The sequence below is a fragment of the Callospermophilus lateralis genome, unplaced genomic scaffold, assembly GCF_048772815.1.
Source record: "Callospermophilus lateralis isolate mCalLat2 unplaced genomic scaffold, mCalLat2.hap1 Scaffold_45, whole genome shotgun sequence".
NCBI lineage: Eukaryota > Metazoa > Chordata > Mammalia > Rodentia > Sciuridae > Callospermophilus > Callospermophilus lateralis.
In genome coordinates, this window is record NW_027514398.1 from 4,394,846 (window position 1) to 4,539,024 (window position 144,179).

At 45.6% G+C, this 144,179-nt stretch overlaps 1 pseudogene; it reads right to left on the bottom strand.

The window, feature by feature from the left end:
- Positions 1 to 15,632: 15,632 nt before the first annotated feature.
- On the bottom strand, positions 15,633 to 93,403 carry LOC143388827 (paired box protein Pax-2-like; annotated as a pseudogene).
- Positions 93,404 to 144,179: the final 50,776 nt, after the last annotated feature.

Here is a 144,179-nt window from a genome sequence, read left to right on the forward strand (position 1 = left end):
GAGAAGGTGATTTTGTCTCCTTTAATAGATGAGGAATTCTGGGGCTCAGGGAAGGTTAAATGACTTTCCTAGCCATTCATGACAGAGCAGGTGTAGAGGCCAGGGCGATTAAGTCTCTTGTGTTGTATTTTGCAGCTGTTTGGCATTGTAAATATTATCTAATCTAACCTCTTAATTTCATAGAGGAAAATGAGTTCCAGAGAGGTGAATTGACTTTCCAAGGGCACAGAGGACCTGAACAAGGTGCAGAAGAAGCTTAAATAGTAAGTGTGATTTGGAGGATTCTTTTGGTTTCTTTGTTACAGGTTTTTGTGTACTCTAGTTTAATGAAGATAATTGTACTTCCTTCTGATTCTGGGTTGTATACACATGGCAGAGCTATTGTTTTAGTGTTTTAAATATCACGGGTTCAGTGATGTGCATTTTGCCTAATCAGCTTAGGCTGTTTAATGACCCTTGTTCCTGTGTTCTTGGTGTTTAAATCCTCAGCCTCATTGAGTTGTGGATCTTGTTGGAGGCAATAGGCGTTAACTTGCACCAGGGGATACACTGATTGTTTCTCAGGACTGAACTTTACCTCAGATGCTTGCAAGTTTCAATTTTATGTACTTTTTTGTGTTAGATTCTGTAGTATGTATATTTGTTTGTTTGGAGAGAGAGAAAGAGGAGGGAAGGAATGATTGGTATCAATATCACTGATGGAGCATTTTTGGAGCATTTTCTTTTTCTGTAAGAAAGACATACAATTCACTGTCTAAAAATAATATTTCTATCCTCTTTGGGGCTTTATATTAAAACAGTTGCATGTCAGCATACTATAGTAATGTAGCTGTGGAGAGCAGTGACAGTGATTGGGAGATCAGTGTCTAAGATTGGGGTCCATAATGTTTTCATGGCTGTGGCATGCTTGGTGTCTGGGAAAATTTCTGTGCAAAGATGCAGGATGCCTGGTTGCTATGGTAATGCCCTTCATGAGGAGGCTCTGTGCTAGAGTCTTATCAGCCTTGACCTTGTTCTCAGGCACACAGCTCCTGGGAATGAAGGAATTCTCTTGCTAAGACAACCACAATATTTCACTGGCTCTGCTGTTCCTGAACCTGCCCCCATAATAGTAATTTTAAACAATGGGCTTTCTTGAGAACTACACAATGCTCCTAACATTGTACATTGCAACTGTAGAATGTAACTGGGGAATAAGCTGCATAATGTTGCTAACCCTGTAACTTTCACAAAGACAGAGAATAATGCTTGCATAGTCTTTAATCTAATTAATGAGACATATGTGATAAATATTGCTGGCATAATTCTTTAGATCCACTGCTTCATCAGAGAGCAACACTCCACCCCATCCCAGCTAAACAGATTTGATTATGTTAGTCTTTATTTTTCCAATCTCCCACCGCCTCTCACTGGAACCTGCTAGTTTGGCTGCACTGGTCACAGCACATAGCTACATCAATGTTCATAGCAGCTCAATTCGACATCGCTAAACTGTGGAAGCAACCTAGATGCCCTTTAATAGATGAATGGATAAAGAAACTGTGGTATATATACACAATGGAATATAAGTCAGCATTAAAAGAGACTAAAATTATGGCATTTGCAGGTAAATAAATGAAGTTGGAGAATATCATGCTAAGCAAACTAAGCCAATCCCAAAAAACCAAAGGCTGAATGTTCTCTCTGATAAATGGATGGTGATCCATAATGGGGGTGGAGGGCATGGGTAAAATGGAAGACCTTTGGTTGAGCAAAGGGGAGAAAGGGATGGGGAGGGTGTACGGGATCAGGTAGAATGAGATGGACATCATTACCCCAGGTACATGAATGACTGCACATATGGTGTGACACTATATTGCTACATGGTACACAACCAGAGAAATGAAAAGTTGTGCTGCAATTGTGTACAATGAATTGAAATGCATTCTGCTATCATATCTACCTGATTAAAATAATAAATTAATAAAAAGTTGCATGTAATTCTTTAATTGAAAACAAATTAGGAGAACAAAGTAGAAAAAGAACCCAAAGTCTCTTTAGCGTTCTTGTTTTCCACATGTTGTCATGTGACATTGGTCCTGTCCCAGGTGGTCTAAGAGAAGGGCAGAGAACATGGGGAGGATTCAATGACTGGGAGAATGGGCTGTGGTTCTCTTAGGGTTCTTGGGACTTCAGGAATGTGACAAAAGAGACTGTTGATAACTTAACAAGACCTGGGAGTGTCTGTTTCAGGCTAACAACTTGATGCTTCTTTAACAAATGTACTTGAGTATTTGTTCGTTTAGAGTTTGAGCTGTGCATGGGGTAAGGATGAAGAAAGATCCACACTAGTGACAACCCCCAACTTAATCTTTGTTGTCTAAGTGCTAGCCCCCAAATGTATATGGTCCAGTTGGCAAAAATCACACTTTGAGCTCCTCAAATCTACCCTTCATAGGAAGCAGACATTTTGGCTATGTCTTTGTGAGATTCACAGAGCACACAAAGAAGTTCATTAGGTAATCCTTTCCAGTCCCATACATTGTTTTCTACCTGGACTCCTATGAAACTTGTGTTCTTGATCTCATCACATTTGCAATAATCACTCAGTGCCCCAAAACTATGTTTCAGCTCCCCTATTTGATGGGGCCCTTATTACTCAAGTGGTTGGTTTATGCCTAATCTATTTCTGAGTCTTTGTTATAGAATTAATCTTCTATCTTCTATATACAGAGAATGGATACACGGAGCATGGACAGGCAATGCCTATTTCTTGAATGGATGAATTAAGACATATAATGTGCAAATTTCATTTCACTGACTTGTGGACACTTGAAGATTTGAGATTCTTTTTTTGAAACATGGCCTGTTTATGTTGAAAGCAGGGAAAGCTAGGATTGACATTTTAAAGAATAAAGGCACTCTCCTCATATGTTTGTCTCATCTCTAGGGATGAACCATATGCTTTTGCAAGGTATTAAGAACTTTAACAAGAGTTAAAATCTAACCTTGTCAAGGTGATCATATTTCCAACATACACAGCCATATTGCTAATTAAACCTGACAGCGGCTCCCTGGATCACACATTGTCTAAGTGCCAAAATCAGGAAGAAATTTAAGTGTTCAGTTTCTCAATCTACTTCATCCTTTTGCCTTGGTTCTGGGAAAGCTTTTGTTTTATATCAGCATATATTCTTCTAGGGATCTGTGTCTGGGAGAGTTTCATTGCATGCACCTTCCTCTGCACATTCTCTGTAGTAGAGGTGAATTATTTCCTCTAAGAAGACATCATTCCATCAGCTTCAATGACTATCAAGTGAAGGGACACTTTCAGGCTGGTTGGAGCCACAAGCTAGTACTTGCTAGCAGACATTTCTCTCTTTGGCAAATAGTGTTTCTCAAAATACTTCCTCCTGTGTACCCTCCTCCTATAATCTGCCCATTGGGTCAGGTGATCTAAAAAGACCCTTGGCTTTTATGCTTTTGCATGTTCTTGGACTTCACTGACAGAATAATTAAGAATAAGAAGCAGGGAGTTGTGAATTTGTCCAGGTTTATGGAAGAGGTGCCTTTCTTCCTATAATGACTTCCAAAGGCTATAGAGTGGGGTTAAATTTTACTACTCAAATTAGATTCACTCATAAAGTGCCATTTTAATTCTGCCATCTTCCACTCAGAAAACCCAGACCCTGCAGTTGCCACATCACTTTTCTGCAGGCTCTGGGATTGGATCTTTGGCCCTGAATCTAGGCTTCTGAAGTGCCCTAGGCATTTCCAAGAAGAAGAAAAAAACTCTGTAGTTGTATTTATAGATGATTATTAGCTCTCCTTAAAATGGGGTGATTGATTAAATACTGAGAACACATTGGACCCTTTGACAGACTTATTTGCCTGACTAGTAACACATAATAAAGTAAAAGCATCCTACTAGAGAGTCCTCTAATTAACAGTGGGAGAATGATCTATCCCAGAAGATTTGGCAAATCTTAACTTAGATATACAGAAAACTTGAGAAATCAAGGAAATAAAATGCCTCCAAAAGTCTATAACCCAGCAACAATTGAATCCTCAGATATCAAAGTAGACGAAATGCTAGGAAAGGATTTAAAAAGTTGATGGTTAAAATGAACAACAAACTAAAAGATATAATGAACTAAGAGAGATAATACAGGAGGTAAAAGATAATTTCAATAAAGACATAGATATCCTGAAAGAGAACTAAACAGATATCCTGGAACTAAATAAATCAATAAGTCAAATTAAAAATTCAGTGGAAAGTATCACTAGTAGATCAAATAGGTATATGAAAAATTGTAGCATATATGTGTAATAAGAATTGCAATGCATTTCACTGTCATGCATTTCACTTTATTTTTAAAAATCAATTAAAAAAAAGAACATGCAGAAGACAAATTTTCACATCTTGAAGACAAGACATACAATCTTGAAAACTTAACAATAAAAATGATAAGAGACCATGACCAAAATATTCAAGAAATCCAGGACTACATGAAGAGACAAAATATAAGGATCATTGGCATTGAAGAAAACAGTAAGATTAAAAACCAAGAACATGTATATCCTTTTCATTGAAATTAAATCAGAAAAATTTCCAGATCTTGGGATTGAGATGTATATTCAAATACAGGAGACATTCAGAACTCCAAATAGACAAGATCAAAAAAGGTAATCTCTATGACATCTACACCTTATAATTAAATGTCTAATATATCGAATAAGGGTAGTAGTATTTTTAGATGTTCAAGAGGAAAACAACTGGTCACATTTACAAGTAAGCCAATATGAATCACCATTGATATCTCAGACCAGATTTTTTAAAAGCCAGAAAGTCTTAGAATAATATATACCAAGCTATGAAAGATAATGTTTGCTAACAAAGATTGCTTCATCCAACAAAGCTATCCTTCAGAATTGAAGATAAAATAGAAACCTTCCCATATAAGCATAAGCTAAAATAATTCATGACTACTAAACCAGCACTACAGTAAATATTTAAAGAAATATTTTATGTAGAGGTAATGTAAGTCAAACTTCAGAGCCAGCAAATGAATGAATCTCACTAGAAGAGTAGCTTAGAAAAGGAGAGCCAAGTCTGAATAAAACATTAGAAATAAATCAAAATGTCAGGAAATAATAATCATCTCTTTCTACTGAATGTAAATAGTCTAAACACTCCATTTAAAAGAGACTGGCAGAATGGATTAAAAAACAGGACCCAAAAATATGGTGTTCACAAGAGACTCACATAACAGGAAAACACATTCACAGACTGGAGATGAAAGGTTGGAAAAGATATACCATAAAACAAAGACTGAAAACAAGCCAGAGTAGCTATTCTCAGATCTGACAAAGGAGTCCACAAGCCAAAATCGATCAGAAGAGACAAGGAAAGTCATAGTGATAAAGGGTTCTATCAACAAGAAGATGTAATGATTACAAATGTTTGTACCCCAAATATTGTTGCACCTAATTACATAAAACCAACATTACTTGACATAAACTCCCAGATAGACTCTGATAAAATAATATTGAGTGAGTTCAACACACCCCCTCTCACTAATAGATAGGTCATAGATCATTCAGATATAAACTAAGTAAAGAGTTTTCAGATCTGAAAAATACTGTCAGTCAAATGAACCTAACAGACATGTATAGAATATTTCATCCATTGACAAATGAATTTACTATCTTCTCAGCTATACATGGAACCTTCTCCAAAATAGACCATATTTTAGGACACAAAACAAGTTTTAGGAAATACAAATTATTGAAATAATTTCTTGCATTTTATCAAGCCATAAAGAAATGAAATTATAACAGAAAATGTTTTAACACATGGAGCTTGAATGATACACTTTGCGGGGGTGGGGGGGCAGTATTTGAATGCAGGGCTCCTTTACAACTAAGCTACATCCCAGATCTGTTCTATTTTTTATTTTGGGGACAGAGTCTCACTAAGTTGCTTAGGGACTCACTAAGATGCTGAGGCTGGTATTAAACATGTGATCATCCTGCCTCAGCTTCCGGGGTTTCTGAGATTACAGTTGTTACATCTTAAGGTCCTAGGAAAGCAAGAACAAACCAATTCCAAAAGGAAATAATTAAAATCAGAACCAGGAAATAATTAAAGAAGTCCGAAAAGAATTAAGATTAGAGGCAAATTTAATAAAATTGAGAATAAAAAAAATATAAAGGATCAATGCAACAGAATTGGTTCTTTGAAAAGATAAACAAATCTTAGCCAACCAAATCCAAAGAAAAAGAGAAGTCCCAAATCAACATAATTAGAGATAAAACAGGAGATAACACCATAAACATTGCTGGAATCCAGAAGGTCTTTAGGAACTCATTTTGAAAACTTACATTCCAGTAAGTTGGAAAATCTAGGGAATATTGACAGATTTATAGACACACATGACTTGCCCAAATTGAACCAATAGGATATGGAAATCTTAAACAGACCAATATCAAGCAATGAGATTGAAGTGACAATTAAAAGCCTTCCAACAAAGAAAAGCCCAGGACCAGATGGATGATCAGCCAAGTTTTATCAGACCTTTAAAGAAGAACTAATGTTGCAGATCCACCCACAGCAGCCTGTGCGGAACCCAGGCTCACAGTAGGCCTGGGTCTACCCCTTTACTGATGGGGCAGACACCCACTGGAGCCCAGCCTCGGGCACAGGACTGCCTCTCACCACCAGCAGACTATTGCAGGAGCCCAGGCCCAGCCCAGATCTGCCCACACCAACTTGTACAGGACCCAGGTCCAGGGTAGGTTCAAGTTCACCCCTCCCCCTCACCTGGGAATCTAAGCCTAACCCACTTCCATCTTGGAACATGGCAGTCATTGCCATAGCCTTCCCCATGCAGTAGACCCTAACTTTTTGACCCCAGACAGGGCCTAGAAGCAGATGCATCTGAGAGCAGGCATCCCAAAGAGTGTGAGGCCCACCCTTTCAGCCCCATCTCTGTAAGACATTGCTTCCATCTTGGGGAACCTTAAATATTACTTCGAGTTACCTCAGCTATTGCTATCACCACATTTAGATGCAGTAGCATACATTGAGGGACACCAGCAGGGTCCGGAAGCCCAACATCAAGGTGAGGTACAGACAATCTGCACAGGTACTACAAGAACACAGGGAAAAAACTATAATATCTCAGATCCATGCTTCAAGAAAGGAAGACACATAGACAACATGAAAACACAAGGGAGGAAAGTGCCCCAAACAAACCAGGACACTATAATAATAGAACCCATGGACTGTGAAGTTGATGAAATGTCAGAGAAGGAGTTAAGAAGGTTCATAAATAAGATGATCTGTGAATTAAAGAATGACCTAAATGAGCAAATACAGGCAAAGAGATAAGAGAGCAAATAAAGGTAGCAAAAGATTACTTCAAGAGAGAGATACTCTCAAAAAACAAACAAAAAACTTTCACACAGAAATCCTTGAAATGAAGGATACAATAAACCAAATAAAAAACTCAATAGAAAGCGTCACCAAAAGACTAGAAAACTTGGAAGAAAGAACGTCAAATAACGGAGTCAAAGTATACAATCTGGAAAATAAAGTTGATCACACAGTGAAGATAGTAAGAAACCATGAACATTCAAGAATTATGGGACAGCATCAAAAGGACAAATCTAAGAGTTATTGGGATAGAGGAAGGCACCGAGTTTCAAACCAAAGGAATGCACAATCTCCTCAATGAGATAATATCAGAAAACTTCCCAAGCATGAAGAACAAATTGGAAAACCAAATACAAGAGGCTTACAGGACACCAAATATACAAAATTACAACAGATCACACCAAGGCATGTTATAATGAAAATAAATGCCTAGCTACAGAATAAGGATAGAATCTTAAAAGCCTCAAGAGAGAGGAATCAAATCACATATAGGGGGAGACCAATTCGTATCTCAGCAGATTTTTCAAACCAGACTCTCAAAGCCAAAAGATCCTGGAACAACATATACCAAGCTCTGAAGAAAATGGATGCCAACCAAGAATCTTATATTCAGCAAAACTAAGCTTTAGATGTGATAATGAAATAAATACCTTCTATGATAAACAAAAGTTAAAAGAATTTATAACTAGAAAGCCGGCACTACAGAACATCCTCAGCAAAATATTTCAAAAAAAGGAAATGAAAAACAATGATGAAAATCAGCAGAGGGAGGTATTACACTAAAGGAAAATCTAATCAGAAGAGAAACCAAGTCACTTTAAATACCAAAAATAAACAAAAATTGCTGGGAACACAAATCATGTTTCAATAATAACCCTGAATGTTGATAGCCTAGGCTCACCAATCAAAAGACATAGACTAGCAGATTAGATAAACAAACAAACAGAAGAAAAACCAACAACATGCTTCCTCCAAGAGACTCATCTCATAGGAAAAGACATCCACAGACTGAAGGTGAAGGGTTAGGAAAAATCATACCATTCACATGGACTGTAGAAGCAAGCAGGGGTTTCCATCTTCATATCAAATAAAGTAGACTTCAAGCTAAAATCAATTAAAAAGGATAAAGAAGGACACTATATATCTCTCAAGGGAACCATATACCAACAAGTCTTAACAATTATAAATATATATGCCCCACACAATGGAGCATCTATGTTCATCCTATAAACTCTTCTCAAGTTAAAGAGTCAAATACACCACAACACAATAATTGTTTGTGACTTCAACACACCTCTTTCACTACTAGATAGATCTTCCAAACAAAAGAAACTGAACAAAGAAACTACAGAACTCAATAATACAATTAACAACTTAAACTTAACTAACATATATAGAATGTTTCATCCTTTGACTAGAGAATACACTTTCCTCTCAGCAGCACATGGATCCTTCTCTAAAATAGACCATATATTATGCCAAAAGCAACTCTTAGCAAATATAAAAATGTAGAGATACTACCCTGCATTCTATCAGATCATAATGGAATGAAATTAGAAACCAATGATAAAATAAGAAATAAAAGCTAAATAATATGCTACTGAATGAACACTGAGTTGCAGAAGACATCAAGGAGGAGATTAAAAATTTTTTAGAGGTGAATGAGAACACAGATACAACATATCAATATCTTTTGGACATTATGAAGGCAGTTCTAACAGGAAAGTTCATTTAATGGAGTTAATTCCTTAAAAAAAGAAAAAGTAAACAAATAAATGACTTAACATTACAACTCAAAGCCCTAGAAAAAGAACAAATCAACAGCAAAAGCAGTAGAAGACAGGAAATAATTAAAATTAGAGCTTAAATTAATGAAATTGAAACAAAAGAAACAATTGAAAAAATTGACAGAACAAAAAGTTGGTTCTTTTGAAAAAATAAATAAAATTGACAGACCCTTAGTCATGCTAAGGAAGAGAAGGAGAGAGAAAACTCAAATCACTAACATACATGATGAAAAAGGAAATATCACGACAGACACTAGATAAATACAGAAGATAATTAGAAATTACTTTGAAAACTTGTCCTCCAATAAAATAGAAGATATTGAAGGCATTGAAAAATTTCTAGAGTCATATAATTTGCCCAAATTGAATCAGGATGACATACTCAATTTAAACAGATCAATTTCAAGTATAAAATAGAAAACGCCATCAAAAGTCTACCAACCAAGAAAACCCCAGGACTTGATGGACACACAGCCAAGTACTACAAGACCTTTAAGGAAGAACTAATACCAATACTCTTCCATTTGTTTCAGGAAATAGAAAAAGAGGCAGCACTTCCAAACTCATTCTACGAGGCCAATATCACCCTGATTTTAAAACCAGGCAAAGACACATCAAAGAAAGAAAACTTCTGATCAATATCTCTAATGAACACAGATGCAAAAATTCTCAATAAAATTTTGGCAAATTGAATACAAAAAAACATATCAAATGAAAACTTCACTGATATTTCATCTCACTCCCATTAGGATGGCACCATCAAGAACACAAATAGTGGGGCTGGGGTTATGGCTCAGTGACAGAGTGCTCACCTAGCACAGGCGAGACCCTGGGTTCAATCCTCAACACCACATAAAAATAAATAAATACAATGAAGGTATATTTAAAAAAAAGAATACAGATAACCATAATTGCTGGTGAGGCTGTATGGAGAAAGGTAATTCATGCATTGGTGATGGGACTGCAAATTAGTGCAACCACTCTGGGAAGCAGTATGGATATTCCTCAAAAGACCCAAATGAAAGTACCATATGAGACAGCTATCCTATTCCTCAGTATTTATTCAAAAGAACTAACATCCACATACTACAGTGATACATGCGTACATACGAATGTTTAGGACTGTAATTCGTAACAGCCAAATGATGGATCCAGACTAGGTGTTCCTAAGCAGGTGAATGGATAAAGAAAATGTGGTATATAGACATGGTAGAGTTTTAGCCTATAAATAAAGATGGAATTCATTTTCTGTTAAGTGGATGGAACTGTAGAACATTATGCTGAGGCAAATAAGCCAGACTCAAAAGGTCATGGTTGACTGTTCGCTTTCCTAGGTAGAAGCTAAGAGGGAAATAAAGAATTTAAAAAGGGGAATCTCAGGGAAATAGAAGGGAGAATAGTGGAGGAGAGAAAGGAAATCAGGTGGGAAAGGGGAGGAATGGGAAAGGAGAGGAAATGTAGAATAAAAATCACTGAAGTATGTGCATGTATGACTATATCACAATGAACTCCACTTCTATGTATGACTATAATGCACCATTTAATAAATAAATTAATAGAAAGAAGAGCAGTAGAGCCAAGGGGAGCGATCAGGGGGAGTAAGGGAAAGATGATAGTACTGGGAATTGAAAAAGAGCAAATGATGTTATGTGCATTTTCCAGTATGCCAAAATGAACTCCATGATTATGTAGAACCAAAATGCCCTATTGAAAAAAGAGAGAAAAAAAGAAAAAAAAATGTTCCATTTCATCGTGGGTCCTTTTCTTTTAAATTACTTTTTTTTTTTTTGTAAAAATGAGTCACATTTACCATCAAAAAATTCACCAAAGTGGGCTGGAGTTGTGGCTCAGTGGTAGCATACTAGTCCTGAATGTGTGAGACACTGGGTTTGATCCTCAGCACCACATAAAAATAAAATAAATAAAATAAAGGTATTATGTCCATCTACAACTAAAAAAATTTAAAAATATTAACTAAAATATAAATTACAAATAAAAAGTCAAAAATTGTCCCAAATCTGACCTGAGAAAACCCATTATCTTTCGGCCAATACCATACAAAGTCCATTTCTGGAATACCCATGTGCCAAAGATGATGTTATACTTGTGTCTGGTTCTGTTTATGTTTTAGTTTTCTCCCAGGAAGGAGGGAGACCAGAAGTGACACAGAAGAAGAGGTTCCCAGGGGACCCACAAAAGTACCTTTGGGTCCCAGTTTGCTGGATTGGGCAGGGCAGAGCTACCTGTCTGGGGAGACCTGGAGGCAAAGTCAGGTGCTGGAGACCAGATGCCTGCTACATATTATGAAGGTGGTGTTCAATGGGCTACTCTGGCCTAACCCAGTGCCCTGGAACTTCTGGGAATTCTCTTGATGCATACCAAGCAATGGGAGTCATGCTGGGTTTTTGTGAGCTGAATTCTGAGGAGGTTCTCCAAAGTGGAGTGCATGCCTTTCAGGGATGCAAGAAAATCCAACTGGGTGTGAGAAAAATATATTAGAACCTCTATTTCTTTTTCAAAAATATTTATTTATTTATGTATCTTTAGTTTTAGGTGGTTACATTAGTTTTATGTGGTGCCAAGGATAGAACCCAGTGCCTCATGCATGCTAGGTGAGCACTCTACCACTGAGCCACCACTCCAGCCCCTAGAACCTCTATTTCTATTTTTATGTTTTACAAAATTCCTAATGTGTTTGTCTAGTACATTTATGGAATGTGTGAATGAGTAAATATATATTGGAACGACATGAACAGAATTTTATTGCAGATATAAGACCCCTCTTTGGTAAAGAGGGTGGAAGGTGGGGCTGCCATTTGCTGAGAGGGAGAATAAAGAGGAGTCACAAATGAGGAGGGAGAAGGAAGAGGTTGAGTTTCTGCTGATTTGTTCTGCATATTCCTGAGGTGACATGGGTAAGTTTGGGAAAAACAAGGCTTCTGCATCTTGGTGGGAAGGAGGCATCTGGGAGTCACTGCCCCAGGCAAGAAGGAAGGTCACTCCTGAACCTGTCCAGCAGAGGCCCTGCTTACAGCCCTTTAACCTGGCAGCTCAGAGTTTCAAGAATGTTTCAAGTGGAAGGAGACTGAGAGGGAAACTGCTGGGGAGATTTCTTGGGGTGAAGAAGGAAAGTCTCCCAGTGTGGAGAGCAGATGAAAGCTGGGGCCTCTGTGTTGGCAAGAATGGGGTAGGATAGATCTGAGAGGTTGCTGAAGGGCCTCTAAGAAATCTTTGTTGCAACAGGACAATCTTGGACAATCGTGACATCCTTTTCCCAAACAGGAATAGACACAAGGACAGACATACAGATCCTTCACTGTCATCTGGCACAAGAACAAGGTGTCTAAAAAGACAGTCTCCTCCTACGACAACCTCAGATCCACCCCAGGGACTCATAGGTCCACAGGGACAAACAAAAATCTATTCACATGCAGTAAGACATCCACTCATCACCCACCACCACCCTCCTACCCGACACAGGCGTCTGTACATGCTCTCAGGGACACACCCAGACCTCAATACAGGACCACCACTCCCAGAGGTTGTTCGCCAGGGCCTGAGACTCGGCAAGACACTGGGGTCGCGCAAGGTCCGTTAGCAGGCTCCGGGGTTCTCCGCCCGGCTGGCGCTCTCCTGGTGTAGAAGTGAATGCAGAGAGAGGCAGGAGAACCGGGTCTCCGCGGTCTCCACGCAGACTACCGAGATAGAATTGCGGCTGCGCGGCAGCAATTGGCCGGCTGACGAGCGGAGGGAGGAGACACGCAGCACCCAAGACTACCCCCGCCCACGTTTTGAGGGCCTCAGATGTAGCGTTCGGAGATCCTGCACCCTAGTTCCGGATGCAGGGACAGTGGCAGGAGCACAGAGTTGGCCTGGTACAGATGCACAACTTCCAAGTTATCTCTGAAGTTTCAGAAACACTCCTTGACCTGAGGGCCTGGGTGGGTGGAGGAGTGCAGATGCTGAGGGGCAGGCTTGTCTTGGCCAGCCTGCTCTCAGCTGTCGCCTAGAGGAGCCAATAGTTTGGTTGGAGTCACAGAGAGGAGTTGCGGGGATCATTGAGAGGATTATTGGGGATCAACCTAGGCGAGGGGAGGCTGGTCCCAGAGACAGGGAGAGAGAAACCTGGAGCCATGGGGAATGACATACAAAATTTTATTATTATTATTATTATTATTATTATTATTTCTCATGTGCACAAAAAAAAAGAGAGAAAAGAAAGAAAGAAAAAGAAAGTAAAGGGACAAAAAAAAGAAAAAAATAATCAAAACGAACCGACGCATTGAAAGTGGCCAAGGAGACCAGAACCTTCGGGGGACCTTTCAAAGATTAAGCCTGGTCCTTAGTCCCGGGAGCTTCTGCCCGGCCAGCCTTACAAGGACTGGGATGGGCTAGACCTCGGAGTTGGGACCTGGGCGCCCTCACCGTCCTTCTCGGGCCACAGGAGCCAGGCTGGGCGCCGGCAATTCCCTTAAATTATTTTCTTTTCTCGCTTTCCCTTTCAAATAGAAAGGCTCGAAGGGGAGAGAGATCTGGGCGAGGACTCCAAGCCTTTTCGGATTTGTTCAAGGATTTTTATTTATTTATTTATTTTCACTTTTATTGACTTTTGTTTCTGTTATTTCGAGTTGTCACGATCCACGGGTGAGGAGACATGCAGGGCGCATCGCCGCTACTGAGAGAGCACTACAGGGCGGGGCGGGGGGCGGCCCAGTCCGGCCCGGCCCAGCCGCAAGGGGCCAGCGGGGGGACTGGGGCTGCCACCTCTGATCTAGCCTGCGAGGGCAGGACGGCCGGGGCTGGGGAGAGAGCCCAGGGAGGGGCAGAGAGGGAGACAAGCGAGGCAAGGACAGACAGAGACAGAGAGGAGGGGAGAAAAGCAGAAAGAGGAAGGTGGTGAAGAGAGGGGAGAGATGCACTGGGGTTGAAAGCGAAAACACGGAATTACAGAGAAATAGCCAACAAAACAGGCGAGAGGAGTCCACGGGACCATGTTCGTCATTTTGCATAGAGATTTCTTTTCTTTGGTAATTTTTTTTTTTGTAACATAAAAATGCCCCCCTTCCTGGACGTGCTGTGCTTTAGTGGGCGTGTAGCTGTGTCCCCCCTCCCCCCAGGGAGCGGCGACTCTCACAGCACAGACAGCGGGGCGTATCTACAGGCAGGGCGGGCGACAGGAACTCTACGGGGCGGGACGGAGGGGGAGGGGTTATATACACCGGGGTTCGCCTTCACGCGACACACACCATCTTTCTACAAAGCAGCAGCCTGTTGGTATTTTTGTTTTGTTCCTTTTTGCAAAGATCATATTAAATAATTGTAGACTTTTGCGGTTCTGTTCAGTTCTTGTGGGAAAGGAGGCTAGGGGCGGGGTGGGGAGTAGGCAGCCCCCACTTCCACTCCACGGCAGCTCGGACTTCAGCTCAGAACCGGCTCCTGCCGCCGGCAGATTGGGAGTCTGTGTCGGGGTCGGGGGGCACTAAGAGACTGCTCGGGAAGACCAGTGCCCACTGCCGATGGAAACTGGTCCCGCGGCGGGTCGGGGAGAGCGTCCCACGGGGCGGCAAGTTGGGGACCAGGGACCTCAGGACGTTGAGGGATGGGCAAAGGAACCTCAGGAGGGAAAATTGGGAGGATGTGAGATGGAAGTGACGCTGAGGTAGGGGCAAGGCGAGGCCGAGTCGAGTCACGTAGCAGGAGATGCCTGGGCCCTGGGGAAGCAGGCAGTCCAGGTAGAGGAAGCGCATCCTAGAGTGGGGCTTGGTTGGCGCAGGCCGCTGGGGCTGCATGCCTTAGATCCCAGTCTTGGAAGACTTGACACCCCCAAGCGCCATTCCTAGAGCCCCCTCACGCCCCCTTTTCCACCTTCTAGGGCTAAGCACACCCAGAAAGCAGGGGGCAGTCCGGCTGGCTCAGGGGGTAAGGAATTTTCTCCCAGGGTTGGGCCGGCGGTTTTCCCTTCTTTTGCAGAAAATCCGTTTTGTTCATTATTTCTTTTGCCCAGCCCCTCCAGCCAAGCCTCCCGGCGACCAAGCGTCTAAGACAGGCTGCTCCGGGGCTGGGCCGCGCTGCAGTCCGCGCTGATTGTGTGTCACAGAAATTTGTCCGGCGTGTGCGGCGGCGGGCCGGGCCAGAACCTGCGGGATAGCAGGCGGGCTCTGAGACCGCTGGGCGAAACCCAAGCGAGCTGGGCCCGACCCTCCTCAAGGCGCCGCACAGTCCAGGCAGGCGGGGAGGGGCGGCAGGCGGGGTTGGGGGCAGCGGACCCGGGCCTGAGGGTCCCGCCGGCGGCTCCACTCGGGCTCCACTCGTCCTGTCCGGTCTTCGACGGGGTGACGTGAAGGGCTGCGGGGATCTTGGGGTGGGGTTGGAATGGTAGCCGAGAGGCATCGCGTCGCGTCGGTCCTCCCTCCCTCCAGGGTGGGTGGTCAGACCGGGACGATGTGGAGGCCGAAGCTGTCGGCCTGAAGCTTGATGTGGTCCCCGCGGTAACTAGTGGCGGTCATAGGCAGGGGCAGCAGCGGCAGGGGCGGAGCCCCGGGGGGCGGCACTATAATAATAAGGGGAACCTGGAAGTTAACACAGGAGAAGAATGGGCTGGGTGAGAGGACAAACAGGAGAACAAAAAAGGAAAGAAAAGCAAAGCAAAGATTTCCCCGAGCTGGGGTCCAGCGGGATCAGGGCTGGGAGACCGTGGCTGGGCTGCACGGCCTTGAGGGAAGCTGCGTTCACCGGTCGGGAGAGGTGACGCCAGGCTGAGGACCCTCCAGGGAGAGTGACGTTGGTGCATAGCCTTCTAGTGACCCGGGAGGGAGGGGGAGGAAGGGAAGATGCAGGAGGCGCTGGCGTCCTTGAGGGATCCCAGGGAGTTAGTGTTGCACTAAGGAGCCTATCCCCTTGGCAACCCAGCACCCGGAGGTTGGGTTGCCGGGAGTGGGACCAGAGTCCCGAAGCGACCCTGCGGAGCTGGCGGGCGGGCAGGCGGACGCTCAGAGCCGCCGGCCAGCTAGGTGAGGTACTCACTTAGTAAGGCAGGGTTGCTGAATCTCCAAGCCTCGTTGTAGGCGGTGTATTGGGGGTGGCTGTACGGGTTGCCGGAGAACTCGCTCCCTGCGGGAGGTCGGGGGAGTGGGGGTCAGACTCGAGCATGCTGGGGTGGACCCCCGACGAGCCCTGCAGGTGTTTTTGCCCTTCCCCCCAGTTCTGGGCCGCAGGTGTGGCAGGCAAGGCAATGGCTGGTGCAGGCCGGTCGGAGGCGGGACAATCCACTGGGTCCACGTGGGGCTAGAGGAGGCGGGAAGTACCCATGCTCTCCAGCCCAGGCGCTTCGGGACATCCAGGAAAGGCTTGTTCTGGCCTCGGGAGAGCTCATGCGACTAACTTGGGGGTCAAGCGCTTTTCAAGTGGACACTCCGGTTCTAGGAGCCATAGTCCCAGAGGTTAGAAGAGTACAGGAGAGTGGTGAAGAAAGGCCACTGGGACATTTTGTCCCAGCAAGTCCTAAGAAAGGCATCTCAGCATATGCCAGTGCAAGGTGGTGTGTGTGAGTGTGCGTGTGTTCGCGCGTGCGCTTGCTTCCTTTGCCTATAGAGGTTCTATACATGGGCCAAGCGGCAGGGGAAGGACACTGTAGGAGCAGGTGGGCTGCCCACTGGTCCAAGAGCAGTGAGCGTAGGTGGGCTGGGAGCCATCGGAAGCTTCCTCCCTCCCTCTGGAGAAGAAAGGCCAGGCCTCTGGGTTTCCACCTCGCCCTTTCTCCTGTGTGATGACCCCAGACTGTTTACAGTGATCCCTAACCGGTTAAGTAGAGGAGAAGGGGCCCCTCTCTGAGAGGGAGCTGGGGTGGGGGTGGGGGATGCAGCCACTGGAAAGCCTGTTTATTGACGAGGAGGGAAAGCATGCGTGCAGCAGGATAATGAGCTTCTGAGCTCAACTGTGACCAAGAGGAACTGAGCTATCTCCTTCCCCATCGCTAATGAAACAAGTGTAATTTCCTCATCAGCTCTAGATTCTGTTTAACGACTCCCCCCTTGCCACCATGAGCTCTCTGCTGCTGGGCTCCCCTCATCCCCACCTCCCTGCAGACTCCCCACCTCCATCTCCCCACTCTTTCTTCACCCCACCTCTCTAAGACCTCCTCCAGCCTCCACCTGCTCTTTGCTAGCACCTTGCCCCCCAAATTTTCTTTTCCCCAGCAATACTTCTACTTTCCAAAATCTGGGCAGGAATACCTTCACCCACACTCCTACTCCTGTCTATTCTGTAACACTCTGCAGCAACAATCTCCCTTTGCCTTACCCCCACCCTAAACTCTGCTTACCCAGGGCTACCCCTGAAATGCTGAGGTCAATCACCCTCTTCTATCCTCTCCCTCTCCCCCTACCAGCAAGAGTTGAACTTCAGGGACAGGGCACACAAGAGAGTTGCTAGAGGCAGTGGATTACAGGCCTGGGTAAGGATTTCTCTCTTTAAGAGTTTTTTTTTTTTGGTGTTTCTGCAGATAGGAACTTCTACTCTCTTTGGCTTCAAGCCCTGCTCCCAATCTGGGGTGAGGGGTCTGAACAGCATGACCTCCAGCTGTAGTCTTGGCCCTAGCCCTAAATACAGCCTTTGCCTCCCTGATCCACAAAGCTGAACCTGATGCCTCTCCGGCAAGGGGTAGATCAGCCCTGGAACAATAAGGACCTGGGTTCTTGAAGAGATGTGGTGGTATCTAGCTTGCCTCTCCAAAGCCAAAGTCATTTGTTCCTGTCCTCTGTCCCTCTTAGGGACTATATCCCTCCTTCCTCTGGTTTGGGTTGGTTCTCCTCACTGGTCTTACCCTGTGGTTTGGTGTAGACCAGGGTGGCTTTGTCTGAATGACTGACATGCCCCTGGAAATGGTTCTTGGCTCCAAGTTTCCATGGAAACCAGGACAGGCTCTTCCAAGCAGTATCAGCTGGCTGGGGCACTGAGGGAAAAGCTGAGACTGAGTGCTCCTGGGGCACAGGCTCAGATGGGTGGGTGCTGAGGAGGGGCCATGACATAAAGTGGGGTGCACAAAGGGGGAATTTTTGCAAGCTTCCTCCCTGGGTTACTCATGAGGGAGGATGAGGTGCCAACTGCACCCTCTAGGGAGAGAGGGGAACAGAATAACAGTGATTTGCAGGGAGGGGATCTTGGGTCTTACCTCACCCCCAGTCTCAGACTATAGACCACTCAGCAGCTCACTCACAATTTAATTACCCTCACCTAGATTAGGCAGCTGCAGTATTGTCACCTACCAGGCACCATTCCTGCCAGGGTGGAGGTGGGGTAGCTCCCTGGCCAGTGGGGGGCACGTGAGGGGGATAACCAGACAGAGTGGTGCTCGCCATGTCACGACCTGGAAAAACACAAAGGGGAAGGGGTGAGGCCTGGAAGAAAGGGGCCTGCCTATGCTTGCACCCAGGCACTCCAGGAAGAAGAATTCCTGGAGAGGAAGGACCTTTGTGCAAACATGCACCTGAATGTGCAGGTACCGGAGTGCCTTTGAATGGGTGTGTGTATGTACAAGCGGCCAGGTGTACACCTCTATGTAGCTCTTTGTGTCTTTCTCTATGCATTTGTGTGTCTGCCTTTGCCTGTGTCTCTGTGTTCCAAACCCAGATGGAGATGGGAGGAGATGACCTGGTTTTACTCCTCCTTCTCTGCAAGATATTAAGTTGTGGTCTCTCCAGTAGCCAAATGTCTTCTATCTCCCTTCCCTAACACACCATCTTTCCTTCAGGTTTTGAGGACATCCCATCACCAACCTTACAGGGGCTGATGGACCTTCCTTGTCTTCTACAAATGGGGCTGCAGGTGCTGGATCTGACAGGTATGGAGGGCCCAGGACCAGCAAGTGAGCTATTTTGCTGTTATTGTTTATGGCAGTTAAATGAGAGAAAATTATCCCAATTTGGATCAAGAGCTTTGAGTCAATAGTGCAAGTGGATCAGATCAAGTTCCAATGAGCAAAATCTGCTTCCCTACCAACTGCTGGGCTTCTTGGACTTCTTCCCTAGAGTCCTCTATTAGCTAGGGCCTGGAGAATGGGAAGCAGGACTTTCCTTGCCAGTGTCCTGGTGTGGAGGTAAAGTGAGTCAATGTTAGGGAAACATCTCTGGTCCATAGACGGTTCCCCTGGAACACGGCTGCATGGACTGGTTTTCCTCCTCCATTGCTATGAAGGTAATGCTGCACTCATGGCAACTTAATGTGTTCCAATCATTAATGACAATATTTGCTTCTTCCCTCCCCCATACTCCCACATGCCAGACTGCTCTATGCTCTCCTGGGGTTCATTTGTCCCCTGCAGATTCTCCTTATCCTCATCATCCAGTGCCTCATGCCTCTGTCCAGACCTTGGAAGGCAAGGCATGTACTTCTCCCAGTTCACTTTCTTTCCCTCAGTTGGGCCTTAGTTGTCATCCTTCCCATGGCTATTCTAAAGCATATTTCTGGGGCTGGGAATGTAGTTCAGTGTAGAACATCTGCCTGGCATGTGTGAGGCATCACAGGGGGAAGAAATATTAAAGCAGAGTCAAAGCATCTTTCTTTGCTACTGTCCCCTTGAAGATGACCTCACCTCCTGTGTTGCTGAGGTGTGTGTTTTCCTACCCCTACCTTGACACAACTGAGTGATTCATTCTTCTCTAAGAACAGAGTTACAGCTCAGGATTTTTAATTTCCAGCTTCCTACTGAACATTTTCAGTAGCTGTCCCACTGTTACCTCAAATCTAACAGGAATCAAGGCTGATTCATATTATCCCCAATCAGTTCTAGCAACCCTTTTATTTTTTGTAATACTAGGAATTAAACCCAAGGGTGCTCTACATCCCCAGCCCTTTTTATTTTGAGAATTGACTTGCAATTTTCCCAGGCTGGCCTTGAACTTATTCAAATCCTTTTGAAGACCAGCAACTCTGGGGTCATTGACATAGCCTTCTTCTTGCCCTCTCTACATGAAGTCAGATACCAGGTGTGGTTGATTTTCCTTAGCCAAGTTTGTTACATTTGCCCATTTCCATTTCCTCTACCACTTTTAAAACTCAGCTAAGCACTTGATTTTGGTTTGCACTTGCCCAGTGGTTTTCCTTTGCTTGTATCCCTTGTCTCTATATTCTTATCCCTCCTAGCCACCCCACATGTGGCTTCTTGGCCAGCCCTCATGAAATGTTGCTTTCATCACACCACTTCCCCTGTAAAAGCCATCGTTGATTCCCGTAGGCTACAATTGGAATGGAACCTCTGCAGACTGTCAGAGCCTCCCAGGAACTCTCTCCACCCAACTCTCTCAGCTCTGACTCTAAAACTACCATTTTAGTTGGACTGTTTTCATTGTGTGCTATGAAACCTCTGTGCTTTTGCCATCCCCTTTTCTTCTTCCTCATTCACAGTTTCCCTCTTCTTCCTGCTCAAGCCTCAAAATTCCTACTATTCTACTCATCAAGGAACCATTTCTTTCCATGGTTTACCACATCATTACATTATATAAATGTGTCATCCCTGTTATTACATATCCTGGTTTGTTTCTTCAAATAGATCATATGCAACCCAAGGGCAGGACCTGTCTTCTGCTCTCTCCTACATAGTTGGGAACATGGTAAATACTCAATGAATAATTGTTTTTTAGTTCTCTGTCTTTCCATTGCATTTATAGCCAATTCCTAATAAGGTTATGATTGTTTTAAAACTGTTTCAAATATATTAATCTCCTACAAAGGGGTAAAGCTGGGCAAAATGTAATGTTTTTATCTTTTTTTCTTTAAAGACAATTTAAACAATTGTTTATGAATTCTTATAGGATGGTGAAAGATTTGTAGGGAGAGGCTCATCTGTTGTTGTGATTCAATTTTATCATGTCATAGAATGTTTTTCCTATATCCCTACCTAATATAACTGATATCTCACATTTCTTAAAATTCAAGAACAAATAGAGAAGAACTGCCAAACAAGAGATCACTTATGACTCCCAGGGAGGTAGAAGAATCTGTGTTTGCTTTTGTTTTGGATTTTCTTTTATTCACTTTGATTGTCAATAAAAAGTATATATCTCTTGACCACCTTTCAGTGAGTAGACCTGAAGTGGACAATGACAGCAACATTCACTTTGTAAAGAGATTAATAATATGGAACTTACTGGTCACAAAAAGCCTGAAATAGAAGAGAACTAGGGAAGATGTGGAGGTTTTGAAGCTAGGTAGTCATAGGAAACAAATTCCTCCTGTCCCTATGATGTGCATGTCTACAAAGCAGCCAGAAAAAGGAGTAAGGCTTCATCTTAACAAACAGAAATTTAAATGTATCTGAGTTCTGGGTTTTCAACTGCATGGTTCTCACAACCTGTTGCAGATGAATTGCTCAAAATCTAAGGTTTTGTCAGAAAATCTCCTCCCAAGCTTCAGGAGAGAGAAGAAAAGCTGGGTGACTTGAAAGCTGTCCCCAACTAACCCAGAGGTACTTCAATTGCAAAGTTTATTCCTTTTTCTCTTTTGCAAAGTGGTACAGCCAGGGGCTGGGGGTATAGCTCAGTGGTAGAACAATTGCCTAGGATGGGTGAGGCTCTGGGTTCAATCCTCAGCACCACATACAAACAAATAAACAACAACAAATACATAAAATAAAGGTTAAATTCTTTAAAAAAAAAGTGAAAAAATTGGGCTTGGGATATAGCTCAGTTGGTAGAGTACTTGCCTTGCATGTACAAGGCCCTGGGTTCAATCTTCAGCACTGCCCCTCTCCCCAAAAGAAAAAGTGGTACAGCTAGCTTGCTGAAAGTCACATACTAAACTATTAATTATAAGGCACATTTCCAAATTCTATTTTAAAAAACTGAATTTGGGAAGCACCAGGCAGCAGTTTTTAAAATGTGAGAGAAGAGGCCCACAATGGAAAAAGCATTCCAGCTTCCTAGCGTTTGGCATATAGCTGTGCTCCATTCTGTCACACATTGTCACTACAAAGAGGTGTCTGTTCAGGACCCCTGAGCCAACAAAAGTGCAAGCCGCTGCATACAAAGCACTTTCAATGGCTTCATTAGTACACAGGTGACACCTGAAGAGCAGGAAAAAATTGACCAAACTCTTCCCAGAGCCATATATTCCTCTGGAACACCATTGTCAATAATGAAAAACACATATTGCAGGAAGTTTTCAAATTACTAAGATCATCAAACCATTTGCCCAGCAGCATTCTCTGAGAAAGTCTCCTTTAGTGAGGGAATATAAGTGAGTAATGGAACCTGTGCAAGGAGGAATCCACCGAGCACCTGGTATTGCAGTACTACAATGATGCAGTACTAGAATGATGGACAGACAGGAGTGAAGACAGACTCTAAAACTGTAGATGGGCTGGGTACAGTGGTGCACACAGGTAATCCCAGAAACTTGAGATTGCCTCAAGGTAGGAGGATCATGAGATTGAGGCCAGCCTGGGTAACTTAGAGAGACCATGTCTCCAAATAAAAAATAAAAAGGGCTGGGGATATAGCTTGGTGGTAGAGTGCCCCTGGGTTCAATCTTCAGTACCACAAACAAACAAATAAACAAACAAAACCAAAACCCTCTATAAGACAGCACAGCCACCTCCTTTACACAAACAAACAAAAACTGAGAAATAGGAGAAAATGGCTACACTGCAGAATGGAATGGTTATAAAATATGTGCTATCCAACAGGAGACAGGAAGCAGTAAAGTATTTGCTTTGCTCACTGACAATGCCAGTAATATGAAAACAGCACCAGGAATCACAAATGGATAAAAACTCACATGTTACTAAGAGAGAATGGGGTTTTCATGTTGCTGCTTGCTTTCTAAGCTTTTAAAGACAAGAATCTTCCAGATGATTAGTTTAACAGCCTTGTTTTAAAGGTGAGAAAATGGAGGCACAGAGAGGCACAATGACTTTCCTCCAGTTACATAGCTAGTAAATGGTGGAGCCAAAGTTTGAAGCCATATCTATGCCACACTGCTTTTAATGACAACATGCAGCCAAATAATCCCCCAAAGAGCCAAAGAAAAGGAAAAGAAGTCACCTGACAGGCAAGTCTCATACCATCATGCTGTCATTAAGATGAGACAGGAAAAAAAAAGGGACACAAAGAATAAATAACTGACATGAAAGGTCTGTAATAAAACTCCATGGGGTGTAGTATTAATCTCCTTTGAGAGTTTTCTGAAAAAAACAAAGAGGCTCTTCAAGAAACAGTAGTAGTTGAGAATTTTAAAGTACTCAAAACTGTTAGATGCACTGTACTGGATGAGGATGCCTTCTCAGTTCAACTGCAGAGTCCCTGAAGATTCTAAAGCCAATTTCTACAACAATCACCACATCTGAATCAGACAGTGCGCTTTTGTCAGACATTCCTTAGCAAATGGGCCAGAGCAAATCAACTGTTTTGGAGAATCTAAGAGCAACCTCTCTTACAAATACAGAGAAAAGCAAAGCGAGAGACTTTATTAAGAAATTGGAAATTTTTAGTTATCAGATAATTTGCTACTTTGTCAAGTATAAGATCCAAGGCCAGAGTTATATTTTTCCTTGTACCTAGGTTCCATAGCATTCACTGAGCACCTACAATATGCTAAGTTCCGTCCTTGATATTTTATATTATCTCATTTGATCCTTATATAAAACCTATGATGACCTGTTTTTAATCCCTACTTAATAGATGAGAAATTGAAACCCAGAGGAGATATGTCCAAGATTCACAGTTAGTAGACAGTAGAACCTAGACTACAAAGCAAACTGTATGTACACTTGGGAACTGATTTTGGAATGATATTCTCAAATACTGTAGACCTAGGTATTTAGTCCAGGAAAGTAACCTAGGATCATGCCAAACTAATCCTTCCTAGATGAGAACATCCCTTCATTGCTTGTTTCTTTCATGTCTAAGCTTCTTTCACTTTTTTAACAGTGGGGGCTTTCAATTGGGGCTCATGGCCTGAAATGACCCATAGATGCATTTCAGGGGGCTATAGAAAGCTATTTATAAAATGTTATAGACATTCTACATGCATATCTTTCTAGGTAGATAGTTCAGATGTATTCCTGATTCAAAGATTAATAATCAGCATTTATAAAAAAAAATCAAAAGAACCTCTGGTGAAGCTGGTTTGCTTGCAATTGCTTGAATGATAGCAATAAACAAGATCATACAGAAAACAGCACAGTGTGGGCTGGCAATGTATCTTAGTGGTAGAGCACTTGCCTATCATATACAAGGACATGGGTTCAATCCCCAGCAAATAACAAACAGCAACAACAAGAAAACAGCAAAATGTGGAGTAGCAGGGAGGCTTATCTCAAGTCCTAGCAAATGTCAGCACTCAGAGGACAGAGGAAATAATAAAGAGAAAGCTGCCCAAGAAGCAGAAACTGCTGCTCGTGATGGCTTTGGCAACAAGACTTATTAGACACAGATTTATACAGCAAAAGTTATATCCCATGCGTTTAGAGATGCGTTTCCTCAGCATCTTTCTCTGAAAATGAGCACTTTTGCTATCCACTTGACACTGTGGAGGACCCTAAGGCCAGAAAACATAACTCTTGTTTTACTATCCTATGCTCAAGTTTTGTCTCCTTCTCATAAGGTGGCAAAAATGAAGACATTAGATTTCTTCGAGGTTGGCAATCTGTGCCTGCATCTGACACAAACATTTATAATACTTACAATAATACAGTTATTAAATTTGTAATTACTGCCTAAATATCCCCTACCTTTATATTTGCTATATCATTATGGCCCTTTATGACCAATCCAAGTTATATATAATACCCTAAAGTAACAATTTGAATCTGTAAAAGGTGCTTTAAGAGGAAAGGGAAAGGGTTTTTACATATTTCATGTTTTTTATTTTTATTTCTCATTTCCAAATCCTCCCAAGGATTGTCCCCTGGGACACAGCTGCCAGAGTGAAGATCCCTGGCCCTGGCTCTGTTTTGGTCCCACATTAAACAGGAGGCTCAAAGTTCCAGCAGAGGGGGCTGTGCCCACAGCTCAGGGTAGCTGCTCTGGCTGATCTTGAAGCCCACTGACAGTTGGACCTTTAGTCCCTGGGGTGTCCTAGATGGGGATGCTGCCTGGATCTGCATGGGCTAAGTGAGGTCTGATCCTTGACCACCAAACAGCTGGACACAACCAGTCATCCTGTTTCCCTTAGCACACAGCTGTTGAGGTGACTGGTCCAGGGCCTCATGGGAGATTTTTCCTTCTAACTCAGCTGGACCAAGGATGGTGCTGTGATCTCAAGATCCTGGGATAAGACTAGGGAGCAATGGAAAGAGGACAATTTCAAAGGGCTCAAAGGGAACTTAACTATCCATCCCCTAGGCCAACTCCCTGATTTACAGAAGAGGAAACTAGGCTCAGGGAGGGAGAAGAAATCTCCAGTGCTGTCCTCCATTCACTTCCTGATGCTGCCTTCTCTGGCTCCATCAGCAAGTCACAAGTGAAGAGTAGAGCTGGGCAGGTGCTGGTACCTAGGCGATTGGGCCCAGGCTCACAGATGGGCTCAGCACATAAGAGACCCTCATGCTGGGTGGGCAGAGGTTAAGCCTGTTTGCACAGTCTCCTGATACTCCAGGTCTCCCAGTTCCTCTCTGGCTTTATTTTGTTCTCTGAGAGCACTGAATTTTCAGCTCTAATCCTTCTGAAAGCGCAGCGTTTTTCAGGCGCTCTGTGTAAGTGAAACCCTAATCCCAAGGAAAACGGCCACTTAAGCTGCTGGAGCATTAGTCTGCTCTCAGAGCCACTGCAGGATTTCCTCCCTCCCTGCCTGCCAGCCCAGCCGCCACCGGGGAGAAGAGGGGAGGATTCCAGGCTGAAGGCATGCAAAGCCCTCTCAGAAGTGACAATAGTGGCAGAGCTGCCTTCCAAAGCTCAGGGTTAAAAAAGCACTGGCTCGTTTGTCCTGAGGCTACAGCTAAGAGTGGGGGAAGAAGGGATTCTGAGAACCCTGGGGAAGGAGGAGGAGGGGTCTTCCTGTCACCTGGGGGTGGCTGGCTCTCTGGGGGTCTTGCTTAGATGGCTTTGAGGCTACCAAGACATTTCTGAGTCCTTGTTCCCAGTTTATACCTGTAACATTCATTCTGACACCACTATTGAGAATTTTTGGTAATTCAGAAAAGATTGGGTTGGTAGTGGATCTTACTTTCCTTTTCTTCTTAGAACACGTCAAATAATGGAGTAAATGGTCTTGTGCTGGAGGATCCCCGTTTTGCAGGACTCTTTGGGAAACCCCAAGCATGTCTAAACAGCATCTATAGCAGCTGAGAAGTTCCTTCTCACCTAGCAAATCACAAAAGCAGTGTCCAGTGTGCTCAGACACTACCCTTTTTTAGCCTGAGTTGGCTATTATAGACACTTAAAGATTATTAATTTTTAAAAAATTTGTGGTGCTGGGCATTGTTGAATGAAAATATTTTGATCAAATTCAGACTGGTCTCTCTCCCTGACCTCTAAATGAATTAAGACTACTGTGAAGGAAAAAGCAGTCCATTTGGAGTGCTCTGCCTCTAGGGTCTCATGGATGAGGTGGCAGGAGGAAAGATGAAGGGAGGAAGTAGAAGAAAGGACCAGGATATGGTCCAAATTTGGGCTTAGAAGACCAGGGGCTGGGGATGTGGCTCAAGTGGTAGCGCGCTCGCCTGGCATGCGTGCGGCCTGGGTTCGATTCTCAGCACCACGTACAAACAAAGATGTTGTGTCCGCTGATAACTAAAAAATAAATATTAAAAAAATGCTCGCTCTCTCTCTCTCTCTCTCTCTCTCTCTCTCTCTCTCTCTCCTCTCTCACTCTCTCTTAAAAAAAAAAAAGAAGACCACAGAACTGCATCTTTACTAAAAGGCCCCCAAACTTTCATCCCTTCCTCATCCTCCCTGTGACTTTCCTCCTCTGGGTAACCCCATTATCAGCCTGCATGCTGCTCTACCCTGGGAAGGGCAGTTGGTCATTGCTGGGCTAGCTAGAAGACACAGATAGGGATGTGGGGTGGGATGGGGGCAGGAGGTAGGGGTGGTACAGTTTTCATTCTGCTCAAAGTTGACTGCTGTCCATAGTTCTAGAATGGGTTGGTGCCTCTTCTTTTCAACATCCTTTCTCTCTAGAGGTGGACTGGATAAAGGAGGAGAGAAAAGGGCCTGATCCAATAACTCCCTAGGCTGCAGGCCCAGGGCACCCGCAATATCTGTAAATGTCTCATTGCTATGGAAATGCCCCTATAATTAAATCAGAGTGAGATCTGGGGGCTGTAGGTCCTTGGGGATGTGTCTGGAGGCCTCGGGGATGTCTGGAGGAAGACAGCCTCTTCTCTTTGGGTATTCTTAGCCTAAATGAAGGACCTGGGGCCTATGGGTGCAGAGGAGAAGCCCTCTATCTTGGTTTGGCCTCTGCAGTAAGGGCTCTCTGACTTGCCACATGTCCCAAGTTGCCCTCACCCTCTCCTTTCAAGGTTGGAGAGGAACTCTGATGTGTGTGCCCTAAATTCCTCCAGCTAATCAGGGGCTTTGAGCCGACAGACAAGACTAGGAGACTCCCAGCCTCCTTCAGAAATACTTCTTGGCCTTTATTGCCCTCTCCTCCCCTGAGGGGCTGGCCAAGGGCTAAGTGTTTTATGGAGGGAAATGCAGTTGCATTGGAAGGGGGTTGTTAACTACAGGAAAGAGGCAGTTCCTGGAGGTCCTCAGGACTCCCTGAGCAGGAGGAGGAGGTTTCCCAGGGTCCACACCTCTATCTACTAAAAGGCCACTTTGCTGCTCATTGCAGATGGGGGCAAGAAGTCTGAGCTGGGGCTGCTGAGAGTTGACACCCTCTCTCTGAAGCTGAGCCTATATCCCTTTCCCTGGCCTCCAGGATACAGGGGCCAATGGTGCTGCTCAACTTTGAACTTTGGCTCACCCGCCTCCCTACCTCTGCTTAAACTTGCCGGTTCCAGGAGACCAGCACTTCTGCTGTTCTCCCTGCCTTGGGCATTTCCCTCCTGCACAGAATCCACAGATCCCCTTGGACCTTAGAGCTTCCATCAGAGTTGCAGTCTCTAGGCATTAAGAGAAGTTTCTCCCTAGCTCTTGAACCAAACCACCTTCCTCCTGCCATGGTGGGGGTGTAAACTGTCCCCCCCCAAAAAAAATCACCACACACTGGGAAGAAAACACTGTCCTTGTCCCTAACTCTTCAATGTTCAGACATTTTCCCAAAGAAAAGTTAAGATTCTCTGCTGAGGACTAGCAGTCTAGGAGCTTGGATAAGACAGAAAACAGGCTCTACTCTCAGAGATGCCTGAGACTCAACTCTCTCAGTTCCTCCAAGACCCCAAAATAATGAGCTATAGGTGTGGCCTTCATTCTTGGTCCTTTTTGATCTCCATTATCACACAACTTGTTGGGCAGTGGTGAGGAAGGGACCCTGGTTCTGTAATAAAGGCAAAACTTATACCTCTTTTGATCCTTTCTAGAATATGAAACATGCTTAATTTATAGTTGCTTTTGGATAATTCTATGATCTCCAGTTCTTGGGGGTAATATTTCTCCTATGTATTGCTTTGGCTAACTTTCACTTATGATAGTTGGCATTCACATGGGATGTGTAATTTTTTATGGTGAGCTCATCTTTAATTGTAATTATTTTTTTTCTTTGTGGGAGTTCCTTGTGCCCTGGATTGTAAAAGGTCCTGATAAAGAAGGTTGTTTTTTTTTGTTTGTTTGTTTGTTTGGTTTTTTTTAGTTCTCAGGGGACACAACATCTTTGTTTGTATTTGGTGCTGAGGATCGAACCCGGGCTGCACGCATGCCAGGCGAGTGCGCTACCGCTTGAGCCACATCCCCAGCCCGATAAAGGTTTGCCAGCAGCATTTCTGCTGGGATTTCTGAGTGGGTTACTATCATGGAAAATTTTTAATATAAGTTCTTGGCTTGGGGTTCCTGCAACACACTCATTGCATAAATGTGGATTCTGATCCAGGCTCAGGCTTGGGGTCTTTATTTCTTATGGTGACATCTCCCCCGCAACCCCCTCCATCCCTTGCTTCCCTGGGCCATTGGTCTGTACTTTCCTGGACAGAGTTGTTTCTCTTCTGTCTCTGACTTTATACAGGATAATACTCAGTTTCTAGCTTCCTGCTTCTCTTGAGCCCAAGGTCATGTTTCCCATCAAGTGTGTTACAAACCCAACTTCCCCTAATTAGGGTCTCCCTCCAGCATGATACCAGCAGTCTCCCACATACTGCTCTGGCATTGACTTTTCTGGCACCAGAAAGTGAGGTTTGGCTGTGTATTAACAGATTTTGTGTTATGTTTTACCCAGCCATGTTTGGCCAAGGTTAGCTTGCCTTGGTGGATGGCTTCTGGACATCTACCTCATTCTTCCATTACCTCTATGCCACTAAAATGAGGGAGGTGAAACCTACACTATACAAGGCTCTCCCAATGCTTGGCAGCAATGCCCACTAGAGGCCAGTGAAGCCCACTCTGTGCAGCAGCTCGGGACAGGTGTGTTCCTCAGCTTCAAGAATGAGCATAGAGGGCTGGGGCTGGGGCTCAGCAGTAACTCACTTTCCTGGTGTGTGTGAGGCCCTGGGTTTGATTCTCAGCACCACATATACATAAATAAAATAAAGGTCTATCAACAACTAAAAAAAACTATTAAAAAAAAAAGAATGAGCATGGAGCTATACAATCACTGACTTCCCTTAGCACCCTCTTGGCTCATACGGGTCCAAAGTAGGAAGCCTGGTCTCTCCTCCCAGCTGTACTTCCCCAAGCCAAAGGAGTCTAAATGCTCCAAAACATCTCCAGGAACTTTGGGAATTCTAAAACTAGTTTTCATCTTTACTCAGATCAACATTACTGCCAGGGTCTCTCTGTAGGCTCTCCATCACTACAGCCCTGGCCAGGCCCAGGTAGGGTGAGGGTAAGGTGAGAAAATCGTGTGGAAGATGGGCTCTCATTTTTACTAGTGATGGGAGATTTTAAGTTGCAGCCACAGTTCTCACTGTAGAGGCCCTGACCCAAAGGGTCCTGGAACTGCTGAGGGGTTAGTGGCAGTCCCCTGCAGGGTCCCTTGCAAGAGTAGGAAGGTGGTGGAAGGCAGCAGCAGGCTGCCAACTTGAGGAAGCCTGGGCCAGAGTGCCCCCGACACATTCTCTCATCTAGCAGGTCTCTTCTTCCTTATCACTTAGGAGAGACTCCGTTCCAGACCAGCAGCCTAGAGCAGTGGGCTGGAGAGAAGAGATGCCGCCAAGCTAAAGCAGCCCAGCGGCGGAAGGGAGAGTGGGTGATAAATTTAAATAACCAGCTTGACTTGGCAGCTTGCTGAGTTGTGATGCAGTGAAATTAAAATCTCGGCAGAACTTGCAAACACCACTCTGAAAAATCAGTCTTCGCCTTAGTTCCATGATGGAAGAGCGGGTGGGGGAGGCTATCGGACTGAGCCCTAGCCTCTGGCAGCCACCCTTGCTTGCAATGTGATTAGCTCTGTCCTGGCCCACTGGGCCCCACTCTCCCCTCCACACAATAGTGCAGGCTCCTCTCTCCTCTCAGTCCTGACCTTGTGGAACAGCTGCATCAAGTGGCTGGTGAAGTTTGAAATCAGCCTCCAGTGCCAGGAGGCAGCAGGAATATCAATAAGGTCTGCTTTTCAGGTTGGGCCAATGCCTTCCTGGGCCATTTCCCTCAGGACCCATCCCCAGAGGTTTGTGGCCTCTGCTGGCTGTGCTCGGGGAGAAAGATGAGCTGAGAGCTGTGATGTTGGGGATAAAGAGGGCTCCTTGAATACCTTGGCACATCCAAGCCAGGCTGTGGGCACAGGATGATCTTGCTGCTTCCTTACCTCAGCACCCACCTGCCCACAATCACCTGCCAACCAGAAAGGGCCTCCCTTTCCCTTCCACCACTGAAGTCCTTAGTACTTTCTCCTATGAAATAAGTTTTTAAAGAATCTTTGAGGGGAAATTCTACAAATACACCAAGAACCTCTCCCACACCCCAGCCCTGTTTGGAGCCTAGTTCTCACAGATGCCAATGAAATCTTTCTAGAAGAACTCACCTAAAGTCTACCTCTCCTGGGTGTCCTTGCATTATTGCTCATTGCTACCCACAGAGTCCTGCCTGAAAGCCACTCTGAGATGGCCTATCAAGTCCCTGGGCAATGCCCAGTTTCTCACCTTGACAGTACTTCCAGCAAATTCTGTTTGTCCCCATAATAAACACATCATGAATCATTCATCTTTAATAGATTATGCAAATTAGGAGGACATAAAATCAACAAAGATCAATAGCTGCAGTCATTTAATTGCCAGCAAAAACATTTTAAGAATGAGCATAATCTGCAGCCCTTTCTCGGGTAATGGCACTATTAATCCAAACATTGGATCTTGGCCTAAGTGTGAAAAAAATCATTCCCTGCCCCCAACTCCACCTCCCCTCCCCCACCCTTCCACACACTTTTCTCTTTTTGGTAATTTCCAGTTTCTGAGCGAGTTTCCCCGTCATTACCACTGGTGAACAGCTCCGAATGTTAATGGTTCTGCTGTTGTTACTCCTCGCTTGATTGAAATGTCGCATACAGATTGAGATGTTAGTGCTAACTTGCCACCTGGGAATGTCAAGCTGGGTCTGAAATGAACTTTTCTCACACTTGGATCCAGATGGATCAGCCGGAGATGTTCCCAGGCTGAGCTGGGACTGTTCCAGGGCCATGGGGGGGAGGCGGGTGGGGGCTGCTCAAGGTGGAGGCACTTTTCTGTACCAGTCCCAGTGTCCCCTGCGGCAGGAGCCCTTGCCCTGAAGATCCACATCTTTACCCTCCTAGGAAGTCCCTGCCTTTTAGACTGTTGCCTTGAGCATAGGGAAGTGTGCTGGGATTAGAGAAAAGTTTCTTGCACACTCTTTCACCAATTGCCTGGAGTGGGCCACCTTTGGGAAGTGACCACTGACCAAAAAGGTGGTCTGGCCTGGGTCAGAAGATTCAGTGGGTCAGAGAGCTCCCAAGTTGGGCTACAGAGGGCTCATGCTGAAGGCCAGTTAATATAGGCTATGTCCTGACTCAGCTGGCACAGCTAAGGTCCTCATTCCCAAAAGTCACCTCTGCAGCACTTCCAGAACTCAGCCACTGAGCCCATAGCCAAAGACTGCAACTTCTTATAGGTTGGACACAGGTGTACCAGGACACCCCTTCAGTAAGGCCTGGGAAAGCTCATAACAGGAGGCTGGATGGCTACTCCAAACCCATATCAACCTGAGCCAAGCTCAGATCAGCTCTAAGTCACAACCAGGCCCTGTCCTGGAGCAGGGCCACCCCTGCTCCCTGTCTTTGCTTGGGCTGTGATGCTGGCTGCCTGTATCCCTGCTGCCAGGTCCCTATGCCTCCTCCACTCACTCGGCAGGTAACGCCTCAGTGTCTTCCAATCCCCACTGAGATCCTTCTCAATCATTCTGTCTCCCAAGGAACAAACGGCACATTGGCTTTAGTGTCTCCAGAATAATTAGGTGAATTTTAATAACACCTCAATGTGTGTCTCTCCCACTTGGGCAGTCTCCTGGCCTGGAAACCCTTTGCAGTGCCAAGAGTCTTCTGTAGCCTACAATTCTGCAGCCTGGAACTTCATATGCTGGCCCTCCCCTTCATGATCACTCCAGCTGCCTCTGTGGCTCCTGATTCATGGGGGCTCCTGGTCAGAGAGCCCTTCCCCTGCATGTGACCCTACTTGACCTTAGTCTCAGTGATTTCTCCAGGAAGCAAGAGAAAGGTTGTGATAATTGTGCTCCTCTGTAGCTCAAGCCCAAAGCCACAGCCACCTGTTCTGCCTGGAGGGTGAGGAAAGTGGATCCCCTAGGAGCCTTGGGGACAGAGAAGTGTAGAGACTGGATACTGGGCACCCATGATATCCATTCTCAACAGCCTGGCCTATTACCCTCTGCATTTTTCTGCACAATCCTAACAAGAGGCTCAGTCTGGACACCTTGGGGGAGACAAGAGAAAAGACAGAGGGAGGACAGGAAAACAGGCAGAGAGAATGGGAAGCAAGCCCCTAGTTTCCACCTTTCCAGGCTGAAGTCCAGACCCTTTGACCACCGTGTTTTCTCCCCACATCTGCACACATCTGTTTAGGAAGCACCCTGATTTTTGAAGGCTTTCTCTCCAGATGCCATGGCAGGAGGCCCACTTATCACACTGGGCCCCAGATGGCATGGGCTGAGTAACCCCCACCCTCCCAGAAGCCCCCTTACCAGTCACCACAGGATATGTCTGTGTGCCTGACACGTTGCTGCCCAGCTCAGGGTTGGTGGATGCAGATAGACTCAACTTGACTTCATCAAGCCCAGGGGTCAGGGCTGGGAGGGAGTACTCATTCCCCTGGGAGGAGAGAGAACAGCGACAGCTCTCTATTGATGAGCACACATAGAGAAAGGGCTCGGTGTGCAGATGGGAAGGAGGAACGGGGAGCCCTCCCAGATGGGGTGGAAGGAGATAGCCGGGTGGGAGGGGGGGTATTGGGAGGGGCAGACACTGCAGTGATGGGGAGTTCTGTGAGGGTGGAGTAGACCTGACATGGTGAGCCTTAGGTGCCACCTACCCATTGTGGGTGGTTTTCCCTGTGCCCTTTAGTCTTCTCTAGCACCACCTGCCTAAGAAACCCCAGGGGAAGTACAGCAATGGGGAATCTCCTTGCTGAGAGACATGGGGTGTTCGGATCCTCCTGGGGTGGGGACCCTGTGGGAGGAGGGGCAAACCTTGACATGACGGCAGAGGCAGCAGTTGGGGAAGGGCCTAGTGGGACCTCCAGCCTGGCACTGGTGGGCTGGCTGATAGGGTATAGGTGCCCCTTTTTTAAAAACAAACAAAGGCAGCCCCACAGGCCCCTCGCTCTCTGCCTGTGCACTGGGGTATGAAATTGGGGAGGGGGAGAGTCCACATGGCTAACAGAAGGGTGGGAGGGGGCCAGTCATTGACTCTGAAAGGGTGTCCTGCCCGAAACACTCGGGTAATTGCCTTTTTATTGCAGCCACCGCCAAGCCAGATCCTGGAGTTGGGCAGACCAGGAGCCTGCACAAAGCAGGAAAAGTTGCTCTGATTAATATTACGTTAAATTAAAACTGATTTTCTGCTCTTTCGGGTCCGTTTTTTTCCCTTCCGCTTCCTGGCCCCCCCAGAGGACCCCCTCCCCTCCCAGGCTGGACGGGATTGCCTCGTCATTTCCAATTCCTTCTCATATTGATCTTCCTGTAGAAATCAGTTTTGTAATTAGCTGCAAATTAGGCCTTCTACTGGGGGTGAAGCTGCCCCCTGATTTATCACCAGAGTAATTCGCTGTGATCGGAGAGAAATTAAAATGAACTCAATTAGGCTTCGGATTTGCTTTATGGGCCCTGCTCCGAGTTTCAGGGGGAAAAATGACTGTGCTGGTGTTTAATAGTCTAATGAAAGTAAATAAAGGTTATTCATTGTAATACAGCCGGGGACTCAGGGAGGGTGCACCGAGCCGCCCGCCTCGACTGCCTCCTCCTTTGTTGGTTTATGGCTCAGGGCACCTTAAAAAGACTTTTGATTTTTGTTTTATGAAGACAAACAGCTTATGGGATGAAAGGACGGGCGGGGAGAAAGGCGAATGGCTAGGAGCTGTTGGAGTCTTAGAGTAGAACTGTGCTGTGTGGAGACTGTGAGTCTTCGTGGATGTACATGTGTATGGGTGTACATGCACGTGTGTGTGCGTGTACATGTGCAAGCATGGCAGGCTATACTGTGTTGCAGGCGTGAGTCTGGCCTAGGCCATGTATGGGAGGGATGGTTGTGTGCTTTGTGTGTGGGTGATTGCACTAGGGGATACACTGGTATGTGGGCGGAGGTGTGTGCTAAACGTGGCTTCATGGGGCTGCTGGGGTTATGGATAAGGACTGTGGGCTCTGGGGGAAAGGGAACAAGTGGACAGTGGTGGTGGGTAAGCAACTGTAAAATGTGAAGAGTTAGAAATATGTTTCGGTGTGGTGTGTTTGGCTAATGTGTTTATGTTGCATCCCATGCTGGGTTTTGGTCTGCTCTCTGTAGGAGGTGTCAGGTGTCAGGGCAGGAATCACACTGAATGGCTGGAAACAGGAGCCAGGCACAGGTGGGCTCTCTTCCTGATCCTGGGAAAGAGGAGCTCCACAGATTTGCACAGACTTTCTGTAGGACCCTTGGAGGAGACAGGCAAAGGACATGGCAAGAGGGCATTCCTGGGTGCCTGGGCCAGGACCACAGAATGGTAGAGCTGGAAGGGACCTGATAGACCATACACTGAAGCCCTTCCCCCTACATAGATGGGGAAACTGAGGCGCAAAAAAGGGAGAAGATTTTCTGGGTAACCTTGCACCCAGAACTTATCATTTCTATTTACTGCATAACACAATGATTTTTCTTAACTATATCCCGGTGTCCTTGTGTGAGCATTTTATGCAGCACACACACGGTGCCTCCCATGAGCACATGCGGTGCTGGGTGTTCGGTGTGAGTTCTTGGGAGGCCCTGTTCTGCTCAGTTCCCTTCCACTTCTGCAAGCAGGAAGCGCCTTCCTCACCTGTTCTGATTTGATGTGCTCTGATGCCTGGAAGACGTCAGGGTAGGAAGGACGCTCAAAGACTCGATCCAAAGCCTCCAGCTGCTGCTGGGTGAAGGTGTCAGCTCGCAAGTGCTTCCGCAAACTGTCCACACCACTCTGGGAGTCTCCATTGGGGACCGAGCCCTCAGAAACATCTGAGAAACACAGGGATACTCAGGGCATTAGCATCAGGCCAGCAGAAGCCCAGGAAGAGGGGAAAAAATGGGTGGGTACCTGGCTCTGGCCCTCAGGGCTCTGCATCCCTGCCAGAACCCCTTATTTCCAGCTTATAGATTGAAAGGGGCTGCCTCAGAGGTCTGGCTAAGGAAACCAGAACCTAAAGAAGCTGGGAAGAGAAAGGGAGGCAGGAGGACTTGGTAGAGGTGGAGCAAGAGAGGGCTGTCTCCCAGGGTATGTTTTCCTGGGCCCCCACTCTGTTCCCCAGCCTGGGAGAGCGTAGGGGAGGAGCTGGCTCTCAGATCCGTGTTACTGAGCCTGTGGAGAATTGAACTCGGCTCCAAGATGAATTTCAGTTCCACTGATTCCAAGGGTTGAAAATCATCAAATCTCTCAGGCCGAGTGTAACGCGGAGACTGGGTGAAGTAATTAACTGCCCCCTGAGGGAGGAGGGGCTCTGAGAGCTAAGGTGCTTGGCTCAGGTTGGGTTGGGCAGGGCTGGAGACCAAGCAGGAGGAAAGAGGAGACATGTGGGCTTCAGAGCAATCACGTGGGTAGACCACAGAGATTATGTGGTTGCTGCTGTGCCCTGGCCACTTTCCCCTAGAGAATTCTGGTTCTGGCCTCCATCAGGAGCCAGCTCCTGGGTCACGTGGTACTTGCTGTGGGTTTCCACAGGGAGCTGAGATCTGTTCCATGAAAGAAGGGCTGGTGGTGTCCCACTGGTGTCTGCTCCCTAGGGGCCACAGGTCAGTCCTGTCTCTGTGTCAAACTCTACCTGGTGTTATCACCATGCTGTTATCACCATGCTGTTATCCATGCCTCCTCTGTCCCTTCCTTCCAGGTCTCTTGGAGCTTTTAAAGTGTATGTGGACCAAATGCCTCTCCCTGAACCCTGACCCAGAAACTCCCCAGTCACTCCTTGGCTTCCTTAGCCCAAGACCAGCTGATAAGCCTTGAGCCTGGAGCCAGCCCATGCTGTAGTCCCCAGGGTATTCCTCTGGGACTGTTATATATATCAGTTTATAGGTGATTATATGATATGATATAATCAATATTGCATTATATACAGTAACACCGTACAGTATCATTTGGGAGACCATAGAAAATATTACATATTGATTAACCTCAACCTGCAGCCATCCTCCCTGGCTGGCCTTCCAGATGGAGCTTGGGGCTCTGCTTTCCTAAAGGGATCTCCTATCTTCCCTCCACACTCTACTCTGGAGAAGATGGGAAAGCGAAGAAACTGTGTGTATGTGAGGGGCAGGGCAGGTAAGAGAGAGGGAGAGAAATATGAGAAAGCAAGACCAAGATCAAGTCGGAGGCAGGCAGAGGCAGCTTTGATAGTCTGCCTATGTTCCCTGTGGACACAAAATCTGGTAGTTGTGCTTTTTCTGTGTGTAGTTCTGGAATAGTATTCAGTCTTCGAGGGTGTAGGCATTTCTGTGTGTGAGTTGGGGTGCGGAAAATATTTATTTTTCCCTCTTGTGAGTATTTGCCATGTGTGCACTTGTATATAATAAACATCTGGATAAATAAGGGTCTCTTTGCGTTTAAGTGACAGAATAAGAACCCTTTTGAAAGGATGTATGTGACCGCATGGGAGCGGGAGCTCATGTTGCCCTTTTCTCCTGTGACTGCTTCTTCCACCAGGATGTGCATCACCCTAATTTGACTCACTGTAGCTATTTGCATGTTCCATTGTGTCTAATTCTCTCTTCCCGGAGCCCTCCTACCTTTTGGGGAAGCCCTGCTGCCAAGGCCAAGGGAGGCTTTGAGGGTCTTTGTGTATTGGTGAGTGCAGTGTCACCAACTGCATCCTAGGGAGTAGAATGAGCATTTGTCTGTGAGCCTGTTTATGCATTATGTGTGGGGGTGTTTCTATGTACATGTGTGGCAGGATTCAATTCCTGCCTCTCTGAGGTTTGCGTACATGCCTGAGTGTAGCTTGTCTCACCCCATGCCTGTGTGTGTGTGTGTGTATGTATGTGTGTGTGTGTGTGTGTGTGTGTGTGTGTGTGTAAAGGGCTGAACTGAAGCTTTGTCCTCAGGTCACTGGCTGGAGGAGTCTCTTTGCCTTCATTTATTCAGGGGCCCTTCAGATCTTAACAAATCTGTCACTCTAAATTTGCGAGAGATTATGGTGCTCTCTCCCCAGCCCGCAGAGAGGTGATATATGATATCTGCTGCCCCTATTGATTGCCTGATCTGGTGGCAGAGGCCGGCGAAATGAACTTGAAATGAACATCATGCCTCAACTCATTGTGCGTATAATACACTACTTAATCCCACATTTTTCAGCCGCTATGGAATTCAATTGATCAATCATGTTCCACTGATAGTACTGTTTTAGGGGTTATTGCTGCTCCCTCCACTCACTGACCTTTTTATTTATTTATTTTTTTGTGCACTCAGGCCCTGGTGGTAAGACAGGTTACAGAGGCGGCAGTGCAGGGAAGGGGAGGGTAGGAGGGGAAGCAGAAGGAAGAGGTGGCCCTGGGAGGCGGAGGCAGGAAGAAGAGGAGAAGGAAGGTGGGGGGTGGTGGGTAGCGAGAAGGTGCTAGAGAGCACAACAACAAAGTGGCTGATGAAAGCCTGCAGAGAATCTGCGCAGAGACTAGAGGCGGCCTAGAAACTCCCAAGGGGGAAGGCAGCAGTCATGATGAATGGGGAAGGAGCACAAAGAAAGTTATGGGGGGACAAGGAGGTGAGCCCCAGGGTGAGGAAAGGGCAGTGGCACTACTGGTGGGGGACAGGGACTCAGCCCCCCACTCAGCCACAGGTCCCACAGGCTGTCAGGGGCTCTCTCTAGAGGAGGGGGTGATGCCCTATCCTCAGCTAGGGAGAGGAGGAAGGAAGTAAGGTGAGGGGAGAGGGTAGGAAGGGCAGGGGGAGGGAGGGAGAGGCCCTGGGTCAGAGGTGCCAGGAGCTGAAGCTCTGGGAGGAGAAGGTCCAAAGCAGAGGAAGAGCAGGAGAAAGGAGAGGAGGAGAAAGAAGGCTTCCACACCAGAAGCTGAGGAGGCACTGGTTGGGTGAGGACACTTGGCGCAGGAATGACACCAGCTGGCCCTGCTTGTGCTGACGCCTGGTGTTCAGCTACAGAGGGCAGCCTGGGGCCTGGACAGGGTGGGTTGGGAGGTACAGGTTGGAGGAGGAAAAGGAGAAGACAGGAGCAGGGAAGGATAAGGAAAGAAAGAAAACAAGGACAGAAAGAACAGAAAAGGAAAACAAAATGAAGCAGTTGACAGTGCTGACCACCTGGCAGGTCTTCCCAGGATGATGGAGAAAGAGCTCAGAGTGGCACTTTCAGAGGGACAGTAAGGGAGAGGAAGAGACGGTGCTATCCCCAGATGTTGAAGGGCTCTCTGGCAGAGTTGGGATAAAATAAAGGCGCAGGCAAATGGAGGTCTGGATCTGGGTTTCAGAGTGGGCAGGGAGGGAATGTGTGGGAGTAGATAACATCCACTCCGAAAGATTCCTCACCTGACAGCCTCAGTGCTGAGGAGCCAGGCTGTGAGCTGCTGGCGAGCAGGGATCATCACTAATGCATTTCTATAGGTCCAGTGCCAGACATGGCACATGGTTGGTCTTCAATAAATGATTGATTGAATGAATGAGACTTTCCTGGGTGGCATTCATAACCAGAACCTGGAAGAAGGTTTCAGAACTGGCCATCCGACTTGTGGCATCTAGGATACTCGGTCATTTGTCAGGCAAGTTCCATGCATCCCTGGCTTTCAGGGGATGCAGAAGTTCCTGCATCAGGTCCCTGGTAGACTTGTTCCTCTTTTGCACTCATCCCACTGCCTGTTAGCCTAAAACAGCATCAACTCGGGTCCCCTGGAGGCCCTTCTCACTCTGAACAACACCATCTGGCCCACCTATGGTGCCTCAAGCCAATGGACAAAGAACATTATGCTCTCAGGAGCAGAACTTAGCCTTGGAGCATCAGAGCTGCCAACCAAAGTGGGTGGCAGAGGCTGCTTAAGGAAAGGGCCCTGAGAAGCCCTCTATATTTGTACTCCCTACACCAAGAGGGCTAGAGTAAGGTGGCCATATGTTCCTGTCTGGAACAATTCCTATTTCTGATACTGTTTCCTACTCTTAGGCCATATTTTCAAGTTGCAGTCAGAAAATGTGGCTGCTATAGGTTTAGAAAGACCCCATAGAGCTAGGAAGGGACCATGTGCTGGAATAACTGTCTCCAGCCGTGGAGGACTTGGCTCTGCTCTCCTTCTGCCCCCTGCCCATCTACACTAGCAGCACCCAAGTATCAAGAGCCTCTTACATGCCATGGCGAGATACCAGAACTCATTTAATCTTTCCAACAACCCTATGAGATAAGTACTCTGATACCCATTTTAAAGATAAGAAAACTTAGGCACAGAGAGGTTAAGTAGCTTGTCTAAGGCCACGGAGCTAGTAAATGATAGCTAGGATTTGAATCCTGATCTGTTCGATTCCAGAGCCTGCCTTCTAAATTACTGTGCTCTGCTGCTGCTGCTGTCAAACTCAGGGCCACGGCTGAGGGCCACTGGCCTTATCTGGGCACAGCCTTCCTCATGGCATCCCCAGTTCTCTGGCTGGCCACCTCCCTATACTGAGGCTGAAACCTGTGGCATGTGTGCTGGCTGAGTACAGACTGCCCAGATGATTAGGGGACATCTGGCTCAAATTCTTCATGCTATAGTAAAGAAAACTAACTAGGTGAGTGTGAGGTGGGTGGGCCACTTATCCAAGGTCACACAACTGGGTAGCAGGACACTCGGGACTGGAGCCCAGTCTAGGTGCTCTGTCCACACCAGTGTGAGCCCACTCAAGGAGGGTGAGCTACCACAAGTCCTTTTTGGAACATTGACAGGATATAATTACATTAAATTAATTAAATTAAACAAATTGCTGAGTTAAAGCTCACATTTTCTTCTCTGACCACTTCATATTCACTTAGTACTTAATGCAGTCTTCATAGATCTTATCTTATTTGGTCCCAACCATTCTTCACAGTAAGTAGGAATTAAAATTCCTTTTTTATGGTGAGAAAACTAAGACTCAGAATACCTGAAGTGCAGATTAGGTGAGGGTAAATGTCTGACTCGAGGGCATATCTGCTAGGGAGCCTGACACAGGAAAGGTGCTTGGTAAACAGCTGTGGGCTGAACTGGTGGACAACAGCACTGCCCACACAGCAATATCCAGAGCCGGGGCTCCCAGCAGTGGGGCCCCAGACTTCATGCAAACAAAAAGAACATAAGACCAAAGATCATCTTGACTGAAAGAACTACCACCAACATGGTGACTGTGGTTACTTCCTTCTGCCCTCTGCCCATCTACACTAGCAGCACACAAGTATCAAGAGCCTCTTACATGCCATGGCCAGACTTCAGAGCTCATTGAATCCTTCCAACAACCCTATGAGTTAAGTACTCTGATTCCAGAAGCAATTTTTATTCTCTTCTTGTCTAAGTTTTCCATGTTGTCCAGACTTTGTTCAATAAGCATGTACTACTTCTAGAATCGTTTATTAAAAATGTCTTGGGGCTGGGGGTGTAGTTCAGTCACGAGTATGTGCTTAGCATACTAAAAGCCTTGGGTTCAATTCCCAGCACCAAGAAAAGAAAATGTCTTTTAATGTTGATAAAAAGATCTGATCTTCTCAGTTACCCCCCGTCTGTTCCTAGGTTGCCCTGGAGCAGAACCCTCTTCACACCTTTCACTCTAGGCCAGAACCCTTGCACTGGCCAATCATAAATGGGGTTGTCTAGAGAGGTCTCAGCAGCTCAGGGAAAAGGGTAGTCACTGAACACCATGTCTTGGTCTAAGGCTAAGGAAAAGGGACATAAGTATTATTTCTTGTGCATTTACATCTTCTGTGGATTTCCAAAGTGATCACTGCAAAGGTGAAGAGATAGATGGGGTTGGGCATGGTGGTGCACACCTCTAATCCCAGTGATTTGGGAGCTGGGGTAGAAGGATCACAAGTTCAAGGTCAGCCAGCATCAGCAATTTAGTGAGACCCTATCTCAAAATAAAAATAAAAAGGAGCCACGGATGTAACTCAGTGGTAGAGAGCCCCCAGGTTCGATTCCTAGTACAGAGAAAGAGAGAGAGAGAAAGAGAGAGAGAGAGGTACAGATAGGGATCAAGCACTGGCCAAAAGGTAGGTAGAGTGGTGGGAATACACAGAATGAAATAATGCTATTTCCTTATTCAGAAAGCATGAGAACCCCTCAATGTTTAAAAAATCTGGATGAGATGAGCAGGGCCTGCCCACTGAATCCCAGGAAGTATGATTAGGCATTTGAGAAGAACTTTTAAAAAGTATACCAAAAAACCATACTGTCAGGTGTGGTGGTATATGCCTGTAATCCCAGCTGCTTGGGAGGCTGAGGCAGAAGGATCATGAGTTCAAAGCCAGCCTCAGCAACTTAGCAGAGGCCCTAGTGAGACCCTATCTCTAAATAAAATACAGAATAGGGCTGGTATGTAGCTCAGTGGTCGAGTGCCCCTGAGTTCAATCCCTGGTAGCTCAAAACAAAGCAAAACAAAACAAAACACATTCTAACTTCAGTTTTCTAAGCCCAAATACAAATATCTACTAGTCTATGGGGAAACTAACACTATCTGGGCTTTCACCTATATTCATTAAACCTGTTCAACTTTATGAGGCACTTATTATTTAACAAATTTTTTTTCAGTTGAAGTAACAGTCTCAGAGAAATAAAATGATTTGCCTGACATCCTATAACTAATACAGTATGTCTGACTCCAAAGCGCTCTCTATTTGGTCAAATTTGCCTTCCTCCCATGTCTTCACCATGTGGCCATCATTTATTGCACACTTCCTGTGTCCAGGCAGGCTTGAGGTACTTCACACACATTACGCTTAGAACTCACAGAGCACTTACAAAAAAGATGCCATTCACTCAATTTTACAAATGAGGAAACACACTCAGGAAGGGTCCAAAATATGCGCAAGATCCCGCAGCTGACAAGACACGATCTCGGGGAAAGTAAATCTTCATCCACAGGCAGAAAATGACCTCAAAAAGTGGCTTGGGAAGAAAAAAAAAATCACGGAGGAAGTGGAAGCAGTGGGTGGGCGGTGGCCTCTCCACCTAGGCACCTCTCCACACTACCTTCCCCCTCGGAGGGGGTCACCCCAGTGCTGACCCCCAGTCTCCCCAGCTGCCAGTTGTTGCAGTTTCAAACTCAATTGTTCTCCCCGGTACTGAGGCAAATGGAGTCATTAATTACCTTCTATTGGCTGGGCTGAGTTCAGAATGTGATCAATATCCCCGCTTGTCATTCAGGGCAGCCCGCCTGTGCAGCCCCAGCCCCACCCCCACAGCAGCAGCAAGGCAGGACCCGGAGGTCTGAGCTGCCACCCGGGGCCTCCCATCTGATTGGGAACAGGGAGTGAGGTTTAAGACGCTGAGGAATGGGGCTACTCCCCAGAGCTGGGGTGCCTTCCAGACAGAGATTGATGGAATGGGAAGAGGAGGGGGCAGAAGAGAGGATGGAGGAGGGAAGAAAAATGAAGGGAAGGAGCATGAGGGAATTAGGAGAGAGGGAGGGAGACTGGAAAAAAGATGAAGGGAAGATGGGGCAGGGTAGGGGAAGGATGAGGGGGGAGTAAGGGCGAGAGAGGAGGGAAGGGGTGCTAAGATGCCACAGCATTCTGAAAGGGGGCCCAGAGGGCCAGGCTGAGGAAAGAGTTGTGGAATGCCGCTTGTCCTAGGAGATAGATGACATACCCCCATTGCCTCCCAGATAAACTGGACAACCTATGAGTCTGGCCTGACCATGAACCCCAAGCCAACCTTGGCAGGCATGAAGAAGCCCTCAGAAATCTGGCTCAAATCTTTGGCTCGGGGCAAGACCAGGTCTGCCCATTCCACTAACCTTGGCAAACCACCTGCTATCCTTCACCAAGCCCAGCTTCTAAATGTTCACTGCTAGGGTGAGAGGCTGGGGGTGGCTGCAGCCTGTCTGACCTCAAGCTTGCTGTGCCCATTCACAACCACTTGCCTCTGGGGGCAGTAACTGCTTTAGGGACCTAACATAAGGCTGGACTAAGAGTAACATCTCCTGGGTTGAATCCTAGTTTGTTGCTCACTTGCTGTGTGACCTTGGACAAGTCCTGTGGGCTTCTCTGGACTGAGTGTCCTTAGATATACACAAGTGATGCTAGAGCCTCCCTCAGCAATATTAATTTTTCCTTTCTCTGTGTCCAATAGCCATCTCTTCAAACCTATACTGCAGAAATAATAACAATAATGACTAAAGCAAATCCAGTTCCTATTACAGTACCAGACCCCTATTATAGCACTGATTTAATTCTTAGAATAACAGCAACTAACATTTATTGTTTACCACACACCAGGCACTTGTCTAAGAATTTTTTACAAATCAACTCATCTAATTTTCACAAGAAAAACTTAAGCAGGAAGCTTCTTATCTCAGAAATGAAAGTGCAGAGGTTATGGAACGTTCCCAAGGTCACACAGGCACAATTAAGGAGTGACAGAGGAAGGCCAGGCAATCAGCTTCCGGCAGCTGAGTGCACTCCTGAGAAAGTGAAGGCTCATGAGGAGAAATAACTTCCTACAGCAAATAAGTGGCACAGTCAAAAGTAAATTCTATATGTGCCATATTTTTAAAAAATGCTTGTTTCTTCATTAAACTGTGAATTTTGAAGGCAAGGACACCATATTTTTCATCTTTAAGAACAGCATGGAGGCTGATACATGATAGGTGATCACAAACATTGGCCAATTCATTGAATAGATTTCTAAAAACAAAAGCCTGATGAATTCTTAACTTGACTTTCTTAACGTTTTACCTTTCAGAAGGAAAAAGAAAGAAGAGAAACTACTGCTCTGGATTCCGTGTCATTCACATTTTATAGTTGGAAAGTTTCATGGAGATAATTTAATCTGATTCCCTCTTAGAGATTTAAAATTTAAACCAAACAGAAAACAACAACAACAACAACAACAACAAACAAACAAACAACAACAAAAAAAAAAAAAACGAAACAACAAAAGCAGGCTCAGAGAGGGTACATAATGCTCCCATGTCACAGAGCTAGGCATTCCTAGAATTAGAACTCCTAACCCAAGGTCCTTTTCACTATTTCAGGTCACTTAATTCTGACCAAGGAAGAAAAATGGATAAAAGGGAAGTGATGGGTATCTGGGGGCAAAGCAACCATGTCTAGAGTTGACAGTAGTAAAGGAAAGGGGCACTGGCAGAATCCAATCTGAGGAAAGCAAACTGCTCTATGTAGAGGAAAAGAATAGGCAAGGGACCCCACAGCAAGAGAGTCTAAAAGAGAATATAACTCCATAAGGACAGGATGCTCTAAAAATGAAAGTCTGCTTTCATAAGCTCAAACAATCAACCTGACCAAGTAAAGAGAGTAAGAATGGGGGAGGGGTGGAAAGAGAAGGACATTTAAGGAAAATCACCACTGTTGCACACGACTAAGCTTTAAAATATGATGAGCTTAGATTTTAAAAGGACATGTACATTGAACAGTGGAAGATTATGCAGCCATTAAAAAATCATGTTTTCAAAGAATATGCAATGATATGTGAAAATGCTCCTATATAAAGTTAAGTGAAAATAGCAAGACATAAGGCTGTGTATACAGTACCATTTTAATTTTGATTAATAATGATATATATGTATAAAGTTAAATATGCACAGGAAAAAAAGCCTGGAAAAATGTATCAAATTCTAACAGTAGTTATCACTTAGTGATGAGATCATGGTTGATTTTCTTTAGAGCTTTATTGTTTTTTCCAAACATTTTACAATAAATATGTATTGCACTTATGATCAAACAAAAGCTATGTATTTTTTTTTTCTCTTATAAAAGACAGAACAGCTGGGTGTGATGGCACATGCCTGTAATCCCAGCAGCTTTGAGGCTGAGGCAGAAGGATTGCAAGTTCAAAGCCAGCTTCAGCAACTTAGTGAGGCCCTAGGCAACTCAGCAAGACCCTGTCTCTAAATAAGATATTTTAAAAAGGGCCTGTGGAAGTGGCTAAGTAGTTAAGCACCCCTGGATTTAATCCCTGGTACTAAAAAAAAGAAAAGACAAAAAAGAACAGATGAAAGGAGAGACCAAACTAAAGATGGCATGAAAGTAGCATGCACCTGTCAGGAAGACAAAAACTTGGAATAAGATGAGACAACAAAAAAGGACCTTTGTTGCTATGTATGGGGCAAAGAACAAAAAAAGAAGATGAGTTTAAGTTCAGTCCTTGGGAAGAGGCAATACTGAGAGAGGACAGGGAGGAGGCAGAATTTCTAGATCTCTAGCTTGCCTTTGTCTTCTGCACCAAAGGCTGAATCTTCAAAAGGCAATCAGCAGGAAGGTCCTGGTGCCCTGGTGGGAGGGCCTGGCAGGTAACCCTGAGCCATGCCAATTGAGTTAACTTCCCCAGATCATTTGTATGTCAGGACCCTGCTGTTGATAATACTTGAGCCAAGAAATGATAAGGAAAGAGTGAAGCAGTGACAAACCCAATGCCATCCTGCCTTGCAGGAAATGGGGAAAGGTAAGGGTAGGCAAACTACACTACAATAAATTCAGTATCAGGCTCTGAATATCTTTTAGAAGAAATTATTATACAGCTAATTTGTGGACACTAAAGAAGAAAACTTGGTACTCCAGAGCCTGCGCACACTCACTAAGATGTGGCACATTAACTCAGTATCAATGCTAAGATCAAATGCTACCTTGAGACTTTCCCAAAATTGGAAGCAACTGTTTTTTTTTCTTTCTCTCTTTCTCCCCTCACCCTTCTCTCAACATTTATCACAGTCTCTCAAGCCTTAATCAGAGCATTGACCACATTCTGCTGGTATAATGAAGTACACATCTCTTCCCTAGATTACAAGCTTCTTGAGGTCAAAGACTGTTCTATTTTACCTTTGTAAACTGATTTACAAAGCAGGCTATTTGCTCATCAACTTAAATTGATTCTTATTGATTGATTAAGGAAATTCTGAGGGTGTAGTAAATGTTAACATCTGGCAAAGAATCTCCTTCTTAGTTTTATGGGCGAGGTGAAGAGAAGTGAAATGGTTAATGGCTATTGGGTAGGCTCAATAATACCTAAAGCATTCGTTTATTGCAACCAGGAGGGAGGTATCTACTGGTTGGCCATGCACTTTCCTTTATTTTCAAGGAAAAATAGCTAAAGGAAAAGAAAAGGAGCTACTTGGGTGGTGATACAGAAGACATCCTTATGACCTTAATCGGGTAGAATTAAGAACCCAAACCAACAAGATGAAATTCAACAGGGATAAATGGAATGCCCTATGTTTAGGTTAAAAAAAAATCAATTCCACAAGGCAGAATGGGGTAGGCCTGGCTTGATAGCAATTGATGTGAAAAAGATGTCGAGGTTTTAGTTGACCACGAACTCAATATGAGCTCGAGTCTGACACGGCTGCTAAAAAATCGAATGTAATCTTAGGCTACATTATGGATGTAGAGTCTCCAGACGGAGAGGGGCAATGGTTCCACTGTACTTGGCATTGGCTAAACTGTCTCTAGGGTTCAGTGTTCCTTCAAGAGTGACTTTAACCTTCAAGAATAAATTCCAAGATGGGCAACTAGGATGGTGAAGGAACTCCGGCAAGGGCAGGAACACGTCACGTGAGAAGCTAAAATCCATACAGGACTTAGCAAAGTGGTCAGTAAATAGAGTTGAATGAATGGAAAGAAAGGAAGGATGGAGGAAGTCAAATGGAGATCTTGACCACCATCTATCACTTCAGTGGCAAACTTCATGGTCTATATGTACTTGAGGAAATTGAGATTTTGAAATTATATAATTAGCTAAAGTTCCCAAAGCAAACAGGAAGTGGAAGTGGAGTCCATTTGGATTCCAACCCCTGTGTTCTTCCCTCAATCCCACAGTGGTTCAGTATAACAGCAAAGCTACAAACAATAGCAACTGTCCATTTACGCTTTATATCCAGGCAGGAGCTGTGCCTATTAGGCAGAACTACCGGAAAGGAGAGTTCCATGGTAAGGAGCAGGTAAGATCTGATGACCCTCAAGAATCTGAGACTGTGCCTCGTTTCCACTCTCAGGCCAGCCCCTGGTCTCTTTCCATCCAGGAGGTATCCCTGGAGATGGTCCCTCCCCATCTTAGCAGCGCCCCCCACCAGGCTGAAGTCCATTTCTTGCTGTCTATTCTAGCCAGTTCCTGTCCCCAGTAGACTGGAAGCTCCTGAGATCCCTGCACACAGTCAAACACAGTGGGTGCTCAGGCCCACACTGACACAAAAATCCCGAGAGGAAAGCTACATGTTCTTAACATTCCACCAGCTTACACTCCAAAGTCAAGTTTCTCAGTCTGAAATGCACTTGAGGACAGAAGAATGGCCTGAATGACTATTAGGGCCCTCATGTAGGGAAGAGGGAGAGTCCAGGAAATTTACCAGCAGAGTTACTTTCCCATTTTGAATAAGTTAGCTCTCTCTCTCCCCCAAAGCCCCCAGGTTACCCACTGCTGAGGCATAGCCAGTCCTAATGTGTGACCTATGTGTGGAATAGTGGAAGATGCTGAGAGCAGAGATGGGGGAGGAGGAGACAAAGGCCAGAGGCAATGGGAAGGGAACCCAGGGGTGGTGGGAGAGAGAAAAGAGACTCATGGGAGGAAAGGGAGGGGAGTCCCTGGGTGATCAACTTCCCGCTTGGAAGCACCCTATGTGCAGTCCTGCAGGCATGCCCACAAAGCTGGAGGGCAAGGAGGGCTCACTGAAAGTCTGCAGAGTCCCCAGATCTCCTTTTGCCCTCCTTGGGCTGGCAAGTAGGGGGTGGGGCTTTCTACCTGGTCCTGCACTGCCCCCCTCAAAGCTGGGCTCCAGCCCAGGCCAGAAACAGTTAGAAACCTCTCTGGAGCCAGGAGGGAAGGGGGCTTTGTTAGCTCAAAGGACACAAGCAAGGTGAAAAATTACATACCAGGCCACCCTAAGTATGCTTGTTTAGAGAAACTGCTTGCATTTATGAAGTCTTTGGTGCGGAAAGCAGGGTTGCAAATGACTGCATCAGAGCAACAGTAAAGGCCATTAATTTCCTGTTATGTTTTCCTGTGTTGGGGGCTTTATTAATTTAATTTTACACTGTCGAACAACAGCGAGAGCTGACACTGCCACACTGCCACGGCTAGGGTTTTCTTTTGTGTGTGTGTAGCAAGGCTTTGCCTGACATGCAAATCAACGCTATTACCAGAACCAATAAAGATGTGTGGAGGGAAGAGGGGAGGGCAGAGGGAGGGAGGGCAGAGGAGAGAGCAGGGGACCGAAAGGGCCAAGGCTATCCTCCACCAGTTTCTGCCTTCCTCTGTGCCTAGTATCTCCTGGCTGCCTAGGGCATTCTCCACGATCAGCAATTTCTGCCCACCCTTCACTCTCCCACTTCCCTTCATTCTCTGTCTGTAGTCCTGTGTCCCAGCTCCTGAACAGAGAAAGACATGAAGTCTCCAGGAAGAAGCAGGAGACAGACTTCTCCTTACTGTCTGTTCCCAGTTGAGGCATTTCACAGAAGCCACAGGGACAAGAGACAGATGCTGCCATACTAAGAGAAAGCTCTTGCTGCACACTTCACTTTGGGTCATTCTCTCTTCCACATTCCCATTCCTCAAAAGCCAAGGATCCTGGCCCACTTACACATTACCGGTGCACACATGCACACACCCATATTCTCATGCACAGGAAGAAGAGTCTGGAAAGGAAGATCCTCCAACTTGCTTACAAGTCCCTCTGAGAGTTCCCATGCTATAGCCCTGTTGGTCATTTATTTCCCTTGAATTCTCAGAAAAAGGAAAAAGGTCTCAAGTTATTTCTCTTTAAAAGAAACTCCAATGGCTGTCCTCAGCAGCCACAATACCCACTTGGTCAGTAGCCACAATATCCACTTGATCAGTATTAAGAGAAAAGAGAGGTTCCTGGAAGATCCAAGAGTACCACATTCTGGTTTTGTTTTTTGTGGTACTGGGGGTTGGAACCCAGGGCCTGGATCATGCTAGGGAAGGACTCTACCACTGGGTTACATCCCCAGACCTTTTTTATTTTATGTCAAGACAGGGTCTTATGAAGCTGCCGCCTACCCTTGAACTTGTAATATTTCTGCCTCAGGCTCCTAAGTAGCTGAGATTACACGTGTGTGCCACCACACTTGATTTCAATGGTACAATATTCTGATTCCTTTTCCTACATAGGGGCTTGTACCCATTGCCCCAAGACCACCCATACCATCTCTCACCCAGAGCAGCTTCCATGATCCGGCTACCCCAGGCAGTTCACACGGCCCCCAGCTTAGCTTTACTATACCACCAGTCTTCCCAGCACTCATACTGATGGCCACACTGCCTGAGTGGGTAGAGATGGCAGGTGGGCAGGGAAGAAGGGGGAAAGTAGCTCCTGGAGCCACTCCTCCTAAACACACCATCTGCATTCTCCCATCCCAGGCTTCTCAGGCTGCTGTGGCCTAGGGTGATGTATATGTGTGTGTGCTTGCTGGTGTCCACACATCTCTCCCTATGTCACTGGCTTGCTTGCTCTCCTGCCCACACTTTCTGCTTCAGGAGCTGTTTGGCAGCCTCGGAGAGGCTACTGGAAGGAATCCAGTTCTCCTGAGGAAGAAGGCATAAACTTCATAAACTGCATTTACTTTAATGCAGGTTCCTGAGGCTGCTTTCCTCCAGCTTGTTTTCCCTCCCCGTCTACTACATCTCCATCACATTCTATCCCCGATCCCGTGTGCACCCAGATTACATGCTATAGCCAGACCTCTTGAAAAGACGAAGCCTGGGGCAGAGAAGGGGTATGAGTATGAGCTCCACTCATAGGAGAACTCTCACGGCAGTCCTGGACAGGCCCCAGGAGATGCCTACACCCTGTCTCCAGTGGAGATGAGCACAAAGGGTGCTTTGAAGCAAGCAGGCAGCCTCAGGGAGGGAGGGGATGCTGACATTTCTTGGGGATGGCCAAATGAGGAGCCACCTGGAGGCTGGGCCACAGGCTTTCAAGAAAGGAAGGGAGAGAAGGCAGGGCCTCTGCCAGGTTGAGGTTTGTGAGGCCTCTCTTGTCTGCTGCTGTCAAGGTCAGCAGGTTCAGGTTCACCGAAGGGTCAGGATGGTTTGAATTACTGGCTCTGCTGCAACTCCGGCTCTGAGGCTCGTGACTATCTTCCAGCCCCTGCACCAGGCCCCACCCTCCCCCAACCCTCCTGGCCTTTCTACCCCCACAGGCAGAGTGAGAGGGTCCCAAAGAGCCTGAAGGCCTGAGAAAGGCAGGGTGGGAAGGGGTCCCTCTCTGGGCTCAGTGGTTCAGGAGCCTGCCAGGACCCATTCTTCGGTGGGCATGATCCCGGGGTCTCCCTTCCCCTTTAATATCTCCAAACCCATTTTCCAAGGGGTCCTCATGCCAGCTATCTGCCCTTCTCACTGCCCACTGGTCCGCAGAGGAGGAGGTGCTCTGGGAGGCAAGCCCACAAGCAGCAGGGCCTGGGGGACAGCCCTGGGCCTGGCTCCTCCCTCCTGTGTGCACAGCCTGCTCTGGGGGAGAAGGGCAGAGCTGAGGCAGCGGATTTCTCGCTTGGTGCCCTTGCCAGGAAGGGAAAGGAGAATGATGCCTACCTGCAGTGCTGGAAGACAGTTGCCAAGGGATGACCAAGAGGTGAAGACGGATTCTAACATGATGGGTGCTCATGAGAGGGTGAAAACAGGGCAGCGGGATGGAGAACCTCCTGGCCTTTGCTGAGGAATTTGTAATACCTGTGTTGAACCTACCCAAATGTCTGGGGGTGGAGAGACACATGTACCCCCCTCTACAACAAATCTGTGCATTTTTTCCTAGGGATGGTCCACCTATCTATTCTGGCTTCTGACACTATATGAAAAAATATATGCTCATTTGTACTAAACCTCAAAATACTTCCTCAAACAATCTACTCTTTATCCATAGTAGTATGAACTAGTTGGGAAACAAAGGTAGTTAATAATTTGATTGATCTCTGGTACAAATGCACGGTTTTATAGATAAATTCATGAGCCTGTCAGTCTCACACAGCCATGGATAAACCTGGGTACTTACCCACAGAAAAATACAGTCACCTGCATGCAGGGCCCTCAGTAAAAGTCTTAATAGAACATCAACATAACCTCCAAAAGCATTCTACATCTACCTCTGTAGAGTGACATAGTGTGTTCAACAGTCTCATGGCCAATATTACCCAGAGAGTTTGGCTAAAATATGTGATTCAACTAAGATAGGAAAATTCCCCTCTCAGGTATGACCAGTCGAATTTCCCTGGTTACTATAAAGATATACTCATGACCACAAATGTGTTCATAAGTGGGTTTTTTTTTCTGGTGTCTTAGTGAATGTTGACCTTTGAACCTTAACTTTTTCTTGAACTGGAGTAGATGTTAGCTAGGTTTATAATATTAGTTGGAAAATGAACACAGGCTGAGCTTTGTTAATGCAGTTAAATTCAGGAGCTTGTTTAGATAGATGGTTCCCTTTGTGTAGCTTTCCTTTCTGGACTTTCATAGGACCTGTCACATAGGGGCAGGGTCTGTGACATGTGCTAGGCAGTATAGAACATGTGAAGACATATAATCCTAACAGTAATTCATAAGGCACCTTAGTCCCTACTTATCCAAATTTTACTTTTCAAGGTTTCAGTTACCTACAGTCAAGTATAGTCTATTAAATGGAAAATTCCAGAAATACACAATTCATAAGTTTTAAATTGCATGCCTTTCTGAGTAGCAAGAAGAAATATTGAGCAGCCCCCTCTATCCCACCTGGTATGTGAATCATCCTTTTGTTTGGCATATCTATGCTGTACCTGTTAGTCACTTAGTAGCCATCTCAGTTATCAGATTAACTGTCATGGTATCAATGTATGGCTACAATTATTCTATCTTATTATTAGTTGTCGTTAATCTCTTATTGAGCCTTATCTATAAATTAAACTTTGTCCTGTGTATATATAGAGAAAAAACAAAGTATGTGTAGGACTGGGTACTAACCTTGGTTTCAAGTACTCACTGTGGATCCTGAAACATATCTAGTGGATAAAGGGGGGGCTGCTGTGTTCTCTAAGAAGGAAATCAGAGTGGTGTGTGTGTGTGTGTGTGTGTGTGTGTGTGTGTGTGTGTGTGTATTAGGCAGTAAACAGACATATTCGTGTCCAAGTGCTGGGTTTAGTTTAAGAAATCAGTGAAACGTCATTTTGTTTACCCAATACAGTGCAACCTCATCATGTCTCCTGGGCCCTCCTTAGCAACCTCTCAGCTCCTTCAAGCTGAATCCCATCCCACTAAAATAGTGCAGACTCAGCAAAACTTCCCCACGCTCTTCTCATTCAGGGTGAGCTTAGGTCCCTCTCTGGTTCCACCAGCTCCCTGCACTGGGACCAAAGGCCACCAGGAGTTTAGGTTAGTGTTGTAGCCTCTGTTTCTAAGTGCCCACTCCATGCCCTTTCCCTCTCAGTTCAGAGCAGGCTCACCTACCAAGCAGGGCTCACCTGCACACTTCCCCCACCAGCCTTGGCCAACACAGCAAGCTGCGCCCAAAGACCCAGACCCAGGGCCCCCCAGGTGGCAGGGCAGTGGCAGATTTTCCTCTTCCCTGGGGTCTCCTCACCTGCCTTTTCTGATACTGACTCTCCTCCCACTGCTCCTCCAAGGGAGAGCCGGGAAGACAGCTTAGTGACCAGGGCATGCCTGGTTTCCATTAATGAGATACACGGAGCGCAAGCCAGCCATGGAGGCAACCTACAAAAGGAGGCGATCGGGTGGCCAGGAGCCGAGCTGCTCAGGTAATTGGTTTATCTATCTGGAAGCAGGGGGAGCAATCTCAGCACAGACAGACTAGCAGTAAAGTCTCTTCCTTAAGGCTATTTCCTTTGTCTTTTCAATTGCTTGCACATCCATGTGAGAGAGGGAGAGAGTGTTAAAGAGAGAGGGAGAGAAAGAAATGTTAATTTGTGAATTAATGGCTTTTCTCAGCGGAATTGTAAATTCAAATGTCACCTCACACGGTGACACCATGGCTGGTCTGCTGAAGAAGCAATGATAAGATCCCCCACCTCCCTTGGTGCCCCTCCCTCCCCAAAGATAGCTGTGGAGTGGAACATGCTACTTTTAATTTGCAATAACAACACAACAGAGGTATGCAGTAATGACTGCCTGCTTCCACCCTCCTCCTGGCTTCCTGCCCCCCAGTCCAGGTGGCTCCCCCATTTCCTCTCTCCCCAACCCCTTCTGAGACAACACCTCACCTAACCCTGGCTGGCCCCCACCCCACCCAGCCAGTGCCTGATCACATGGGGGGTGCCTTTGGAATTGACAATGCTGCAACCCTCTCTTCTCCTTCAATAATCAGGGAATTAATGACCCTAAAGTTAAAGTGAGGCTGATACTGAGGCCCTGCCCAGCGTTGGGAAAAAGCCTTCATTGTTTTCAAGCAGGAGGCGGGCAGCAGTGAGGGAGATTCATGGATGGAGATTGAATATGCAATTTTCTTTCACCTTGCCAAGAGCTGCCCCTGGGCTGTGCCTGGCCTAAATTTTTCCTTTTACCATCTCTGCCTTATCCGGCCCTCCCACCTCCCTTCCATTCTTTCCAGAAAATTACCTTCAAAATTGATTTCCACTTTTACAAACAAATATAATGGGAACACAGGAAAAAACTTGGGCCGTGATGAATTAGGGCTGTCAGGTGCTTCCAGGTCTCCTTTGCTTTTGTTTTACTACCCGATCTGCTCTTTGTTTTTCCAAGGGCTGGAAAAACTGCCCCCCATGCACTGAGTGCCTGACCCTCCAGGCCACCAGGGCCTCAGTCCTACACCCCCTCAGTGGCCCACGGTGGAAGCCGATCCAGGCCCTGAGACTCTGTTAGCCTCTTAGGTGCCCAGTGGAAGCCTGAACAGCTGCCTCTTTTCTGTTCTCTGTCCTTAGGAACCCACTTTTTCAATGTTCTCTAACCACCACCCTTAGCTATTTCCCTTGACCCCCACACCATGATCCCTCTGGCCCTCATACCTCTTAAAGTCCAGACCAGATGCAAACCCCCACCTCCTCTAACATGGGCAGGATCAGTGTATACCTCGACTAGAGCAAATAAGAGACAAACACTGAGAGATCTTGAAAGACAGGCAGGTAGAAGATTGGGGGCTATTCCCTGAGACTGGAAGACCAGACTCCTCTTCAAAGGGCTGCAAGGGTTCTGAGCTGCAACTCCCACACAGCCTGAGCCAGTGAGGGTTGCCAGCTTCAGTCTCCCTAGGGTTGGCCCCAGCCATCCCTGGAGGCAAACTCAAGACATCCCATCCATTTGCCAACAGATGTAGAGAAGGTTCTATGGGCCAAACTCTATTTGCATGTCTGTACCCAGGACCATGGACACTCAACTAATTCAGGCCTAGCTTAGAGCTCTCCTCAGTCATTGGTGCTGGTAGACACACATATGGTTATACTGGTACTCTCTCTAAGCATGCACACTACCTAGAAAACTGAATACCTTTCCAACACGTGACATATCATATCTCCTTACACCCAAAGATCTCAGAGGAGGTAGAACACACACACACACAGAGACTCATACTTGCATGAACTGTGGGGAAAATTACATATGGTCTCTAAAACAAGCATACATTTTTCCAAGGTAAATAAATCAATTTGCATGTAGGAGCAGAAATATATTAGATGGATAGAGGGAGTGATGCCCTCATATTAAGGGGGAAAAGGGGCTTTATTTATATACATAGAAAACACCAACAGGTAACCATAGAGCAAATGAATAGGTAGAGATGGACAAAGGTTATCCCAGTTACACAGGTGAGGCCAACTGCACTGGTCACATCCAGGTTAGCTTATCCAGCATCAGCCAGAGGCTGCCGTAGTAATAAGAAGCTACACCAAGGTTATGGAGCCTGTGTCCAAATCAGTTTCTTTCTGACACAACTTCATTTCCCCATGAAATCAAAACCCATAACGAGGCTTTCTTTCCCAGATGCAAATCAATCCATCTTCCAATATGGAGTTGGTGCAACACTCTATATCCATGATCTCATGGAATCTTCTCCATAGTACTTGTGAAGAAAGAATTGTTACCATGTCCATTTTATAGAGGAGAAAACTGAGGTGATGCATGTTAAGTGACTTGCCCAAGGTCACACTGATAGTAAGGGGCGCTAAAATTCATGCCAAGCTATGCTCGCCCCAGAGCTCACATCGTCCCCCCTGAGCACTCTGCCCATCCATGCTAAGCTCCTGGGCTGCATGCTGACCTCCACCCTGCACCCTCTTTCCTAGTGGATCTTTGCAGCTTTCTCTTGCCTCCATCCAGGGCTCCTAGACAAGGGTAGGTGCTGCTCATTTCCACAACTTATTCCCCTTCTTTGTTCCAAGACTAACCTGAGCAACACTCTTTGGGACTTATAGGAGGGAAACTAACTAAGGAAATAAACTGCTTTTTTCACTTACAGCTTCATCCAAATCAGAAGGGAGTTATTAAAGGCAGTCACAGGACTAGGCCATTTGTAGTCACACAACCTGCCCTGTCTAAAAATGCACAACTGTACCAGCTTGGCACCACTTAGCTGCACAAATCATTGTGCATCTAATTAATGGAATGCAAACCCACAGCCTCCCTGCAATCCCACACATCAAAGGATGACACCAACACACCTCCCTTACACCGATCAACAGACTCGCCATGACTTTATTTTGATTTTTGGACAAGTTATGTAACTGCTCTATGCTTCAACATGGCTGCCGATGGACAGCAATGCTCTGGGCCACAGCAGAAAACAAAGGGCATCAGGTCCCCCCCCCCCGCAGTGCTGAGGTTGGAACTCAGGTCCTCATGCTTGCTAGGTAAACACTCTACCGCTGAGCTACAGTCCTAGCCCATACGTCGGTTTTAGGCTGATTAAGGATAGGAAAGTTCAAATCTCTGTATTCCAGCTTCAACCTTCTGAAGATCAATGTCCCTTCAAAGTTCCAGGGAATCCAGACCTAATGCACCCACCCATAATTTTAGTTAAGAAGTAAGGAATTTAGCAGGGTACTGAATGATGATTCTTCCCTCTTAGACTGAAGCATAGCCTGTCTTCTGGGGACTTCATGACATGACTTCCTCATCTATCGCTGGTCTGTCTATCTCCTGGGAGTTTCTGGACTCCTGAAGGAGAGTCACAGCTTCTAAAGTGGCATATTTCTCCAGGGAAAATCTGGGGTTTTCCACACTCCCACAGGCCAGGACATGGCAAGAAGTCTCAAGCAGCCCACAGTCACCATCAGCTTTTCCCCAGAGTCACAGCTGATTGGTCCTTTACTAATATCCCCATGGATATGATTGCTGCAGATACTAATAATGCTGTCCATATTCTGAGTGCCAGTGCCAATAACGCTCTGGGTATTATCACTGTGAACACCAGTAACTACTGCTGAGATTGTCTCCACTAATGCCAGCACATGCTGCAGTCATTGTCCTCGCTAATGCCCACCACCGTGACATTGTTAGAGTTGAAGAATGGGCCGCACTGTACCCAGAGGCAGGAACCGGAGCAGCTTCCTGGAGGGCAGAGAAGTACCCAGCTTGCCCTCAGGATATGCCACTTTCAGGGAGATGCCACAGTGCCTGAGGCCAAAGGAGAACCAGTTTGGCAAGGGGCATCCAAGGTCCTCCTGGAGGGAGATGTGCCTGGCCTTCCATTCCCTCTAGGGTCTAGTCCCTGGACATGCATCCTCAGTCCCATCCCAACATTCCTCAGGGCCCCCAAGTCAGTTTCTCTTTCGCCTGCAGTATTGGCCCAAGAGCTGAAGGACATACTGGGTGTCTGCGCAGCCTGTGCCCGAGGCTGCCTCCTGCGACCGGCCTGCCAGCTGCTTTGCTACCTTGGCCTGACTGCAGAGTTGGGCTACATCATCTTGACACATAATTATCTCCCCTATTCTTAATCATCTGAGCTGCTCCCTAATGCAAACTGGGTCTGGCTGCTTGGAGGCATCAGGAGTGGGGGAGGGGGAGGAGGGCTGCCAAAGATCTACCTTTGCTCTTCTCTCCCTCCTCTCCCTTCCCACCTGGGTCCCATGGATCAAGAGCAGGGCAGTGGTCAGGAGAAGCTGGCCTCCCCCACAGTCCTGGCCTCCAGGGAAAGGACAGCTGTATCTGGCCTGAGGTTGGTCAAGAGAAGAGGGATTCAGGACAAAAGAACCCCTGCTAAAAAAGGACAGGGCCTCTGCTCCTTCTTGCCACCTGGCTAGGTAAGTGTTTAAGAGGAAACTTCAAGGTCCCCATTATCTCTCACCTGAAGATTTCAACTGCTTCCTCACTGTCTTCCTGCCACCATCACTGTCACATTGCTGGGAAGAGGAGTTTCTCAAATCCAGCTGTGCTTCTGTCCTTCCTGCCCAGACACCTTCAGTGGCTACTCCTGCTTTCAGGAGAAAGGTCCTCCCTCCTTACACAGCTCAGGCTTGCCCTGCTCTCCTGCTACCTGAACCCACCTACTGAGCCTTACCTTGCACCATTTCCCTTCATGCCTGTTCATTCCTGCCAAAGCTGCCCTGCATTTGCTGGTGACAAGGTTTGCTCTATTAGATATGATTTCAGGCTGCCATTGTATGTAACATCTTCCTCAGCCATGGTCAAGGCCTCTCCTCAAAGAGCAGCCCTACCTGGCAGTGACCTCCCTCCCCACCTCCTTCTCACTCCCAGCTCCCAGGTGGCAAGACCTCTAACATGTACCATATCTGATGGACCTTTCTGTTCTTTGGACTCAGTGTTTATATGCCCCACTGGAAAATAAGCTCTTTAAGGACAAGAATCATATCTTCTTTTACTTGGGGATTCTCTGCACCAAGCTTTTCTTGCAGCTGATGTGCAGGAAGTTTCACTGAATTAAATTAACTCAGAACAATGAATGTGCGCAACTGCTCTGAGAGGACAGCACTCTGTCCTGGGCCTGCCAGGGCTAGCCCTGGGTGGCTAAAGCCTCAGGCCAGTGCCTTCCTACCCCAGCCTCCCTTCATGGGATGTCCGCAGAGGGCATGCATGCCCCCAACCTCAGGCCAAGGGGGTAACGGGGTAGGGTGGACAGAAGTGGTGCCTCCCTGGCCCCTGGACATCTCATACTCTGAATAACACAGGGGTTGGTAGCTAAAGAGAAACGCTTAGGGTTTGAGAGGCAGATTCTACCAAAGCACTCAGGGTGCCAGGGAGCTTGGCTAAGGCCTGAGTATGGGAAGTCCCAGGGAGAGCTGGGACTTAGGGCCTTTCACGCTGCCTCCCACTGCCCATCAGGGGCTGCCGCCAAAACAACCACAATGAAATTTAGTGAGTGGCAAAGGCCGTGGCAGCCAAATGGGTTTGGATATTTTGGAAGAAGGAGAAATAGAGCCAGACAAGCTGTTTCCCTGTGAAACGAGGCTATTAGGGCTTCTGGAAAGAGGCCAGCACCAGGTCATCACTGTCTTGCCAGACCTAGGCCTCTCCTACACTCCATCCCGTCTGCTAGAGGCCCGGCCTCACACTCTTTCTTCCCTCTGCCTGGGCTCAGGAAATCCAGGCTGTGGCCCATGGAATATCAGCTTTGTCCCTCTTCTCTATTCTTCACTTGCTCAAGGGCTTGTCTATGCTTGGGGTAACCACAGGACAAACTGTCCAAACAGTGCATTCTTGAGAGAAAGGGAGGTGTTGCTGGGTCAAGATGAAGAGACAAAGACATAAATTTGGAACTTCTTGGGCTAATGGAATATATATGGTCACCCTTTATGCTCATCTTTGGAGGATTCTGTCTCAGAATTTCATGGGAGATTCCTTTAACTACTGCCTTCTACCAAAGCCACTTCCCCAGCTAGGACCATGAGAAAATTGGGGCAGGAAGCAGGCCTGAGACACTGGGCTCTCTGTTTGTCTGGACCTGTCAGTCCTGTGCCCTGGCCTTGTGCTTCAGAACAAAACCAGATGGTCACCAAAGGAACCCTATTGCCACTTCATTTCAAGCTCACCCCTACCACTCTGTCCCTCCCTCCGTCCCTTCCTTCCTTCTTTCTTTCCTTCCTTCCTTCCCCCGCTGTTTCTCTTTATCCCCCTTCCCTTGAACTCTTCCCAACCTGATGGTCTGGCTATTTCTGGAGTGCTCCAAGGGCATGAGGGGAAGAGCCAGCAAGAAAGTGGAGTGGTGTTTTCTCCCATGGAGAAGAAGGAAGATCCCATGTCCAGTGACACAAGTGGTTTTAATGAGGCAATGTCCTTGTGTTACAGAGAAAGGACACCAGGGTCAGCTGCACCTGCCATCACCCATACCTTCTTATGGGTTGGGATCAAGTGAGAATAAAGTAGGCTCACCATTCATCTTTGGGTCAGAGACCAACTGTTCCCCATACCTCCAAAACCTTCCCTAGGTAAATGGTTCATGCCTTTCCTGAAACCCCACAGGGACAGCTGGGGTGAGTCTCAGCTGAAGGTGAGGCAGTCAGGGCTGAGCAGATGGTTAAGCTGGTGGCCCCACCAGTAACCTCCCTCCCTCTCTCCAGGAGCCAGCAGGGCAGTGGGGGGACCTGGGTTTTGCTACTAAAACTGATCTCACAGCAGAGCAGCTGCAAGGCCAGGCAGAAACCGGAGATCTGAGTCCAAGGACAAAGCATGCGAAGGGGAAGCCAAACCTCTTCCCTCCTCCCTACCTTCATCACGTTTCCTCTTCTCACCATTGGAGTGAGGAATCCCCAGGATCCCATTGATGTAGTAGGATCCCACTGGGTCATTGGAGGCGCTGGAAACAGGAGGGGAGGCCGTGCTGGGAACTGGGCGAGAGTAAGGAGGAAATGCCATCAAGATAGCAGTCGTGATCATAGGCCAAAGCCCCAAGGCTGGGGGCAGAGAGAAGCAGAGGACAGAAGGAGGGATGAGGAGCCCATATTCCTCTCTTCCTCTGAGGTTTAAGGGGGGAAATGTGTTACACATACAGTTCAGGCTGTTATTACTTCTGTCCAGCTTTAGTGATGAGCAGTCAACCTAGGCCTTCTCTGCAGACCTGTGGGTTTCAGTGGGTGCCTCAAACTCTTTCCACCATGGATGGATGGTGACAGGCCCAGGAATCACCAAGGCTGACTTCTCTACAAGGTACCTTGTAGCCCTCCAGAAAGCACAGCTCCTGGGGTGCCTTCTGGCACAGCTCGACCAATCCCCAGAGCTGGGCAAATCCTTCCAGACAAACCCCATCTCATTTTCCTTAGTCTCCAGGGCAGTCTTTACTAACTGTGATTTACAGCCTGGGGCTTTCTAAGAGCACTGTGATTCTGTGGAGATACAGGATGGTCTTGAGGTTCCCAGGAGTACTCAGTTCTATTTCCCGTTACTTTGGTGTTAAAATCACTTGAGAAGTTCCTCAGTTTCCCCTCAGGCACAGACTAGTGAGCACATTCACTCCACAGTAACCAGCTCAGGCCCAGCCCAGCCCCACCCTCCCTCCTAGCACAGGTTGTAACCCAGGTCTGGAAAACAAGGGTTCCTGCCAACTCTAGGAGGGCTGGGATCAGCCTCTTCTACTTCCTGCTGGTCAAGAAAAGGACAGCTGCCAAAGAGGCAGCAGGAAAAATTTAACCATATCCTAGTCCTCGAACCCCAGATCTCATCTATGGCCACAAGAACACAAATTGTCCACGGGCCATAAAGGAGCCAGTCTACGTGTGTCAGGGGACAGGAGAGTGTCAGGAGGTGTTCTGGTAGGCCTAGGCCATGTCTATGAAAGACCCTAAGTACAGGCAGAGAACTGAGGAGGTTGGAAAGAGGCAGAGAGCTACAAAGTAGATAAGATAGAGACAGAGATCAGGGATACAGGCGAAGAGAAAAGAGGCCATTAGGAGGGAAGGTGAGGAAGAGGGAAAGATCCAGAGCTAAACACAGAAGAAGAAAGGAGAGGAGAGAAAGGAAAACTCAGAGAGAGGAAAAAATAGGAGAAGAGAGAAGGATAATTTTGAAAATTAAAAGCAAAAACAAAGATGGGATAAGAACGTAGACAAGAAAGAAAGAGGGACAGGTAGGGAGATAGAGTCACATAAATAAAAGGTGATAGAGAAGAAGAGAGGAAGAAGAAAAAGAAGAAGAAATGCTAGAAGAAAAATGCTGACTTAAGAGTGAGAAAGGAGGAAAAGGAGAACATAGACAGACTGAGGCAGGGTACCAGGTGGGAACAGAGACCAAGTGTAGTGAACTAATCATATTTAGGAGACCCTGAGCCTCTAGGAGATGGGAAACATGGCAGGTCCTGAACCTCACTGGGAGGGGGCAATTCCCAGGGCTGGTCTTTGTTTCCTGGCTTTCCCTGGGTCGGGGGCAGGCTTCCCCCATTCCCTGAGCCCTCTTACCAATGGTATGGCCAGGGGTGGTCACTCCTGTCCCTGCCCCATCCGGCGTTGGGTGGAAAGGTTGCTGAACTTTGGTCCGGATGATCCTGCAACAGCATCACAACAGCATTATGAATCCTATGCCCATCTTGGTCTGACCAGCGCCAGTCCAGCCCGGCAGAGGGGCCCTCCCAAGCTCCTCAGCTCCGTCCTTGCCTGTCTGCTCCTTGTTCTCCTGCTCTCACCAACTGCATGAGTTTTCTCTCCTGTCAGCTCTGTGGATCACTACTACTATAGCTCTGGATGGAGGCTCTGCTCCTGTTCTGCCACAAGCGTCATCTGAATTGTATCTTGATTTTTGCTAGCAAGGATTAGAGCACAGAGTCTTCTCTTCTGGGGGTTGGCAGAGCCAGGTGACTGGTTTTCTACCTTTGCCTCCTCAACCATATATGTGCACTTTCTAGTACCAGAACCCCCTGAATCTGGAGAGATTTTGGAGCTGGCTTTCCTACTGGGAGCATGTCATAGTCCTCCAGAGCCCAGGTGAGGTGGCATGTTTTATCGATATCCTGAAGTAAGGCAACAGGCAGGAAATGGCTGGGTAACAGGTAACCCTTTTGTCCCCAGAATTCCAAGGATACCACATGGTCCCTTTGACAGATGTCAGGCCTGCACAACCTCTTCCTGAGCCCACTCACTGCTCTCAAACCAGCCAGAGCCTTGCCTCCACCTGGCTGACTGGCTCCATCACCTCTTTATCAGCCTGGCTGAGAAGACTGTTGCCCTCCCCACACACCCCTGGGGGCAGAGGGTCAAGTCAAACAATCAGGGGCTGGAATGAGCCTACCTTTTGGTGATCTACAAAACTTGGGGCTCAATGATACAAAAGACCAACTCAGGGGCCAGGACTGAGGACTCCATCTGTGGGTCCAATGAAAGGCCTGTGGATGCATGAAATCCATCACCTTGTCACTTTTTCCCTAGTTCCCTCACCTGTAAGGGGGTTGTTCTTGCTCTGCATCCTCTGGCACTGACTGCCTGATCCTCTTGGGCTACTCACTTTCTTTGAATATAAATCTTCCTTCCCCAACTTTCTAGCATTAGGAGGAGGAGCCTTATCCCCATGGCCTGGTCTGGTCTACAGGATTGTTACAATCTCTTTCCCGGAAAGATAACACAATTCTAAGATGAATCAACAAGCAGAAGAAAGGGTGTTGTATGAGGAGCTGGAGGAGGGCAGAAGTATAGCAGGGAAGCCAGGGGAGCATGAGGCTTCAGGGGTTAATGCCTACACCTGACAGACGCCATTTATGGATTCATAAAAGAGACAAGAGGAAATAAGGCTGAAAACTTGGATGCAATGATTAAAATAGTTATTTCCCACTTATTGAACATCTATTATGTGCTAATATTACACAATTTATATTACTTATATGTACCTGTTAAGTCTCACAGCAACCTCTGAAGTCAATATTGGGATACTCATTTTGCAGATTGAAAACCAAGCTGATCAGGGTTACATAGCTTACTTAAGATCACACCACTGTCAGCTAGAGCAGAGTCTGAATTCAGTCTCCCAAACCTGTGTCTTTTGCTATTCTGCCATCCTTCCAACATGTGGGAGCCAGGTTTAGAGGGTCTCCAGCCATGAGTAATTTCTCAAACTAGAAATGGCATGTAAAAACAATCCCAGGAAGGTGACATCTGGGCATGACGTGATAAGGAGCTGGTCTTAGGAAAGAGAGGCAAGGATTTGCAAGACACTGTGGACAGAATTTAGCAATTAACTGGAGGTAACCATGGCTCTAAAACCTCAGTGCTATGCCACTGGGAGCTCTGTAGTCCATGTCATTGTTAAAAACAGGCTGCAGGGAGGTAACTGGTTTTGGAGGAAAGTGGTGATGTTTACTCTAGACATGCAGCATGTGAGGTGCACACATCCATGCATTGCTGATGTGGCAGAAAGGGATTGGGGAGTCTGTTGGGGAAACGAGTGCTGAGGGGAAGGAGAGGCCTCAGGATAGATACAGGTGGAACCTGGGCCTTGTAGGCAGCCCACGGAGAAGAATGTTTTAAGAATAATATAATTTAGGTTGGGGGTGTAGCTCCCTGGAAAATTACTTGTGTAGCTGGGTTTTATTTTATTTTTGGTGCTGGGTTCTATCCCCAGCACCAAAAATAGAATAAAATGGGGATTTGGGTGTTTGGGTGAACATTAGTGATCCTGGGGAGAACAGTAGTCTCGGCATAGTGTCTGGAGTAGAGTCAGGTAGAATGAATGGAGGAGTGGTCAGGAGGAGAGGGAGGCAGTGAAAGGAGACTCCTGTGTGGAAATCAGAGAATGGAACTGTCTACCAAGTGGAAGGAGAGGGTTTCAGGGTAGGAAATACCTGAATAAGTTTGTGGGCTGAGGAAGAAGAACAAGTGAAGAGGGAGAGACCGAAGTTGCCAGAGAGACTGTGCATGACAGAGGGCAAGGCAGAACAAGGAAGAGATGGAGTGAAGGGCACAGGGAGGAGTAAGCAAGAAAAAGCATTCTTCCAGGTGGGCTCAAAAGCTTCAAAAATGAACTTCGGTGGCTTTTATTTCTCATCAAAGCTGAGAGTTAGGAGAAGGTTTGGAGCCTAACCACAATAGGAAAGATCAGAAAGTAGGTGAGGGCAGCATAGGCTGATCTAACAAGAAAAGTCTAGAAGGATGCTGAGCAGCTCAGAGAAGCTGCCGCAGATTCATTACAGCACAAGTGTCTAGAGCCTCCCGGATCCTGTGAGTGGCTCTACTTGAGAACTGATAGGCTCTGGACTAAGGGAGTCCCAGGGCTGGGGCTGGGTGAGACAGATAACTGGATGGGCTTGTGGAGTTTCTGTCTTTGTTACCCAGAGCCTCTGACCCCTGGGGCACTGGTGCAGATTTAGCTGAGGCAGCAAGTGATGGAAAATCACTACTCCCTGACAGCGGCTTGGTGCAGGGGAGAGGACTTAGGCAGGGTGCCTGCTGCGAGTTACTAATGTTCTTGGTGTCTATCTATGACCCCAAGCAGTAGGCCCTTGCCAGTCCCCAGAGCTAATCACAGGGAATTTAAGAATTAGAATAGTGGAAATCTGAAGGTCATCCAGTGCACTCCTGTATCCTGTATACAACCCAGTAACTCATAGGAATGGCACTAGGGCTGAAAACAAGAGGTAAAGCAGGGTGGCTGCCTGACATTTCTCCTCCCCATGCCTCCTCCTCTTCCTCCAATTCTTTTCCATCCTTGGCTCCACAAGTCATCAAGACATGCCAATCTCCTCAATGGCCCCAGGAAGGTTTATCCAGAAAGGTCAAGTCCCAGGATATGAATCCTTGGAGGATGTGGACAGGACCCTGGAAGGCACAGCTAGGAGGTGTCATTTCCCATTTTCATGGAGAGACAGGGTATGGTCCCCCACTTCCTTTTCTAGTAGGCTTTCCTCCATAGGAAGCTCTTTCCTTTCCATTTCAAATGAGGGCTTGCTTTTCCCAGGGTTTTCACTTGTGCCTAGTGCAGGGCTTCTGAGCACTCAGAGTCTCCCACACTCACAAGGATGGAAGTAGAGCAAGGGAATTTGCACAATGAGCTTAGTTTACCTAAAGTGGAATACTAGCTCTATTACTTATTGCCTGGAAAATTCAGTTGTTTTTTATTCACTTATCAGTAATATAAGATAATACTACTAGGCACTTTCTGGAACTACAATAAGAATAATCTACGAAAAGTGATTAATATGATGGCTGACCCCATATATGATAGCCATGACAATAGTGCCCAATAGTATTATTATTTCTATAGGTGACCCCTAGGCCTGGCTGCTTTCAATTTAGGGGCTGATCCAGCTGCAGGCAGGAGACCTTCCCATGCAACATATTCCAGTTTGGTCAATGCTGCAAGCTACAAGAACTGGGAAAGAGTACTGTGAAGACAGGAAACAGCAGCAGCTGAGACCACAGGTTGACCCCAAAAGATGTTGCACTGAAAGACTTTCAGACAGGGTAGGGGCCAGATAAAGCCCCATTTGGGGATACGAGGAGGGATCCACAGAGGACCAAAGAGATGATAGGGGTTTGAGGCAGAGCTCTAGAGGAAAGGATGGTGAGGCAGGTGCAGGTGGTGAGGTCACTCTCTATTTGGTTCCCAGGGGCCTCCACCTCCCACTACTTGGAGATCAAAACAATTTGCATGGGCTATGTGAGTCAGAATGGGTCTTCAGCAACAGTCTGTTAGACTCCTGAATGAGGAGAGACACTCTCCTCCATCTCCAGGAAAGCATATGGAGACCCCCCCCCAATGCTCTTTTACTTCTACCCCCTCTTCCTCTTCCTCTCATTGCTTCCTATTTCCTTCTTTCTCTCTCTTTCCCTCTCTTTCTCTGCCACATTCTCACTTTCCCTCTCTTTGTCCATCTGTCCAGTCCTTGCACCCTGAAGTCCCACTATGGCTATGTGAGTTTATTGATTCCTGGGAGCTGGGGAAAAGCAGGAGGCAGGGCTGGGGTGCAGGCTCAGGGATGGAAATAGAAGGCTATAAATTATTTGTGACAGGAAAGCAATAGTGTCAGAGTGCTGAGCACAAGTCCTGTGTCACTATTAGATTCCTTTTTGCCTGATGACACTGTAAAAAAAGGTTAAGTGTCTGCTGGAATCACACACCTGGGGGGCTGGGGCAGCCTGGGAGCAGAACAAGCCACTGAGAGCAGGTATATCAATTCTCCAGGCCAATAATATTCCTCTCATTGATCGCCACGCAAAGTTCAAAAATCTCATTACAGCCAGGCAGACCGGGAACTTTTTACAAATCAATAGAATGATATAATGTATGTATACTTAGTACAAATGTATCTATTCATCTATCCATCCATCCACAGTCTGCCTCAGGGTTTTCAAGTTAACCTACCCATGATATTATGTTATGTTATGTATGATATTATATTGCATTATATTATATGATAATAAATGGTGTGCAAAAACTTCCCCTGAGGTGGAGACAGGAAGACGTCCTATTAGCATTGAGGCAACCTCAGATAGCTCACCTTGGCAGGAGTGAGGTGGCAGCATTTCCAGGACTATGTTGGTCAAGATTTCTAGGAGTGATGCTTCCTCAGCAGGACTTCAGTAATAAAACCAGTCTACTGCATGTTTACTGTGTGCTAGGCAATGCTCTCAGTGCTTCCAACAAGTGGGTCTCTGAATCCTCACAACAACCCATTTTTCAGATGCAGCATATTATAACTTGCCTGAGGGCATTCATTTTACAAGTGGCAAATCTTGGATTTGAATTTAGGGACCCTAACATCTTCACCACTAAATTATACTGCTTCCAGAAAAAGAATCCCAAAGCCCAGAATCCAAACTCCTGGATTCTATTTCTAATCCCATGTTCTAAGAAATGAAGGCAAGGGACACCTCTAAACCTCAGTATTCCTCAGTAGAAAATGGAACCAGCGCTGAAAATATGTGTACATGGGATCTGCCACATGTCTCTATGAAATCTTGTCCAGGTACTTAGAACAGTCTGCTGTCCCAACTTTGGAAATATTTTCTAGAGAAACAGTAGGTTGGTCTCAAGCCTGGTCATATCATTGGATTTTGTTCAAAGAGCCTTAGAAGAAAAATGTCAGCTATCTACATACATGTGTTATATACATGTATGAATCAGCATAAATTGTCCAGGGGTTTAGAGTCTGCAAAAAATACTTAAACCCTAGTATGGGAAAAATTTTCCCTGATTTGGTAAATCAGAGGAACTCCAAGGTAGAGAATGTTTTAGGCTAGATGGCCCCACTATCCACTGAGCCAGACAAGCTGTTGGTGAGGCTTCCATCAGTGACTTCAAGTTGCCTGAGTATGCATTATAAGCGGGATCGTTCTAGAGAACTCAACTACATTTACTTCAGCAAAGGATATTTTGCCTGACTAATGCTGATAATAGCTAGGACTGGAGTCTTTGAGAGCTGCCTGTATCAGGCGTGGATCTCAGGCCTGGTCCTGAGGCAAGTCAATAACACAAACAGCTGGAGACTTCTCATAGCAGAATCTCAAGGGAGATATCATAGATCACCCAGAAAGTTTTCACCTCTCCTGAAAATGGTCCCTGCTCAGAGAACTCTAAGGAATGAGAACATTCCTTTTTTCATATCCCAGAAACTGAAAACTGAAATTTAGTTTCTTTTGGGCTCCTTATTTTCTGGCAGTAGCAGGACTCAGCTGGGATACACAGGTTGCTAAGATTTCTCCCAAATGTGTCAAGACCTTCTGCCACTTTCATCAGCTCTCAGAAGTCAAAATTAAACTCCAAGAAATGAGAACTCTACCAAAAAGCTTGCAGAAGGGTGTCCTCAAAGTATTAACTTGAACTACCTGCATTAGAATCTCCTAGCACACTTACTAAAACACAAACCTCTGATCCCTCCTCTGACATCCTGAATTCAAGTTTCTTTTTTTTTTTTTTAATCATTTTTATTTTTTAAACCAGGGATTGAACCCAGGGGCACCTGACCACTGAGCCACATCCCCAGCCCTATATATTTCATTTAGAGACAGAGTCTCACTGAATTGCTTAGCACCTCACCATTGCTGAGGCTGGCTTTGAACTCATCATCCTCCTGTCTCAGCCTCTGGAGCTGCTGGGATTACAGGCGTGTGCCATTGCACCCGGCCATTTTTTTTTAAAATCTTATTTTGAGACACGATGTCACTAAGTTGCTTAGGGCCTTGTTAAATTGCTGAGGCTAGCTTTGAACTCCCAATCCTCATGCCTCAGTCTCTGGAGCAACTGGGATTACAGGCCACCCCACCCAGCCTGAATTCAAATTTATGTACTCTAATATTTGAGACAAGCTTAATCCAGGGGGTGAGGGAACCACCCTACTGGTTCTACATGGGGTCCTTGAGAGAGTTAGGAGGAAATCTTAGTGAGTGAAGAAAGTTCCATACTCCTATCCATATACATTTCTTACCATTTGTTAAACCTGACTCTGACTGATGCTGTCATCCAAATTCAAGAAACTACCAGGCCCTCTGTAGAAACTAAGCTATTGGTCAAAAGTAAAAATCATTTCAAAATAGTTTTTGTACATTTCAGGTTGATATATTCCCAGTGGTTTCCTTGATACCAGGCATATTCTATGCATCAACTTAGCCTTCTCAGACTGGCACTAAGGGCAATAATCCTTCTACCACATGTCCCTTGGAGCCCAGGCCAGAGACAATTTACCGGGCTAGATGGGCCATGGGCCTGGCCCAAGGGGGCAATAGTGATGGTTTATATGATGAATGGTAAGCATATGGATTGATTTAACTTCAAGATATGCATAGGTTTAAAAATTAAGGGGCAATGTGTTTAACTAACCATTTGGAAACCAGTCTGCGGTGCATGCCAAGCCCAGAGCGTGACCAGACTAGCTCCTCTGGCCACAGGCCCTGCCCTCATCTGTCAAGGCTTCTAGCTGGAGCTGGGGTCTACCGGCTGTCCACTCCATGGTCCTGCTTGGAAGATTCAGGAGGCTTGAGGACTCCACAGTATAATGGAGAGTGGGGGCTGCTGCTGGGCATGGGCACCCATTCTGTTCCTCTCCATCCTTCTCCACAAGCCAGTCCACCTCCATGTGCAAGCAGAAGGAAACCTGGAGGGGTGTTTACCTTGGCAGCAGTAGGTATAGACCCACTAGTGACTGCCTGGTCTCCCTGCCTCTAACCCTTTTCACCTCTCATCTTGTTACTCAGGTACTCAAAAGCAATCCATCAGCCCCTCTCTGACTCCCTCTGAAAGAAAGTGATGTGGCTAAATCCCACAATTGTTTCTTATTACCTACAGGATAAATTCAGAATTCCTCAATCTAGTCTTCAAAACATTCCCCAATCTGGCTTCCCCTGAGATTTCCCATCTATTTCTCCCTATTTCCCTCTTCCCCTTGGGCTCCACACAGAACTGAGTCCTGATGCCCTGCCTACTCAGCTCACATTAAGTCCTCCCTTGGACTCTGAGCTCTACAAGGGCAGATGTCCCCACCTAGCACCAAGGCCCCAACTGAACATAATACTTAATAATTATTTGTTGAATAACAAATGGATGCTATTAATATCAATAACAACAATAATAGAATCTAAAGGGATATAGTGAGTTAACATAATCTCACCATGTACCAGGCACTGTGCTAAACACTGTACAAAACACAATGATACTAATTTTCACAATTACCTATGGAGATTATTATCTCTGTTCTATAGACATGGAAACTAAGGCTCAGAGAGGTTAGGTAATTTGCATAACACTACACAGCTGTTAAATAACAGAACCAGATTTGTGTTGGGGATCAAACTCAGGGTTTTGTGCATGCTAGGCAAGTGCTCAACTACAGATTTACATCCCCAGCCCAGAACTAGAATTTAAACCTAGGTGTATCTCTCCCGCACTCGTGCTACTAACCACTAGGTAGAATAAATCAGCCATATCAGGAACAGATGCTAGAATTCATGAGAAAGTAGGCCTCACTGAAGAGGTGCATATAATAACGGTAAAATAATAACTATTCTTTATTCATATTCACTATCTGATAGGTATTGCTATCAGTGTATTTTCTCATTCAAATCTTAAGTAATACAACTTTCTTCTTCTCTTTTTGGTGTCAGGGATTGAAACCAGGGGCACTTAACCACTGATCCATATCCCCAGATCTTTTTATTATTATTATTATTATTATTATTATTATTATTATTATTATTATTTTTAATTTTGAGATAGAGTCTTTCTAAGTTGCTTAGGGCCTCACTAAGGCTAGCTTTGAACTTGCAATCCTCCTGCCTCAGCCTCTGAAGTTACTGGGATTATAGGTGTGCACCACCATGCCCAGTTTAACCACAACTCTCTTAAATAGGTCTGCTCTCTATTTTACAACAACAGAGAGGCTAAGCAACTTGCCCAAGGTCACATGCTTAATGGCACGGTAGCCAGACTTTAGATTCAGGTCTGTGTCTCTAGTATCTGAAGGCTGAATGATAGGACCTCTGGGAAATTTCCATGTTAATAATTTTTGTGTTTATTAATTATTTGAGCACAAACACATTTTTTTAAGTCTTTCCACATGCATGATCTGCACAACTAAGCAAATGTATCTGTAGACAATTAGCATCGGATGCATTTGGCTATGATTCTAAACATGCTTGCTCTTTATGTGTGCCATAGTTCATTCAATAAGAATCACATTTGTCACAAATGAATCATAATTTATGAATCATTAATATGATTGCATAATACCACATATAGATGTGTTTCTTGGTTTCTGTGCTTTTAGAAACTATTTCTATGATTAGTGTATCTTTATATTCCTGTTGGCTCTAATGCATTGATCCAAGATTTATAACAGTAGATATCTTTATCAAAATCTACTTCATGAATATCTGCCAAGTTGTGTCTATTTCTGTTAAATATGTTAGCCATGGTGAGACTCCACGCCCATCACTGCTCTCTTCTCAGGGCATCTGAGATTCTCACATCACAACTGTGTTTTTATACTGGTCTGTGCATCGGTATTGACGTGCATAAATGTGTATTTGTATACCTGTGTATCTCTATGTCTATGGCCAGGATGGGGTGGGGTGGGGGATGTGGAAATGAGAGAATTATTAAATGCCAAGTAGATGTGCAATAAATGCCATTGATTTTATAAACTCCAACTTGTCTTCAGTCTCCTTCCATTCTTTATCCTGGGGGCACTGCAACAAAAACCTATTTTAAATACCTTGGCTTCAACCCTCCCCCACCCAAAAAAGTGTCAATATTTTATTTGGATTTTTAACTTCGCTCCATAACAGTTGTTTGACCTCCTGACTCGTGCAAGTCACTTAAATTCTGGGACTTTATTCAGGAGCCATGTTCCTGCTATTGAATAAGCAATTTGGGAGGGTGAATTAATGACTTGTGCTGTTGCTGGAAAGTCCCTGAAGAAATATTAAAATTGCTTGCAGACTGAATCGATACTCAGTGAACACCCAGCAAGAGGGCTTCAGCTCTGGAATGGCCACAGAAGGCAGGAGTCAGAGGGGAATTCCTGCACCCAGCTTGGCGAGCCACCCCCACCCCCACCTTTCCCTCCATCCCTGGAGCTCTGTCATTTTCAGTAAAAGCCAAGTCTTATTAAACCCCAACCAGGATAGAGCTGATTTGTCCTGTCTCAGGAAGGAGGCTCAGGGGACAGTTCACTCTCTTACTAGCAATGAGAGCCCGGAGGCCTTACTGGAGGTGATGGTCTAGACACATCCACCTGCTGGAGAGACAGGATGGTGCTGCTGCTCTCTAGCAGGCTGCTCCCGAGCTTCAGAAGACTGCAACTGTGACCATTTTCTGCAGGGTGTGCAGAGGGGCTGGGTGTTGCAATGCTGGCTCTCCTCTGTGTATGTCTGACCAATGTTTACCATTGCTCTGGTGGCCACCTGACTCTAGCTTTTGTGTACAGAGTGCCTGTGGGGTGGGACTGAGAGTTTGAAATGTGCTGTGTGTTACTGTGTATTGAAATGTGTTGACGCATTCTGGCAGGTGGTGGAAGGTTCATTACGTGGTGTTGTATCAAGGTGACTGTACTTTGTGTAACACTGAGTCGAAGGAATTCGAGTATTGTTTGGTGGCAGTGTCTGTGTTTCTGTTTTGAATTATTGTGTTCATTGATCATATCGGCATCTTTTTATTCATAAAGTATGTCTCAGAGATTAGGTTAATGGGTGTCTCCTTGGTGATGTGGGTTGAGTAATGATATTGGAGCTGGGTGGTGGTACATGATTAGGTAATTGCTCTAATTGCCTTCTTGGTGTGGTTGTGGGTGAAAGGGCCCATCCTTTGGCTTTTTTAGCCTACTCAGGCCTGGTCATTTGTGCTGCTCCTTTCCAAAGGGAAGATTCTAGAAATGAAAAAAAAAATCTCTTTTTGGGGGAGGGTACTGGGGATTGAACTCAGAGGCACTCAACTACTGAGCCAAATACCCAGCCCTATTTTGTATTTTATTTAGAGAGAGAGTCTCATTGAGTTGCTTATCACCTTACTTTTGCTGAAGCTTTGAACTCACGATCCTCCTGCCTCAGCCTCCTGAGCCTCTGGGATTACAGGTGAACACCACCACACCCAGCCACAAATCTCTTCTTGATGATCAAATATAAAGTTCTGTTCTTCTTGAAACAAACTGCTTCTGCTCCACTGAACAGGTCTGACTTTACCACAGGCTGAGGTCCTGATGCCACCCTCCCTATGTCTGCCTAAATTGGAGAGCGAAGCCCTTAGGTGAACCCCTATGCCTGTTCAAAGTCTAAGTCCCAGCGGGGGCTAGAGGAGAATGGATGGGAGTCAACTCTTCAGACCTAATGAGGATAAAATGAATTCTAGTTCCAAGAACTCCATTCCTCTCCATTCTGTGGCCATGGCCAGCAGCATCTTCTTCCTTCCTAGTATCCCCAGATGATGTGGCTTAGCAGCAGCTTGCACACAAAGGGAGGTTACAGGTACATATAGTAGGTGTGACCTTCTAATAGGGCACAGGGTCCTTGTTCTGAGCTTGTAAGTAAAAGTACAAATGGGACTTAAGACTACAAAAATATGGACTGGGGTTGTGGCTCAGCGGTAGAGCACTCATCTAGCACGTGCAAGGCCCTGGTTTGAACCTCAGTCTCACATAAAAATAAATAAATGAAATAAAGGTATTGTGTCCAACTACTTCTAAAAATTAAAAAAAGACTGCAAAATTATACAAAATATACAGAGCTTTCCAAGAAATTACCCATGCCTGCACTTCCATTTATTCTGAGTGCATATGAAGTGTGACATGGCAGACAAATGAGTACTTCATGGGTTCAAGTCCTAGTTCTGCAATGCAACTGGTGACCTCCAGCAAGTTATTAACTTCTCTGTTCTCCAGTTACATCATCTGTAAACAATCCCACAAAGCCCTGTGGGGTTGTTCATGAGGCTTAAATCAATTAATACAAGCAACATGGTTAGAACAGTTCCTACTGCAGTAATCACTGGTTAGCTATGACTGTGAGGAGGAGGAGGAGGGTCAATATTAGGGCTTGAGTAAATTGAGTAAATCAGCCCTAAGATTAGCCAATGCACATATACAAAGAGGTTTACAAGTGTGTTGATGTACATAAGATCCTAAGGCAAATCAAGAAGAAAGAGAGAGAATGTGTGTGTGTGTGTGTGTGTGTGTGTGTGTGTGTGTGTGTGTGTTTTAAGCAGAGAAGTTCAATAAAAAAGCAGTCAGGTAGCATGGGAAAAGGAAGCAGCTCCTTTCTGGTTTCTGGTCTATTTGGGCAATGCAGGGGCTAGGGGTTGGTGGAGGCCACCATTGCCCATCTCCGTCTTGAGGTGGCAGCCAGCCCTTTGGTGATGAATAGGCTGAAAGGAAGATGACAGCCCTCATGCAGATTTTACACGTATAAAAAATATACTTTGAGGATAATTCAGCTCTCACAATTCCAATTCAGCTCATTTAAAATTTTTTCTAATTAAAAAAATCTGAACTTTCACCAGTTAATGGGTATAAATGAGAGATAGTAGAATGTAGGTATTAAATTTGACAACAAATAAAAGGGTAATAAAGTAACCATTAAGACATCAGACAAATGACCATTAGAGCTGTTAGGATCCTTGGAAGTTCCCCAAGTTGAACTTGGTTAACTAAGCCAAAGGGGCAAGGAGAATTTCAGGCAAGAATGAAACTAGAACTCAGACTCATTCTATAGAATTTCCCATGGAGCTGGAAGAAACATCATTGTGTATTTGGGAAACCTTTGTTTTGATCTTTATTCTTGCCAGACACAGAGTAAATAGGCATAGCAAATAGATTAAGTCCAAATTAAATTTTGTTTCTTGAACTCTTTTTTTTTTGGTGGTGGTGGTACTGAGGATTGAACCCAGGCACACTTTACCATTGAGCTACATTGAAGCTCTTCTTGTTTTTTTTTATTTTGAGACGGTCTTGCTAAGTTGCTGTGGTTCTCACTAAGTTGCGAGGCAGGCCTTGAACTTGCAATCCTCTTGCCTCAGCTTCCTGAGTTGAGGTGATTATAGGTGCACCTGGCTCTTGACTTTTTTTCTTAAAATTATTTACTCCTTAGCAATGAAAATAACTACAATGATTATCAGATTCCCACGCTCCCTGGGAATATCCAGATATGCAAGACCCTCGTTGACAGATTTAGCTTGAATTCATCAAATATTTGTTTGCTGCTTCCTCTCCCTTTTCATCCTTTCTCTTATCTCCATTTCGGCCCTCTAATCCCCTACTCTTCCTGTTTACCTCCCTCTCCTCTCCTGTCTGTGACATTTAAGAATCATAGAAACCGTTCAAACCCATCACAAGAGGATTTTTTTCCTACTATCATTTCATTTTATCTTTAAAAGAAAAAAAAACACCCTACAAAATGCAAAACACCACAACCCATGAAAATGCCATGCAGTTGGGAAAATGCCAACCTTCAACTCCTCAAGCCACAGCAGGTTCATCCAGAGGAGGAGTGTGCACTTGTACACAGTACACACTCACACACACACACACACACACATACACACACACACAGGTTGAGCTCACAAAGTGAACAAAGGGGACAATTACCTGCCCAATTCTGTTCAATGGTCAGAGAACTGAATTGCAGAGACCCCCCCCACTTCCTGCCATTAAAAAGCACACAGAACAGATCTGCTTCTTAAATCTACTGGGCTCACAGGATACCATAATTCTCACTGGCCTTTATGATACACAACACTATTCATAGAATATCCTTGTGGTTCTTCAAGTTTTCTTTTTAAAAAGATTTCAGTGTTTATGCAAATACAAACCAGAATGCACACACACTGATATAGACACATAACAAGAAATACACACTAGCTGGGTGAGGCAGCACATGCCTGTAATCCTAGCAACTTGGGAGGCTGACTTGGGAGGATCATAAGTTCAAGGTTAGCCTCAGCAACTTAGCAAGTTCCTAAGAAACTTAGAAAGAAGACCCTGTCTCAAAATACAAACATAAAATGGGCTGGGGATGTGACTCAGTGGTTAAGTGCTCATGGGTTCAATCCCTGGTACCAAGAAAAGAAAAAACTTATAATAAAAGGAAAGAAACACACACTTAACAATTACTACTACAGTAAGAATAACATTTGTCAAGCCCTTAATATCGGCCAAGTGCAAGTCTAAGCAGGTTTATGTAGATTAGTTTATTTAACCCTCATGACAACCTATGAGAGACCTACATGATTATACCCATGATATATGAATGAGAAAGCTGAGGTCTAGAGAGGAAATGAAATTGCTCAAAACCATGTAGCCATGGAGTAATGAAGTTAGATTCAAAGTTTTCCCCAGAGCTTCCTTTCTTACTTTATGCCACACAACTGTATGTGAATTGCCTAGCATATAGTAGGTGCTTAGCAAAGGTTTTCTGAATGTATAAATGAAAGAATAAATCAATAAAAAATCAAATCTATTAAAAACCTGATTGTCTCCTTAAGATGGCAAAGTGGACCCCCTGATGAATGACAAATAAGCTTCAGCTTATGTGTACAAAGTGATCTTCCTGACCAAAATATTTGGGGAAGCAAAGTTCCTCTCAGCTGCCCCCACTAACTTCTTCCACTACCCAGTAAATGCCAGCCTACTTTCAAACCAGAAATCAGACCCAAATGCAGCAAAGATACTTTCTAGCTGGGCACATTGGGGGCATATCTGTAATCCCAGCTATTCAGGAGGCTTAGGCAGAAGGATAGCAAGTTTGAGGCCAGCCTCAGAAACTTAGACTGAATCTCAAAATAAAATAAAATCAGGCTGGGGTGTAACTCAGTGGTAGAGCTCTTGGGTAGCATGCTTGAGTCCTAGGATTCCATGCCCAGAACTGGGGGGAGAAAAACTAACCACAACACTTAGTTTCCTAGAACATTTTTCTCTGAAAACAGGTGTTTCCCAATGTGTTGTTTCTGTGCCTGCATAAAAACTGGGAAATCCAATCAATTAGGTGAATATTTCTAATATACCAGATCTTTGGCATCATATGGACAACCTTTATAGATGATTGACTAAAGTTTTTGGTTTTCATCCAGATGTTTGAGAGTTGCCACAGTCATTAACCTGTTTGTCAGCAAGTGCTCATGCATTTCCAAGACACGTAAGTGAACACTAAAGAGGAAAAGAATAACCCAGAATAAAACAGACTAAAGAGGACAGGGGTAGCAGCTATTCGAAAAATCAGTCAGGCAAATGGCATTGTGGGAATGGGTTGCTACCTTGGAGATCCATTAGAACATGGATCTAGCTCACAAGAGACTCATGTGCTTAAAGACCTTTAAAAACCTCATACAGCTGTATCCTTGGCTGTCTAAAGAACCATATCAATCAGATCCCTGCACAGCAAAGCTGATGGATCAATCCCAGAATCCAGCACAGCAAGCAGCCTGCCCACGGTGCAACCAATCCACCCTCTCCACACTGCCTCTTCTCCAAATGCCTGTGTGTCTGTGTACTCGGTGTCTCTACGCATTGGCAGTCCAGGCTGTAGATTTTGCAAAGCTTGGCGTAAATCTGGTTTGTGACTTTGTATATGTACCTCTATTTGTGATTTAGTGTTCTGCCTTTTATCACTTCTCCTACCTCCATTTCCTTCTCCTCTGTGTTTTAATGCTGTTTACAACTTCCCTAATCATAGAGCAGCAGAGCTATCTTTCGGTATCTCTGATACAGCCAAATGATTTTTCTTACTCGGGTTTTTTCTCCCCTGGACTTAATTTATGTTTTTGCAAATAGGAACTTTAGATTGTTCTATTCAATAACATTTAGGGTTACTGCTTTTATCAAAGGGGTTATGGCACTAAAAGACTCCTTTCAAGGGACATTTGTTTATTCTCATGAGCAACTGGCTCTCCCTACGTGTAAGAAGGCTGAGTGCGTGCGAGTGTGCATGCACAATGTCCTCTTCAGTTTGTGCCTCTATGCTCCACTGCTCCGTGTCAATGCCACTTGGCACTGGCAGGAAGAGCCCAGCAAAACCATGATGTAGACAGGAGCCCCAAAATTCCAGAGACAAATCCAGGTGGTGGGCCCATCCTATAGATGACCACTGAGTCCTCTTAGGAGGGGATCCACATATAGCTTATAGGGCCACTTCCTCCAAATTCCCCCATGCACTCCTTCATCTCAGAGAAGGCTTGCAATGACATTATTCACAAGCAAGGTGTTGGGATTTTATTCTACAGGTGTGAGTTGGAGGGAAAACAGGACCATGATTCTCTTTATCCTGGGCCACTTATTGCCCTTTTTCCTTCTCTTTAATTCGTTTTACACCTTTTCCCCTTTCCTAACTCTATTTGACCTTGGATTCTGGTCTTTCCCTTCACACAAAAATCTGTCACAAGGGGCACAATACCTCCAGAGAAGCAGTTACCTGGCCTGACAGGCCTGGAGACCAGTAGCCAGAGAGGCCAGCCCATCACTCCTGGAAATAAATCCCATTGTATTTGCATTCTAATTTTCCACATAAACAAAGGCCAGAGTACTCGCTTGGGCAGCATCACTGGACGAATTTAATTAGAAATGAAAAGTTTATAGGGCCCTCTTTAATGCGATTAATGCTCAGTTAACATTTATCACATTCGTCTGCTGGAATCGCCTTTTCTAAGCAGCCACTAGCCATGAAATGAATTTCTCTCAACTTTTTTTGTACCTGCCCTGGGAGGTCATCTCTTAAGGAGTCCGCATGACCTTCCGAGCTGTCTCTTAACAGTCAAGTTAACGGGTGATGAGAGTGGAGGAAGAGGCAGATGTCATCTGCTGAGTGGGAGGCAGGAGGCTGAGAATGAGGGCCAACACTGTTCTAAGGAGCAGCTGGCCCTGAACTGGGGTTGTCCCCTCTATAGGGAGCTGAGTGCTTAGTTCTGAAATCTAGGTGAAAGCTTTCAGAGTGTGCATGCTTCCCCCTTCCCAGTCTATTTTTGTGGCCCAAACTGACAGTGTGGCTGGTCAGTGTCGCTCCAAGCAGGCTCTCACTTCTCTCTCCCTGTCTTCTGCTGTTTGTCTTCTACCTCCCCCAACCCTTATTCAGGATCCTGTTAGGCTTTCCTTCCAAAAACCACAGTGATTGGGGTCAGAAAGCCAAGCCTCAACCTCAGTATACCTCTGTCCCTCTGGTTCTCCCCGAGGCCGGACAGTCACAGTCAGTCGGAAGGCTGTCTGCCCTTAGAGAAGCAGAGGGGAGAGGGAACATGAAACCTCTGTTGGTCCCTAGAGGAAGGATGGCCTTCCTTATCTTATCAAGTTCTCCTCACTCTTCAATTAGAATCTACCGAGATTGGCTCCTGAGTGTAGAGAAGGAGAGAGAGGAAGGAGAGGGAAGGAACTGTGGAAAGGGGGTGTTCACTCTGCTGATGTTAGAAGGAGATAACTATCCCAGCCCTTGTCCAAAGCACTGTCTCCCTTTGAGGTGACACGGCAGATAAAATAATACAACTGCTACCAGTTTACCTAGCAGGATATTATACACACTTACCACTCCAGCCGTCATACACAACTTGACACTCTCACCTCTAATGAAGAAAACACATGCTGCTCACCAGTGGACATCCCCAGACATGTGCATGTCCACAGACTAACAGTGTCAGGACCCTATGTGGACCTGCCCTGACCCTTACCTATTGACCCATCAGGATGTCTACTGTCCTTTTGACCCTGTGCTCTCTGTATTGCATTTGCTAACACCCAAACAAGCAGGCCCTCCAAGTGATGGCAAGGACTCTTGTTTGGGAACCAAATAATCCTATCAACTGGAAACCTGAATAGTAGACCACTTGGGCTGACCAGAGTGACTCCTTCCAGGAGCTCCCTGGAATGCTAGGCCATTTAGACATGGGCACAAAAGCCAAGCTTGGCTAGATGCCACCAGCCCATATACATTTTCTACATCAGAGCTACACAGAGGCCCCCACCACATGTTCACCAGCTTCTCTCAGGGTAACACACTAAGGCACACACCAGAGCTCACCCTCTAGAATTATAATGAGAGCTGGCAGAATAAGGGGCCAAATGAGGGGCTCCTCCCTGACCATCTCCATGGTCCATCAGGCCAGTACTGTCCATAAAGCTCCTGGCCTCTTCAGCTTCCTTCATTCACCTACCAGACACGGGCAGGGCAGCAGAGCCCAGCCAAGACTCCAGGGTCAAGAGGGAGCACCAGTATTATGGAGCGCTGTCCCCAGCACTTGCTTCTATTTGCTTGAGCTCTGGGGATTCTTTGTTCTTCCTTTTTACCCCTTCGTTCTCTCCCAGTTCTCTCTTCTCCTTCCTCTCTGATTTCTTAACTCCACTTTTCCCTTCTCAGCCTGCTGCCCTGTCTTGCCTCCCTCCAGGAGCTGCCCAGCATATCAGCTGGCTTCCTCTGTTCCTGATCGCTGCAAAGGGAGATGGCTATGAGTGGAGCAGGACTGAAAGCAGGCAGAGCAAAAGTCCAGAGAGAAGTTACCAGAGGCTCTGAGTTGAGGGGCCTCTAATGTGGAAGCCCCAGGAAGCTAGGCTGCCCCCTCTTCTTCCGGGCCTTTCTCTCACTCTTCCTTCTCAGCCTGCTAGGGACCAGGCTGGAGCGCCTGCACTGCAGCAGCCCATGGATACTGTTGGTGTTGTGCAGTGTGCCGAGGGGGCAGGGGGCAATATCCACCTCCAGAGCTCCGGTGAGTCCCTCACAGAAGGCACTACACCACTCCCAGCTCTGCAAGTTTATCCCCCCAATGTCACTTCTTTTGTTCCACTCTCTTTTCAGAAACTTTCCTACTTTCTCTTCCCTGGCCTCTACTCTTTTATCACCTCTGAACTGCTCCTCAATGTCTCATCAGCCTGGACCAGCTGCCTGGAGCTGTTGCTCCCTTCAATCACCTTAGAGACCTTGAAGGGTATCAAGGACTCTGGCTCAGATGAGCAGGATCCAATTCTCCTTTTCAAGCTCTGTGGATGCATTCTCTGACCCTGCCACATGCTCCTGTCCTAAGGAACCCCAGCCAGATCAAAGCAGCTCCCAGACAGCTCTTTTTCACCTTTCAGCTTCCCACCTCCCTCCTCACTCTTGCAGTCCACATCCTCACCTCCTGTCCCCTTCCCATTCACGTCTCTTCTCCTCTCCTTCCCATACTCCCTTCCCCATGACCTTCTGGACTAAGGGGCTCAGAAAATGTCCTATCCTCTAGCACTTGCACTGAGGTTACTGCTCTGGCCTAAAGCAGAAAGACTAGTCAGTGTATTGAGTTACATAGACCAGAGGCTGCCTATCTAGGGCCAGGATGAATCAAGCCCTATGTCTAGCACAGAGTTATCAAAAGAGTCTTCCTGGGTTTGGGATGTAGCTCAGCAGGAGAGAGCTTGCTTAATGTATGCAAAGCCCTGGGTTCCATCCCCAGCACCCTCCTCAAGCTTTCCTATATCAATGCCTACAGGTCAGGCTCCCATAAGCCATGGATCCTCCCAGAGCCATGTACCCTCCTTGCCAGAATCTGGAAGACATTTGTGTTGTAAGTAGCTGCCCCTTCACCACTTTTGGCAAATAAAAGTCTTGACAGTCTGGACTTGTGGGCACTAACCTCCTTCCCCGACATCCTGATAATAAAATGAATAGAATGCTGCCCAGTGACTCAGTGCTGCTCCTCTCTTTAAACACAAAACTTCTCATCGTGTCATCTCTCAAGAAATGTAGGGAGGGGTCCTGCTATTTTTATGATTGAGGACAAGTTATAAGGTGATCCTAGCTCTATGAGCACTCTCATCTGCCTCCTACACACCTTCCTCTCTTACCAGAAAATTCCCTGGTACGTGGGGCCTGCTGCTTTTCCTCCAGGCAAGGCCATTTTCCTCTTATTTCCCATATGCTCATCAGCTCTCTGTGCCCAGCCCTCCTCAGGAGGCCCCAAAGCAGCTGCCTCTGCCACCATGCCCTGCCTGGCCTCTTAGCCAGGTCCAATCATGCATTTCTGACCCAGAGCCTCTTCTTCATTTCTTGGCACCCGGATTATTGGGGGAGGCTTTGAAGACTAGGCCTGGGCCTGTCCTAGGGAGAGCTCTGCCCATGACTATGTCCCAGTGCCATGCCTCCTGTTGGAAGACCTGGCTTGTGAGTCACTGGACCATAGCTTGGGAGGAAGAGTTATACTGGAAGAGTGTCTTCTTGGTTGCTGATGTGGTTGGTCCCTAACTAGCATTGCCAATGGATCTGGGGCTGGAGTGTTGAAGCAATGATGGACAGCTGGTCACACAATTGTATGTCAGACAGTGATATGGCATTAGTTCAGCAAATTCCCTCTGATTGGGAGCTAATTAAACTATAGAGTATTACTATGCAAATAATTTAAAAAAAAATCTGGTCCCAGTTTTCTGAAATGAGGCATCCTTAGCTCAGCCTTATTACTGCTACCACTTTGCCCACAGCCCACTGACTTATTGGGCCCAAGTACAAGGTACCAGGCCTTTGCCTGTGACTATAGGTCATGTCCTGTGGGCCTTCCTCCCTTTCCTCCTTTTGGCCTCAGAGGTCTGCACCTAACAGCAGACACTGGTGGGCACACAGAAGACCCACACGTAGAAGACATTGACCTTTATGTCTATAATCCATCATGAATATATTCAAGCTGTGCAGTGGTAGTACCACAACAGAAAACATGACCAACAGGAGAAAACACCTCAACCCAGAGGTTAAGTGGTAGATAGATAATCCTAGGTGATGTCACTTTTCCCCACCTGGTATGTCTCCTGTGCTATGGAGATTGGTTGGGAGACACTGTTTCCCATTCCTCAGATCTCAGTTCTCATTCTGCCTTCTCCAGATGCACCCAGAGTGAGTGAGCTGTGCCTGCAGCTGTCTCCCTTGCAGGAATCTGAGCTCTGGACACTGGCTTGGCTGGTCAGAAGGTATGAGAAAGCAAGTAGGGAGTCAGAGAATTGGCAGGTCAGGTGAGTATCCTTTACAGAATTCTTTTAAGGAACAGGAAGTGAAGAAGGACTTCTTTCTAGTATATTAATTTTCCTCTTAATATAAGAACTGCAGCCCTAGTTAGCAGTAATGCCAGACCTGAGCACCAAGAGGCAAAACTGCTAGAGATGCAACTAGAGATGCAGGTCTAGGAAGCTGGGAATGTACAACGGGCACCTGGATTAAGGTGTTCCTTCATTAGCCTTGCTAAGAGGACTAGGGAGCAGGACCCCCATCCCACATGGGTTTATAAGAAGCCCCCTTTTCAGAATACAGGCTTTGGGGGAAGTGTAATTAATCTTCTGCACCAGTTACTATGATTGCTACTCTTTGTCTAGAAGCTATCATGTAGCCCGTGAGCATATCCTGTCACATTTACAATTACACCATCCTGTGTGCCCCCCAAAAATACCCATTTCCCAACTGCCCTCCAAAACAGGTTCCCACCACCCCAACTTCCAATACTGCTTCTCTATCCCTGACTCTACTCTGCACAACAAGCCCCCACCTTATGTCAATAGGCATATGAGGCTACTGCTCTCCCTTGCCTCATCCTCACTGCCTCCCCAATCTTCTCTTCTCTGGTCACCCCTGTTTCCCTTCTGTAGGAGCCATTCCTGCCCTGCCCCATCTCCACTTGGCTAATTCCCCTTGTGGCCCTTCTATTGAACTGTTGTGTTATCCATTTCCCTGTGACAAGGGCTCTGGTTACAGAGTTATTGATTGGTTTTCATGCAGACAGACGGGCCTTTCCCGGGTTCCCATCGAAATACCTGGCTGTATGGGCTGATTGTTGCCTCTCTGGGTGTAGGATTGCATTGGAGACCCTCCATGCAGTCTCCTTTGCCGGGGTCATGGACGGTAATAAATGTAGGCAGCCTGAGCGATAATAAAAGCAATTGAGTAGGTTACCTGTGCAGACACAAGATTTATGCCTCTTCATATTTGATGTGATTGTTTTATTGAGTTCTCGGAACAGTTGGGACACTATTTATTTACTTATTTAGGGTCTCCTTCTCTCTTTTCTTTTTTGCATCATCCTCCAAAACCCACCTGGAGCTTTTGTTAGGAATAACCCTTCCTGTGTGCCTCTTCTTAAAAGTTGCCAGCTGACATAGAACTCAAGGCGACTAGTCATTGCCCTCAACCAGAGGTGATATTGTAGCCTGAACATCCACAAGCCAGTCAATAGGGAGACAGACAAATACAACTGCTGGCCAAGAAGTCCAGGCTAAAACAACTGAGGAAACAAAATGGGCTTTTCAAGAGTCAACTCCAGCTCAAGTTAAAGAATAGGATGGATAGTCATGCCTGCTTCGCATGTTCTAAGGACAGGAGACCTTAACAGCTGGAGACACCCTCTGGGGTGGGCATGGCTTCTTAGAAACTGCTGAGAATAAACTGTTACTTGCGGCCCCAGTGTGCTAAGCCTAGTGCCCCAAAAGCAGGTTCTCTGTCCTTATTTCTCTCACTCCTCTGTGGACTTTTTTTTTTTTTAACTCATTGATCCACTCTGGCTTTTTGCCCTGAGTCCAACAGCACTGACCACCAACAGCTATGAGGATATGGAGATATGGCAGGCAATGGCACCATGCTAAGCCAGAATCAAACATGCAATGTTTTGGAATGTGAGTTTCAGAGAAAGAGAAACAGACCCTAGCCCTGAAGTCATCTTCAACATTTCAGGTCCTGGAATGACTAACTCCCAGCTTACTTGAAAGGACAACTGGTAGACCACTGTCACCCCCACTGCCAGACCTTTGATAAAGACCTGAGAATGACACAGTGGTGTTAGGAGGGATCAGAAAACACCTGAATGACAGACTGGGATTTTTTAACACGTGTGCTGGGGCTATCACCTTGTTGCAGCCAGCGTTGCCACAGCTAGAAGGAACGTGCTTATTTTGAACCAAATAAGCTAAGGGAGAGCACCAGTGGTTGGTGGGCAGTAAGGAGCAGACTCTGGAAAGGTCCACTCCAAAAAATGTAGGGGTGAGGAGTCACTGGTTCCAAAGAGTGTAGGACAGCCTCAAAAAGTTAGAAAGTGGTGCCCTTATTGTCATTTCACTCCAAGAATGCACCCTCAGAGGATCTCCAGTAACCCTAGACTTCATCTGGAGTTCATGTTATTCTTTCAAAGGAGCTGTATTCCCTGCCCAGAGCAACAGCCAAACCAGAAGACTCTGGCACATAATCAGGGAAATCCTCTCCGCCTAGTCATTTGCTCAGCCATGTAACTTAGTGACTTTTCCCTCCTTTGGTAGCAGGGATCTCCCTCCATTTCTCCCTGCTCCAGGCAATTTCCCATGCCAGGTTTCAATCCAAAGTCACCTGGTTATAAACACCAGCCCTCCACAGCAGTGGCGTACAAGCTGAAGAGCTGGCAATTCTGTGTCAGCGATCAGTAACCCAATATTAAGAATGATTCGGATAAATTCCATGTGTTAAGCGACGCAGTCAACTTGAGGTTTTGGACAGTGTTCTCTGGGAGTACAGAGGCCTCCCTGGCACACTCCTTTGGCCCAAAAAGGCAATTCCAAGAGGATTTGCTGATGGAGAATGGAGATTGGACACTAAGCTTTTATCGCGACAGGATCAGAGAATGCCAAAACCATTTTTAAACACAAAAAGCAATTTAATTTATAGCCATAACAGCATATTTCAAGGGCGGCGACAGCATCTGTTTTGGGGAGGAGAAGGTGAAAAACATTTGGCTCAGGTGGGTGAGCATGTGTGAACTTCTTTTCTTGCCAATGCTGGCTCCTGCCACCCTTACTCAAAACTGTTTGAAAGGACCTAACACAAGTGAACAACTCTCCAACAATAAATCTCTGAACTTAAAACTCCCCATTTTCCCATGCACTAGTCTCCGCACAGAGGAAAATCTCTATGTTCTTCCTACAGAGACTGAGAATTCTCAGAATTGAGAAAGAGCTAAGTTTAAAAAAAAAGCACCAGTAGAAACATCCTGTCATTATCAAGTGTTAGGGTGAAGCACATCTCAAAAAGAAACCCTCTCCTTAAGAGCAGAGCACATACCAGAAGGATGCTAAGGATGGGGTATCCTAGCAGCTCCTAGAATTCTTTCCAAAATATGAACTGTGGGAGAATTCTGCCCAAAGCAAAATCAAGAATAACCTGACTGCTTCTTGTTGACAAAAGAAGCCATGAAGCCTAATTTTATACCCAGGGCTTGCCACCGTGCTACCAGTGACTTCCCCATTCCTTCCTCATATTCCCTCTCCATCTCCAGCAAAATCTAGCTATTTCTCTGCACCCAAGGAAGCCTCTATGCCCCTCTGGTGATAGGGCCCTTTGCTGGGTAGTTTCTGAGGTTGTCAGAGATGTCATGTGAGGCCATGCATCTCACAGATGGCTCGCTTGTCTACTTTTTCCCCCAGTTCTGGTGAGTGTACCTCAAGGTCTCCGGAGCTTGATTCTCAGGTCACCTGTTGCCTACACTCTATGGCTTTTGAGGATGAAACATCCCACACTTGTGCCTAAGCCAGCTTCCAAAAACATCTTTTGTGTTAGATAGGGCTGCCACCACAACTACTTTGTTGTTCCACTCCTCCATGCCACACAAGGAAACGAATCACCTTAATTATACACATCTTGGGTTCTTCCAAATGCTTGAAAATCCCATCACTGACAACAAGCATTTCTCTGAAATATTACCCAGATGTCACCACCTAGTTCAGCAACGCAGGTCCTCTACTGGGTCACTCTTGGCTCCAGCTGCTCTCCTCCTAAGACCTCAGTTCCAACTCACTGTCAGGGCCAGTAGCCAGCTGAGACAGTCTCAGATGGCTCAGAAAACAATGCTTTGTCCCCTTTTTTTCCCTAACCAGCACTCTTGCCTCAGCCCTCAGCTTCCTTAGCCTCCTCCTGACTTTCAAATGGAAAGGACTTATTCCTCTCCCAAACCACCCAGCCTTTTTCTCCAGCTTCTTTGGAAGGTATCTGAATGTCAAACCATCATATTTTCAATACCTGGCTAAGCCAGACCCAGGGAGCTGGAGGGTTTCGGAGGGTGTATAATTAGCTGATCAGTATTATGTTACCCTGTTCATAATTGAATAACCATTTTAATACAGATGGCACACACTGGGATAATTTCTGGGGTTGCCTTGTAGTACGTTACAGCACGAGTGTGGCAGAGGGAATCTTCTTTAGCCAAGGTACATTCTACCAGCTAATTCTACCTGCTGTTTTCAGGATGATTTGGAATAATTCCATATCATTTGCAAAATATTTTAATAAAAACCCTGTGATTGGTGATGCCAGTTTCAGAAAAAGGCACCATCTGAATTATTAGTCGCCTTGATAGTGAGCCTTTAAAAGAGTGCAAAGAATAATGGGGTGTGGAATTCTTAGCCCTCTTCTCTTTTGGGGAGAACCTTAAAATGGAGGTCCAAGGCTATCTGAAACTTACTTCTGACTGGTGAATGACTTGTGCAGGATCTCTGTGTATAACTGTCAGGTTGTACAGTTGCACAACGGTGAAGTTGTCCTGGGGTTCCTAAGCCCAACTGCTGCTTGTGTGTTCTGCAGCCACCCAAGAAAGGCATGCTGACATACTGGCTGTGATATATATGCATGCAGCATGCCCATGTATTCTCCCAGAGAACACACTGAAGGATTTTGGGAATTAGAGTTCTAACTATCTTACATGTTAAGCTTACTCTGGCTTGTGCCATCCCTACTCTTGAACCTGTCATCAGTGCAAAGACTTCATCCTGGAGATATGTACCCTAGGTGGTTGGGGCATCTCCAAAGCTTCAGTCTCAAGGTCTGATTTCTCCCTCCCTGCGTGGCATCCTACTCCTTGTCCAGATCCTCAATCCTGCCAATAACTGTCTGGTGGTTGGCATTTGCTCTGCAGATCTGGATGCCAGTACTTCTAGGCCGGAAATTTGTGCAGAGCTTGCTAGCAAAACCTGGGCTCTTGGGAGGCAAGCTTTGTGGGGGTTGGCTAAGAGGGCAGGGGAGCCAGGACTGGTGGCTGCCCCTGGGGAAGAGCGCATGCCTTTAGAAAGGGAAGTCTGTTTGAAGGCAATGAATAGACACTGGTCATTTTAAAGGCTTTGCTATGGGCTGTGATTGTCTCTAGATCCCGAGGCGCATAATCTTGGAGTCTTAATTACCACAAACACTTGAATTCATTTCCAGGACGCAGGCAGGAGAAGCCTGGCAGGGAATACCCAGCTCTGAACTGGAGACAACCCTGTCTGTTTGTCTATCTCTCTGTCTCCCAAGAATCCTCTCCCTACTCAAAGGACTTCAAGCTGGGAGCTGGAAGACAGGGTGGAGGCTGGACAGACAGCAGAGACCTGGTTCAGGCAGACACCCCAGAAGGCAAAAACTGGGAACTGGAGTCCCATCTGCAGACCAGGGAGCTTGCTCACCTGTTGATGAAAGAGACGCTGGGCACTGTGTCGTTGTCGCAGATGCCCTCAGCCAGGAGCCGGTCTCGGATCTCCCAGGCGAACATAGTCGGGTTCTGTCGCTTGTATTCAGCAATCTTGTCCACCACTTTGGGCGTTGCCACCTTGGGCTTGGAACCACCGATCACACCAGGCTTGATGCTGCCAGTCTCATAGTACCTGCGCCGGGAAGGCCGGCAGGGTCAGCAAGAAGCAGGGTGGTAGCAGGGGCAGGGGGGCTGCAGGCTCTGAAGCCACTGAGCCACTCTCCTGCCTGAGGCAGCAGCTTGGAGGGAAATGGACCACTGTGGCTGAGTCAAGACTTCCAGAGGAAACTTGGCTAATGTGAGAAATGCTGCAGAGGCAGAGGACTAAGGAATGCTCTCTCCTAGGAGACAGCCACACCAGGGGTGCATATTGGTCAGAATAAGCACCGGGGGAGTGAAAGCTCAGCTTTTCACTTGGGAAGAGCAAGCCAGGAGAGGCCTCAGGTAAAGCCAGGGCTGAGGCACCACCTCCAGCCCTTTCCTACTGAGCACAATGCCCTATGGGAACCAGGACCCTCCTGACTCCCGAATGCTGTCTTTTCTTTTCTTGGGGACCCATTTTGCTCCCCACCCCATTCCTCCAACATCTTTCACATTAACTGGCTGGGAAAAGTGTCCCTCCCTTTCTGAAGCCACAAATGGAGCTTCCTCCCCTTGGAGGTTCCTGAAGCAGGGCAGGCACTGGGTTGACCCTGCTCCACTCTTCCTCCTAGGGCTGTGCCACCACTTGATTTCCCTTTCCAAATGAAACAGCTCTTTAGATGCCTTCTAGCTGGGGGTCTCCCTCTCCTGTTTGGCATCCTCCACTTTTAACCACGTCCTAGGGCCAGGGAAGGAGGAGGTCTTCTCCAGGGATAGCTCCGGCCCTCACCTGCCCAGGATTTTGCTGACACAGCCGTGCCTGACCTGCAGCTGTCGGGAGATGTCACAAGGCCGCACACCCTGGTGGGCCAGCTCCACCATGCGCTGCCTCACCACGTCTGGTAGAGGCCGGCGTTCACAAACACCCCCCCCAGCTGGTTCACACCCCCGTGCCCTGCTGGGGAGAGACAAGAAAAAAACACAACACCCCACACACAGCAGGGACCAACCATTAGTCAGGGTCCGAGGCCCCAGACTTGCTAAAGGAGCAGGTAGGTCTGTGGGGCATATTCCTGAACTCGAGAAGGAAGGGGCGGGGGGACTGACCACAATGCGGAGGATTAGGGGTTGGAACTGCAGGGGCCCTAGAGAGGAAAGCGCAGATGTTGGACAGAGGGCTGGGCAGAACGCGGCTCTCAGACCAGGTCTATGCAAAGGAGAAAGTGAGGGAAGGAATGGAGAAGTCAGGAGAGAAAAAAGAATGGGAAGGAGGAGAAATAAGGTAAAAGGGATTAATGCCAGTTGGGAACAAATACAGGACAGTGAGGAGATGAAGTGCCTGGTAAGACGGAACTAACTGGAGAGGGATCCCGCCTGCGCCGCATGCAAGGGGCAGATTCAGTGCGTGTGAGGGCTTGGAAGCTGATGGGAGGTCCGGGTCCGCTTAACTCTGCTCAGCCGAACCCCAAGCATAGAGAAGGACACACAGACACACACAGACACACACACACACACACACACACACACACCTTTGCTCTCTACCTCTTCCTTTGTATTTATTTTTAATCGGGATCGCACTACCTCTTTCCCTGTGCTTTTTGTTTGGTGTGTTTTTGGCAGGGAGTTTTTCTTCCCTTTATGTTTTCTATCTTTAGATATTTGGGAGAAAATCTACCTTCTCATCTCCCTAGTGTCTAAAGTGGAACGAAAACCAGCTGAAGAAGGGAGAGTGGAAGAGACAGGGGTCGGGCATTTGATGCTGTCAAAGACAAGATGATGGCCTGAGAGCTGCGCGGTTCCCCACTGCAGCCGAGAACACAGGCTGTTTGGGTTCTCCTGTCAGTCGCTAACTGCTTCGGGCTTTGTGCAAACCATTTCACCCAGGTCTTACAACACAGGCTGCCCAATCGGCTGAGGACTCACCCGGCACCCTTTATAGCCAGCCCAAGCCAGTACCAGTCCCTCTGACCTCTTAGAGCCCAGCCGCCCAGAGAGCCCAGGGAACCCAGCAACAAGAGCGTTTGCTCTTCTGGCCAAAAGGAGGATTCTGGGTTTCCAGTCCTACTAGCTAGGTTTCCAATACAAGAGGCAAGGTGGTCACCGGTTGCCAGACTTGAGGGTTCTGCCCCGGTGCCCCATTCTCCCTGGCCTACCACAGACTAGAAATCCTGCACCTAGAGTGATCAACCTGCAGCGGCATTTAGCAAGCAATCCAAGCTCAGAGACTTGTAGCAGCTTAGGCCAGACTGGGCCAGCAACCTGCAACCCCTGCCATGCTGGCCTCAAGCGAGTTCGGAAAAAGCGGGGGGGGGGGGGGGGGGGGGGGGGGCATCTTGTGCCCCTTTCGCTTTTTCTCGCGTCCCCTTCTGGGGAAACCAAAAGAAATCGGGTGAAATACCTGGGAAGAGGCCTCTGATTAGGTGGCTCTTGGGAGGCCAGAACCTCTTATTTTGGCCCCATCCCTGTATCTCCCTATCTCTAGTCTCACTCCTCACCCCTCCCCTCCTTCCAAACCCCAACCATCAATAATTTAGGCCCCGGGAGAACTCGCATTACCAGCATGAAAAGGCAGCAGCTGCGGGCAGATTAAAGATGAATAATTCAGCCTCCCCGGGCTCCGGGCCTGGCCCCTCAGCCCCAATTTAAAGGGTGGAGATGGGAAGGGGGCACGGCAGACGTCCGGGCCGGTGGTCCACCGGAGGCCAGAGGTCTGCCGGGCTGGCGCTGAGTCAGGCCTGGAATGCGCCACTGCCGGCGGTGAAGACCCGGACTGTAGCTGCTGGCCCGCGAGTCAGCCAGCTCGCCAGCCTGGCGGCGACTCTCTCCTTTCTTCTGACCACCTTCTGCTGTCCTTGCTCCCTTTTTGGTTTCAAAGTGGCTATCAGTGCGCGGCCCAGGCGCAATCTTCCAGAGAAGAGAGCCAAAGCTGTGGCAGCCGGCTGCGAGACAGGCGGGCTGGGTGAAGACGGCGTGAGGACCTAATTCCACTCCCAAAAAGGAGCAAGGCTTTCCGGCCCGGCTTGCAGCGAAAAGCAACTGCCTGAAACCCTCGGCTTGGGTTTCCTGTACTCAGAAATTATTTAGGGAAATATATTTTATCCCAGGAGTAGTTTTTAAAGACCCCCCCCCCAAAGCTAAATATATGCCTAGAGAAACACAGCTCTTTCTTCTTGGCTTTCTTGTCTTAAGCACAGAAGTAAGCCAGGTCTAAAAAGTTTCCTTGTGAAAAGTTGCAAATTATCTTAATTATTAATTTACAGATGGGGAGGGGTTTTCTACTTAGAATCTTATTTAACTTTTTATTTTAAATGTCTGCTTAAATATCTCATGGTTTTCCAAGCTAAAAAACATAATATGAATTAGATAAATTTAAATTTCATTAAAACAATTCTTTTTCCTGTTTCTTTTCTCCTTTTCTCTTTTTTTTTCTGTATCATCCTTTCAATTTTCTGTCTTTGATTTCCTTTCCCTTGTTTTGACTTCTCTTTCATTTTCCCCCAGTTTTGGGGATTTGCCTTCCTTTTGTTCTTTCCCCCTCATTTTTCCTTCTTTGCTGACCCCCTACCCAGGACACTGACTGCAAGATCCTTAACAGGGAGTGGGAGGCAGGCAAGAAGGCTTCAGAACTGAGCAGAGCTGCACTCTGCCCAGGGGCCAGCTTGGAAGGCTGCCCTGCTTGCTCTCTTCTTGACTTCGATTTCTCCTCTAACCCCTTTTTGTTTTAGAACATCTCCCAGGGCAGAGGTAGGGAAAGACAATGCCACGTCCTGCCAACCTTGGATTCTCAACTCAAAGGGAAAGGAGATGGAAGGGAAATGGGAAAGAGAGAGGAAGGAAATATTTCAAATCAGCCCAGGTGAAGCTTTGACTAGGCTGGAAGGGCCAAAAAGATGCTGAAAGCGGAGGGTCAGAAGGGGGCACCCCACCCCCCCTCTCTTCTGACCAACTGTCCTAACACTCAGGTTGTCCAAGCTAGAAGTCTCCTCCCTGACACCCACAACTCCAAGTCTGAGAAAGGTAGAGATGAGGGAGTGGGGAGAAGAAGACAAACTGAGAGAGGGTGACAGAGTGAGAGAAAACAGAGAGGGAGAAAAACCACAACACCCTAAAAACTGCCTGTCAATTAGTCCTCCAGTCTAGGGCAAGAGGCTGACTAGGGAGCTGGAACCCCCGCCTAGGGCTGTGGGTCCCACGACCTAAGAAGGAGCAGGTGGAAGGAGCAAAAGCAGGTGATGAGTACCAGGGAAGGTAGGAAGGCAGGCAGAGGAATAAGCGTGGGTTACAGAAGGAAGAAGGGAGAGAAGCTAAAGGCGTTAGAAACACTGGGCAAAGGAAAAGAGGTAGAACGAAAAGAGAGAACGGGAAAAGCCAGCGTGGCCTCCGAGATGGGACCTGAGTGCAGGGGCCGGGCTGCGTTGGGATTAGACAGGGTTGGAACCCGAGCAGAAGCCTGGCGCTGGTACTCACGGTGCATCGCGGAGAAGGGGTCTGCTTTGCAGTGCATATCCATGGGGAGGCAGAGGAGCGGGAGCAGCGCGGCCGCCGCCGCCGTGTAGCCTCACAAACTCAACTTCAGGACTTGAGGAGAAAAGGGAGGGACGGTGAAGGAGGGAGGGTGAGCGGGCGCCCGGCAGCTGTGGGGCGCGCGGGGGCGGGGGCCGCTGCGCTGAGCTCCCCGCCGGGACTCCTCAGGGCCAGCGGGGGCTTGCAACCGCAGTGGCCGCAACTTCCTACCATCGGGGCGCGGGGCTGGACGATCAGCAGAGCGGCCCCGGGGAAATGGGCCGGGCCAGGGGGCACTGGGGGCGCATTGCTCGCGCAGCAGCTGCTGCCAGGTCTGAGGCCGGGCCGGGGAGGCGGTTAGCTCAGCTCCCCTGGAACCCCGTGATCCACGAGGCATTGGTCGGAGAGGGCGTGGGGCGGGGGGCGGCCCGAGGGCGCCGGGATGGGAGCTGGGTTGCTCCAAGTGCCGGCGAGTTGGCAAAGTTGGCAGAGAAGTAGCAATCCCCGGGATGTCCGAGCGGGCGCCCGCGGGAGGGGAGCGCGCGAGCGGGCCCCCGCCCCCGGAATAGGCAAGCGCACGCTGCCGCAGCCAAAGGGCCCCGAGGGAGGGAGGGAGGTAAGCGGAGCCGGCAGCGCTGGGCCGGCCCCAGGTGGGTTGCGGCTTCGAGAAGACTCCGCCGGAGACTGGAGCCTCGGCTCCCGGTGTGTGTGTCTCTAAAAGCTGCAAAGCCCCCTCCAGACCCCCTCCCCCTCCCCGCGCCGGGAGATGGATGACTTGTCAGACAAAGGCAATACACCACTCTGTGATTCACCAGCGCCAGAGCCCCGAGCTTCGGCGAGGAGGGCCCCCGCGCCTGTCACTACGGTGCCGGCGAGGGGAGGGTAGGGGAGGGAGAAACGGGGGGGGGGGGGGGGGAGGGAGGGAACCACGGGCGAAGGAAGAGGGAGGGAGGGGAGCGAACCAGGGGGAGGAGGAATGGGAGCCCAGGATTAAAACTACACTGAGAAACTCACCGATAAGGTAAACGTTAGATAAGGATAAAGAGCGGCCAGTCTAATGAATATTCAGGCAACCACAGAGCACGGCTGAGGCGCGGCACTCAGAAGCCGGGCTTTCAGTCCCAATTCGCCCAGCCTTGCCATCACCACCGGCCAGTGCCCGCATAAGCCACGGGGCCCGGGTCGGTCCTTGTCCCTAGCACTAACCCCACTACCCTCAGCTCTGAGTTCCCTTCCGTTCTGTCCTGACTCTTCCTTCCTCTTTCTCTGGTCCTTCCCTTTCCTTTTCCCTCCAGAGGTACCTTGCCATTCACGCACCATCACCATTCTCATTCTGGGGCAAAGTGCCCAGCAGTTTGTCCTCTCCTGTCCCACACGCAGTTTCGGACACTGCCTCCCGCATCCCCTCGCCCACCCGGGTCTGGGCAGTACAGAACACTTGCTTTAGAATCGAACTGGAGACCTCCGGCCTGAACCCACCTGCCTTGGTGGGACCCAACGGATGATAGAAAAGCCCGGGGTCCTGGCTCCTGGGCCCTCGGTAACCGGGAGGAGATTGGGTAGAAACACTGCGGAGTGTCTGTTCGCTGGCGGCAGAGGATGCGGGAGACCAAAGCTTTCTCTCCCCTGCTGGGGAGAAGAGGCAACTGCTAACGTGGCGGAGCGCCGCCCGCTGCCAGCTCTGCGGATCCGAGCGAGCGCAGGAGGCGCAGCACACCGGCCCTGGCCTCACTTCTACCGGAGTCGCTGGCCCGGACTCCGCAGCCTTCGCCAGCACTCCCTCCCTTGCTCGCTGGGGTCCGCTCTCACGCACTAGGCAGGAGAAGCCCTTTGTCTCCTAACTGGTTAAGTACAGAATATCCGGGAGATCTTTATGAAATATTTTCCCTCGTCTCATAAATCATCTTGGCACTTCAGCTGATGTTTTAACTCTCTCTCCCTCCTTCACTCCCTCCCCCCGCTTCCCTGGGTCTGCGAAAGGGCGGCTCCACGAAGACCGCGCTGTGCTGCGATCTCGCCGCCTAGACTTAAGGTTCCTCCGGCCTGTCTGCAGCCTCGGGTGCTTGGGGGAAGGGCCGAAGACTCGTGCCCCAGTCCCTTTGGCTGAAGCCTGGGCGGCAGATAGTATCCGGGTCCGCACCTGCCTGACTCAGCCCAACTTAGCCTGACTCCAGCTGGACGTCTGGAACTCTGGTTTTCAGGACGCCCTTACTCCTCTGGTGGGTCTCAGGCCAAGCTCTGCCGCATGAGGTTCTGAGACTCTCACTCCTTAGAGGCCTGGGTCTGCTGGGATCCTGGTATTTGCCCTCCCTCCTGGATTGTTCTGAGACCAATTCGCTTAATCCATCTGCGGAGTAACTTCTAGAAGATAAAAAAAAAAAAAAATCTTCTCCATCTGCTCCCCCCAGCCCCTGCCCCCACTTCCCTTGGGCGGTGAAGCAGGTTCCCTTGGGCAGGAGGTTGAAGGTGCAGGGTGCAGCCCCAAAGGTCAGTCTCTTCTTCTCAAGCCTGCAGATGGCGCTCCACGGTTTCCTTTGGCCTCAGAACCCCACGAACACGCACTAACTCCCTGTGGATAGCGAAAAAGAAAAACAGCTAAACCAAACAGCTCCTAGACCAGGAGCAAGAGACTCTCAGGTGGTATTAGCTGGTACAGACTTGAGCTTCTTTCAGGGAGGTAATTACCCCAGAATTGGAGGTGGGGAGGATTGAAGAAGGGTCCTTATTGAGAAGGGCTCAGAACTAAAGGAGCTCTTGTCCCAAGTCTCCATATATTGGTTATCACAGGAGTTAAGTCTTGAGAAGTCTGAACTATTGGAAGAACAAGACTATGGGTAGACTCCCCCTTTCCACACAGATTCAGATTTTTTTAGAACCCAATAGGTACCTCAATGTTACACATACTATAAAGTGTGGGTGTAGATAACAGGCATTTTTCATATATTGGGAGAGAGGGATTTTCATATTTTGTGAAAATCCACAAAGTGTGCTGGAAGTTGTACTCATACGTCTGTCCTCTCAGGAAGGAAGACCTTTCCATGATAGTCCAAGTCCCAAATAGCCTCTGAGAGCCTTGGTATATCCCATGCTTCCTGGACACTCTTCCCAGCACTGCACTAGCCAGACACTCACCTATTGCAGGACCAGTCCCTGGCAGCTTCATCCTTAGCTCCAGCCCATTTCTGGGCTAGAAAGTCAAAGAGCAATGATCCCTGGTGATTTAGAAGCCCTGTTAGCCAAGGCTCTGCTTTCTCCTAGGCCTCCAGGGTTGGCCTACAGATTCCTCTCCAGTCACTGGCCTCTCCCTCTAACTCCCCCTTTCCTGTTCTTTTTCTTCTTCTATAGAGGCTAGTAGAGGGGAAAAAGTAAGAAAAGAAAGAAGAGGAAAGAGGGAAAGAAAGAAAACAACCCAACCCCAAACACAACTTGGGCTCCGACCTGTCAGGGTTGGTTGCTTTTCCCGTCTGCCTCTAAATGAACCTTTTCTCTCTGGTGTTTTCAAAGCGGCCCTTCCACCCCCCAACCTAGGGGCATTTACACTTCAAACAAGGCGCCCGCCTCCCTGCGGAAATTTAAAGGCAAATAAACTTTTGGGGAGTTGCTCTGATACCCATCTCGGGATTTGCTTCATTAGCCGCCTCTTGCATCTGATCTGCCCAATAAATCTTCCTTGTGGATCTCTGGACTCCTTCGCCTTCTCCGCTCCCTTTCCTTCCAGGCTTGTCTGACGCTTGGCGGCCCCCACTCTTGCCTCCTCCCTCTCAGCCAATCTAGGGTCAGCCTGGTTCTGTGGCAGGGCCTCGCCTGCTCTGCTTGGGTGCAGGTGTCCCAGAGGTGCTGGTCCGGGATATGCATCCCACCTCTAGTGTACCTAAGCCAAGCGTGACTCACCCGCCCCAAGCTCTAAAACATGTTTCTGAGTAGACTGCAGAATAGTGAAGTGCCGGGGTAGACCCCTCCGCTGTTCCCACTCGCACCGGCTCCTTTCGTGGACACTTCTCTTTTCCTTTACTGGTTTCCCATTCCCAGGCCCAAAGCTTTCTGCCTGGGCGAGAAAAGGCAGAGGCATTGGCTGCCTTCCTCTGCCAGCAGGGCGCTGACCCGGGACCCAGGAGCCTGGCCTCAAGCAGTTCAGGAAGGCTGCTGGGCCGCGGGGGGCTTGGCGGGGGCCTTGGGCTGCAGCGGGAGCAACCCAGCCGCGCCCCTCCCCCGTGGCTTGGCCTGCCTTCCTCCTCCCACCTCCCGGGGAGCAGCACCGGGAGCTAAGGCCCGGGCTCTGAGGGAGGGGATTAGAAATTCCGAAATTAAATGTATCTCCCCAGGATATGCTCCCCACATCGCGGACCAAATTAAACGCATTAAAGTTCAGGGGGGAAAAAGCTGTTTAGAATCAAAGGGGAAAAAACTAGTCCGAAGGGAAGAGAAGCAGAACCCGAGGAGGGAAGAGACCAGGGTAGAGCAGAGCAGCTGCTCCGCAGCCGAGCTCCTTTCCTGGATTATTCCCAGTTTGGTAAGTCACCGTCACAACTACCAAATAAATAAATAAATAAATAAATAAGGAAAAGAAAAAAAAGAAAAAGTTCTTCTGACAAACTCCGGTACTGGCACCACTTGCTCGCCCACTTGCCCCTAGCGTCCCGCTGCAGCCCAAGCGCATACCCTTGGCGGCCAGATCCCAGGCAGCCGCTGCAAGCACCCCGGCCCCCTCTCCAGCTCGGCCTGACCAGCTCCCGCTCGGCCCTTTCCCTCCTCCTCCCCATTCTCTCCCGTCCCTCCCCCTGCCTAGCCCTCTGGTCACGTTGGAGGATGTTTTTTTTTTTTTTTTTGGAAGAGCTTCTGGTACAATATGGAGCACCATGGGCTGCAATTTCACACTCCACAGCACATTCCCCCTAAAGCTACTTTCTTCTTTTTTTTTTTCATCTAAGACCCCCTAATTTCTGCTTCCTCGCTCTCTCCCTTGCTCCCTCCCTCCTCTTCTTTTCCCGCTTTTGTTCCCAATATTTGGGCACCCCGCGTGAAGCCCGGGAGGCCTGACTCCCGCCTGGCCCCGCCCGCCGGGACTGTTGGTCCTTTTGAGGCCTGCGCACGTGCTAGGCTTTTATCCTCCTTAGCCCCTCCCCCTCTAACCCTGCTTCCCCTCACTAGAGGTCCCTGCGATCCGCCGGACCCTTCGGACCCTTCGCAGTCCCTTTGAGGGGCAACGACAATGCAAGCCACTTGGCCACCAAAGCGGCCTCTTAGCGGCACGGGTCAGCCAGGTGGCTGCCGCCTGAGGGCCACTGGACAAGGAGGCTGAAAAATAGTGAATCCAAGAGAAATCTGGCCAGCAGGGAGGGTAGGAGAGGAGGGCCCACATCAAAGAACTAGATAGATGAGTGTGTGTGTGTGTGTGTGTGTGTGTGTGTGTGTGTGAGATGTGTCAGAGAGATCCTAGTCCTCCTGGCTCAGATCTGACACTGCCTGTCCCCCCTCCCCAGACATGCATGGACCTCTGTACAGCTAAAGGGATCACTCATTCCACAGCCTACAGGAAGGACCAGCTGCCCCTACAGGCATAGTCCCTTTTCTTCTTTATGCCTCAGTTGTTTCACCTGTAAAATGGGGATACCTGTCTACTCTATGGAGCTAACCAAAAGGCATTTTGAAAAACAAACATTTCTATAGTAGATTAAGGAACAGCTTTTTGAATCCTTGGCCTTCCACAAAAAGGAAAAGGAAGGATCTGAGAGAGGTGTTTTCCATTGAATTCCAATTCTGTAAAGCTTTCTGGGGATTCTTGCTGCAGACCTTTCCTGTGTTCTTCTCTTTTGGATCTTCCCTCTTTTCCTTTTGACTATACTCCATCCAGGTTTATCACTCTGCTCTATCCTTCTTGCCACTCCTTGGTTCCCACTTTCCTACCCACCTCCACCAGCAGCTGGAGGATCAGTTAAATTCCTCACACACACACACCCAATAGCCAGGTTAATTGCGGCCTGAGGCGCCGTCCCCTTCGGCCAGTCCTCCAAAACCTCTGGGAGGAGCTGGGCCATTGACGGAAATCCCGTTGGGTCTGGTTGCAAACAAAGAGAGTTGGTCCTCCCAGGACTTGAAGTCAACTTGCCAAACACACAGGGGAGATGAGATGGTGGGGAGAGGCCTGACTGATGGGGGAGACAGAACGGCTGGAGAGAGGAGGAGGAGAAAGAGGATGTGAAAGGGACAGGGACGCTAAGGGAACTGAGAAGGCACCTGTATCCGGAAGGCCTGAAGAGGCTGCTTTGGGCAAAGCCAAAGTCCCCACCGAGCCAGCTCCCCTCCCCTCCCGGAGCTAGGGTGAGAAAGTCCAACCCAGGCTGAGTGTTGGTGGAGAAGTAATGATTAACCCTCCTCTCAACCGGGCCAAGCCAGCGGCCTGACTCGGCAGCGTTCGAGGGATGTAGTGAGGGTGGACCGAGGCGACCCTAGCGCTATCAGCCACCGCCACTGCAACGGTGGGGACTGCGGAGGGAGGGGACAGACAGCATCAAGAGGCAGCCAAAAGGGATCGGAGTGCAAGGCAAAGGGATCGCAACTGCGGGTGTCAGGAAACCAGGGAAAGCGAAATAGCCACAGACGGTAAGTAGGGAAAGTAAAGGCCAAATGCGGGCCTGGGCGCGGGGCTGGGCAGCGCTGAGGAATAGTTGGAGAGGGGCGGGAGCACCGGGGCTGAGTTTCCCCGGAGTTGGGAGCAGACACCAAATCTACCGTCTCGGATCCATCCGCAGCGCACGCTCCCTCCCTTCCTCCTCTCCCAGCTGGTGTTTGGACTCGAGGAGCAGGCGGTGCGCGTGCCAGAGCCGGGAGCGGGCAAGGCAGGGGGAGACCCGCCTGTGAGACAGGGAGGCCGGCCGAAGAGCAGGGCCGCCCAGGCGAGGACAGGCTGCAAGGTGGCTGGAGACAAAGGACCGGAGCAAAGGGGAGAGGGGACACCGAGTCAAGAGGGGCTGGCTGAAACAGGAAGAGGCCCAAGGAAAGGGGGTCTCTCAGGGGACCCGCCAAGGTTTGTATATTCCTGCCTTCTCTCACGTCCAGCCTAGAGCCAGGACGCCCTGGGGGTTCTTGGCTCGCCATTTGTGGCCTGGGGTTGGGCTAGGGGTGTTGCTGCAGCTATGGGGGCCGTGTAAGTGTGCATGCGTGTGTGAGCGCGAGTGTGTGTGTTCGCACGCGACGCTTTGGGCAGGCGAGGGAAGGGATAGGGAGGGGAGGGCCGGGCCTTCGCTGTAGGGTTAGACCCCTGCCCCAGGCGACTGCAACTCTCTGCCCTCCACCCTCCAGCAGCCAGAGATTCCCCGCACTTGAAACAAAAGGCCTGAAGTGAATCATTCAGGAGACAGGGCAAGAAAAAAAAAAGTGCCTTGATTTGAGATTTTAAGGGTTACCCGCATCCAGAATTATCGCTTAACTTTCTGTAACTGTTCCTAGAAAAGAAAGGGTGCGAAATAAATCTGGGATATTAGGTCCAGGCCCCGTAGTTTGTCCTGCCACGTCTAGACCTGCGGTAGGGTCTAGACCCGCGTCTAACGAATATGTTGAAGAAACTGACTAGTGGAAGAATACTCTTGCAATTTCTAAATCAATTAAGGAGAATTTGGAGGCAGCGCATCTTTTGGTGAGGGGATGGTGTGAGTGTGTATTTAAAGTGTTGAGGGTGCATAAAAAATATGTGAGGGGGGTGGCCAAGGGTGTTTAGGCAAACAGCTGTGTTCCAGGCGGGGCTGAGCTGGGAGCCAGGCCCGGCATCCAGCACCTCCCCCTCCTCTCTCTACCCTCAGCCGAGGCTGCTCGGAGGCCAAGGCCTCCTCAGCCTCTTCCAGCGGGGCCGCCAATCAATCCTGCAGGTCAACACAGCAATTAATAACGGGGTGAGGAGGCCTGGCAAAAGAGGGCGGGAGGCATCAGGCTGTGTCTCCCCCAGGCTCTGAGGACCCGGCAGCGGGACCAGGGAGAGGGAGGGGTCTCTGGGGGTAGAAAGAAGCCTGGGAAGTCAGCGTGAGTCATAGAGTGGGTTCAGAACCCCAGGAGGGAGAGGCAGAGGAACAGCGACGGGGAGCCAGAGAACCAGAGAGCCACTGGGACAGATAGCGGAGAAAAATGGTGGACATCAATAAACGTCTTATTTTTATGGCTCTGGGGGTACAGGCTACACTATCTGAAGACCACAATTGACCTAGTTACTGAATCTCTCCCCTTTCCCCTTCCTTCACCCTTTCCTGATGGTTTTTGCAGCTTAGAAACAGGCTCAGCGAGACCAAATAAAACCCGCATCCTTCGCAAACCTGGCTGCGGCGGTTGCGCCTGGGTGTCCGGCAGGCAGGTTGGTTAGTGCGTGTCTGTCGCTGTCATTTTGAACTCATGGGGAGGGACCAAAAAGGGCACAGGGCCAGTCCAGGGGACAGGGCCCCCAGGGAGTGGTACCCCGGCCAGATGCGGCTTTGGTAAAGAACAGGGAAGGGGAGCCGGAGCAGTGAAGAGAGAAAGAAGGCGGCGAAGGGGCGAGGGCGGAAGACCCTGCGGCTAGGCTGGTGGGGGGCACCTTAACCTGAGGGGAGATTTCCTCCTCTCCAACACCGCCCTGCCTCCGGCGCGGCTCCGCGGCTCCTCCCCGCCCTTGCCGAGCTGCGCCTGCCAGAAGTGGGAGCCCCGCTTGGGGAAAGGAGGGAAGGGAACCGGAGTCTGGTATGCAGGCTTGTCCTACGGTCAGGGGTCAGGATAGGCACAGGTTCCCCGGGTATGCGGAAAATGCCCTGGTCTCTTCTAAAGTATCCCAAGTAATTGAGGATGAGGACCCTGACACTTGCACAAGGATGTCCCCGTGCTCTGCCTCCTTCTTCCTGAGAGCTGGGGAGGGGGACTCCACACAACTGCTGGAAGACTTGCTGAGACTGGGAACCCACTCCATGCACCTCAGGCCTGCCTAGAGGGAAAATAGAAACGTCGTAGTTCCAGGAGTCTAAGCAAACCGGACAGAGGAAAGGGCATCAGAAGGCAAAATATATTCTGAGAGACAGAAGAAGAGAGAAGCCCTGGACAGGAAAGGAAGGAAGGGGGAGAGAGGTTCCCAGGAAGACCCAGCCATTAGGTCTGTCCTTGGGCTGCATATTTATACGGTCGAGGGGGTGCACAGATGGGCTCTCAATTGAATTCCATCTTCAACACCATCAGAGATTGATTTTGTACTCGCTTTTAATTTTGCCATAATTAATTAGATTATTACAACTGTTTGCTATTGATCTCCCTACTTAAACCTCTGTTGCAGAGGGTCTGCCCACAGTCCTAAAAACCCAGGAGGCCACAGTTTACACTTCTAAAGGCCCAGGTTCTTCCCGTCAGGGCAAGAACTGGGAGGAGAATGGGGACAGCCCAATCAAGAAGCTAGAGCAAGGGTAGTACTGGGGGGGGCGGACATGAGTTATCAGCTGAAAAAAAAAAAACACAAAAAATGGGAACTTGAGCTGAGTGAGTGGGGAGGGGAGAAATGAGATTTGGGAAAGGTGAGGAGTGAGGCTTTGACCTCTATGGAAGTATTTGGAAAACTCTGGAAACCCAACCCAGCCCTCTTCCTTCCCACCAATCCCAAACTAAACTTGGGTTCTTGGCTTGCTACCCCTACACTACACCAGGACACCTAATGGGCAGTCAAAGCTGAGTTGGCAGGCCTGGGGGTGGAGGAGAGGAGAAAATCAGCCTTCAGTCAGCACTTGAGTAGACAGTTTCAGATTCTCCTCCCTATCTGGGTCCCCTGGCCTCCCTTGAACCATCTTTTCCCTAGGCCTCCCTTGAACCTCTCCTGATTTGGAGGGCAGAGCCTCCCCTCCCCCCCCCACCCCATAGGAGCATCAACACTAGTGCTCATAATCATATTCAAGACTCTTACAAGTGCACACAGGTATGTGCACTCAGTGTTTCCTACCCACTAGCATAGGCACAGAGGCCCACACTCACATCTCCCTTCCCACTAGAAATTAAGGCCTTCCCAACACTCTCAACTTGGAGGAAGTTGAGCAAAATATATATGCTCTGAGAAAAGTTGAAAGATCAAGTCCTAAACACCCAAGAGGAAGGAAAAACCAAGTACTCCAAAGACGTATGAGAAGTTGTAAGACTAACGTTTTCTGGGTGGAAAGTTTTCATTAGAAGATTTAGAGGACACCGGGAGGGAAGGCCCTGGAAGTCCCAGGGGTGAGAAGAGTCCGCAGGGATTCTGTCCCCAGCCCTTACGGTACAGCTGGGTACCAAGCACAGGAGAGAAAAAAGAGTGGGATGCGTTCTTGGTTTGGCCGCCAGAAGCCCTCTGGTGCTCCACGCACCCTTGCCCGAGACGCTGACCAGTCTCTCCTCGCTCTTACCTGCCCGACCCGCATGTTGTTCCATACTCTGCTCCCGGCCGCCTGGGCCTGGCTTCCCGGCTTCTCTGCGGCGGGACAGTGCGTCTCGCCTTGGCCGCCGCCGCCCGGAGATCTGGGATCAGCCACCCAAGACCGAGCGGCTCAGATAACCCAGGCTGCCCGCCGCCTCGGCGGTGCGCTTGGCTTGCGCCCGCGCTCACACAACCCGCGGAGCCGAGGCACAGCAGCCAGCAGAGGGACTCGAGCCCCGGGCTCTCCGCCTCGTGCACACGCGCGTACACGCGCGCAGAGGCCCCCAGCCAGCCGCAGGCACCCTTGCTGCCTGAGGCACCTAAAGACCGAATCCCGGGTCTAGACGCCTGCACACCCTCTCACCCCACCCCCTCTTCTTCACTGTCACACGGTCCCCTTCAGTATACAGCCTCCAGCGCAGGGGCGTCCTTGCTCCCCAACTTTGTGCTGTAACCCTTCCCCAGGACTCTGGGCACTCTCCCCATCCTACTCTCTGGACCATCAGGTTCCACTGCCTGTCACGCGCCTTCAGGTCTCAGGCTCAGTCTCCAAGATACAGTAGTGCTCCAACTTTCACAGGCCGTGCAGTCGTTCCCAGAGGTCCCTGTCACCAATACATTCATTGTGAGCTGCTCACAAAATCCTTCATAAGCTCTCCCACTCTGAATCACTTTTCTTCTTATTTTAAAACAATCAAATGAAAAGAAAAAGTACTGGCTTCCTTGCGTCTGAAGAGATGAGGAGGACCAGGGAAAGAGGAGGAAAGTCCCATCCCTCTCACACTCATTTAGACTGTCACTTGAACATGCCCTTCTACCATATTCTGGAATCCCTTACCCTAAGACTCCTGGGCCCTTGGACTCACACCCACTCTGAGCACACTGATGTTTTAATCCCTTTCAAAAGTTCAACCCTATTCCCTACACCAAACCCTCCCAATCTGAAATTTATAACTCTTACACCTTGGTCTAATTCTCCTTCAAACCTTCCATACTCCACTTTTTTTCATAGGTACCAGCTTGTAGTCCTTCCTACTTTTTTACACACACATACACCGCTCACGAGCACTAGTGTTTCCATACCTATCCTCTCCATGGTCTCCCTATTCATTTGTTCCACTTTATTCTGCCACCCACTCCGAGAGGTTGTCAACTCTGAGAGGTTGTCAAGGAAAATGTGGGGTAAGCCCATGTGCAGACAGAGGCCTGTGGCTGGCTTTAACTCTCTCTCTCTCTTCCTCTCTTTCTACACACACACACACACACACACACACACACACACACGCCCAGAAGACAGGTTCTAAGGCAAGGGGTGGAGCTCAGGTTCATAGGGCTCACAGGCCCATTTCCCTCAGGAACTGAGGTTGTCTCCTGGAACTTCAACTGAGCTTCTTCTAGAAAGATTATGCATCTACTAACAGGAAGCTCCAAGGCAAAACTTGTATCATGGTTCCTTGACTTAAGTTTTAAAAAAACCTTCCCACAGGAACATGACTCTGCCATTTCAGACAAATACAATCATGTTCAATTGTCATCTGACCAATTTTGTTTTTAAACAGTGCTGGGGATTGAAGCCAGGGCCTTCAGAATGCTAGGCAAGTGCTCCACCACTGAGCTACACTCTCAGTCCCATCTTACCAGTGTTTTAAAATTTAAAATGTTAGACCTCGGTGTTTTTTTTTCTCTTTTTTATTGGTGATTTCCCAACCCAAGTGCATAAAAACAAAACGATTTTTTTTCTTTTTGTTATAACTGAACAACATTTCCAAGGGCAAGGATAAGAGAACAGCATTAATAAATGAAACTTTAAGCACACACACATATAATTATCATGTGGTCATTCCATTATATACACATGAGAGGATCACACATAATTAGTGTCTCATTGTCACCTATTCAGAACCACACCCAGTCCCACACAAGGGATGTGACCTGAGCATACCTCTGCACAGCTCTTTTTGCCTTTGTTTCTTCTTCTCTAAAATAGTGATAATAATTTCCCTTTCCATTTTCAAAAGTTTCTTGGGAGAGAATGTGCATGCACCTGATTCATAAAATACATAAGGTATGACCATATGTAACATCAGGTGCTCTTGACAGAGACAGAAACTGAGACCCAATGTCTTTGACTTGACACATAGGGAGGTACCTACTTGGGAACCAGGTGTTTTGAACTGGGGACACACACACTCAGCTTAGTGCCTCCTGCTTGCTCCTGAGCTGTCTGGTCACAGTTACCTGAACACAGGGCCCAGGGTTGGGGCAGTGCCAGGACCAGGGCCTGGGCCCAGGGGAAGGCAGCTGAGGCCATTGTGCTAAGCAGCTGTCGCATACCAGAGGGACTATGAGGAGGAAGGAAACTTCTTTGCTCTTGGATCTGATACTCTTTCTCCAAAGCCAACAAAGTGATGCTACAATGTTGAGCCCTATATCTCAAGCCCCTCCAGCCTCCTCCCTTGGACTGTGCTTCTCTTTGTCTCCTAGCCCTCACCCCTGTCCCACACTGTCTCTGGAGCCCTTTTGCTCATTGCCCGTCCCATTAATTGAAAGTCTCTCTCAGGTTCTCCAAGGAATCCCAGGAAAAATGATCCGCCAGCCTATTGATTCTTCATTAGAATTACATTTTCACGTGTGCTAAATTGGTTTTAAAAGCTTTTTCTTTGTTATTGTCTTGTCAGACCCTGCGGTCCAGGGCAAACCAAGTTTACACATTGTGGCTTCTTAGGGGGAAAAAAATCACCACGGCTGGGTCTGTGATTACTTACTTTTCTGCCTTATTGTTGTCATGATGACAATTGTGATTTGGTTTAAGTATCTTTAAGAAAAGGGCCCTGTAGGAGACTACTCAGGTCAGGCTGGAGCTGGCTAGTGAGAAATCTGAAGCCCCTGGAGGAAAGACATCAGAGCAATTTTTCTTTTACTGAAATTAAACTTAGCACTTGAACTTGTATCAATTGCTTCTGGGACAAGAGGAAAGGCAAAAGTTTAAGAAATCATTTTTATTTCCTTATTCCCCTTCCAGAAAGAATAGAGAATAGAAAACACAGCCCCACTTATTCTAGCTCTCTTCCTGCTCCTTTAAGTAGCTGGTGTGTGTACTTGCGTGTGTGTGTGTGTGTGTGTGTGTGTGTGTGTTTTCTACCAGGTGCAAGGGAGTGGCCACATCTCCTGCTTTTAGCAGGGCAGAAGCCCAGTTACTAGGATACTGGTAAACCTTATACTCTGCACTGGCCAAGGAGGAGAGAATATAAATAAGGGGGAAGAAGAGCGAAGAGAGAGGCAGAGATGGCTAGAGTAAGGAAAAGAGAGACCCAGAAATGCATGGATTCTAGCCCCAGACTGAGGGGTGGGGAGATAAGAAAGAGGGAGAGAGAATCAGGGACAGTCTGATGGACAGAGGCAGAGAAGCAAAGGTCAGAAGAGGACAGGAAAGAAAGGAAGGGAAGGAGGGGCAAAGGGAAAAGGAAGGAAGATGACATCAGAAGAAAAAAAGGGGGGAAGGAGAGACCAAGGAAAGGAAATGCACAGAGGAAGGGAAAGAGAAAGGAGAATAAGAAAGGGAAAGAGGAGGCAGAGGAACAAGCCCCAGGGAGCTCCCAGCCTCTGCAGCCTGCCCTGCCCCCAGCCCCCTCCTCCCTCTGGCTTGGCAGCAGGCAGGCCCTGCCGGAGAGTGGGCATTGGTGGCGACGGAGCTGAGGCAGGAGAGCCGAATGTCTCCGTGATGTGTTTATCCCCTAATCAGTTCATTAGTTATAAACAACATGACATTAGAAGTTAGGAGGCAGTTGATATTAATTTTTATTTAACTAGTTGATGTTTAATCCGTCACGCCAGGCTGGGTAGCAGCGAGAAAGATCTTCCTGACACAAAATCAGTTAGAACTTCATAAGGCGCAATCAGTGTCCGCGCATTGAAACAAACAAGAGAGACAGAGACTGAGAGACACAGAGAGACTGAGGCAGCCCCGCCAGAGACAGAGACAGAGTGACGGGTGGGGAGAGACATAACCCAGGGAGAAGGCTGGGGGAAAATCAGCTAAGAAAGGCTGAGAGCCCCGAGATGATGGCTTGGCAAGGGACTGGCAGCCCTGAATTCCCGCTCCAAATCCGGCAGGGTCCTCGACGTAACAATTGGGAACGTCAGCTGGCCCCTGGGAAGGTCCGGGAGGGGCAGCGGAGAAATGAGGCCAGGGCCCCATCGAGGCCACTCCAACTACCAGAGCCTTTGAGCGAAGAAGGCGTCCAGTGTCCGGAGGCCTGGCGGGTGGCCAGGGGCTAATGTACCAGCAAAAGGAGGCTCCAGCCCTCTCCCGGGTCTTGAAGCTGAGAACCTCCTCCCTCTCTGCTTCAGAAAGAGCAGGCCTGGCAAGAGAGGAACGGAAAGGAGTTTGTGTCCAGCCACTCAAGTTGGACAAAGTTTGGATCAGTACACTCAGAACAGGGTGTCTGTGCGTGCGTGGGCTCCAGGGTGCTGGCAGTGGGCAAGGGGAAAGTCTGGGGGTTCTACAGGTCAGAGAGGGCTTTTCCTTGAGTTTGCCTATGGCTTCACGAGCGTCCCTCCGTGTGAGACTTGGTGCAGGCTGTTGGCTGTGTGCTCCCGGTGTGGCCGCACTGGCCCCAAGCCTGAAGTCTCCGGCTTGCATGGGCTAAGCGCCCCCTCCCCATTCAACTCCGCCCCTGACTAGGAGCGTTCAGCTTTTTCCACCTTCCTCCTTTTTCCTAGTTACTTTGTACATAGTTGTTTCACTGGAAATGCCTTTAATCAGGTCAGAGATCCTAGAGTTTACCAACCCACAGCAGTTATTTTCCCTTCAGCTCTTTTTTTATGATACCATCAGGTATTGGGAGAGTCTACCAATTATGTGTCAAGGAGTGAGAAAAAGTGGAAAAATATTACTTCCTGCTAAGAAATTGTCATTTGTGATTTGAAAACAAGCTGAAGACCTCTCTGAACTGGCTTCCTGCCCAGGAGAATCATTGACAAGGGAAGAGTCGCCTTGGGTTTGGATTTTCTATTTCCTATGAAGCACTTAAGACATACCTGGGCTTTCATTAGCTTATAGCTTCCCTGCACTGTGTGGTCTGTGTCTGTGATGAAGGATTGATCTTTCCTTAGCATGAATCCAGAGACTCGTGTGGTCTGAAAAGGAGACACCTCATGGGGTGACTTCTTACCTCTGGAATTTCTCTGGCAGCACCTCTGTAGGTCATCTTTTTTTTTTTTTTTTGAATGGCTACATTTGTTCTTTGGAGCAAAACTTGCCTTCCTGATGCAGTTGTTCAAACCCTCTGTAAATGAGATAGAGATGACCTTTCTAAGTGCATTTCCTGCCTCCTCTAAACATGCCCTGTACTCCAGTCAGTCCTCAATGTCTTTCTTTCTTGGCTGATGCCATTTTCTCTCCCCAGTAATGACATTCATCTAGAAAAATGTCACCACTCCCACAGTGTCTTCCTTCCTAAATGCCTCTGACCTCTTGTGGCATTTTAGCTGTTCCTTTTTGTGTGTGACACTAATTTTCTGTTCTATGCTGTAGTTTGCTATGTGCCTGTCTTATTTCTCCTAGAAGCATCTAAGCTTTTTTGCGAGCAAGATTGATAGGATTTTGACTATTCTTTCTACTCCTTCGATGCCCAGGACTTTGCCTGTTTTACACAATAAGTGTTATGCAGGAGGATGGATAAACTAGAGTGGATCTTTAGTTGAAAATCTCTGTGCCAGTAATGTTAGAGGATGAAACTACTTCCATTTGGGGACAGTTTTAGTTGTTAGGCATTCAGAATTAAAAAAAAAAAAACAGTGTTGTATATATCCAGGGTATCTAGAGTCAGCAGCCTTCCACAGACAATGAAAACATCTGCCCAGTCATAATCAGATGAGTTTCCTGATAGGTTAAACATGAATTCATCCTTTGATTTAGCAATTCAGTGATTACAAAATTACCTGTACACCATGACTTTGTCTCTTTAAAAGCACTGTATCAAACCCAGTAATGCCTCCCTAACATTCTTTTATAGTCTTTTAATTTGGGGATAACTTAGCTAAATTTGTAGTTGAAGTTAATCACGTGGAACAAGTGTTTTATGACCATCACTGTGGCTGTTCTGTGTGTTAGACTCTGTCCATCCTCCGATTTGTCAGGAGCACTGTGTGAGGTCATGCAGAGTATGTGCTGTCTGGTGTGAGAATGTACCATGACGTGACCCTGGGAACAGAGCCGTCTTAAGCTGTAAACTGTACATTTGGCCAGCTGCAAGGAAATGATAGTCAGGGACATACACTTGCAATTTGTAACTGTGGACGGAGATTTCTGGGCTGCTATAACAAAGTACCACCATTTGGATGGCTTAGAAAACAGAAATATATTGTTTCACAGTTCTGAGGCTAGAATCTGGCAGGATGTGTTCCTTCTGGGGGCTATAAGGGGAGGATCTATTCCAGACATCTCTCCATGGACTGTAGATGGCTGAGTTTTATTTTTTTTATTGTGTCTTTTCACATCAGTTTCCCTCTATTGATGTACAGATTTTACCTTTTTTATAAGGACATTATTCATAATGGATTAGGGCCTATGCTAACGACCTCATTTTAAATTGATTACCTCTGTAAAGATCCTGTCTCCAGATAAGAACACATTCTGATGTATTGTGGGTTCTGACTCAAAAATATCTCATTTTTGTGGGGCTGGTGGGTGAGGAGAGAAACAAATGAGCCCATAAGAACTCCGTGTTCAGGACCTTGGAGAGCTCACTTTGAATCCCCGCTATGCTGCTAGCTGTGTCCTGATCAGAGGGGAACATGTGGGCCTGTGCCCCAAGCCACATTTGATAGCAAATCAGGCTATTCTGGAATTATGGATAGGGCTATAGGCAGGAAAGGATAATGTGGTATCAATCAAGAAACTGAGGCAGAAACTTTGATTGTAGATTAGGCCAGGCCTTACTCCACATTTTCTGATAATGGTACTATAATAGGCTGATTTTCAGCACCATTTACTTCAGGAAATATGTGTGTCTGGAGGGGATCTGGTACAATCTGGATCATTTCGAAAGCTTTTCTATTTGAAGAGCCTGCCCAGCTCTGAGGAGTTGGGAAGAACAGGGAACTACACATCCACAGACTCTTGTGACAATACCACAAGACACAGAGACAGCTTCCCATAGATCTACAGATGCTGCCCGTGCTACAGGAAATTCTTGTGTAGCCCTGATTAGTCTTCCAGACATCCTGGTAGTCTCCACCTAGGTGTCATAAAAAGCTTGTAGTGTTGAGAATACCATAGCTGGCTTTTGTGGAGATATGACTGTGCCTTTACCACCTCAAAATGCCATGTAATGTAAGTGGAAATTTATAACACACATGGACACACAGACACACACATTGCATGCATGGAGACATTTGGAATACACACCCACACAAACACACACACACACACACACACACACACACACACACACTACATGTTTTTTCCAGAGGGTCACGTGATCCAACAGGGAGGAGAAAGATTTTAAGTTATGAAATAAATATTTATTACCCTTCTGGAGAATTGGGTCACACCACTGCATCCTCCGGAATCTGTCAAAAACTTTGATCACCTTGCCCTGTGGCACCGCCTTGTCCATCTCAAATTTACAGACTTCTCCGGACTCCTTGGCCAAGGTGGTTCTAGATAACCTCATGGTATTGGACTTTCTGTCAGCTGGGCGAGGGAGAGTTTGTGCTATCACTAATACCTCCTGCTGCATTTATATCACCACCTCCTCACAGGTGGAGACCGGTATTGAAAAGATCAGGCAGTGAGCAACCTGGCTACCACAGACCCTGGACCACCACACATCCATTCTGGATGGGATGGGGAATAGGCCTCACTGACTGGTTCTCTAGCCTCTTCTCTTGGATACCAAGAGGTATTAAGTCTATTTTACTGGGTCTTCTCTACCTCATTCCAAGTACCCTTGTCATAAATGGCCCTGTGAGTGTGTCATTCCATTTACTGCTCTGATGCTGTTCCTCCCTTTGCAACTATGTCACAAAAACCCAGAAGAGAGAATGGCTACAACAAGTAGAAACCTTCCATTCTGCAGACTCCCTTCAGCTTCCCTTTTTGACAGGAAGTAGCTTGGAGATGTCATTACTCACTTTCCATAGAAGTAGAAGCTAGAAATTGACAGTGGGGGAATGTAACAGGGGTTCATTTGATGCTTTGATGACTATATATCCCTTACAGCTTTAAAACAAATGATTTTTTCCCTGACTCTCTCCTCCCTGAATTTCTTTTTCCTAACCTTCTTCTCCCTGATCTTCTCCTTCCTGATGCCTCCTCTCTAATATCATTTCTCCAAACTTCCTCTTTGAAAAACCTCTGCTCCCCATGATGGGCAGAATCACAGGCTCTGGGACAGGAGTCCCCAAGACTTGCCACCATCCACCAAGATTAGTTCTCTTGAGTGGTTTCCTTGGTGCTTTACAGAGATTCAGTCTCTTTCCTTGGAGACTTGATTCAAGAGAAAGTTTGGGACATATTAAACTTTCCTTCTCAAGTCAAATGGTTAAGCACAGAGAACAAAGGTAGATAGTTAGCTGGGGAGTGGTCTTTGAGAAAAGAGTCAACACACTGGTCCTCCTACCCCATCCTTCCAATCTTACCTGCTCCAAAGTCAAGAATGGAATCCTGGTGGTGCTATTGTAGATTCACTGACCTCTATGGCACTCTTTACCTCCTGGCCTCTTTTTCTCAGGAATGGTTGTGAAGAGTGTCAGAGGTGGGTGTGGTATGCATGGACAGAGGGAATATTCTTTGCAATAGAAGCTGTATCCAAATAATCACCCCAAATAAAGAAAAGATCTATACCAGTGTCCAGAAGTAACCCTCTTTTCTTTGAGCGGTTGCAAAGGAATCTTGAAGACATCATGAATGTGATCTTCATTTTTCTGTATATTAGGACTGTGATTTTTTTTAAAGCATTCTTTTTTTAACCTTTATTTTATTTATTTACTTTTATGTGGTGTTGAGGATCAAACCCAGTGCCTCACATGAGCTAGGCAAGTGCTATACCACTGAACCACAACCCTAGCCCCAGGACTGTGATTTTATCAAAACTTTTAAAGTTTTTTTTTAACTGTTTAAGTTATTTAACTTTTTAAATTTTGTCTTTTAGAAGAATAAACCTTATCCTAGATTATGAATTAAAAATATGCATGTTTTTTAATCTTGAATTTAGTGTTTCAAGTTACTCCTTAACATACAAACTTAGTTACTACTCAATACAATGAAAACTACAGGCACCTATCCCAAGGCAAAATTTAAACCTTTAAAAAAATCATATACAACATGTGTTTCAAAATATGCCATGGCACAAAATAAATAGTGATTTATTTTGCATTCTATCAGATCATAATTGAATGAAGTTAGAAATTAATGATAAAATAAAAAATAGAAGCTACTCTAACACCTGGAGACTAAATACGATATTACTGAATGGCCAATGGATAGTAGAAGACATCAGAGACAAAATTAAAAAAATACTTAGAGGTAAATGAGAATCACAACACAACTTATCAAAATTTCTGGGACACTATGAAGGCTCTTCTAAGAGGAAAGTTCATTGCATTAAGCACATTCTTTAAAAGAATAGAAAGTCATCAATTAAATAACTTAACATTACATCTCAAGTCCCTAGAAAAAGAAGAACAAATCAACACTAAAAGTAGTAGAAGACAGGAAATAATTAAAATCAGACCCCAAATCAATAAAATTGAAACAAAAAAAAATTTGCAAAAAATTATATGAAACAAAAAGTTGGTTCTTTGAAAAAATAAATAAAATAGATAAACCATTAACCAAGTTAATGAAGAAAATGAGAGAGAAAATTCAAATCACTAAAATTTGTGATGAAAATCACCATGGACACTACTGAAATACAGAAAATAATCAAAAACTACTTTCAAAATCTATACTTGAGTGAAGTAGAAAGTCACGATAACATCGACAAATTTCTAAAGACACATGAACTACTCAAATTGAAACAGGAGAACATAGAAAATTTAAACAGGTCAATTTCAAGCAATGAAATTTAAGACACCATCAAAAGTCTACCAACTAAGAAAAGCCCAGGACTAGATGGATTCTCAGAAGAGTTCTACCAGAATTTGAAAGAAGAACTTATACAAATACCTCTTATTCCATGAAATAAAAAATGGGGAAACCTGTCCAAATTCATTCTATGAGGCTAGTATCACCCTGATACCAAAACCAGACAAAGACATATCAAGGAAAGAAAATTTCAGGCCAATATCCCTGATGAACATAGATGCAAAAAAAAATTCTTAACAAAATCCCATAAAATCACATACAAAAAAAAGAGAAAGAGAGAGAGAGAGATAGTGCACCATAATCAAGTGGGATTCATGCCAGGGATGCAAGTTTAGTTCAACATATAGAAATAAATAATCACATCAATAGTCTTAAAGACAAGAGCCACATGATTGTCTCAATAGATGCAGAAAAAGCATTTGATAAAATTCATCATTTGTTCATGCTAAAAACACTAGAAAAACTAGGCATAGTAGGAGCATATCTCAACATTGTAAAAACTATGCATGCTAAACCCAAGGGCAACATGATTCTAAATGGAGAAAAATTGAAAGCATTCCCTCTAAAAACTGGAATAAGACAAGAATGCCCTTTTTCACCACTTCTAATTAACATAGTCCTTGAAACCCTAGCCAGAGATATTAGGCAAAAGAAATAAATTAAAGAAAGTGTGTTAATAAGAATATTACTCATCCATAAAGAAGAATGAAATTATGGCATTTGCCAGTAAATGGATGGAACTGGAGACTATCATGATAAGTGAAATAAACCAATCTCCAAAACACCAAAGTTCCCATGTTCTCTCTGATACATCAATGCTAATCCATAACAAGGCGGGATAGAGAGGGTAAGTATAGAAGATCATTGGATTAGACAGTGAGGAATGAAGGGAAGGAAAGAGGGATGAGAATAGGAAAGATAGTTGAATTGGACATAATTTTTCCAATTTCATATATGAATACATTACCAGTGTAACTCCACATCATGTACCACTGCAAGAATGGGATGAAAATTGGAATGGGCTAAGAGATCAGGAATGGTAAGGAAATGTCCCAAAGATATGTAAATGGACACCTTGTACATTTTTTAAGAATTTTAAAAAAATGTACAAGTTTCAGGCCACACATTTTATTTATTTTCAGTTTTATGGCCCTTGATCTTGGTGTTTTGCTTTCTGCCAGTCAGGCGTAGCCATGTACAACGCCACAAAATCATTGGTTGCATGTGAAAATAGCTACACTTGTCAGGTCCGGGTAGAGAGTAAAGAAATTCAGTCCAAATTAAATTGCACATTAGATTCTATTCCTGCAATTGAAATGTTTATGTACTTAATAAATACGTGAATTGCACAGGAAGGTATCAGAAGCTGCGTTCTTGGTTGAAGCACACTAGTTTTGACCCAAAAAAGAAAGGGTTTCTCGGAAGCCCTGTGGCTGGGGCCAAACTGCACTATTTTTGCCCAGGACACAGACTGCCGGGTAAAATTACCCAGGGAATACAGTCTAAGAAAAGCCAACACTTATTTCACAATGAATATTTAGCCTTTGAAATTGTTCTGTGATCTTTTCCTATTAAAATTTTAGTATGACTACTCTCACCACCTCTACTACTAAAAAATAAATAAATAATCCATAGCGAGTAAGCACTGATTATGGGCTAAGTATGGTGCCAAGAGATCTACGCGCACACTCTCGTTCATTTATTGGTGTGTTTTTCATGGCTTTTCCTGCTCTCTACTGTTCTGTCCTAAGTGGGCAGCGAATGAGAACAAAGTAGTCCCACTGGTCTCCTTGCTCATGATGCTTACATCTTAGTAGGGAAGATAATAAAAAGTAAACAAACAACAAGATAACTTCAGAAGTACTAAGCGTCATGGGGAACATAAAATAGGGTAAAGGGATAAAGTGTTCTTGGGAGTGGGGTGGAGCAATTTTAAACAGGAGGACCCCAGAGGGCCCTTCTGAAGCGATGGATGCATGTAGATCAGTCAACAGAGTCTCAGAAAGACAGAATTTCGAGGCCTAAGGCATGAGGCAGAGAAGAGTGTAACCATGTCCTGAAGTTGGTAGGTTCATCTGTGTGACTTGAACTTTCACGAACCCCAGTTTCCTCGTTTATAAAGACAAATTTGTTAGTGTATTTATAAAAATTTAATCGAGCATTTATTATCTGCCAGGTACTATTTAAACGCCTGGGATATATAAAAATAAACGACGTCACTGCCTTCAGGGAGCTGATGATTTGGGAGAGAGGTGGGTAGACAGACAAGGAACCAATACAAATCAAGTTAAGTAGTGACTGGTGCCTCAGGGGAAAGCACGATTGAGCGAGGAGACAGAGAGTGAGGGTGGGAGGGGAGTTTTAGGGGAGTCAGGGAAGCCACTCTGTAGCAGTAACATGTTTGTAGAGACCAGAATGATGAGAGGGTAATAAGCAGAGGGCATGTGTGACTAGAGAGGGTGGGGGAGCCTTTTGGGTGGAGAGAACCGGGAGATCTCGGTGTGTGTCCAAGGCACGGTGAAGGTGCCAGTGTGGGAGGATTTGTGCCAGAGAGGAAGTCTGGAGCCAGTTCATGCAGGACTAGGCAATCCTAAGAAAAATCACTGGAGGGTTTGCAGCAGGGCTGTGAGAGGAGTAAGGGCATCTACAACCAGATGTTGGGAGAATGGAGGGTAAGGAAATGGGGAGCCTCACACAGTGCCCTGTGCTCCATATGTGCTTAGAGGCCTCTTGCTCACCTTCCTCCCTTCCCTCCTCCCTTCCTTTCTTCACACATTCCGTCAGTGTCTCTTTCCTGATTCATTTCCTTCCTCCTTTCTATATCGGCTCTGCTCAAATACATCTCAGAATAAGATGGCTTCGCTTGCTGTGATCTGTTTACTTGCCACCTTCAGGCTAGTTCACAAGCTCCTTGAAGACAGGAGAGGCGTCTCCTTTTTCTCTGTAATTGCCACATCACTCCAGTGCCTCATGATTGGAAAGTGGTGGCATAATTTATTGAATTGGCATTCAGAAATTCTGCTCCATTGGGAAGGGGGGACAGACTCCTCTCGGTTGGGACCTATGTACAGGCTGCAGGCTATCCTTGTCTGGACCGAACAGTCCTGAGATTGGTCAGGGCTTCAGGAGCGTAGTTGTTCACAGAACAGCGCCCTGGTTTACCCGAGGCTTGGAGCCAGGGCCAGTTCCAGGGGGATTTAGGCCAGTCACTTAATCTTCCTGAAATTCTGTTTTCTTGTCTGTACAGCAAAGATAATGATCCACAGGACTCTTGGGGGATTGAATGAGATAACACATACAAAGCTCTAAGCACAGTGGACAGCTTTGGATGTTTAATAAATATGAGTAGCATTGAAGGTGCTGTCTCAGTTTCTTTCCTTTCCCCCAATCAATCAGTGCAACCCTAGCAGCTAGGAAAAAGGAGCCTGGCCCTTCCCCCAAGAGGTGCATTCTACCCTTTAGTTGTAATTATACCCCAAGTCTGGTGCTGGGCAGAAGGCTGAGGACCTTAATGATGGCTCCACCCATTCAACCTTGCCTACCTGTCTGAGTTGTCGAGAGTGAAGAAGTTCTTTAATTTATCTGTTGTGGTTTAGAAATGAGGTGTCCCTCAAAAGCTCTTGTGTGAGATAACACAAGAAAGTTTAGAGTTGAAATGATTGGGTTATGAGAGCCTTCACCTAATCAGTGCATTAATCCACTTGAATGGATTAACTGGGTGGTAATGCTAGGCAGGTAGAGTGTGACTGGAGGAGATGGGTCACAGGGGGTGTGCCTTTGGGGTTTATAGTCTGTCCATGGTGAGGGGAGCTATCTGGCTCTCTCTGCTTCCTGATCCTCATGTTCATACTCTTCCACTATGATGTTCTGCCCCACCTTGGCCCCAGAGCAATGGAGCTAGCCATCTATGGACTGAGACCTCTGAAACCATGATCCCCAAAATAAACTTTCCCTCCTGTAATTGTCTTGTCAGGTCTTTTGGTCACAGTGGCGAAAAAACTGACCGAAACATTATCTTTATAGCAAAGAGGATAATAACTTGCCTGAGGTTGTGTATCCAATAAAGGGCAGATCCGGCTTTCAGGAAACTGTGCCTCATTCTGAAGTTCATAGGAACAAAAAAAAGCATGCTCTCCTAAGAGGCAGGAAACATGATGTGGGTCCTCTACCATTTATCAGGCCACCTTGGGGAAATGCAGTGATCCTTTCTCAGGAGGAAGGACTACCTTTCTGATTCCCAGCCCCATGCCCTCTCTGTGGACACCCTGGTGGGTCATTTCCACATACACCAATTAAAGACGATGGCAGAGAATCTGGCCGTCCCATATTTTCCTACCTCGGTGCTGATGCACACACCCAGGTCCTTATTCCTGACCTGGTTCTGTAAGGTAAGCTTTCTGCCAAGAGATCTGTATGATCATGCCAGTCACCAGCTCCACCAATACTCAATCCAGGCACTTAACACTGAAAACTAGTGCAGAGAGTCACCGTGTGTTTCCTTCTGGCCACACCCTTTCCCCAGCCTTACTTTTTTTTTTCTTTCTATCACTTACCTTCTGCTTCTTTTGTCTCCGATAGGGACCTGGAAGATAGGGAAAATAAATAAATAAATAAATAAATAAATAAATAAATAAATAAATAAATAAATAAATAAATAAACATCTGAAAGACAGATCTGTTGCCTGGGAGAGATCAGAGGAATGTTTATTTCTTTTCTTTTCTCTCCCTGAACAGCGTGATCAAACCTTGGCTCTTTTCTGATAACTCTTCCAAGGGCTGGGTAGTTTCTTTGCTAATTAAAAGGTTGGATAATGAGCATTTAGTATTCTTGTGATTAAGACCGCCTCTGCCTCACAGGTCAGCACCACCTGAATTAATTGGCACCTTCTCAGTTGGGGTTCGGTTTTCCAGACTTATCCTACCAAGAATGGCATTCAGAGTTCTCCGTAATCCAGCCTCCCACAGTTTCTTCCCCGTCACCACCACTTGTCTCTTCACTGGGTGATGTACCCTCTGCCACTCTCTTGCTGTATAATTTGCTTCCTTGCACCTACATGCCCCGTTTCTCCCTGGAATGGTAAAGTTATGGCTGTAGACTCAGGCGACAGTCTTCATTGAAATCATTGCCACTGATTCTGTGACACTAGCTGTTTCACTTCAGCTCTTCCCTCTATAAAAATGGTACCATAATAGCTGACTCACCTGATTGGATAGTTGTGAAGATGAAACAAGAGTGTAATTCCAGCGACTTGGGAAGCTGAGGCAGGAGGATCATAAGTTAAAGGCCACCTTGGTCAACTTAGTGAGACCCTGTTTCAAAATAAAAAAAAATAAAAATTGGGGCTGGGATTGTGGCTTAGCGGTAGAGTGCTCACCTAGCATGTGTGAGGCCCTGGGTTCGATCCTCAGCACCACATAAAAATAAATAAATAAAATAAAGATATTGTGTCCAGTTATAACAAAAAATATTAAAAACATAAAAATAAGTAAAAATTACTGGGAGTGCAGTTCAGTGGTCAAGCACTTGCAAGGCCCCAAGTTTTATCCCAGCACTATAAAAAAAGAAAAAAATAGTATAAAGTGTTTAGTGTAATATCTGTTGTATATTAAATGTTAATTATTATAATTTTCCCCTTACACCTATTGAAATCTCACTACTTCTGCACTGTTCCTCAAAAAATTCAAAATATACTTTTCTTACTTTCTATACTAGAAGACTTTTGGACCATTTTCAAATCCAAGTTGATCTTTTCCTCCTATGTTTTTTTTTATTTTTATGATTTGTATGGCATCACATGATTAGTCCAAGTTTATGTTTATAGTCCCTACCTACTCTGTGGCCAGAGACCTAAGCCTCTAGCACAAATCTCAGGCACATTGCTGTAGACTGAAATTGTTATTGTATGCCTCTGAGTTAAGGGAGTTTCATTTTGTGGATGTTGTCTTGGATTCTTGAGAGGTTTGATTGATTTATTGAATGGTCCACTGAGACACTGGTGTCCTGTGTGTCTTGCTTCCAAGAGTGTAATCCATTCAGGCTACTGTTTTAAACCAAGGACTAGGCTGTCTGGTAAGCGATGGTAAGGCCTGATTTGTACCACTAATGTTATATGCCTTTGGAATGCTAAAATACAGGATGTTTTGAAAGAACCTTTAGGGTAAATTGCAAATCTCATTATGTGCAACTGCAGTTAAGGCTTATGAAGTGATGCTTAGTTCCTGATTTTCAGTAGCAGTCTTATCAGATTTTTTAAAAACTGTGAGAAATTTCACATACGTTTTGCCTCACAAAATACTTATAATTAGGTCAGAATTCAGGAAAGTGGGCTTCCATTTGCATAGAATGACATTAATTCTGCATTTTCAACTAGCAAGGTTGAAAGAGGATTAATCACTTATTCATGCAAAACCAACTTGCATGAATCATTTATTTATCTTGTTCTGGTAATTTTGCAGAGCTCATTTTTTTTTTACATGCCTCAGGTTTCAAATAAAGCAAAAACTCAGAAGGTGATTTACCTTCCACAATAAAGACGTGATGGCCGTGTAAACAGCATGCTTCCTATAGGAAATCAATAGGTAACCATGGAAATGACTCCACAATGGGAAATTCTAGCTTCTTATGAACAAATCATCAAAAAAGATCAATTGTAAGATGAAAAGGCTTTGCCTGCGCCCTTACCATTCACAAAGGCTTTCAGTCAATGTGAGGAAGAACATGTGTTCCTTGGTGCCAGCAAAGAATCATCTGAAAGCTTCATTGAGAACAGACACTACTTCTTACTTTCTGAAGTTTGAACTGGAATGTCTGGAGCTCTCTTACTGGAACTCTAAGAAACATCTCAGGGCAAGACAATGTCCCAGAGTACACGCTGCTTGAATTCTTAACCTAGCCTAATTTCCAGCATTGGTGAGATCTTTGACAATCTGTTAGAAGGAAAATTCTTTGGACCAATTAAACTTAGTAGAGTGGAGCTGAGCAATTATAAACAAAGCAAAACAAAGTAAAACAAAACAAAAAAAACTGTTTGTGAATCAGGCAACCCTCATTAACAAAGCAGGTTCAAAGGAGTCCAACCAACAATGGGATCTTGCAGTATTTAGAGAAAACAGAAGTGAGGCATAGAGACATAGTAATTGCTTATAAGTTAATTGGTTATACAGCTTTCCGCAATTAATTTAAAGCTTAGCTCTGGTGACTAAACTCCATATTAGTTTGGTCGGCTGCTGCTTAATACAGGAGTCCAGTCCAAACTAATGGACTCCTATAATTTCTATTTTACACATCTTACTGGCCCTTGACTTCCTCATCTATAAAATAAGTGGCTCAGACGAGCTTAGGGATGGGGTCTGCTGTAACCCAATGATAGTGTTAGCGCTGCCTGTGGGACATCATCTCACTTTCTTTTCCTTGGAAGACATTACTAGTCAATTCCGGCATTCTTTCTCACTGATTCTAGACAGTGTTAGAATTTTTATTTACACATTTTTCCAGACAGCTGCTTCCTGTGGTTTTGATTTGTCATGTGTAGACATCCATTTGGCTGCCTCTCTGTTATTTTTATTTACTTATTTATTTTGGTACCAGGGATTGAACTCAAGGGTGTTCAACCACTAAATTACATTCCTATTCCTTTTTTAAGTTTTTAAAATTTCAAAACAGGGTCTTGCTAAGTTGCATAGGGGCCTCGCTAAGTTGCTGAGGCTGGCTTTGAACTTGCAATCCTACTGCTTAAGCCTTCCAAGCTGCTAGGATTATAGATATGGCCATGGCGCCTGGTTCCTCTCTGTTATCTTTAAGGTTCATTTAGCCCTGACATTATAAGAACTGAAGAATAGTTATAAGAACTAAGTGTTTATTCATGTCCATTCAACTATACTTAAGCATAGAATCCAGTTTTTAATTTTTAATTAACAATTAAAAACTGTAATAATGATTATGTCTTAAGACAAAAGAATTATTTGATCTCAGTGTAGTAACAATGTTTATTCAAATAAAAAATATTATTGAACTACTCATTAATGAAAGTGGAATGATATTTATAGCTCTGCTGATATCCATTTAATTTGTCACCTCAGAGACACTGGTAGCCAATCTGATTACCATTTGCATGCCTGGTCTTTTTGTTTTTCAACAGTAGAGGGCAGCACAGCTAGTGTCTTCTTAGGGAGTCATTTGTACATGACCTTGGGCCTTTGTAGGAGGTTTAAAGATGTGGGCTGTGGTGAGTTGCAGAGGAAGACTATATTCGTGTGTCCAAAGAGCTACCTTTGCCACATAGTTTAGATTACAGGGTTGAATTTTTTCTTTGAGACTTTCAGAAATCACCCTTTTCCTAGTTGTTTTTATGCATTTTTAACATTTCATAGTGATCCCTTTTATTTTGTTCTTTTTCTGATTTTCACCTGTGATTATTTGTATCACCCAAGAAACAGTATTATGTATGTGAAGAGGGCACTGCTTTTGGCTTGTGAGTGTGTAGACTCGAATTTCAGCTCTCTCTGGCTAGCTCTGTGACTTTTAACTGGTCAGACTCTGAGAACTTCAAGAAATCTTCTTTTTTTAGGACAGAGATAGAAATACACAATTTCTCTATTATCTGTCTATTTTGTAAATCTGAAGTAAAATCAATACATGTGAAAGCACTATTGAAATACAGGTTTAAAAAAATGATGAACCATCCTTTCTATGCTTTTAGTTTTAAGAACGTAGCTTTTAATTCAAATGAATTACACAAATAACATTTATGATTTCTTTTTAAATTATAGGGTGGAATATATCATTGGGTAGGTTTGGTTGAAGGGCATACTGGGATATCCTTGAAATGGTATACAGAGATACACAGGTTTTATGTGAATATTCACTTTATCCTGAATAAATACTAATATTGATCTGTGAAACCTATCTGACCTAACATCTCCTCTTAATTCTCAAATATAATCAGTAGATAATGCACTCTATCTACATTCATAATTTTGAATAGAAAGTAAGTTAATATATTTCCCTAATTTTAATATCAAGTTTTAGGAAATGTAAAGTGATTAAAACTAACATAATGTGTGTTTCAGTATGAAAGTGCTTGATGCTGTTTACACTAAAATATTTGATGAAGTAATCAGTCACTTGTTGCTAAAGGAAGAGTAGAAATAACAATTATAAACAGATATGGGAGCTTTGTACCTGTGACTTAGATCTCAAGAATGTCATTGTATTATTGGTGAAGTGATTTTTAGGATAGTGAACCATTTTGCTAACGTTCCAACTAGATTCCTGTCTTGATTTTACTATCCCTAAAGCCTATTCTGGGAAATTTGATGCATATTATAACTTACTACAAAAAAGACTTAGGGATTATATTAAAATAATGTTAGCATCTAGTCCCTCTCAGATATGAATAAAAAGATTTTTCTTCAACATGAATATGCAGATGAGCAAAGTACAACTGATCTTTGTGTGGACTATCTGGTGCATTTGCTGTAGGATGTCCCTTTTCCCTGACAACCACACTCTAAACACTAGTAAAAGTGAGCAGATTTTATAGCTGTGACAACCAAAGGTATCATCAACAATTTCAAAAACATGCCAGTGGAGGCAGAACCATTTCCACTGAGAACCAACGTCTAAGTAAGGAGTCTGAGTAGCAACCTGTGTATATCAAGAGTGAAATGTAGTCCAGGCCCTGCCTAGTTTACAGGGGATGGAATCCAGTGAACAGAGAGCAACAGTGTGCAGGTAGCACTAGCTGGCTATCGAGCAGTTAGCTGGATGGGTACTGTGCAGGTAGCAATAGCAAGACAGAATTTCAGCGCTCAAGCTAACAGGCCAGGGTTCCTTATGGGCACTAATAGAGAACAGGAAACTCAGACAGAAACCTAATAGATAAGACCTAGGGCTTGGGGATGAGGTGAAGGGGAAGATTGTAACATAACACTGCCCTAGGTTTGTAATTCACTTTATCCCAAGAAAATGGTGGCAAGGTTAATTCTGGATTCCTACCCACTTGTGGACCTAAGTCTAATTATTTTGATCATCCTAGTCCCCATATACTCAGGCACCCCACGAACCTGTGGCCATAGACCTACAGAGTTGTGGAGCCTCTTCCTAAAATCTTGTACAGAAAAGCAAGGAATCAAAAGCATAAAAAAGAGAGTTACAAAAACATAGGCGTTGGTTCCAAATTGGGAAGCACTTCAAGGGGAATGGTCAGCCTTGTGTCATGGTGACCTACCACAAATGGAAGTAGTAATCTCTTATATTTTCAAGAAGAGATTTCTTATCTTCTATTAAGCTTCAGTACATTATCTTATGTCACCCATGCCTTCTGTTATCCATTAGTCTCATGGTGCATTGGCTGTAGGATGTCATGTTGCCCTGGTCATTTATTATTAGCCATCTAGAGAGTTCAATTACAATGAGGTGGTGGTATCTTCACATTATTTTCCAGAAGCCTCCATGTTTAGAATAAAAAGCCACTGCTTATCGCCCTAGTTTGAACTGGTTTTCCATATGGGCCGTGTTTCAGAATCACCTGGAGACATGTTGGAATTTTCTCGTTTGTTTGCTTTTTGTTTTTGTACTTGGGATGTGGGGATTGAATCCAGGAACACTTAACCACTGAGATACATCCCCACCCCTTTTAATTTTTTTTTTTTTACTTTGAGACAGAGTTTAGCTAAGTTGCTTAGGTCCTCGATAAGTTGCTGAGGCAAGACTCCAAATTTCAATCCTCCTTCCTCAACCTCCAGAAGAGCTGGGATTAATAGACATGCAGCACCACACCCATCCCCACCTAGAGAGATTTTTTAAATAAATAAATATTTATAAAATATAGATGCCCCAAACCCATTCATGCTATTTAGATTTAAGATAACAATTATGGAATATGGATTTATTAATTTTTAATTTCAACCTGCAGTACAGGTTAAAAACAACTTTTCTCAAAACATAGTTTCTTTCTTAGAATGTAAGTATCTTTAGCTGGGAATTCAGTTAACCATACTCCAGAAACACCTAGTTTTTGTGCCAGACACAGAATTCTTGTACAACGAATGTTTCTTGAAAGATTAATGTACAATTTTAGGGAGCCGGAAACAGTGGCACATGCCTGTAATCCCAGCAACTCAGGAAACTGAGGCAGGAGGATTGCAACTCAGAGAGGCCTTAAGCTTGTCTCAAATATATATATATATATATATATATATATATATATATATATATATATATATATATATGGACTGGGGGTGTAGCTCAGTGGTTTGGTGCCTCTGGGTTCAATCCCTGGTACCAAACAACAACAACAACAACTCCTAATGTAAAATTTTAAGCACTATGGTGTGTGTGTGTATGTGTGTGTGTGTGTGTGTGTGTGTGTGTGTGTGTGTACAAATACAGCATTCTGGAGCTTTGTGGGGCTTTTCTAACACTTTCCAGTTTTTAATATCACAGTGGCTTACTTCCTGCACAACCAAGTCTGATCCTAATCCTACCTCCTTAGCAACTTATTATCCCTTCTATCTTGTCTATTTACTGTGTCTCTTTTCCTCCAACTTCTGTGTTGAGTCCCTAAACATAATGTGATTTTATTTGAAACTGGGACCTTTATGGAATTAATTAAGGTTCAGTGAAGTCATAAGGGTGGTACCATAATCCAGTAGGAGGGGACTTTTTATTGGAAGAGGAAGAGAAACCAGAGAGTTCCCCCTGGGTGTTCCCTGAGAAAAAGTCATCTGAAGATATAGCAAGAAGACAGCAACCTACAAGTCACCTTTTTGGTACCTTGATCTTGGACTTCAAAACTGAGCAAAAACGTTTTCCTTTGTTTGGGTTCCTCAGTCTGGTATTTTGTTATGACAGTCTCCCATGGTCTGAATATTCGTTTACGCCCCAAATTTGTATGTTGAAACCTAATCCTTAAGGTGATGGTATTGAGAGGTGAAGCCTTGGGGAAGGGATGAGGTCATGAGGAGAGCCCTTGTGAACAAGGTTGGTGCCCTCATGAAAGAGAGCCCAGAGAGCTCTCAGGCTGCTTCACGATGTCAGGACATAAGGAAGAGGGGTCATCTGTAAGCTAGTAAGCAGACCCTCATTGGAAGCCCAGAAGGCCAACGCCTTGATCGCACACTTCTCAGCCTCTAGACCTGTGAGAACCAAGTTTCTGTGGTTGATAAGCTACCCAGTTTATGATATTTTGTAATAGACAGCCAAATGGATTAGGACATAGCTCACGCAGACTAATACATTCTTGTCTACCTATCGATCATCTCTTTCTGGTGTGTAGCAGTTTCCTGGCAGATAGTAGCTTTTTTCACATTAACTCAAAGGTATCCCAGAAATAACCAACTTTTTTTGTAATTATTATTAATAGCAATTCCTGGCACTACATTTTCTCTATTGTATTGCAAAGAGAAGTGGGTGGCATAAAACATCCGATGACCTAGATATTTTTCGGTCCTGGGGATTGAGTGACAGGCAGTTTAATAACACGGCTGCTGACATCAGGTACAGCTAATGAGACTTTTCTTTAACCCCGGGAATGAGTAGTTTGAGTAGCTCGGGAGGTCAAAGGAGAAGCAATGTCTTCAGGCGCTTTTCTGCATAATGAAGTTTAATGAAATCTATATTTTTAGATGCAGTGGCTAAGCTTCACTTTCTGATAATTCATGAGAATAACAAACTGAGACAATAAGGTGGAGAAGCTGAGAATTTGTGAAGCATTAATTTTAGTTTACTGTCTCATTGCATTTTTTTTGTCTGTAGACTCATTTCATCTCATTTTCACACTAACCAACAAGTTTAACACCGTTATAATGGATTCATGCCCAGTGATGAAAGAAAGATCAGACAGTAATTTTCTCTCTTATAATTCTGTTTAATACAACTAAATCATACTCCAGGATCTGCCTTTTCAGATAACCTTTTATGAGCTCTAAGAATGCAGCAAGGAAAGGATTTGAATTTATGAATCTGTCTAGGTAGAGTTCTAAATCAATGCCAAAGCAGTTGTACGTGAAAGTTTTTGGATTGACGTTTGGACTTTAGTTGGGTTGAAATGCTTCCTTGGGGGTTTCAATGCTGAAAATTGTCCTTCCACTTATGATTTATCTATGTGTCTATTTCCCTTAAGAACTCATTTCGTGTATTCTCTCTGTGTCACCCTCAGCACCTAGCTTTCTACAGAAAAGGGCAGGCATTCATTCATTCGAAATGTTTATCAAACAGATAAGTACTTAAAAGCCTATTGTCTTTAAGACCTTTTGCAGGCTTGTTTGAGAGATGCACTTGCATGTAGACACATAATTAAAACACTCTCTAGAAAATATGCAAAAATTATTATAGGAAAACAAAGGAAGGAATAAGGAACTCTCCCAGAGAGGCTGGAGAAGAGGTAAAGTTAGGGATCCATCAAGAAAAGCAATGGGGAGTTGGCATAGATGAAGAGAGAAAAGGGGTCCCTGACAGAGGGTGCAGTCTAGACAAAGGCGAGGAGAAACAGCGATGGCCTTTACAGGGCCTGACGGAGAGGCCTTATCAGATTAGGTCTGGGGAAAACCAAAGGCTGCCTGGCTTTTCCTGTGGACTATCATTCACACTTTATGCTTGCTGCTTCTCAAATATGTTATTCACATCCATGCCGTTGTCCTCCGGGTTGCTTTATCCTGGAATACCTTTTACTCATCCTTCGGGGCTTAGTTCCTCTTTGAAACCTTCTTTGCACTTTGTAAGTGAAATTTCTTTCTCCCTTTTCTATGGTCCCACAGAGTTTTGCTTGTATTGCTGTGTGTGTGTTCTATAGCACTCTTGTTTATGTTGACTTTTGCCTCACTGGATTGTAAGGTCTTCTAAGACTATTAAAAAATATATATATATATATATATATATATATATAATGTATATGTACATGGATATAATCCATATATATGTAAATATATACATAAATATATATGTGTCATTCATGTGCCATTCACGTGGCATACATGTGGCATGCAGGTGATATGCAAGTGGCATGCACGTGATGCACACATGACATGCACGTGATGTGCACATGATATGCACATGGAATGCACATGGCATGCTCATGATATGCACATGGCATGCACTTGGCATGCACATGATAGGCACCATGCACATGATATGCACATGGCATTCACGTGAACGCACATGGTTCACATATGATATGTGTGGCACGAACGTGATACACACATGTCGTGCACATGATACACATGGGGTGTGCACGTGGCACGCGTGCCTATGACATATATTTTTTGGTGCATCTTTAGAATATCTCTCTGTCTCTAGATAGTTCTCTAACTGATCTGCAGAAATAATAATAAATATAATATATACATTATATATAAAGTAATATATATTTCTTTTATATATATTTAATATATAGTTTTCTTTTTGTATTCCTTCTAACTAACATAATGACTGGCCAAAGTATGTGCTCAAAATGTAGCATGAATATAGTAATGATGTACACATTCTCCAGAGAGAACAATTTTTTAGTTGTAGATGGACACAGTACCTTTATTTTATTTATTTTATGTGGTGCTGAGGATGGAACCCAGAGCTTCACATATGCAAGGCAAGCGCTCCACCACTGAGCCACAGCCCCAGTCCCAGAGAGGATAATTTTTTGTAGAGAAGTAGGTTGGAACCCATGTGAGGGTAGTAGAGACTGAGATCTAACTTTCTTTTGCTTTTTGGTTCTGATCAGCTGTGTTACCAGTGAGATTTCTCCTTTCCTTCTGGGACTATTTTTTCACTCTTGTGGATAGAGTGGTATCTTATCAGCAGAAATCAGCAGATGGAGTAAAATGATCTTTTGAGATTCCTTCTAACACTGACAGTTGTAATTTTAAAGCATATCTGATGAATTGATTTTATATTTACTCACATTTTCTTCATTTTCCTTTGAAGTGTCAGGAGGCTATTATTTATCTGCTTTTCTGCTCTCATAAATAATACTTGGGGATTTTTTTTATCATTAGGTGTTAGTGAAGGAAGCCAAAATCCTGAGTTTGTGCTCAGAATAGTCATAGGGTCAGAAAGGGTATTTGGAGCAGCTTTAGAATATCTGGCTGTCTCTCGATAGTTCTCTAACTGATCTTCTGCAGAAATAACTGTATGCTGTTTTCTCTGCACTGGCATATTAGCATTCTATCTCCATGAACTTTCTTTTTTAACTTGAATTTTTAATGAATTGATTAGCACAGAGGTGACCAAAATCTAGGAAATTAATAATGAACCCTTTTATCAGTATTCACAATGGACATCTCTTGAAATTCTGAAGGAAAAAGCAAATAAATCAGAAATTCTTTTTCATCTGTTCTACATTATCAGGAAAACATGGTCAAACAAGTTTATCAGGAGAAGAGATGATTTTATGAAATATTTTGTGTTTTTCCAAAGAGGTGTTAAGACAAAGCATGTATTTGTAATGTTTCCAATAAGTACATACACAATCTTATATAGCTGTTCTGATACCTGAGGATATCATGAGTCTACTTTTTTTTAGATATTCATTATTATTATCCTTATTATTTTGAACAGAGTAGTAATTACCATAGACACTGATGATACACCTAATTTTCAGGTGTCGTGGGTATTTGAAAGAGACAGTTTTGATGAGAGGGTCAAAGATGGTGACCTGTGGCCTCTGGGCACTTAGGAGCTTTCCAGAACTTTATCTGGAAAAGGTGTTTTGTGGAGAGGGCAAGAAGGGTTTGGTGGAGGGCTCTGTGTCTGAGCACTGAAAGATCTATGGCAGCTGAACCAGACTGAGAGATCCATGGCGAAGGAGAGACCTGTTCGTTTGACATCAATTTTTTTCTCTTTTCCCAGGAGGAGTGTTGAGTCTTTTCCCAGGAGGAGTGTTGAGAGGTCTTTGTTTTGATGTTCTAGTGTCCTATAGAGAGATGATGAGGGCTGGGCACCTTTTCTGGGTAGCCATCTAGCTACCCCAACATGGCCAGACCACAGATATTAACCCCTCAAGACCAGAGTCTACTTACAGTCACTACACTGAGCTGGCTGCAATGATAACATGAAGGAGTTAATCTTTACACATGCATCATGTAAAGGAACAGTCCAACATTTTTCTGATTACAAAAGCAATACCTTATTGTTTCAGAAAACTTAGGAAATAGAAAATATAGAGTATCGATAAAGAAATGAAAACCACCACAGATTGCACTAATCAAATAACCAGCATTAATATTCTGTGCATTTAACCTGAGATCAGAGTTTGTATAGAATTTTTCTGTTAAGCATTACATCAGAAACACTAAGCCTTTAAAATGCTGCTTAAGCATTATTTTAATAAATCATTTCATGGAAGAAGATACATAGTTTATATAATGTATTCTCTGTTCTTACACATTTAGATTGTTTAAAAAATTTCCTGATTACATATTCTATTGGAAGAATGACTTTTCCACCTAACATTTCATCTACCCTGTGCATTATTTCAGTAGGATGGTTTCTTAGGAAAGGAATCACTATGTCAAAAGATACACATATTTTTAAGGCTTCCAATCCTAATTTCTTCATTGGACAATTCCATTGCTGCATCCTCTGTTTGAATTGTCTCTTCTTCTGACAATTTTCTTGATAGTGTGCAGCCTTTTCTGACGCGGTGAGAGTAATGGTGGCTACCCACATTAGACCCTTAGGGCCAATCAGCTGATCAGTATGGGCCCTCTGATTTTGATATAGACCCTAAATGGATTTAATTAGAAGTGAAAGACTTGGTTATCTGTTGTAGAAGTTGGCGATCCAGCGAAACTAAGGAATGTAGAAAATTTCACAAGCAACTTAAGAAAGAATCTCTGTAAATTTCCTTCAGAGACTACATCTCCATTAGGAATATGAGGTCTTTACTGTCCAAATTCTCAAGAATCAGTGTGATCTTGAACCCAATCCCGGGCTACCAATTGCTCTGGACTTCCAGGGAACAGGTTCTCTTACTCCTTGTTTCCCATGTTTTGACACACCGACAGCTTCCAATCCCTACAGGCTTCCCCTGGACAGCAGCAATCATAATAATGATGCCTAACACTTACTGAGCCATCATCCACCACACACCAGGTATGGAGTGAAACCCTTCATGTGCATTCTCCTGTTCTATTTGCCCAACAAATTTGCATCCCTATTTTATGAAGCATAATACTGACTCACAGCATGGATAAGAGATTTCCTCAATGTCATGCAATACTCAGCCACAGAGATATGATTCCAGCCCAGGTCCGCCAGTGCAGAACCCATGTCTTGAAGGCAATGCCACACAGCCTTGCACACTGACAGGGTAAGGAGTTGAGCCTTAGCCAGGTAAAGTTCCCCAGTGGGACCCTCTAGCTAGAGTCTAGTTCTCTTCATAAAGGCAGCTCTCCATGAAGGAATGTCCTGTTGTTTGTGGCCACAACCTCAGCAGCTGCTCTCTGTGGCATCTCTCACTGGGTGCATTACTGGTTGGCAGTGCTCCTAGGAACTTGCCTATCAGAGCAATCTCATGGGCTCTCTGATGTCTGCTAGAGTCTGGCTTTCTGGGCTCTCAACAAGTGCACGTTTAGCCTTTCTTTTCACATCTCCTCTGAAGGGCACCTGACAGCCCTGCACCCCCAGATCTACATAGTTCTCACTCTTGGGAGGAATTAAGGAAGCTGGGACTTCCCTACTTTACTCAAGGCCTAAGTGACCAGACCCTTTGGCTCCTGGTGAACACTTATCCTTTCCCAGGATGCCCTCTATAGAACAGCCGAGTCTTAGGATATTATCTCGCCCTCCTTGCTATACTAAAATCCAGAGCCTTTCTAGATCTGCCAAGAGCCCCCAGTTTATCTTTTAGTGTTCACCCACGGGGCAGCAGCACTACAGAAATAAAGCCTCAGGAGTCTCTTCCCAAGCTAGATATGCAAACTCACCTCTTTTGCTGGATTCCATGTAGGTTGTATGGGGTAAGCATTATAGAAACTCAAAGAAGTTGTGAGTCAAGGCTGCGATGACCAGGGAAGATTCTTTGGAGGAGGTGAATCTAAGGTGAGTCTTAGAAATGACTGGCATGTGGACAACTGGGCTGAGGAGGGAGGACATTCTGAGAGGGAGGAATTATATGCCCAATGTCAGGATAGAGGAAATTGTGTGTACCAGAATGTCAGGGAGTTGGAGCTCAGGATATTCTGTCTTCGCAGAATGTGGGGCTGTATTTTTTTCCTCTTGTCTGTACAATCAGGTACAGTGGTGCACACCTGTAATCCCAGGGACTCAGGAGGCAAAGGCAGGAGGAGTCCAAGTTCTGGGCCAGCCCAGAGAGTTACTTTAAATGATGCATGTGTAAAGATTAACTCCTTCATGTTGTCATTGAAGCCCACTAAGTGTAGTGACTGTAAGTAGACTCTGGTCAATGTCCTGAGGGGTGAATATCTGTGGTCTGGCCATGTTGGGGTAGCGAGATGGCTATCCAGAAAAGGTGCCCAGTCCTCATCATCTCTATAGGACACTAGAAAAACTTTTGTTCCATACACCCCACAGCCGTTCCATTTAATGTACTATGTACAAGGCCAATGTAGGCCTCTCTGGGTGTGACATCTCTGCTTCTAGGCAGATCTCAGCTCCCTCTGAATACTGCCTGTTGAGGGGGGCTAGGCAGCTAACCACTCAGCGCTTTCTTGAGGCAGGTGTTGTAGGTTTTTCTTTCCTGTGACTTTTTTTGGTTACAGAGCAATCCATGTCAGAAATAAAAAATAGAGAAAGCATGAAGGCTGTACTGGCTTGTGTAATGAACTGAAAAATTCAGCTTAGCTTTCAGGAGTGGCTCGATTAAGGAACTCAGCATTTCTGTTTCCACCTTTCATCTCTTTATTCTCCTAATTTGGCTATTCTCAGGAATTTTTTTTCATTGTGGGTCTAAATTTGGAAAAAAAAATGTCTTGGACCTTGCTCTCCATGGACTGAATTGTATCATATTCCTCGGGCAAAAGCAATGCACTCATTGGTCAAGCCTGAGTCAAACATGCACTGTGGAGGTAGAGATGAAGCACATCTGCCCCAACCATGTGGACTGAATCTAGATCACATGTTGTTCTCAAGAGAAAAATAGGGATGATGTTAACAGATAAGGAGCAGATACATGCAAGGTGATTTAAAAAAAAAATAAGAACAATCAGGTACAGTAGTGCATGCCTGTAATCCTAGTGACGCAGGAGGTGAAGGCAGGAGGATTGCAAGTTCCAGGTCAGCCCAGAAATATAACAAGACCCTCAGTGACTTAGTGAGACCCTATCTCAAAAAAAAAGGCGGGGGGTAGCAGGAGGGACTGGGAATGATGCAGCTCAATTGTAGCACCTTTGGGTTTAATCTCCAGTACAAAAAAACAACCACAAAAATCCCACTTCAGTTCACTATAGTGACTCTATAAATCCCAGAGTCTGTAAGTCTGAATCCCCAAGTGTTAGGCTGTATATTCTAACTGGCCCAACGGAAGGGCAAGGAGGCCCTTTGGTATTGCCTGGACTCCCTGGCAGGATGTAGAGCCATGTGGCTCCTTCTCTATGGATGCACCTGCCTCAGTTAGCCATGGGAGACATCCTGGAAGTCACGAAGAGATCGAAGCATCACTCTGATGTCACAGGGATGGAAGGGATGGGTGCTCTGGATGTGGAGGATGACTTTATGATCTGGCTTAACTTCTTTGGAAGGGAACACAAAAGCTTTCTAATTTCACCTCCCAGAGCCAAGAGGCAGGAGAGCAAAGTGCTTCAGTCCACTGGCCTCTGCAGATAATGGCCTGGATTTGTACTGGTTTTGTGATCTCGATAAACCTTGTTTTTCTTTTTTGACAAAGGGGTGTCCTGAGGATTCGGTGAGATATGCATGTAGAGCCCTTGGTGCAGTGCCTGGCATCCCCTGCCATGCACTTACTACACATTAACAAATACCCTTTACCCAGCACAGAATGTCACAACAACAGCAGCTCAGGATCCTCTGTCTTGGCAGAGGCATGCAGAATGTGGAGCTGTATTTTCTCCTATTGTCTGTGAAACCCTCTTTTTCATCTTCATTTTGTGTCCTGAGGGGCGAGCAAGTCTGACTATAATCTTCCTCTATGTGCTCTGACAACTAATGGCTTCTGGGAGTCACTGCGACAGCCCCTTCTCCCTCCCACATCAGTCACGGAGTCCTGCCTGTTTTGCCTCTGAAATATTTCTTGGATCCCACCTCCCGCTTCAGTGCCACTGCCGCGGCTCTTATGCGAAGGCTCCTCTCTCTGCCTGCTTAATTCAGGCAGCCCGAACTGGTTTCTCTGTCACTGGGCTCTTCCTATCTGCTCCACTCCCCTGCTTTGTCATATCCCCTTGTCTACAGAATAACATCCTAATCCCTGAGCAGGGCATTATTTAAAGTCGTTTCAGTCCGATTCCAGTCTATACTTCCATCTGCAAGAATCTCCCCCACAGGACATGGATTACAACCAGAGCCACTGACACACTGTTTTGTGAAAACTCTGTACCAGCCACCTGCAGGCTCCAGCCCAGGCTGCCTGTCTGCCCTCACCTCTTCTCTGCTTGGCTAACTTTTGCTTCTCTTTGAAAGTTCAGCTCCTCCCCCAGGGCCTCTGCCCTTGTACTTCCAGAGCTAGAGGATTATGCTAGTAATATAGCACTTAGCCCACTATCTTAACAATTGACTATGTACATGTCTCTACTCATATGTGCACCATGATTCCTGGAAGGAACATAGCTTATACATTTAATTTTTTTTTTGGCATACTCAGGGCTTACAAGAGTACCCAAATATTTATTTACTGCAATGAATATCTGTTCTCAGGTTGCATATTAGGAAGAATGAAATGCACTACCTTGCATTTCTCATCATACACCACCATTTGAGTGATACTTAGGACTTTTCTTTCTTTCTTTCTTTTGCCAATACATTTTAAAATACAAAAATAATGAGAAACATGTCAATCTTAGTCTTAAAATGTGTCTTAATCCATTCCCTCCAAATAGCCACTCTTATTAGCTTATTAGATACTATTTGGAACCTTTTCATTTTTAAATTTTTTAAAAAATATCACCTGTGTTGAGATACCATCTGATACCATAAAATTCACCCTTTTCAAATGTGCAACTCAAGTGATTTTTTTAAATATTTTTTTTTAGTTGTAGTTGGACACAATACCTTTATTTATTTATTTATTTATTTATTTATTTATTTTTATGTGTGCTGAGGATCAAACCCATGGCCTTGCATGTGCTAGGTGAGCGCTCTACCCCTGAGTCACAACTCCAGCCCTTCAGTGATTTTTTTGGGGGGTATTTTCACAGAGTGGTGTAACCATTATTGCTAAGTTTAGAACATTTTCATCACCCCAAGAGCAGTCATCCCCCCATTCCTCACTCCCCAGCCCCTGACAATTACTAGGCTATTCTCTGTCTCTGTATACTTATCTCTTTTATATTTCATATAAATGGAATCTTTTGTGTCTGATTGGTGGGTGGGGGGTACTGGGGTTAAACCCAGGAGCACTTTAGCACTGAACTTTATCCCCATCTATTATTATTATTATTATTATTATTATTATTATTATTATTATTATTTATTTTAAGTTGTCAAGGCTAGCTCTGATAATACTCCTCCTGCCTCAGCTTCCAAAGTCTCTGGGATTATAGTTTTGTGCCACTACCCATTTTATATTTGGCTTTTATTGTTCTGCATAATGTTTTCAAGGTTCATTGATTTTGTGGCATGTGTCAATATTTCATTCCTTTATTCATGAGAGAATAATAATAATATTCTATAGTGTGAATATGCTATATTTTGTTTATCAGTTGATGGACAATTGTATTGTTTCTAATTTGACTATCAAAAATAAGGCTTTATGGAATTCCTATGTGTATTTTTATGTGAATGTAAATTTTCACTTCTCTTTGCTATATAGCTAGTAATGGAGTTGTTGGATTATATGGTAACTCTGTGTTTAACTTTTGAGGAATTGCCAAACTCTTTGCCACAAAAACTCTATCATTTCACATTCCCGTTAGCAGTGTGTAAGATTTGCACCTTCTCCACATCCTTGTCAACACTTGTTATTGTCTTTTTTACTATAAATATCTTAGTGGATATGATGTGACATCTTCTTGTGGTTTTGACTTTCATTTTTCTTCATTTTCTTTTTTTCAGTACTATATTTTGAACTCAGAGTCTTAGACATGCTATACATGTTAGGCTTTGCAATGACTTTCATTTTTCTAATGCTCAATGATCTTGAGCTTCTTTTTCTGTTCCTGTTGGCCTCTTATGTATCTCGGGAGAAATAGCTATTAGAATTTTTAAAATAAATTTTAAAGTTATTTATTCCTTCATTGAATTAGAAAGATTATTTAAATATTCTGATATATGATTTATATATATCTGTAAATACTTTTTAAAATTTATTCTGATGTGTATGTATGACATCAGAATGCATTTCAATTCATATTACACATATATAGCACAAATATTCATATCTCTGGTTGTATACAATATAGAGTCACACTATTTGTGTCTTCATACATGTACTTAGAGTAATGATGTCCATCTCAATTCCACTGCCTTTCCTATTCCCATGTCTCCTCCCCTTCCTCTCCTTCCCCTTTGTCCTATCTAGAGTTTGTCTATTCCTCCCATGCTCCCTCTCCCTACCCCACTATGAATCAGCCTCCTTGTATCAGAGAGAACATTCAGCATTTGTTTTTTTGGGGGATTGGCTAACTTCATTTAGCATTGTATTCTCCAACTCCATCCATTTACCTGCAAATGCCATGATTTTATTCTCTTTTAATGCTGAGTAATATTCCATTGTGTATATACACCACATTTTCTTTATCCTTTCATCTTTTGAAAGGCATCTAGATTGGTTCCACAGTTTAGCTATTGTGAATTGTGCTGCTATAAACATTGATGTGGCTGTGCCTCTTTAGTATGCTCTTTTTAAGTCCTTTGGGTATAGACTGAGGAGTGGGATCGCTGGGTCAAATGGTGGTTCCATTCCCAGTTTTCCAAGGAATCTTCATACTGCTTTCCATATTAGCTGCACCAATTTGCAGTCCCACCAGTAATGTATGGGCTGGGGATATAGCTCAGTTGGTAGAGTGTTTGCCTTGCATGCACAAGGCCCTGGGTTCTAATCTCCAACACTATACACACAAAAAAAAGAAACTGTAAATACTTTTTATATATGGTTTCGATATGAGGTGTCTTCCAAAGTCTCATGCATAAGACAATGCAAGAATTTTAAGAGTAGAAATTAACTGGGTCAAAAACTGAAGGCAAGTAGGGTTTGACTGAGGGAGATAGATTACTGGGGGCATGTCATTGGGATTTATATTTTGTCCCTAGTGAGCAGAACTTTCCCTGCCTGCTGTTGCCATGTCCTGAGCTGCTTTCCTTCATCATCCCCTTCACCTCACTTTGGGCCAGAGCAATGGAGTTGGCAATCTGTGGATAGAGACCACTGAAACCATGAGCCCCCAAATAAACTTTTCCTCCTCTACATTGTTCTTGTCACATCTTTTTGGTGGCAGTGACGAAAAGTTGACAAAAACACATATTATCAGATTTATAATATCAGTATATAACATATGTGATTTATAAATAAAGAAATAATTCATTTGAATTTAATTTAACATAATAAAATATATGCACAAAACCCAAATATTCAAATACATATAAAAAGGTCATAAAAATACTTATAAATCATTATCTGATATGTGGTTTAAATATATATCAATTATTTTTTATCTTATTATAAATGCATGAATTATAAAGGTTCTCCTTTTTATACATGTGGGATTATATTATTTCCATTATGTGGGTATCTTTCCAGGGCATGTGCATTTAAATATGCCTCATTATTTTAAATTGTTTTGTAGATGTACATACAATCATTCTCCTGATTTTGTATTATTATTAACAATGCTATAATGAGCATTCTTATAAAGTCTTGATATTTGTATTATTATTAACAATGCTATAATGAGCATTCTTATAAAGTCTCCTTTCTGCACATGGGCAGGTGTCTCTCCAGAGTTCCTTGAAAAGGAATAACTGAGTTTAAGGATATCTGCATTTTGCATTTTAATGTTTGCCATAAAAACGTGTATTAGAAAGCCTATTCAAATATACTTCCCAGGTCACATTATATGGGAATAGCATTTCCTTGAATACTGGGCAAGATTCCCATTTAAGCCTTCTTGCCTCTCTGATGAGCAACAGATTTGCTATGGTTTGTGTAACCCCACTCCCAATTTTATGTATTGAAAACTTAATTTACAAATTTATATACTAATGGTGTTTGGAGGGGGCACCTTTGGAAGGTGATTGGCTCATGAGGACTCTGCTCTCATGGATGGATTAATCCATTACAGATTACCAAATTAATGGACTGGCAAAGAAGTGGCTTTGTTTTAGAAGTGCCTCCCTCTGGCATGCTTGCTGTTCCACTGTGAGTGTGACAACCTCTGCCATGTAGTGACCCAGGAAAAAGGCCCTCACCACTTGATGAGCAGATGCATCCTGGACTGCTTAGCCTCCTCCAGATCAGAGACCAACTGAAGCCTATATACTTCCAAAATCACTGAGTCTCGGGTATTTTGTTATAGAAACAGAAAATGAATCAGGACAGTTTCTAATTTTTTAACTTGAATGAAATTATTTCTATATTATGGCTTCTGCTAGTTGGTGTTCAGCATAGAACTTCTCTCTCATATTACTCCACAGATCTATCCTTCACTTAGAAACCTCTGCATGACATAGAAAGAAAAGGTTAGATGAGGCTGAGAAAGTCTGGATTTATATTCTAGCTGTCATGCATAGTTAGTCCAATCTGAGCAAAACATGACTCTTAAAAGACTTTCCATTGTATGATGACCAGACTTTTAACCACAATCCCGAGACTTTTAACTTCACAAAGATGTGGCATTTCATTTTAATAAAGCTGTCGACAAGGCTCCCTTTTCGAGTGACTTTTCAAAAGCATCTTTTGTCAGCAGAGGGCTTTTATTATCTAATGTAACCTTACTGTACCCTGTGTTAGGTGAGAGAGAAAGAAATGTCCTTGGGTACTGAATATGGAAGGTTGTACAAAGACTCTCAAGGGGGAAAGAAGTTGTTCAGCTTTCCAAGGCTGCGTTTGTCACTCTAGGTTGTATCTTAACTAAAAACAATGAAGTGTTCTCTAAAGGTATTTACCAGAAAGTAATGTTTTTTTCAGGTTATACATCCAAACTGAATCTTGTATAAAAAGAAATCATGGAGGATTACAATGGAAAGACAAAGTATGAATTTAACTAGCAGTGTGATAACTTGAACAGAATCCATCATAAAACATACACGACAATAAGAAGTTAGTGGAGAAGACCTGGGAATGAGAAGAGAGAGTGACAGTCTTGTCTCTGGAATGGGTTAGCTGGTTCTGCTGCTAATAAAGCAGTGCCAATGAACTGGAGGGGTATTGGGGAGGGGGATGGATTGTGGGCTCTGGGATGTCAATGTTGTGGTTCTATCAATTTGTCCTTTAAGGAGGAGCACAGTCTATCATGGAAGAAATGATTGACAGGGATTTTGATAGGTTTCAAGACACTAGGAAAATGGATTGGAATTTCATAGCAGGTCTTCTGAAGCACAGAAACTTATGTGCTATTGGGGTAGAATCCAGCTCTCTGACCAAAGCCAGCATGGTAGGGATAGAGAAAGTCACATCTTAAATGGAATCTGGACAGTCTTGATTTCAATGCCCATTCTATCAGTCAGCTTTCTCATTTCTGTGACCAAAATATTGGAAAAGAACAAGTTGAAGGAGGGAAAGTTTTATTAGGTCTCATGGTTTCAGAGGTTCAGTCCATAGACAGCCAAATCCATGGCTCTGAGCCCAAGGTGAGGCAGCACATCATGGCTATAGAGCAGGGTGCAGGAAGCAGCCTTCCTCACGGTGGTCAGGAAGCAGAGATGGGGAGAGAGAAGGTGAACCTTTCCAGGGAACACCTCAATGACCTATTTGCTCCAGCCACACCCCACCTAACTATAGTCACCACCAAGTTAGTCCCTTCAAGCTAGGATGGGCAGAATAAGTCATAGCTGTCACAGTTGAGTCCATCATTTCCTCTCCTTACATCCCTGCAATAACACAGGAGCTTTGGGGCAGTACCTCATATCTAAACCAGAACACCCATGAAGAGATAGGAAGATTGGTTTCTTTTCTCCTTTCAGGGACTGGCTCACAAACTGAAGGAGGTACCTAATGGACACCCACAGACTTGGTCCTCAGTGAAGAGTCACTACAGAAACCAGAAAGGACATTCTGTCAGCACTGCCCTTGGAGTCCCCAGATATCACCAGATTTCCCTCTCATCTTTGCTCAGAACTGACAAGTAGTTGTGCTTGATGTCTATTAGACTCCAATTCAATTTTGAGGTCCATCATTCAATGGGGATAGATATCAAAAGGGATCCTTTTTTTCATTAAAAGGGTAATTTATTATCAGAGTGCTGTAAGGCTGAGAGCTTATAGATTTTTTTCATGAAGTCATAAGTTTGGAAGGGGCCGGGTGAAGTCATCTTGTTCTGTATTTGAGCCAGGGATGAAATTAATCCCTCCTTGATGGATGGGATACTGTTGAACAAGGATCTCTAGAGAACCAGCGGCGATGACGTTCCGTCTTGTAGCAACCGTCCCTCATGAGATTCCTTCTACCATATTGGATATATACTGAATGGAAGACCAGCATCTTTTTTCTCTCCCCTTTGGGTAGAGAGAACCATGTTTTGAATGTCCTCCACTCTCGTTATGTGAAAGAGCACATGCTGAGCATGTTGTGTGAGGTGCTGGCGAGGTGGAGAGCCACAGTGGGGAGATTTGATGGCCGCTGGCATCTAGCTGAGAGACTTATAATGGATGACATCCAATAACCAAATCAATAAACGACAACAGATTGTACTAAGTGCTGTGGTGGAGACAATCAAGGCACTGCTGTAAAGGGCAGCAGGAAAACAAGACGTCATTTAGATGGCTGGTCCAAGAAAGTTTCTTTTTAAGTGACATTTAATAGGAACCCTGAAGCATAAAAGGAACCAGCTTTTCAGAATGGAAGGAAGAAGACATTCCTGACTGAGAGAACAGCATGGGGAAAGGCTCCCAAGTGGAAAGATTTGAGATGTTTAAAGAGTTCAGTAGGAGCAGAGTGATCAAGGAGAGGGGCATGCACTGTCAGAGAAGTCAGGGCCAAATGTCTGTCCTGGTAGGCAACTAGGAGGGGTCTGGATCATCTTTCAAATAAAATATTTTTATTGTATTTTATTTTGAGGTACTCCGCGTTGAACCCAGGGCCTCACACATGCTAAGCAAGCAAGCCCTCTACCATGGAGCTACATCCCCAGCCCAGGAGCTGGTGAGATGGTAATCCCATCCAGTGGGTGGAGATCCTCTGGGGAGGAACGATTTCATGGTGGGAAGGATGGAGTCAGAACGTGGGGTTTGTACATGTCAAACTTGAGATGCCTGTGAAACACCCAATGGAACTGTGGACCCCAGGTCTGGAGTTTAGAGAAGTCAGCACTGGAGAAATAAATTTAAGTGCCGTGGTCTGCCAGTGGAAATGGATGGTGTGGGGGAAAGAATGGGATATAGTGGGAACGAGGAAAGAAAAGGAAAGGGGTCCCAGGTCTGAGGTCTGAGAAAGTCTGACGACCCACCGTGGCCTTGAGAACAAAGATTTGAGTAAAGACAGCAACAAATAGAGAAAGGTGTGGGTGCTGGTCCCACATACGCCCTTGGACAAGGAACTTCCAGCTTCTCTGATAGTCAGTGTCTATACTTTACAGAGACGTGTATTTTCCCTTTTTATCTCCAATTCCCTTCTATTCCCAATACTCTGTGATCCTTCCCCCACTTGGTCAAGGGTTCCTTTTCCAATTCCTTTGACCATACATGTAACTTCTTTCACCTACCTTGACTTGACATGCATAGAGCACGATTCTAACTTTAGGTGTTGACATTCCTCTAAATATTTCCTTCTACCAATTTGTGATGTTTGTGAGGCACTTGTCCTTGTTGGCTATTATAGTCTAGTTCGATTTTGATGGTGCTGGTGCTGGGGTCTTTGGCACAATGGGGGTTGATATGGGTAGGCTTTATTTTTCTTTAAAAATGAGCCTCTGTTTCTGTCATTCCTTATTCAACTAAATTTTCCAGTTTCTTTTAAATCTTAGAGATTTGAGGATTGCCAGTGGGTGTTCTATTGGATCTCACTTAATGTTTGTATTTTGTCTACACCATAAAGGAAACCAAACGAACTGGCTCTGTTCAGCACCCAACAGGACTGACAGCCCAGGTAAAATGTGGGTTTATAGATCTGTTCCAATCCTCACACCAGGGATGTGTCTGTAGCCAATGAAGCTTTCAGAGCATTGTTTAAGGATCTCAGTGTGGTATCTCTTCTAGATATTTCTTTCTTAATGAATTAATGCTGTCAAATTATTTATTTGGGCTGATGTTTTAAATAAAGGGCTCTTGCTGGCCTGTCACTGTGCTTCTTTGCTAATTTTTCTTATGAGGAGATTTTGTCTTTGTCTTACAACAGACCATCTAAACCTGCTGAGAAAATAAAGACAAAAAATAAAAAAAAAGAATTCATGTTGAAAACCAAAGATCATTTGTTCATGAAAAATTATAGCTGAAATGACAATTAGATGCCACACAATAGATTTTTGTTTTTTACCCAGTTGAAGCCACTGAATCCAGCATTTTGGATCATCTTCACAAACAGAATTATTGTAGGGGTGACATCTTTGCTGTTCCAGGTAAGGGCTGTCAACAATTTATTTCTATTCATTTCTACTACATGTCCCTGCTTTCAGGATGCAGGCCTCTAGTCCTGACTGATTTCGTTATTAGAGATAGAAGAGGCTGGACCCAATGAGAGCAATCATCCCTCGTTACATGCTGGGCGATTCAGCCGGGGTCAACAGTGGTGTTAAGTGTATAATGCAGAAAGTGGTGAGAGGTCTAGGTCAGCCATGTGCCTGGGCTCTTATGAGAGGGAACATTTCCAACTGACTTTTGTGTCTTGACGGGTAGTCCTGGGGCTCTACATGGAAACCCTTTTCAAATCCTCCAAAATAAGCCTGTCAGAGTCAGCCTTAATATCTGTTTGTATGCAAGGCATACATTTCCAAATTGTTTTGTGTGACTTTGGTTGTGTCATTTATCCTTCCTACCAATGGCAAGTTGAATTGTGCCCCCTCTTAAAAAGGATGTGCCTAAATATTAATTTCTCATAATAATTTCTTTCTCTAATAATTTCTCATAACAATTCCTCCAAATGTTACCCTATTTGGAGGACGGGTATTTGCAGATATAATTAAGTAAGAACCTGTACGTGGAATCATCCTGAATTTACTAGGTGAGCTCTAAATCCAGGGCCAAATGTTCTAATATAAGAAGAGAAGAGCTCAGCGCAATGGTGCATGCCTATAATTCTAGCAACTCAGGAGGCTGAGGTGGGAGTTGTTCAAGTTCAAGGCCAGGCTCAGCAATTTAGCAAGACTGTGTCTCAAAATAGAAAATACAAAGTGTTGGGGATGTGACTCAGTGGTAAAGCACCCTTGAGTTTAATCCCTAGTACATATATATATATATATATATATATATATATATATATAGAGAGAGAGAGAGAGAGAGAGAGAGAGAGAGAGAGAGAGAGACAGAGAGAGAGAGAGAGAGAGAGAGAGAGAGAGAGAGAGAGAGAGAGATATCAGGCATTGCAAACAGCCACCAAGAGTTAGGATAAAGTTATAGAACAGATTCTCTTTCAGAACCTCCAGAATGAGCCAGCCCTGTCAACACCTTGATTTTGGATTTCTGGTTCCTAGACTGGGAAAGAATAAATTTCTGTTGTACTGTGTCATTCATGATTTGTGTTAGTTGATTCAGCACACCTAGGAAACTCACACACAACACTCTCTTAGTCTTGAAAGGCACTTAGAGTTGGGAAACAAGGTTCTGAGCTTGATGCTTCTACAGAAGGTGTGTGACCTTGGGTGTGTTGCAAACCTGTGTGTCTAGACATCTCTTTCAAGCTCTTTTACCTCTAGCCTTGATCTACTAGGGGGGAAAAACCTTGAAAACTGGATAGAACATAAAAAGCAGTTTTTTTGATTTTGGATTTGTGTTGACTGGGAGAAGGGCCATAAACAAGATGATCCCTAAGATCCTCCAGCTTTTAGCTTGAAGGTACTTTCTAGAAGAGCCACAGAGAGGTGAAACCTAATCAAAGC